General features: G+C 30.6%; 9 protein-coding genes and 1 long non-coding RNA gene across 14 annotated transcripts; 7 read left to right on the forward strand and 3 right to left on the reverse strand.

The window, feature by feature from the left end:
• Window positions 1-6,367: 6,367 nt before the first annotated feature.
• Window positions 6,368-8,615, forward strand: LOC109797415 (ethylene-responsive transcription factor RAP2-12). Its single transcript, XM_020357446.3, has 2 exons — window positions 6,368-6,675; window positions 7,564-8,615. Exons 1-2 carry the CDS (start codon window positions 6,453-6,455, stop codon window positions 8,436-8,438), a joined length of 1,098 nt encoding a protein of 365 aa, XP_020213035.1. The 5' UTR covers window positions 6,368-6,452; the 3' UTR covers window positions 8,439-8,615.
• Window positions 8,616-16,096: 7,481 nt separating this feature from the next.
• On the forward strand, window positions 16,097-18,424 carry LOC109798091 (GDSL esterase/lipase 1). Its single transcript, XM_083066449.1, has 5 exons — window positions 16,097-16,492; window positions 16,598-16,719; window positions 16,860-17,090; window positions 17,191-17,446; window positions 17,532-18,424. Exons 1-5 carry the CDS (start codon window positions 16,225-16,227, stop codon window positions 17,759-17,761), a joined length of 1,107 nt encoding a protein of 368 aa, XP_082922575.1. The 5' UTR covers window positions 16,097-16,224; the 3' UTR covers window positions 17,762-18,424.
• Window positions 18,425-27,111: 8,687 nt separating this feature from the next.
• Window positions 27,112-28,950, forward strand: LOC109798118 (GDSL esterase/lipase 5). The gene is made up of 5 exons (XM_020358335.3): window positions 27,112-27,541; window positions 27,648-27,769; window positions 27,910-28,131; window positions 28,227-28,482; window positions 28,569-28,950. Exons 1-5 carry the CDS (start codon window positions 27,274-27,276, stop codon window positions 28,802-28,804), a joined length of 1,104 nt encoding a protein of 367 aa, XP_020213924.1. The 5' UTR covers window positions 27,112-27,273; the 3' UTR covers window positions 28,805-28,950.
• A 4,801-nt stretch (window positions 28,951-33,751) lies between these two features.
• LOC109797169 (uncharacterized) lies at window positions 33,752-37,027 on the forward strand. Of its 5 annotated transcripts, none has more exons than XM_083066491.1 (7): window positions 33,757-34,059; window positions 34,178-34,259; window positions 34,337-34,404; window positions 34,849-34,905; window positions 35,956-36,174; window positions 36,526-36,585; window positions 36,737-37,027. In XM_083066491.1, the coding sequence occupies exons 1-6, from the start codon at window positions 33,952-33,954 to the stop codon at window positions 36,535-36,537; spliced, it is 546 nt and encodes a 181-aa protein (XP_082922617.1). In that variant the 5' UTR covers window positions 33,757-33,951; the 3' UTR covers window positions 36,538-36,585; window positions 36,737-37,027. The 5 variants fall into 5 exon arrangements, with proteins under 5 accessions (XP_082922616.1, XP_082922615.1, XP_082922617.1 ...); XM_020357113.3 differs by having other exon boundaries at window positions 33,758-34,059; window positions 36,733-37,027; XM_083066490.1 differs by lacking the exon at window positions 36,526-36,585 and having other exon boundaries at window positions 33,752-34,059; window positions 34,376-34,404.
• An 11,014-nt stretch (window positions 37,028-48,041) lies between these two features.
• LOC109798026 (protein CORTICAL MICROTUBULE DISORDERING 1) lies at window positions 48,042-50,833 on the forward strand. Its single transcript, XM_020358215.3, has 4 exons — window positions 48,042-48,831; window positions 49,381-49,620; window positions 49,792-49,883; window positions 50,039-50,833. Exons 1-4 carry the CDS (start codon window positions 48,202-48,204, stop codon window positions 50,646-50,648), a joined length of 1,572 nt encoding a protein of 523 aa, XP_020213804.1. The 5' UTR covers window positions 48,042-48,201; the 3' UTR covers window positions 50,649-50,833.
• A 102-nt stretch (window positions 50,834-50,935) lies between these two features.
• Window positions 50,936-52,112, reverse strand: LOC109798028 (DNA N(6)-methyladenine demethylase ALKBH1C). The gene is made up of 2 exons (XM_020358216.3): window positions 51,968-52,112; window positions 50,936-51,889 (listed from the first exon to the last, which is right to left on the reverse strand). Exons 1-2 carry the CDS (start codon window positions 52,010-52,012, stop codon window positions 51,104-51,106), a joined length of 831 nt encoding a protein of 276 aa, XP_020213805.1. The 5' UTR covers window positions 52,013-52,112; the 3' UTR covers window positions 50,936-51,103.
• An 8,772-nt stretch (window positions 52,113-60,884) lies between these two features.
• LOC109797289 (potassium transporter 5) lies at window positions 60,885-65,818 on the forward strand. The gene is made up of 9 exons (XM_020357273.3): window positions 60,885-61,094; window positions 61,173-61,395; window positions 62,861-63,109; window positions 63,288-63,329; window positions 63,430-63,690; window positions 63,769-63,821; window positions 64,052-64,166; window positions 64,250-64,504; window positions 64,590-65,818. Exons 1-9 carry the CDS (start codon window positions 60,939-60,941, stop codon window positions 65,648-65,650), a joined length of 2,415 nt encoding a protein of 804 aa, XP_020212862.1. The 5' UTR covers window positions 60,885-60,938; the 3' UTR covers window positions 65,651-65,818.
• A 5,486-nt stretch (window positions 65,819-71,304) lies between these two features.
• On the reverse strand, window positions 71,305-76,546 carry LOC109795727 (protein NEGATIVE GRAVITROPIC RESPONSE OF ROOTS). The gene is made up of 6 exons (XM_020355247.3): window positions 76,284-76,546; window positions 76,095-76,167; window positions 72,033-72,550; window positions 71,765-71,918; window positions 71,611-71,674; window positions 71,305-71,527 (listed from the first exon to the last, which is right to left on the reverse strand). Exons 1-5 carry the CDS (start codon window positions 76,287-76,289, stop codon window positions 71,655-71,657), a joined length of 771 nt encoding a protein of 256 aa, XP_020210836.1. The 5' UTR covers window positions 76,290-76,546; the 3' UTR covers window positions 71,305-71,527; window positions 71,611-71,654.
• Window positions 76,547-88,998: 12,452 nt separating this feature from the next.
• On the reverse strand, window positions 88,999-90,478 carry LOC145953255 (uncharacterized). Its single transcript, XR_014430804.1, has 3 exons — window positions 89,656-90,478; window positions 89,306-89,401; window positions 88,999-89,214 (listed from the first exon to the last, which is right to left on the reverse strand). It is a non-coding gene; the product is annotated as an uncharacterized LOC145953255 (long non-coding RNA).
• A 7,225-nt stretch (window positions 90,479-97,703) lies between these two features.
• Window positions 97,704-102,251, forward strand: LOC109797325 (linoleate 13S-lipoxygenase 3-1, chloroplastic). The gene is made up of 8 exons (XM_020357332.3): window positions 97,704-98,180; window positions 98,353-98,615; window positions 99,097-99,337; window positions 99,566-99,886; window positions 100,177-100,370; window positions 100,498-100,790; window positions 100,898-101,164; window positions 101,231-102,251. Exons 1-8 carry the CDS (start codon window positions 97,814-97,816, stop codon window positions 101,994-101,996), a joined length of 2,712 nt encoding a protein of 903 aa, XP_020212921.1. The 5' UTR covers window positions 97,704-97,813; the 3' UTR covers window positions 101,997-102,251.
• The last annotated feature ends 6,164 nt before the right edge of the window (window positions 102,252-108,415 follow it).

The raw sequence follows: 108,415 nt of genomic DNA on the forward strand, positions 1-108,415 counted from the left end.
TTGATTTTAGGAGGTATGTAATTATTGTGTTGTTTTCATTAAACACCTCCTGATGTCGCACTACTTACTTTGGTTATGTTTTTATTTTTTTGGTAAATATAAGAAATATTACAAAGATGGTCACAATGAAGATTGAACCTAGGTCCTCATACTTATAACTACCTCAACCCCTTCCTACCCAACTACTAGGCTAACCCTAGTGGTTACTTACTTTGGTTATGTTATGTATATGGGTTGGAGTACCACTTGTATTCATTTTATTTAATTCAATTTTGCTTAGAAAAAAATATTTTTTTAATTAATTTTTTTCTAAGCAAAATAAATTTTTTTTTAAAATCAAGTAAAATTGAATATATCCACTTTGTAAAAAGAAATTAGATAATTAATTAAAAGTTTGATTTTTTTTTATTTAAATGAACCATTTTTTTTTTAAATTCAGTTTCAAATTGATTTAGATTTTTTTTTTTACACCCTAATTTAAATTAGCTCTCAAGGGAACTTGGGCCTGCTCAAAAGTCGCAAAATATTTTTATGGTATAATAACTGGAGCCACTTTCTCTCAAGGTGTTAACTGTTAACTAAACTGATATCTTGTTTGACTGAAATATTATATTTGTAAGTAAAATATGTTTTAGTTTCTACAAATATCAATTATACGATGATCAACTTTATCTTTCGTCTTTTAAATTTCTTTATAGTTGTGGTTTTCTTTTTCATAAATATTTAAATGTTTGGAAATGATATATATTATTAATTATTTTGTTAATCAGCAAAAAGAGTCACAATAATTAATTATTGATGAAGAGATATACATTTGAAGATAAATTATATTTTTATTCTTTATTATTGTGTAATTTTAATTTTAAAATTGAAATATTTAATTCTTTAATTTTAAAATATTTAATTTTATTCTATAGTTAATTTAACATCTATTGACTATTAAATTTAAATGTTGATTTGTGATGTGTTATCATTAAGAGACATGAAAAATATTATTTAATTTAAATAAAATTTTGACTTAAATATATTTTTAGTCTTTCAAATTTAGTGTAAATTTATTTTTGGTTCTTCAAAATTTAAAATTATTATTTTTAGTTCCTATAATTTTAAAAATCTTATTTTAGTATTTATATTCAAATTTTGTTAAGAAATTTATCAAACATTATTGCATAAAATCTACCTAGGTACCCCTGTTAGTAAAAATATCGCATTAAATTTGGTTGTTATTACATAACTGTCTTAATTAGTCACTTTCAAATATGTTATTGATGACCTGAGAGAATAAAATAAAATTTTTAAAAATTACAGAATTAAAAATAACAGTTTTAAATTTGAAAGAACAAAACAAATTTATCGAACTAAAATCATATTTAAGCTTTAAATTTTCAACAGATTAAATTAATAAGTAACATTATTCAAAATAAAAAATTATTTTAATAATATTATTTATTAACATTAATTATTATAATAAAATAACTTAATTCGATCATCATCGCAAAATAATGACTATATTTATCATTATACACAGAAAACTAAAACAGAAATTAAACATAACAATTTACTTAATTTGATTAGAAATTGCCTAGATTAATTTTGACTCACTACTAAATAATACTCTTTGGTCTTTTATTACGATATACTTATAACAAAATTATACATATTAATATCAATAGTTATTTTAATTGATATTAAAAAAATGTAGTATCAATTTTTATTATTCTTATTACTTACTATGCATTGTTATGAGAGGGGTAAGAATTCAAAATATAAAACTTTATACACTAATACTAATAATTATTATAATAAATCATAATTGAAACTTTAAGAAAAGATAAATTATATATATATATATATATATTCATAATATTTAATAAATAGATATATTATTTTATATCAAAATTTATACATCAATGCTCATAATAATAATTGATAATAAATGATTGTTGAAAGTTAAAGAGGTAGAACACATTTATTTATCAAAATTTATTCTTGATGTTAAATATATATATTCATAATTTTTAATAAAAACTAATTTTATTTCATTTTTGCATTTTAGAACAACTGAGAGAGAAGGAATAAGCTCTAAGGAAAAGTGCTCATATCGTCTCAAAACTACATCAAACTGCTTCAAATCATCACAATAAGATACAAGGGAGGGAAATGTGTTAATCAACCATATGTGGGATTACAATAGGGGATGGGTAGCAGGTGTAACGTAGTAAGTTATTTCAAAAAGCCCAAAAGTCCAATATGAGTGATTTAGTAGTCCAGAACGGGTCGTTCTGAAACTGGAACGGGCCGTTCCAAACTACTAAATTGACCTGAAAATCGTAGTTGAGAACGGGCCGTTCTGGAGGGAGAACGGGCCATTCCAAATCCCAAAATGGATCGTTATGAAAGGAGTACGGGTCGTTCTACTTGGAGAACGGGTCGTTCTGGATGAGTCCCAGAACGGGCCGTTCTGATTTTAGAACGGGCCGTTCTGCATGTGATTTTTGTACGTGATGAAGGGGTGCAGAACGGGCCGTTCTGGATTCAGAACAGGCCGTTCTGCCCACTCCTGAACTTCTATAAATAGGGGTTGTGTGGTTGAGGAGAAAGTGAAGTTTTTAGAGAGAAGTTTTAGAGAGAAGGGCTCTGAGTCTGTGAGCTCCTTTCTCTCCTAAATTTCTCTATATGATTCCTTTTCTCCTTTAGATCACTAATGCCTTCTGTCTTTTCTTGAAATTCAGATTAGGAAGCTTGCTTTGTGAGGATTGAAGTTCCGGGTTGAGCTTCAGAAGGGAATTCTACTTCTTCTCAGTTATTGGCTATTTTTGAGCCAATCTTAAGGTGAGGGAAGCTAGAACGTTTGTTGTTTAAGTTGCATGTGAGTTTAGACACTCAATTGATGCATGAAGTTGAGGATCCATGGCTGGATCGAAGAATTCGCTCATTTTTCGGGGATTTGGGAAAAATGGGGTTTTTGGTGAATTTGATGCATCAGATGGGTGCATGTTCATTTTGAGTTTGTTTTGTGTTGTATGGAGCCTATGCATTATGTTTTTGTGGTTGCATGTGGCTAGATTTGTTGGTTTGGATGAGAGTTTTTGAACTCTCTGACTGGGATTTAGGTCGGGCGCAGGTTGAGTGCGCCGGGCGTGGAAGAGCTTAGAGCTCTCGGGTTGGTGTTAGGCCAGGTGCGAGCTGATTGTGCCGAGCGTGAATATGTTTATAATTAATTGATTTCAATTGATGCTTATGCATGTTTAAAGTTGAAGTTTTAGATCATGTATGTATGATATATGATGTATGGTGAGGTGTGATTCATATGTATGTTTTGTGATGATACGTATGAATGTTTAAATATGATATGACATGAGTATATGTTCATATGTGTATGATTATTGATCATAATGGTGGGTAGACCATGTATGATGTATGATGCATTATTGCATGTGATGTCTTATGACATGTGTATAATTGTTGATCATGATGGTGGGCAGACAATGTATGATGTATGATGCATTATTGCATGTGATGTCTTATGACATGTGTATGATTGTTGATCATGATGGTGGGCAAACCATGTATGATATATGATGCATTATTGCATGTGATGTCTTATGACATGTGTATGATTGTTGATCATGATGGTGGGCAGATCATGTGTGATGTATGATGCATAATTGCATGTGATGCCTTATGACAAGTGTCTAGCCTAGGACTTGAGGAGAGGAAAAATATTTTCGAACTAGAAGAGCTCACATAGAGTCTCTTGAGAGTGGTGCTTGGATAAGCCACTGATATATGAGAGTGGTGCTCAGGTAGGCCATTGGGTTGGGTGAATCTCCTCTAAGTCCTTAGCTAGTGTTGGAGCGGGGTAAGAGGTCGAGGGTTATTCCTTTAACCAAGTACTCGGGAAGGTGCGTGGATCCTTGCGGATAGTCGGTGGGCGAACTCCACAATTGACTTGGTTATGCATGCCAAGGTCGTGGTAAGCCTGTACCCAGCTGTGCTATACCTGACGATAGATCTGGACTTCCAATTGTGTAAGTAACATCATCCGAGTAAACCTGAGTGAGAATTATATCCTATTTAGCTGTGATCGAGCGGGTGCATTGGGCGTGAAAACGGTTGAGGTGTTTTCGGTAGGATGGAATGTCACTTATACAACTCTATTGTTAGGGAGATCTCCTAGGTGTATGCGTGACGACGCATTAGATGATTGATATGCATTGATATCTGTCATGAGATGCATTTATTGCATGATTATTAATATGATGAAGTGTGGTGTTTGACTTCATGATTGGTGGATTGTATTTTATGCATGAGTAGTATTGGATAGAGTGTATGATGTGACTCTATGAATATGATTGATAGTTGGATGATTGTGTAGTATAGATTATTGTTTTATACTTGTATGATTGATTTTTGAACTCTAGCTTACCCTTCTGTTTCCATGTGGATGGACTGCGATGATCATACCTTTATGGGAGCAGGTTAGGGCTAGCTTGGAGTTGAGGTGACCGCTGCGAGACAGAGAGTTTGATCCTCGTGTTAGAGTTACCATTTTGGGTAACGGTTTCGTTTGTGCTTGACTGGAACTAGAGTCATATTATTTTTTGGATGACTGTATATATACGGTGTTCTATTTTATAACCATAAACTTAGTTTTTTTTTCATTCTTATTTATACCTGTATGTATGAGTTATCCAGCTTAATATTTCTCTTAGTTCACTAGCAGTAGTGCGATTCCACTAAGTGTAGAGACCATGGCGGGTCGTTACAGCAGGAGCAATCCCTAAATTCCTAAGATTTTCCATTTTTTGTTCTCACGGTGCATTTGACAATTTAATTGGGTTTTATATTGATTTATGAACGTGTTTGTTGTATTGTTTGGTAAAATTGATGATCTAGATGATAATTGAATTCATTGGGATGTCTCTGTGAGTTAGGGTTCTTGAGTAATTTGATTATTGTTAATTGGTATGTAAATTCACGAGTTAAAGGTATATAATGTGTTTTTGGGTAAAAAATATAAGTGTTTATGACCGATTAGATCGGTAAAAAGATGATTATATGATTTCTTATGAATTTTGGTGATGTTTTGTTCATGTCACGTTTCTAGAAAATGCGTTAGGTGTCAGGCTTGCATTCTCATATTGATGAATGTGAAACTCAAATAAGGTTAAACCGGGCGTGTAATGTATCATGATGGGCGTGACAAATTTGGCGAGTTTCTGCCTTGTCTTTACATTAGGCGTGACTCACTAATGCCGAGCGTGTGAGAGACAAGGTGCTCTCTGTTTGCTCTTAACGTCAGGCGTGGTTGTATGAAGTCGAGCGTGAAAATATTATGTACCTTCTGTTTTGACTTAGAGCTGGATGTGGCCTAGTGAAGCTTGGTGTAGACTATTAAAATATTATTGTATTGATCAATTTTGATGATGTTTATGAATTGTATGATGTCCAATAATGATTATTGTATGAATAAGTATGATTGATGTGTATCTGGATGAGTTGATGTGCAAAATGTGATTAGGTATGGAATGGTTATAAGATGTGGCTCTAGATCTAATTGTGCATTGACATGGATAAAAATGATGAATGGACAAGGTGACATGACATGAGCATTTGTGCATGTTGCATACACATTTGCCCTGGCCATAATTGATAATTAAAAGGGAATGCCAAGAGTGGCAATTTTATTATTATACATGGGCCATAAGTGGTGTTTAACAGTGTGACATTGGTCATAAGTGATGTAAACGATGTGTTCATGTGTGGTGGTACCTGAGAAGATTGATAAAGTTCGCGCCATTATGTGGTGTTCTGAGTTGATGCTTCAGAGGTGGATTACATGTGAACCTTTTTTACTTGAATTGTAAATAAATTTCTTCCTTATTTAATTGTATTATATATTAGGATAGAATGAGTGTCATAAGGTGGAAGGTGCATAGGAAGTTGGCAGAGACTAAAGAGAAAGAGGTGAGGGGAATAGCTAAAAAGATGAAAACATTTTAAAGAGAAAATCTTTATTAAAAGTCATGTGCAGATAATATATTACACATATTTAAGATAAGAGACGATTGAAGTAATATTTATTCAACTTTTAAGAATTTTATTGTATGTTTAAATTATAAAAAAAAATATTAAGTATAATTTTAAAAAATAAAAAATATATACATAATTTACTCTTAATAATTTATTATCTCTTAATTGTATACTCATAATATTATTCTATATAAAAAGTTATATACATCACTCAAATAAATAAATAGGAGAAATTAATTTTCAGACAGTGAAGGAGGAATGTTATTTAAAAAATACATCAAGATTTTCCCAATTAATTAAATATGTTTTGGCTGCGGAAACTTAAAAAACCCTGGAAAGTAAAAGAAAAGTTATCATTTGCATTCAACACAAAGCGAGGCTTTTGTTTATGTTTCTTTTTCCTCTAAATCTGAGAAATGTGTGGAGGGGCTATTATCTCTGACTTCATTCCAGCGGCGGTGACGGACACCTCTCGCCGTCTCACCGCCAATTACCTGTGGCCCGATTTGAAGAAGCGGACCTCACGGAAATCTGATTTGGACGATGACTTTGAGGCTGATTTCAGGGAATTTAAAGACGATTCCGACTTCGACATCGACGACGACGACAAACCCTTTGCTTTCGCTGCCTCCTCTCGTCGTAACTTTCTCTTTCGTTCCTTTCTTATGCAAAATTATCACTATTTGCTCATTTTGCCACTTTATTTATTTTTATTTATTTTATTTATTTTTTTTAATCACCGTGTCATATGATTTTCTGGACCCTCAAATTAAAAAGAAATCTAATTTGTGATTTTCATCTATGGAGTTCACGACAGGAATTTTTTTATCTTTAGATCTGCGAGAAACTCTTTCATCAGTTGCAGATCTCGTTTTTCCCCCCCTTGAATAATTTGTCTTTGGGTTGATAACAAAATGAGGGAGAATATTTTTTTGTAGGAGTGTGGGTGTGTATCCATTATTCATGCAAGAGTTTAGTTTCGACTGATTTTAATTCAAGGGCGATTTTGTGGATTTTGTTGAAGTGAATGATAAATGTTTAATTTCATCGTGTTGTTTTATTGTCGTTACAAGCTGTTCGTGTTTCTTGATAACACGCTTCTGCAACTGCTCTTTATCAGTATAGAGGTACTTGGATGGCAACCATCTCCATTACTAAACTAAACTAAAATAGAACCACTAGAGTGGCCTAGTGTGTTAGGGGTAAGGGAGTATCAACATAGTCTTAAATTCAAACCCTGTTGCTTTCATTGTACTTGCTATGGATAAAAAAAAAACAACTAAAATAAACTTTACTTGATTCTTGTCCATATTAGCTCTTGTGCTTAACATTCTTTATAATTCCCTTTTCACCATGTTGGGACTTCTAATATCCTCAAAGGGTTCTGGGGAGGATTGCAAAATTGTTATTTGCTTGTGTGTTTGTTTTATGATATTACTATTGCTCTTTTATTATTTTCTTTGTTTAATGACTGTGAATGTCTTCTGTTGTTACTGAGATTTGTATACTTTTCCAATTATGTTGAAGGGTCTCCGGCTGCAAAATCTGTGGCATTCAAAGGTCGAGCTGAGAAGTGTGCAAAGAGAAAGAGGAAGAATCAGTATAGGGGAATCCGTCAACGTCCGTGGGGAAAATGGGCTGCTGAGATCCGGGATCCAAGAAAGGGGGTTCGTGTCTGGCTGGGAACCTTCAACACTGCAGAAGAAGCTGCAAGAGCTTATGATGCTGAAGCACGGAGGATTCGTGGCAAGAAAGCCAAGGTGAATTTCCCCGAGGAGGCACCAGGTTCTTCTGTAAAACGTTCCAAGGTAAATCCACAGGAGTATCGGAAGACAGTTCAGCCAAATCTGAGTCACAAGTTCAATGCTGGCAAAAATTACGAAGACTATTGTTGTCCTATGGATCTGGTGGAACAGAAACCCGTAGTTAGCCAGTATGCTAACATGGGTTCCTTCCATGGCAGTGGAAATGAGCTCACATCCCTTGCTTCTTCTGATGATGTGACCCTTTACTTCAGTTCAGATCAGTTGTGTAACTCATTTGATTATGCAGATCTTGGGTCGAGTGAACAAGGCCCCAAGACTCCTGAGATACCATCCATACTTTCTGCTCCTCTGGGTTGTGAATCTCATCTTGTACATGACGCCAACCTGCAGAATAACATGCAGACCAACTCTCAGGATGTGGTATCTATGCAAGATAATTCTGCAAAGACACTCTCTGAGGAGCTTGTGGATATTGAATCTCAGTTGAAGTTCTTTCAGATGCCTTATCTTGAAGGGAACTGGGATGATACTTCATTGGACTCCTTTCTGTCTTGTGACACAACTCAGGATGGTGGAAACCTGATGAACCTTTGGAGCTTTGATGACATTCCTTCCATGGCTGGCGGAGTTTTCTGAGCAGCTTTTTCTTGCTCTCCCTGTGTATGTAAATAAAGCTACAAATTATTTTTCATTTTTCTTCAGGGTTCATTAATTTTGTTTTTTGGTTTTTGTTGCATTTATTGCTCTCTTGTTGGACACAACCCTGCATGTGTCTAAAGAAGATAGAATGTTATTTCCATTTCTGTTGCTTTCTGGAATGGTTGTCATCTGTGTGGAAGTTGGAGTTAAAACAATTAACTCGCTCAAGCTTGTGTGGAGTTTATTCTCTTGTATCTAAAATATGGGACTATATAATTATTTAGGTGTCCTTTGCCTTGTCAAAGACCTTAGTTGATGTTCGAGGGTGATTATATATGATCTGTGAAACAGTTTTGGTTGCTGATAATTTAAACTTTGTTCATCTTACAATGCTATTAGCCTGCTACACAAGGATGCTATTGGTTGAAATTTATATAGGAGTGTTATCAAATATGATTCGCTGAATAGGAATTGGGCCACATATTATTGAGTTTTACTTAAAATTTCAACTAATAGGACAAATATGATAATAATTATTAAAAGATGTGTTGTATTTTTTATTAGACATATGGTAAACATCGAAGTTTGAGACGAATTGGGAAGATATTTAGGTGCCCTGGTAAGGAAATTTAGGATAGGTGTGCATTGATCAGAGTTTAATTCCTTTGATTAGAAGGGTTAGGTTTGGACCAGGTCGTGATTCAACATGGGATTAGGGATCCTACTACCTATTGTTATTTAGGAGATACGGAAAAAAATTGGCCGTGTTTTCGTGGAGGATACAAGGTCTAACCTAACCAACTTACCAGATTCACTGTAAGCATGGGCTTTAGGTCCAAAAGAAAGAAAATTAAATAGCACAAAGATTTATATGATGGTCTTAGAATATTAGAATATTATTGTATTTAATTTTAATGTTATTTTATATTCTCTAAAATAGGATGATGACACATGTAGGGTCATCTTTAGTAGTTATTAGGTTATAAATATGTATTTCCTTTAGCTTATGGGACATCAATAAGAAATATCAATGTCTGAGTTTATCTTCTCTATAATTTTCTTGTAGCCTTTTTATGGTAGATTATAGGAGTAGTGATAATATAACTATTAATTTTCTATCAAATGGTGCTTTCATGAGCTTACTCCTTCCCACACTCACTTCCCTCACTAGCCACAATAGAAGACTGCCTCCATATCCTCGTTGAGGAATTGGAAGTTTTACAAATGAAGACTAATCAACAATGCTGTTTGGATGACACATGGTACACTTTTTTGCAAAACACGCATAACAACTTTACTTCCCAAACTCAAGCTTTTGTTCATCGAACTGCAGAACATTTGTATCAGTAGTAGGTACAATATCACCAAAACTACCAACAATACCATGGACAAGCTCCATACCAACAAAATCAACAATATTACCAACAATGCACCGGACATGATCCATACCAACAAGAATATCAACATTACTACACATATTAACAATATGTAGTTTTGCACTACTAGTAGGCTTATGTTCGGCCCTAACTTTAGTATCAAATTCATTCTTATCCTTACCTCCAAGTTCAACCCCATACAATCCAACCCTAACAACATATTTCAATATAAGTTGTTCAACAAAAAATTCGACAACTCTAATTTTTTTTCTCAACCAATTACCTTCACAAAACCCATCATACCCTTTTCAAAGCCCCATATCTCGCCTAAAATGAGCACACATGGTGAGAAAAATTTTGGTCCCAAAATTCTGCAAGTGGCCTCTCTTAAAAGATTTAATTTGTATGAAGATGCATTGCTCCACCTCTTGCATGTTTTCCAACCCAACCCTCGTTCAAAATTTTCTATTTGCTAAACTTTTGGTTTCCCACAACCCATTACCCCTAGCCTGGTCTATGGTTCAGTCAAAATTAGCCCTACCTTTTACTAAGACATCTAATAGATACTTTTTCATTGGTTCAAATTTATCTTAGAACCTTGAGGACAAGGTTCTACGTGGAGCTGTTGGTAATGTTAGCATGGGCTTTAGGCCAAAAAGAAAGAAAATTAAATGGCATAAAAATATTATAGGATGGTCTTAGAATATTAGAATACTATTGTATTTAATTTTAATATTATTTTATATTATCTAAAATAGGATGATGACACGTATAGGATCATCTTCAGTAGCTATTATAAATATATATTTCCTTTAGCCTATAAGACATCAATAAGAAATATTAATGTTTGTGTTTATCTTTTCTATTGTTTTCTTGTAACCTTTTTATGGTAGATTATAGGAGTAATGATAGTATAAATATTAGTTGACAATAGGTTTCATTTTCTTCGAGCAAAGAGCATAGAGAAATTTATTATTCTAGAGCCACATTTATCCAAAAATATTAACAAAAAAATAATTGAAAAAGCTCTCATGTCATGTAAAAAGACAGGATGTCAATGTAATTTCATGAATTTTGAGGAAGTGTCACCATAATTTACTCTAAAACTTAACAATGACATTGTGCTTGGTTGTGAGGAGAGCAATAGATGAAAAATAGGGTGAAGAGAAATAGGAGAGAGAAATAAGTAAGTAGAAATAGGATGGAAATGAGTTTGTTTACCTCGAGAGAAATAGGTAAAAAATAAAAGAGAAATGATATTATAAAGTTATTTAGTTTGAATGGATAGAGAAGAAAGAAATTATAGTTAAAGAAAAATTATAATCTTACCCTTTCAAGTTACGTATATTTATTATTTTTATTCGATTAAATTCATTTTTTATTTGAATAAACCAAACTTATTTATTTGGTTGTATTAGAATAATATGCATGTTTTGTTATTCAAATACAATCAAATAAATATTTCACTAAAATGTTTCTTATTCAAATAAAGAAGGTAGTTGAATTCGAATAACATATAAATAACATTCAAATAACATGAATTGGAATAACATATAAATTCAAATAAACTTAACTAACTATTCATTATTAATAGTTTTGTTTTAAAATTAAATAAATATATTTAATTTGACTAATAGTGTATTTGAATGTATCCTAAAGTATTCAAATAAAAGTAAAAGTCTTTTGCATATACATTCGAATAACACCCAAAAAAATGTAAGCTCATTTAAATAAAAGCAACACAACTATTTGAATGAGAGAACTTTAACTTTGTTTCATCCACATTTCATATTTGGATGAGAGAAAAGTTTTGACGGGGATAAAAGTGTAACAAAAAATAAGCCCCCCTTTCTCTTTGTTGTTTCCTCTCAAATTTGAGAAAAATTTATAAATGAGGGACTCACGTTTGTCAATTTTTTATCAGACACAACTCGTATTAACTAAAGAATAACAAAGTTTCTATTGCCTTATTCCTCTCTTCATTGTATTTCGTCAGAATTTCATACCTACCAAACACAATGTGAATGAGATCTTGAGTTAAACAAACAATTGAAAATGATGGGTTTGGAGTGACATTTTGGCAAGCTAAAAGGAAAAATGATAATAAATATTTATTTATGACAAGAAACAATTATATAATTACTCACAAAATAATACCATAACTTTTAAATATAATCTTGTTGTATATTTAACTTGGAATTATATTTTTTATTTTATTTTTAATTAAGATTAATTTAATCTAGTGGTCTAGTGACCCAATTCAAAGTAAGAGTAGGCCAAAAAATGATAAATCAATAGAAGTTCCAATTAAGATAGATTGACTCATGTTTATACATTGATCTGACTAAGTCAAGTTGAGTGAAACACCTCATTTTATTAACTCCAACTCTCTAAATAATATGATAAGATATAAAGAAAAATAAATTTCAATGAAATGTTTTTTTTATACGTTTTGAATTTTACCTTTCCATTAAATAAATGATGTCAAACAAATTAAATCCCTTCGAGGAGATTGCTTAACTTGTTTTAACCATTATCTACTACTCATGTTTAATGTTACTTAGCTATAAGTAATGTTACTCGGCTATACTAGTTGACACTTAGCTATAGACATTTAAAAAAAGTATAAATATGATAAAAGATATAATATGATTGAAAAAGAGAGATAAAAATAGATGATGGGTATTGATTAGATGTTTAGAAAAATAGGATGTTTAAAAATCTTTGCTCAAAATCTATTGCTCATCTATTATAACAGCGTTTGATTCCATGCCAGTCGTTATGTATGGTGTATAAATTGGCCCCTTTAGTTGATTCAAGATTTGGTACACGACCGTAGCAACACATTTTCTATTTTTTAAACGTATTTTGCATACTAATGGTTACTGGTAAATAATAAATATATAACTCTGAGGAATTAAATTTGATTAGGCTATTGTTTAATAGTTTGGATTCCTTAGCAATTTTTTGGTGCTCATGCGGCATTTTTATATAACTTTCTGATATTGAAATATAGCTTTGACCAGAAATTCACTATGTTTAGTGGAAGCTATATAAATTTCATTATAGAGAGAATTGTTAGAGGTTGTGTTGCTAGTTCATCATTCTTCTTAGGTGTATAATAGGAGGGAAGCCATCCTTGTCTTGAATCTTGAGTATCTTACTAGTCCAGTTTTTGATAATCTGCTTAAACAAATAAAAAGGTTGCTTTATGCACTGGTTTTCTGCTCCAAAGGTTTTAGTATCGATAATTAATTAGAAAGGAATAACTGAGTGCTACTGTCAAAGAAAGACATCCGATTCATCCTTCACGTTGAAATAGTACTAAACGAATCAAACAGACGCACTAATTACACATGGGTTAATTAGCCCAAACTGAAGAACGATAATTTGCAATGAATGGGTTTTCTTTCAAGAAATGTTGTTTCTTTCTGCTTATCTGCCTTTTGATCATATGCATGGTGGTTGGATTAGCCGCATTTTTTGTGATCCTCATTATTAGACCCCAGAAACCTGTTTTCTCTGTTCGAGAGGCTAAAATAAATTTTTACAATACTGACGATCGTTCTAATGTAACACTGTTAGTTTCATCCGTAATCTCCTTAACCCTCAATGCCGAAAATCATAATAAGTTTGGCATAGGTTTTAGTTCATCCAGGTTTCTTGTTTATCACGAAGGTTTGTATATAGGAACTATTCGAATTCATTGGTTTTTTCAACCTCCTCACAGTGAACATGTCAGTGTACCATCTCGTGTCTTAATTAAGGTTACTTCTGCCTTTTTTTTCTATTTCTTTTTCTTCTTCTTATACTTTTCCCCCAATCTCCGTCTATTTTTTTTAGAGTCAACAATATTATGAGCTACAATACGTATTTTCTACTAAAAGATATATTTTTTTGGACTCAACGGTATTTTGAAGTTATCTAATTCCTATAAGAAATTTTAGTGCTTGATCATCAAAATAGGATGATTAGAAATTGAAATTAAGCTTAACTCAGTCTCACAGAATTATACGGACACAAAAAAGTACCAAAAGTCTTTTTAAGTTTTTTTTTTCCCTTCTTGTTTTTATTGATTTATTTCCACGTGTTAAATTTAGTAGATTACAGTTTAAGTATCCACAGGTATCAACTATATATTATAGACCAGCACATATATGAAGGAGAGTTAAATGTTATTTCGTAATTGTAATTTTGCAGATTGCACAAGATTGTGGTATGAATTTTAGTTTGACAGTGCTTGCTTTCACAGATGAAGTTTTCAGTGGTAAAATCAGTAAGAATGACTTGGTATGTACTATTAATTTGTTGAAAATCCGTTTATTTACTAGTTAGTATGAATGACTGAAAGCCATATATACCTATAAAATTTTGAATCAGGCTTCTGTTGTGAGTAAATCCAGAGGCATCTCTGTGAATTGCGCTTCATCTGTCTACATATAATCCCATTGCCAGGACACTTGGTCAAATCCACCTCAATGTGAATGTGTTAAGTTAAACAACTCTCATCATTAAGCTTTTGCCTTTCGGCTTCCTTGTTTTCATATGGCTGTGAGTCGCATTTAAGTTGAAACTCTATAAGGTTGTTTTTTCTTGTAAAACAACTTTCAAATCTAAAAAGTGGCTCATCCATTTCTTTTGACTACTAAGCTTGCTTTAATTCAAAATCAAGGCTTTTAAACTCGAAAGATAATCTGCACTGCTCAAGCTTTGTTTGCACAATTCGTTCCTGTGTCAGTTGGCTTTCTGGCTCACTGTATAGTGCCATATGGGTGCTTGCACTTCCCGGCTACAGTCAGGACCCAAAAAGGAGACATAAATACTTTTGAGCCAAATTAATTTAGTGAATAGAAAGGTTGAATACTCGGAAGAAACAAACGCTTGTCAATTACTCAATTCAAGAAAAGAGGTCCATCTTAATATCAATTAATCAGTATATCACTTAATTAACTGACATCTAAATATGACAGCTAAATTAAATAATAGAAAAGTAGATAAGTTGTGATTCATAAATGTCTAAGGAATCATGAGGCTGCCGCCTTGATATATGAGTCTTGTGATGGACAGCGACTAACAATAACAAGATGTGTTTATGTAGCAAATGCTCTGTCTTAGCTAAAGGCTAAAGCTGGTATTCTCATCATATATATATTCCTCCGCCTTTTTTCTCCCTGCCACCATTACCAGTACTGCATTGTCGTTACCAACTATGGTTCGTCCAGTTGATATGAAACCAACTCATATACTAAAAGGATTTAAGGAATTAGGTTTCTATTTTGCTGAGGACTTTATAATTAGTAGATAATTTATAAATACCTCTATCAACTTTTATATAGTCTGGAGGTCCTTACTCATCCTGGTGAACTCCTTGTACCTCACCTAAACTTTTGTTAATAATAATAAAAAGTACTGGGTTGTCTTTACTTCTGCCTTTGTTCGGCCGTTTCGACGGTTTCAACGCACACCCTATATGAATTGGTCATCATTCATCAACTCCTTTTTATATATATATAAAAAAAAAATTAATTGTCACCTTTTTTATAGCAAAAGATAGTTGCCACTTGCAGAGGAATTTAAAATGTACATACATTTTTACTCTTTATAATTAAGTCGCATATATTTATTCTCAATTTGATCCTTAATAATTCTTCACAATAATTCTATACTAATAATCTTATTAAATCTGTAATAATTTTAAACGCAAATACATACTAAGAATTAAATACCATCTACACCTAAATTAAAAATCAAATTAAAAACTAACATCATTGAAGGAGAAATATGGTCCCTAACAAATGAAAAAAGGTGGGGTGGAGAAGTAATGCCGTCGCGTAAAGTCAATGTTATTACTGAATTTTAGAATTTGGTGTTTATTAAATTTTAAATACATTAAACTACGTTTTTCATGTGTAATATCATTGCTAGAGATATGCTTGATAATTGTTGTTTTAAGATTTAAGCTCCTGCTTTTTATTATATGTATGAGATAAATTATTTTGATCGAAATAATATAATCGATATAGTTAATGTTGTAATTAATTAAAGTGAATTTTTCATCTTAGTCGATTCACGTTTAATTAATTAAATTTATTTTTGTTTAAATTGTTTCATTTTTTATAAGCATCTCAATTATTATTATTATTATTTTAACTAGATTAGGAAAGTTATTTTTCCTAAACTTAGTTTTCAGTCATCATAGGCTTGACCTCGTCCTAGTTCAACTATGTTAATATGCAATTTTGTGAACTTGTGGGAAGTCTTAAGGAAGTCAAAGAAAATTCAACAATACATTTCTAATGTTTAAATTATTTACATAATGCAGGAAATTTTGGTTTTCATCCGGCATGAAGTCACGGTTGCCTTTATAAACACAAGTTTGGTTACAATTAAATTGAAGTGAACCGCAGATGGGAAGTCCAAAATTTAGTTTCTGTTTCCTGGTCCTTTTTGCATGCTATGGCATACTAATTCCAACTTGCTGCCTTGGTGATACATGCCAGCCAAATGATCACGCTGCATTATTTGTATTTGGAGATTCAATATTTGATGTTGGAAACAATAATTACATCAACACTACGGCTGATAATCAGGCCAATTTTTCTCCATATGGGGAAACCTTCTTCAAGTATCCAAATGGTAGATTTTCTGATGGTCGCGTCATTCCAGATTTCATAGGTATGTAAGAATTTTAGTTTTAGGAGCATACTTAGTTAACATATCTGCATGCAATACCTTAGTGCTTCTAAACCTATAATAATGTGAGGACTTTATTAATTGCAGCCGAGTATGCCAAGTTGCCTCTAATCCAACCATATCTGTTTCCTGGTTATCAACGATACGTTGATGGAGTCAATTTTGCATCAGCAGGAGCTGGGGCTTTGGTTGAAACCCATCAAGGACTGGTCTGTTTTATGCTCTTTTTTTCTTAAACTAATTAAGGATGAATAAGTGCTGTACTCTTTTTGACTTAGTCGTTAGCTTTAATTATATCCAACCTTAGAAGTGTATGGTATCCATTCTGATTTCTGATATTTAATTTCAGGTGATAGATCTGAAAACTCAACTAAGTTATTTTGAGAAAGTGAGCGAGGTATTGAGACAGGAACTAGGAGATGCAGAAACCACAACTCTGCTGGCCAAAGCTGTTTACTTGATTAACATCGGAAGCAATGATTATGAAATCGCTCTGTTACAAAATTCGAGTGACTTTACTCCAAACGCTGCTGAAAAATATGTAAACATGGTAGTAGGTAATATTACAACTGTGATCAAGGTACTTGCTTCTGCATTCAACCATTAAAGTACAACGACTTACTATAATCAATCTTCTACCATTTTAACTGCATTTTTTTTTATCTAATCTGAAACATTAGGGAATACACAGGACAGGAGGGAGGAAATTTGGGGTTCTTAACCAGCCAGCCATGGGTTGTGTTCCATTCGTAAAGGCACTAGTAAATGCATCTAATGGTTCATGCGTAGAAGAAGCTTCAGCACTAGCCAAACTACATAACAGTGTGCTTTCTGTGGAACTTGACAAGTTAAACAAAGAACTAAAAGGATTTAAATATTCATACGTCGATTTTTTTAGTTTTTCTTTTGATGTTATAAACAACCCTTCAAAATATGGTAGGTAACTGCATATTTAAAGTAAGTGAAAAATGAATCTCATATATATGTTTGTGTTCTGATTTTGGATTTGTTGTAAATTAAGGGTTTAAAGAAGGCGGTGTGGCATGCTGTGGCAGCGGGCCTAACAGGGAAATTTTCAGTTGTGGAGGAAAAGGAGCAGTGAAAGATTACGAGTTATGTGAGAATTCAAGCGAATATGTCTTCTTTGACTCGGTTCATCCCACCGAAAGGCTTGATCAGATTATTTCCCAGCTTATGTGGAGTGGAAACCTTGCAGGCCCATACAATCTTAAAACACTATTTGAAGAATAATCTAACCATGTTAAGATAAATAAAAACAGACACTGTCATTTGTAATAAAAGACAAAATACATGTAACTATCACGATCGTTTATCATTGTAAAGAAAAAAAAAAGCTAAATAGATGTAATCCACAGTTATAATTGTGACATCTTCATGGATATTAAGGAAACAATACATTTATAACTGTGTCATTATTATTCCTCTCTTTCCTTTTCTCATCAATATAGGTGTTATGAGTTTAGTTGTTTGAAGATTATTTTGTGTTGAAATCAAAGTTGATTAAGTTTAAGAGATAGTGTCTAGAGTGAAACGAGATCTTTCTTTTAACTTCATAGGAGAGTTTTGATCCTTCTTTGGAGCATTATTTGTTGGAATTGAGTTGGGATTCAAGGCTTGAGAGTTTAGAATCAAAAAATTATAATTGTCGTACGATAGGAGCTCGATAGTTCACGTTCATCAGTGTAGTATAGTGGTGAGTATTCTCGCCTGTCATGTGGGTGACCCCTCGGCAATGATGCCAAGAACTTGATGAGGTTTTGAGACAAGCGCACCAAGTCATGTAGTATATGAAAAGAGTACGAGTTGTCAAACCTCAAAAACTTGAAAGATACCTATAATTTTGGATATTCTAGTGTTAGGCAACTGGCATTAAAAGAGAGAATAGAAGGATAGAAGAGAGAAATAAACAATACTAAGAGTATTTGTTTTTTGGTGTGTCTTAAACCTTACAAGGTGCCTCTATATATATAGCATAAGGAAGAGGCAAGCATTACAAACTAAGTGATGTGGGACTTAATAAGTAAGTTAAACTAAACAATGTGGGACTACTTCAATTTTAGAACTTAGACTACACACTTAACAATTCTCCCACTTGGAGTCTGAGTTCTAGTTAGCTTCCTTGTAAGCATCGAGTTCATATGCTCCTTCGCCTAGTGCAGCTTTCTTTATCTTCAATTATCCCTGAAGACCAGCTGAGGTAATGCAGAGCCTCAGTTTGTCAGTTGTAACAGTCTTAGTTAGCATATCTGCTGGATTTTCTGATCCTGAAATCTTCAGCAGAGATAATTCTTCATCATTTATCAATTCTCTAATGAAATGATATCTTAATTGAATGTGCTTGCATCTAGAATGGAAGACAGGATTCTTCGCAAGACATATAGCACTCTGACTGTCACTGAACAATGGAGCGTTCTTTTGTTCTTTCCCTAATTCACTGAGAAAGTTCTTTAGCCAGATCATCTCCTTGGCTGCTTCTGAGATAGCTATGTACTCAGCTTCGGTAGTTGAGAGAGCAACTCTATTCTGAAGCTTAGACTTCCAACTCACTGCAGTTCTCCCCAAGGTGAAAATGTAACTAGTGGTGCTTTTTCTAGTGTCCAAATCTCCTCCCAAATCTGCATCAGAGAACCCTTGTAAAGTGAAATTACCTCTTTTGAAGAGCAAATTTATTCCTGAAGTACCCTTCAGATATCTTAATATCCACTTTACACCTTCCCAATGCTTCTTCCCGGGATTCGATAGGAATCGACTGACAACTCCAACAGCATGTGCTATGTCAGGTCTGGTGCACACCATGGCATACATTAAGCTCCCAACTGCTGATGCATATGATACTCTTGACATGTGGTCCTTTTCTTCAACTGTCTCTGGAGATTGCTTCTTTGAGAGCTTCATGTGAGTTCCCAAAGGGGTGTTCCTGATTTTGGCATCTCCAACATTAAATCTGTCAAGAAGCTTTTCTATGTATTTCTCTTGAGACAACTTCAAGACTCCTTCTAGTCTGTTTCTAGAAATCCTCATGCCAAGAATTTGTTTAGCTGGACCAAGATCCTTCATCTCGAAGTGGTCTGTCAATTGCTGCTTTAGCCTGTTAATTTCTATCATATTTGGCCCTGCAATTAGCATGTCATCAACATATAGAGCAAGGATAATATAACTGTTAACATATTTCTTAACATAACAGCAATGATCCATGTCACATCTGCTAAATCCTGAGTTTTGCATAAACTCATTAAATTTTTTGTACCACTGCCTTGGTGCTTGTTTCAAGCCATACAAGCTTTTATGAAGCTTGCATACAAGATTTTCCTTGCCTGAAACTTTAAAACCTTCTGGCTGAGTCATATAAATATCTTCATCTAAATCTCCATGCAAGAATGCAGTTTTAACATCTAACTGCTCCAAATGAAGATTCTCTGCAGCAACAATGCTCAGTATGACTCTGATGGTAGTCATTTTTACAACTGGAGAGAAAATTTCTGTGAAGTCAATTCCTGGTTTCTGCTGAAATCCTTTGACCACAAGTCTCGCCTTGTATCTTTTTCTGCCATCAGATTCTTCCTTCAGCCTGTAAACCCACTTGTTTTGTAGAGCCATCTTTCCTTCTGGCAATTCAGTTAACGACCAAGTACCATTCTTTTGAAGAGATGTCATCTCATCCTTCATTGCTAACTCCCACTTGACAGAATCATTCCCCTGTATAGCCTCATCGAAGTATTCTGGCTCACCAGCATCAGTCAACAATAAATAGTGCAATGAAGGAGAATACCTTTCTGGTGCAACTGAAACTCTGCAGGATCTTCTCAAAGGAGGAGATGCTGGTTCTGATTCAACCTCTATATTTGTACTCTGGCTTCTGTTGGTTATGTCGCTTTCTGAAATTTCTTCAAGTTCTACTTTCTCAGAAGGCTCTGGCAACTTGTCTGTATCAATAGATTCTGCAGAAAATCTATCCTTATAAAATAGATTCTCATTAAAAGTGACATTCCTGCTTCTGATGATTTTCTTGTTTTGGTCATCCCAAAATCTGTAGCCATACATGTCAGAACCATAACCAATAAAATAACACTTTTTGGCCTTGGGATCCAATTTGTCTCTACTATCAGAGTCTATCAAAACATATGACACGCAGCCAAATACTCTTAAATGTGAAAGATTTACCTCCTTCCCAGACCATACCTCTTCAGGCAATTGATAACCCAAAGGAACTGATGGTCCTCTATTTATGAGATATGCTGCTGTGTTGATTGCATCTGCCCAAAACACCTTAGGCAAGCCCGATTGGATCCGCATGCACCTAGCCCTCTCGTTCAATGTTCTATTCATTCTTTCTGCAACACCGTTTTGTTCTGGTGTTCCTGGTATTGTCTTGATCATTCTGATCCCATGTTCTGAACAGAAGTTCTTGAATTCGTGGCTATTATACTCTCCACCATTGTCAGATTTCAGACTTTTCAACTTTAAACCTGTCTGATTTTCAACTTCTGTTTTCCATCTTTTAAACACAGAAAACACGTCAGATTTATTTTTGAGAAAATAAACTCATACCTTTCTCGTAGCATCATCGATAAAGGTGACATAATAGCATGAGCCTCCAAGAGATTTCACTGGAGCTGGCCCCCAAACATCTGTATGCACCAATTCAAGCCTTTCTGTTTTCAGTGTCTTTCCTTGCCTTGAGAAACTAATTTTTCTCTGTTTTCCCAAGATACAGTGTTCACAAGTGCCGACATCTACGTGCTTTAGTTTTGATAACTTACCCTTTGTCGCCATTAGCTTCATTCCTTTCTCACTCATGTGCCCAAGTCTTTGGTGCCACAAGAATGAATTATTGGCAGCCTCAGTAACTGCTATCATGTTCTCATCTGCAACCATGTAAAGTGACCCTCGCTTCTTTCCACGAGCGACAATGAGATTGCCTTTCTTGACTTTCCATGCTCCATCTCCAAAAGTGGTTTCGTGCCCTTCATCATCCAGCTGCCCTACAGATATTAAATTTCTTTTTAAGGCAGGGATATGTCTGACATTTTTCAGTGTCCAATGGCTCCCACTTGAGGTCCTGATGGCAATATCTCCTTTTCCAACAATATTCAGAGGTTTGCCATCTGCAAGGTAAACCTTTCCAAACCTTCCAGAAACATAGTTAGTCAACAATTCATTAGAAGGAGTGGTGTGGAATGACGCACCTGAGTCCATAATCCATGACTCAATAGGACTATCTAGGCTGCAGATTAATGCATCGTCTATCTCGTCAGTTGCTGCATTTGCTGATTCATCATCGTCACGTTTCTTGTGATTCTTGTTTTTCTTCGGAGCTTTGCATTGATTGGTAAAGTGACCTCTCTTGTCACAATTCCAACAAACAATGTCATTCCGGAATTTTGGTTGACCTTTAGCTCTTGACTTTGATCTTCCTCGGCTGTTGTAACCTTTTTGAGTGGTTCTTCCTCTACTTTCAGTATTTAATGCTGAACTGGAAGTAGAACTGGAAGGTTCCTCGGAATCTCTCCTGCGAACATCTTCGCTCAAGATCAGGTCGCGAATGTCGTTGAGCTTCAACTTGTTATCCCTTGCAGAACTGCTGACTGCAGTAACAGTTGCAGCCCAACTTTCCGGTAATGATGACAATAGTATCAATGCCTTCACCTCATCTTCAAATTTGATTTGTACTGACTCTAACATAGCAAGAATAGTGTTAAAATCATTAATATGATTAATCACAAGGTTACCTTCTCCCATCTTAAGGTTGAACAACCGACGCATTATGTGTACTTTGTTGGCTGCAGATGGTTTCTCATACATGTCTAATAGTGTCTTCATCAGACTTGCAGTTGTCTTTTCATTGACGATGTTGAACGCGACATTCTTGGCCAATGTCAGCCTGATCACGCCAAGAGCCTGTCGATCTAGCAAGTTCCACTCTTCCTGTTTCATATCGTCTGGCTTCTCCCCTATTAAGGGTTGATATAACTTCTTTTGATACAGATAATCCTCTATCTGCATCTTCCAGAAGCCGAAGTCTTTACCATCAAACTTCTCTATCTTCACCTTCCCTTCTTCTAATGCCATTGCTCTGCTGCTGAGAAAAGCTCTTGCTCTCTAAACTGAGACTCTCTCTTCTTAAACTGAGGAATTCTGAGAAAAGCTCTCACTCTCTAAACTGAAGATTATTCTTTTCTGTTGTGGAAGATCAGATAAAACTGCAACCACAGAGCATACTAAGAATACTCTCCTCTCACTCTCTAAACTGAAGATTATTCTTTTCTGTTGTGGAAGATCAGATAAAACTGCAACCACAGAGCATACTAAGAATACTCTCCCGAACCTAGAGCTCTGATACCAGTTGTTAGGCAACTGGCATTAAAAGAGAGAATAGAAGGATAGAAGAGAGAAATAAACAATACTAAGAGTATTTGTTTTTTGGTGTGTCTTAAACCTTACAAGGTGCCTCTATATATATAGCATAAGGAAGAGGCAAGCATTACAAACTAAGTGATGTGGGACTTAATAAGTAAGTTAAACTAAACAATGTGGGACTACTTCAATTTTAGAACTTAGACTACACACTTAACATCTAGTAAAAACTTGAAATAAAAAGATTAAGAGATTCTAGGACATCTATATATAATTTCGATTAGCTAATATTATTGAGTTCAATAAATTCATTCTAAATCAATTTCTTGTATTTAAAAATTTTAAGAAGTCTAACTCAATAAATGATTCGTCTATTTATCAAATTAGAAACTTTGCATTAAGTTTAAGAACTTATTCAACTAACAATTCTAAATCTATTCCTAGTTTTATAAATACTAATAATAATAGCTATGCAATATAGTCTTTTGAATATATTTTTTTATACATTAGAAAAATTTATTAAAAATAATATTTTTATGAATTTCATCTATTATTTAGCGAGTTTTCTTCGTGATTTTATATTTATTTAATAAATGTTAATCAATAATAATAAATAGTGTTTCGGAAAAAATGTGCAAGATAATATATTATTACAACACTCCTCAATTTTAAATTAATTAACATAAAATGATTATATTCTCCATCTTTTAAGATAAAAACAATTAAAAAAATCAAACAACACTATGTTCTTAATTTTTTTTTCTCTCATAATTTAAGATTTGATAACCCGTTTTGCAAACTAGTGAAAAACAATGTTCTTATGTGCAAGCAAAATCAATTTTTTGACATTTTGTTTTGATTGCTATATCAATTTAAATTAAGATTAAATTTAATTAAAATAGCAGTTATGGAAAAAATAATAAATAAAAAATAAATATTATTGTGAAAAAAGAGAAAATAATACATAATTATTCGTTATATTAATTTATATTAAAATTTTAATGTGTGTTACGATTAATATCGAGTAATTTGAAATTGTATTAAATTAATATATATATATTAATAATTATATTAATGTGAAATTAAGAGATTATTTTTCATTAAAATATTAGTTATAGAAAATAATTAAAAGTATGTATATTACTAATTACTTTTGTGTGGCGTAACAACCATATTTTTTTATTAAATTAAAAATCAATTTAAAATAAATCTAATAAAAATAATTTCTTTTATTTGAAAGTTGTGAATCCTAAATAATAATATGAAACCCTAATAGTGTGTTTGGATGAGAAATTTTACAAATTTAAGGAATTTTAAATTCTTGGCATTTGAATTACTTTGATTTCAATTTCTATCATTCTTAAAATATTTTGTTTGGATGAGTCAATTCAAATTTCTTAAATTTTAAATTGTTAGGTTGAATATGATAATTTGATTCCATCATAGTAAAATTGATTTAAAAATATATTTATATGTTGATATTTTTAAATTAAATTTTATAAAAATAAATATTAATCCATTTTTAAATATTTAATAATTTTAAAAATTAATATTAGATAATATTTAATAATTTTAAAAATTAATATAAGATAATATTTAATAATTTTAAAAATATTTTTAAATATCTAATAATTAAAAGAATGAAGAGATAAGATAAAATATATAGGTGAAATAAGAAAAACAAATATGAGGAATTTCAAATTCTCCCATTTTTTGGAGAATTTGAAATTCTACTATTTTAAGAAATTTTACAAATGCTTGGATTTCAAATTCTTTGTAAATTCCTCGTCCAAACAAAGTATTTCACTTCAAGGAATTTAAAATTCTTCAAATAAATGAATTACCCTATATAAATTCCTCATCCAAACACACCATAAAGGAAATCTGAAACAAAATCTCAAAAGCTGATGAAAATAAATTTGAAACTCACTGAGAATCCTTTTCCTAATTCGAAAATCAAACTCAAAGTCACGAAACTTGCACTTAAGAACCTTCTGCTCATTGTGTTCTTAACATCTGCTTGCACAATCGTTCATAAATTTTGGGGGTTTGCTCAGCCTTCGTTGATTCCATTTTTGTATGATTATTCGGTTTATCTCATAAAGAATTTCTCAATGCTTTATCCTAAGGTAACGACGCGATTCCATTTTTGTATGATTATTCGGATTATCTCATAAAGAATCTCTCAATGTTTTATCCCATGGTAATGACACAATTCCATTTTTATATGATTATTCAGATTATCTCAGTATAATTTGCTGAACTTCTACGTCAACCCTTCTTGCAGGTAAACCAATATTCTCATGGTGATTATATATGAACTTGTTCTTAGCCTTACACAGTGTTCATTTTTATATAATTCAAATTTATAATAAATGAATATTTTCAATATATAAATTATATTATAATTAAAATTTATAATAAATAAATATCTTTGAATATATTAATTATATTTTGAATTTACGATAAACAATTTAAGTTGCAAAATAAAGTTATTTTTAACTATTAGAGATGGAGATAGAAAAGTGTAGATTGGAAAGGACAGGTAGATTCACCTTAAAAAAAACGAGAAAAAATGGATAGGTGGTTAAGAAAATCTATATAGATAAAAATAATAAAAGGAAAAGGTGAAAAAAATGCAGTTTTGGCAATTTAAAACCACTGGGAAATGTGAAGCAAAGCAAACAACCATACATTTTTTAGCGGTGAAAAATCGCCAGAAAATGTGAAACAAGTCAAATGAGTCGATTTTTATGCATTTTGTGGCGACTTTAAACTTTCACAAAGTGATTGATTTTCCGACAAACCAACATCTAGACAATATACGTCACAAATCGTTTGCGTGATTTTTAACCCTAAAAAATACGAGAATAACTACTATAAATCACACATTTTTTTTAGTGTTAAAATATAATATATACATTTATTTACAAAACATGTGTCAACATCTAATAGTTGAACAAGGACGAGACATCGAGCCAATAAAGACTTAAAATTTAAGTTTAGGGTAAATAGTTTTCCTAATACAACTAGTAACTTTTTTAATTGAAATGCACATACGAAAAATGAAACAGTTAAAGCAAAAAAATATATATTTATAGAAGTAACGTCAATTTGCCGAAAATTAATTATATCAGTTAGTATATTATTTCAAAATAATTTATCTCATGAGCATATAATAAAAACCAGATGTTTAAATATTTTTAGTCAACGAATCAGATAAAATCGACGGAGAATAGTAGTGTAAAACTTAATAGCTTTTCTAACTCCTTATTCAATAAAATATCTTTTTAGTCAAATAAAACCATAGTGAAAGAAAAAAACCTACCCCAATATATTAACTCTCTCAATTTTTTGATTATACTTATGTTTGTACTATTAAAAATCACAATTGTAATCGGATTCTCAGGTAAATGTGAGTTGGATATGCCTTAACTCTTTTAAAGTAAAAAAAAATTAAAAAAAAAAACAAAAACAAAAAGGAGTGATGCTATAAGAGAATAGAGAAAAAAATTTGTGAAACATTCATGTTTTGACAAGGAGATGAAAAAAATCTTGTAGGAATTTCAGTAATTCATTGAATTTCAAACACAATGAAGAGATAATGTGTCATGATATAAGACAATGGAGGAGAAATCATCGCACATAGACAATAGAAGAGTGGTCGTCGAGATGGGGAGGAGGTGAGGGATGACAAAAGCAACAGAGTGACCATCGTGCATAGGAAACGAAGGTGCGACCATCATTGTTTTCACTTCAAGAGAAGCTGTGATGAAGATTTGTAGGATTTAGGGTGGGGAGGAACAACAATGCAACGAAGGCATACCGTGTGTAGACAACAAAGGAGCGGCTATCGCAATTTTATTTCAACAGAGAAGTCAAATCTGATGAAGATTTGAAGAATTTGGGGGGTAAGTGTAGAAGGGATGGATAGGTGGTGATAGGATGAAGTGCGACTGTCACAAGTAGAGGAGTTATGGATCTGCTTAACTGGAAACATAGGATTTGTGACAATAAAAATATATATTAGAATAAAAGAATATATTATAGAATGACACAAAAATATTATAGAATGATAAATAAGCATTTTTATTGACATAATATTTTAAAATTATTTTAAATTGATGTATTAACTTAATATAGAATAGTTTGACTTTTATATTATAAATATATATGTAAATATAAAATTTGAACACTTCATTGGTATTCTTGAGCCTTAAGGAAGTAACGCAGGCAGAAAGTTCCAGAATACATATTTAATATTTAAATTATTCATATAATGCATGAAGTTTAGTTTTCATTCTGGATGAAATCAAAGTGATCTTTATCAACACAAGTTGCTAAATGTATTGAGATCTAGATCAATAGAAAATTGAAGTGAAACTGAGATGGCAAATCCAAAATTCAGTTTCTGTTTCCTATTTGTTGTTGTAAGCTATAGCATACTGATTCCAAATTGCTGCCTTGGCGTTATATGCTCGCCAAAACAACACGCTGCTTTATTTGTATTTGGAGATTCCTTATTTGATGTTGGAAACAATAATTACATCAATACTACTGCTGATAATCAGGCCAATTACTCTCCATATGGGGAAACCTTCTTCAAGTATCCAAGTGGTAGATTTTCTGATGGTCGCGTCATTCCAGATTTCATAGGTATGTAAGAATTTTAGTTTTAAGGAACTTACTTAGTTAACATATCTGCATGCAATACCTTAGTGCTTCTAAACCTATAATAATGTGAGGACTTTATTAATTGCAGCCGAGTATGCCAAGTTGCCTCTAATCCAACCATATCTGTTTCCTGGTAATCAACGATACGTTGATGGAGTCAATTTTGCATCAGCAGGAGCTGGGGCTTTGGTTGAAACCCATCAAGGACTGGTCTGTTTTATGCTCTTTTTTTCTTAAACTAATTAAGGATGAATAAGTGCTGTACTCTTTTTGACTTAGTCGTTAGCTTTAATTATATCCAACCTTAGAAGTGTATGGTATCCATTCTGATTTCTGATATTTAATTTCAGGTGATAGATCTGAAAACTCAACTAAGTTATTTTGAGAAAGTGAGCGAGGTATTGAGGCAGGAACTAGGAGATGCAGAAACCACAACTCTGCTGGCCAAAGCTGTTTACTTGATTAACATCGGAAGCAATGATTATGAAATCATTCTATCAGGAAATACGAGTACATACACTGCTGAGAAATTTGTAGACACAGTAGTAGGTAATATTACGACTGTGATCAAGGTATGCACAAGTTACTTCTGCACTAACCATCAAAGTTCAACTTGATATAATCAATCTTCTACAATTCTAATTGTTTATCTAATCTGAAATGTTAGGGGATACACAAGACAGGAGGGAGGAAATTTGGAGTTCTTAACCAGCCTGCTGTGGGTTGTATTCCACTGATCAAGGCACTAGTAAATGGATCTAAAGATGTTTGCGTGGAAGAAGCTTCAGCACTAGCAAAACTACATAACAGTGTGCTTTCTGTGGAACTTGACAAGTTAAACAAAGAACTAAAAGGATTTAAATATTCATATGTGGATTATTTTAATTTATCTTTTGATGTTATAAACAATCCTTTAAAATATGGTAGGTAACTGTACATTTATTGTAAGAGAAAATTTAATCTGCTGATATGTATCTGTTTTGATTTTTTGCCTTACTCTGTTGTAAAGGGTTTAAAGAAGGCGATGTAGCATGTTGTGGCAGCGGGTCTTACAGGGGATATTACAGTTGCGGAGGAAAAAGGGTTGTGAAAGATTACGAGTTATGCGAGAATCCTAGCGAATATGTCTTCTTTGACTCTGTTCATCCCACTGAAAGGGTTCATCAGATTGTTTCCCAGCTAATATGGAGCGGAAATCAAAGTATTACAGGCCCATATAATCTTAAAACATTATTTGAAGAATAATGCAAAATAAATGTAATAGGCTATCATAATTGATAAGATTATTTTATGATATTTGTCTGAGAGAATATTTTTATGAAAACTATTTTATATGGGTTATTATATAAACATACTCCACAATAATGAGATATTGTTCGTTTTAGGTTTTAGCCCTCACAGTTTTACTTTTGGTTATTATCCAAAAGGCTTCTTGTTATTTCTTGTTTTATTTTATATGTTATGAGTTACGCGGGATTATGGAGTTATTGATTATTACTGAATCTAACCTGGAGCTATGATGGCATAGATGAGGTTATTTTATAGTATTTGTCTGAGAGAATATTTTTATGAGGGTTATTTTATAGGGTTATTACATAAATATATTCTACAATGATAAGATATTATTCACTTTGAGTTTTAGCCTTCACGATTTTGTTTTTGTTCATTACTTAAAAGACCTTTCAATCATTAAAGTATATTTGTATTATATAAGTTATTATTTCTTATTTTATTTTATCCACGTGAAACTTGTTACGAAAAAATTCTGAAACAGTTCTTTCATAATAGCGTGCCACTATCCTTATCCTTATATCTGTTGACTAAATAAATTTATATATTGACAAGTCTCCATAATATTTCCCAACTTACCACTCCTTCTCTCTATAATCCATCGGAGTTAATATAATGTCAATACTACTGTATAAATGCATAATGGACATTTGAAAATTTTGCTGCCAACAAGTTTGAAACGTTCAACAGTGACACCTAAACAAGGCAGGAGAATTAGCATATGAAATTCAATATTTGTCGGCACAAATAATTGGGGATAACTTTTGCAATTACAACGAAGTTTCCATTGATAAGCAAAATTTAAATTAAAATGTTTTAGAAGTCAACCGTAGAAAGTTGTCTTATACTGTACGTAGTATCGTATATTGGATTAATCGACTATCAATATTATAATTATAATATGATAAAAGAATGTTTTTTATCCAGCCAAATGTCACCCAGTATACTATATTATAATTATAATTTTATTGAGATTGAGTGGCGACAAAATGACACTAGCTTCTTCATTAGACCGATCAGTCGAATCGGTTGAATCGGGAATCGATGATCTAGTTAGTCTGAATCTTGAGTTGAATTGGTTATGCACTTTAACTGTTTTAAATTGAAATGAATTGGTCAATTTTTTGGTTCAACCAGTAAACAGGTTAAATCGGTTCAACCAGAATTTTTTTTAAGGGCCCATAAACCACAAAAGTAAAAATGGGAATTGAATCTTGTCAATAAAAAAGCAAAGAATCTTATTAAACATAACAATGACTACTTATTCTAATGTATTTGTTTGTAATATATGTAATTTAAATAACTTTTATAATATATTATTAATTTTAAATTATATATTTAATAATATAATATTTATGTAGATATTACATATATTATTTTGTGATATCAATTGTAAATAAATTATATATATACATATTATTTATATTTTTAATTTGTATTAATATACAATTTAATGTGTAATTTTTTATGTATTTCTTTATACAAAATAAAAATAAAGATAATTTTAAATAAGATGGAAATTAAAATTTAAAATGGGATATGAATTTATTGAAATTTATAAGTATAAAAATATTTAACATCAATATTTTTTTAAAAAAATTAATCAAAAGTGGGTCATGCAATTTGATTAATGACCTACCGATTTAACCTTTAACCCATTAACTCAATATTCTAACCGATTTGATGACCGGTCCGATTTTTAAAACTATATCTTCAACCTCCAATAGTAGGGGAGGTCACCATCACTTTTGAGGATGTGTCATCTCTTTTACACCAACTCATTGTTGTCATGTGATAATGTAGTTCTCTATGTGATGCATATGCTCGAGACATGTATGAGTAGACACTCGATGAGTGGTTGATAGGCATGTATCATTCGCACATCGAGATTAGTCATTTATGTAATGAGAGCTTATCTCACCTACAATTTGTTGGATGCATGATGTTTGCTCACTCTGTAAGTGAGTTGGATTGAGTCAAATAGATAGATCTTTTATTGATTTAATTTAAATTTAATGTATTAAATTGAGTTGGATTTATGTGTTTTTTTTATAAATAATTTAATTTAATTTAATCATAAATTGATTATATTGATTCTAATTGACTAGGTTAATATAATTAAATTTATTTAATTTGATATAAAAATTTAAATAAATGTAATGTTATTGATCAATAATAATGATATAAAAACAAAATCAAAATAAATTTTTAATTTATTACATTATTACTTGTCCAAAATACTAACACTAATACAAAATCAAAATTAAAATAAATATATTAAAATAAAGTATTATCATGAATAAATGATAGCACTAACTTCTTCTTTTTCTTCTTGTTAAATTTTACTGTTAAAATAAGTTACCTAACACTCAACTCACCATTGATTTTATTATCATGAGACTTTTAAATTTAAAATATTATTTTAGGGTTAAGTTAAAATTTAGAATAAAAACTAATTTTACACTTAAAAATTTTCATTATTCACTCTCATACCTTATATAGAAGTTCCAAAAGTGCTCTATTTTGCTTTCACCCTTAGTGGAGGAAATCAAGAGGGCCTTTTGTTTCTAAAAGTCAACACCTTGAAGCTTAGAGAAGGAGAAAAATGAATGTTGTTTAGAGTAATTAGCACATTTGGGGCTTTGAGAGCCACTTAAAGTGAAACAGTGTCATCAAAATTTGGGAATTTGGAGCTTAAAGAATTGTTGACAAATGCGTGAAACTCAATGTTTATGGAGATAATGATGATGGTGGAGAAAAAGAAACTTTGTTTTGAGTTTGTAACTAGATTTTATTAGAGTTTGGCGAGAGACTCTTTGTTCAACTAACATGTTATTTACTTTTTACCTAGTAGTTATGGGGTACCATCCCCTTTCTACTATTTTATAAATTAAAAAAAATTTAAATATGTTTTTAGTCTCTATAAAATAGATTTTGATTTTGGTCCCTCTAAATTTTTTCTTTGTTTTGCATCCTTCTAAAATTTATAATGGTCCTTGTAAAATAAGTAAATTTTAATTTTAATTCCTATAAAATATTTATTTCTTTAGTTTTCATCCCTCTAAAATTTAAACTAATTATTTCTTGTCCTTAATGATCATTTTAAGATGGATAAATAACATTTATTTTAAAGACTTATAATTTTTTTTAGAGGTGTTAAATATCAATAATGATTGTAGGTAACACTTAAGATTTTTACTTAACCTTTTAATAAATAAAATGATTACATAAAAATAGGGACTAAAAATAATAATTTAATTTTATAAGGATGAAAAACATAGAAAAAAATTTACAATGACTAAAATCAAAACTTGCTAGTTTTATAGGGACCAAAAATATATTTAAGCCATTAAAAAAAGAGAGAAAAGAATGTGTGGTTACATTTTTTGGATGTGAGGGGAGAAGAGAGTATGCTTAAATGTTAAAAATAATTAGTATTTTAATATGTACAATGTACACATATATATATATATATATATATATATATATATATATATATATATATTAGTTAAACATATAAATTATATTTTTACTATGTTTGAATATATAAGTTATCTTTAAAATTGTATAAATAGATATTTTTAAACATGTAAATTATATTTTAGATTTATGATAAATAATTTATATTGTAGCACAAAATTATTTTTATTGACTAATAATTTAATTTAAAATATTAATATTTAATTTATAAATAATTATGATAAATAAAATTTGAATTAAATAAAAATATTAAAAAAATTTCCATAAATTCTATGATCGAAAAAAAACTCTTAAAAATATTAAAATAATATATTATGTAGAATAAAAATATGTATAAATTTAAATTTATAATTGTTTTTCTATACGTACTTTTTATACACACACACACATATATATATATATATACTATCTTTGTTTTCCTATTACCTAAATTCATCCAAAATGGGATGATGGTCCATTATGTAACTAGTGTTTTAAAAATCAGATTGAACTGGTCAGTCGTGCTGATTGAACTGAGAATCGTTGGTCTAGTCGGTCCGAATCTTGAGATGGATCGGTTATGCACTTGACCCATTTTAAATCGAAGCGAACCGGTCAATTTTCTGGTTCGATCAGTGAATCAATGGGTCAAACTGATTCAAACACAATTTTTATTTTTATTTTTTAAGGGACCACAAACCACAAAAATAACAATGGGAATTGAATCTTATTAATGAAAGAGCAAAGAGTCTTATTAAACATAATAATGACTACTTATTCTAATGTATTTGTTTATAATATATACGACTTAAATAATTTTTATAATATACTATTATTTTTAAATTATATATTTAATAATATAATACCTATGTAAATATTATATATATTATTTTATGATATCAGTTACAAGTAAATTATATATGTACATATTATTTATATTTTTAATTTGTATTAATATACAGTTTAACATATATATTTTTTTTATGTATTTCTTGATACAAAATAAAAATAAAAATAATTTTAAATAAGATAAAATTAAAATTTAAATATGATATAAATTTATTAAAATTTATAAATATAAAATTAGATCAATTCAACTTTTGATTTATTAATTTACTATCCTAACTAATTTGATGATGAATCGAATTTTAAAACGATGATATTACACTAAGTTGAAAATTGAAAGAGAAGGACGCTTTACTTTACCTGTGAGTCAAGTGTCAACAAACTGTCTTTCAAGTATCAACTCTAATGAATCTGTGGTATTGGTATGGTATTTACTATTTTGTCCCGCAAATAAGTACGGTGGAGGACACATAGAACCTTCTGGAGACACAATCCAGCAAAATATCTGCATTACCCTCCAATCTCAGCCGTACATCGTCTTCATCTACAGTAATCTTATTAGAAAAATGGAAACATAGTATATTTTGAACCTTAATTAAAAACATATAAAAAGACGGTGGTTCTAGAGAGTTCATTTCATGGGGTGGGGGAAGTGTTTTGCAATTTGCATTCTTTCCTCTTCCCTCGGAATCAAAATGTCTCGCATCACAAATATATTCCTGCAACATGTTTTACAATATTAAGCAATAAGTGAATAAATAAATATTGTCATTAGGTGAGTGAAGAAAGGTGAATAAATGGCGAAGGGAGGAGAGGAAGACTGTGATGAGTTGTATGCAGTTCTGGGTTTAGAGAAGGAGTGTTCCCAATCTGAGCTCAAGAATGCCTATAAGAAGCTTGCACTGGTTAGAATGAATTGAACATTTTAATTTTGTCTTTATTTTTTTGGTTTGGCTGAACCGCACTTTGACTTGTGTTATGTAATGTAACAAGCAACCAATTTTGTTTGATGTGATGGGATAGAAATGGCACCCAGATCGTTGTTCAGCGTCCACCGTCGAAGAAGCCAACAAGAAATTCCAGGCAATCCAGCACGCCTATTCTGGTAATTAGTAATTACTCCCTCCACACGTTCCATTCCATTATTATTATGAATTTTACTCTGTTTTTGTGTGTTCCCAGTCTTGTCAGACGCCAACAAAAGGTTCTTGTACGATGTAGGAGTCTATGATAGCGATGACGACCAAAACGTATGTGTTTTCCCTTTCCTTCTTCTAGCCACTGCACAAACACAAAATATAATTAATTCAATGTACGATACCGAAAGTCCTTCTATAACCATTCTCTTTGCTATCTCTCTCTTTTCTTTAAAAACTAAAAATGGATTTATTAGTGGTGTGGTGCCCTCTCGTCGGCAGTCTTCCTGGAATAACAGGTATCATGTGTGAGACCAATTACAATCCATTTTTTTTTCACATTCACATACAAATGCTTGGTTCACAAACTTGGTTACGTGCCACAAGTGTTGTGATCTACACCCAAGCGATGGATTAAGGCCATATTAGAATTTCCTACAAGGGATATGACAGAATCAAAATTTGGTGGAGGTTTAGTTAAATGTTACTTCCATCAAACTCAGGATTGTATTTGTTTGTGATTAGCTAATGATAGTTATGGTATGTTTGTCTGTGCAGGGCATGGGTGACTTCTTGAACGAAATGGCTACAATGATGAGCCAAACACAACCCAATGTAAGCTACTAAGCAGAGCCCCGTTTAATTCATTGCAATCTTTGTCAACATTGCTGGGCGGCAAACTGTTCCACATTTTTAATTCCTTGTTCTTTTTACTATTATTATTATATAGATAAAGCTAAACTGTGGCCTTTGACAAATACTATGTTGTTGTCGTAGCTTTTTCTGTTGTTTGATGAATGATTTATTTTTTATTTTGGTGGTGGATGATTTTGCTTGGATACACTAAGAGCATCTGCGGTAAGCAACTCCCTCTGCCAAATCAACTCTTTTTCACTTTATGAGTTGCTTAAATTTTAGCACTGGAGCTTTTACAAGTAACTTTACTAAAATTTAAGTAATCCATAAAGTAGAAAAAAGTTGATGTGACATGATGTGGCACATGGGATTGCTTATAAGCAACCCTCACTGCAGATGCTCTAAGATGCACAACGGACTGTCACGGTGGGCTTTTCTATTTTTGGGCCCAAGCTTGGTAGGTGTTTTTAATTGACTAAAAATGCGAAAAGAATTTGGGAAGGCTATGGGTGAAGTTTCAAGCGTTATTAGTTAAAAGGAAAAGATTAAAAAAAATGGATGGAAGGAATTGAATTATTGAAGGGAGATAGAAAAGGTAGCATAAGAATAAAATAAAGAAGTACTTGCATAGCAAACTGAAAGGCCCTCGTTAATTAATTCATGAGTGGTGGGCCTGAATGACTAAATGATATTATGGCCCACCCACAAGGAATAGCGAGCCGACTGAGTTGGGTGGGAATTGAAAGTTGAAGGTAAAATCTTCCACTTTTACCACCGAATTTTGAGGGAAGTGAAGTCTGTACACATACTCATACGAGGCAACCCTTGGGTGTTGACTGTTGACTGTTGACTGTTGATTAGAAGATCGTGGTGTGTAGTCTAAAGCAACATGCATCCACCAATGATGGTTACTGGTTCCTTCAAATGCATCTATTATTTGTTACTTCCAAATTGGTCAATTCACTTTTTTTTGTTGTTGGTAATTTTAGTAAATAACTGCTCATTTACATTGGGCCTGTGAGATGGCAGGGAAACGGGGAGGAAAGTTTTGAGGAGTTGCAACAACTCTTTGAAGAAATGTTTCATGCGGGAAGCACCTCTCACACTGCACCTGCTTCTTCTACGTACGTCCCTTATGGTGAAAGTTCTAATTCAAATAAACTTAATTCCACTGAGATGAATTTTGGGAAGACAGAGGAAGAGGATACACCTGGATTCGATACCAGCTACCTGAACTTCTGTTCAGGGGTTAGTATATACAACATTTTTCATTTCATATATAGATACTATTCTACGAAATGGCATACATATTACATAAATCAAAGTTGAAGCCTCTAACTCCCTAGATGATGAATTACGTGCAAGTTTCATCTGTTGTGTCTGGGCCAATAGTGGATAAATGGTGAAATCAATTGGAAAACCACAAGTTAGATTAGCCGTGTAAGTGTGTTGTGTATTTTAAAGCACAGCTGATAATTAGGCAGTGTATGAAGATTTGCTGGTTCTGTTTCTGAACTACCTAGCTTTGCAATTTGTGGTTTGATAGTCAATAGATTAATCAGTTGAATCTCATTATATATGTTGTCCATGTCCCTCGAGGTTGTCATGTAATTTACTGTTATAAACGGGGATACAAAGGAAGGAAGCATGTGTTGTGAGGTATGTGTCCTTACATGGTTGGTAATGAAGTGTTTTCAGTATTTGACATTGCATAAGCAGAAGAAGCAGAAGAGGCTTTGTTTGTTATGAAACAACTCCAGCATAGTAGTGATGTTAATTATGTATTTTATTGTTCATGATGCGAAGGCAGGTGGAGCAGCTCAAAGAGCAGGAGAAGGGAAAGGGAATAGGGGGAGGAATTCCAGGAGAAGGAGGTAGCATCTGATTGTCAGTTGTGCATTAACCTTGGTATTGATATATATCATCGGAGAAATCCATAATCTCATAGTTAGTTCATGTCACAAAATTCTCAATGCTGACAGTGCCACCTCCGGCCATGACAAATTCCTTCTATTCTACCTATTATTCTTAGTTAAGGATGTTAATATTTCTTTTTCAAACAATTTCAGCTAAAAATGCAATATTGCCCGTTTATTAGTTATTTTGAAATTGTGATGAAGGATGATTAGAATAACAAAAACAAAAATTAATATGATAAAGAGACCAGTTCGCAATTTCTTCATGGACGAATACATTATGATTGGAAAGTAAAGCGGAACTATCATGGTTGTATGATGATGCTTTGCCCTTTCTAGTCTGATGCTTTTTGACCCAAGAAAGTGGGTTGGGAAGGGGACCACCGGTTGTTCCTTATCCCATATTTGATCGGGAGAAAATTCAGTTGAGTAATTTACACCGACTTGTATAATATTAAATTTTGTTTCTTAATAATGTAAATTTTTTAATTATATAATTTCTTGTATGAGTTGTATAAATAACTTTTTACAGAGAAAGTTAATGAGAAAATGAATTAAAGAGAAAAAAAATAGAAAAGATGAGCTGATTAGAAAGTTTAAAATAAAAAGAAAAGTGAAAATAAGTTATTGATGAATAGAATAAGTAAATAAGAAGAAGAATATATTAATGATTAAAAATATCTTAATATTTTAATATAACTATTTATTATGATATATGTTTTTAAATTTTTTTAATATATTAAATGAATAAAAGTTTTCTTTTTCAGTTTTGGAGAGAAAATTTATGTGAAATTTTAGTCTTTTAATTGTTAAAAGATTTAATTTAATCATATATTACATTTTCTTTTTTATTTTTCTTGTGTAAATTAATATGTTTATTTAAAAAATTCTACTTTATTCATATGGAAACAAATAAGGGCCATGTTTCAATGTACTTAAATTTTATCTATTAAATAGACTTAAATATATTTTTATTTATAAGCTATGAAGTAATTTTATTTTTAATTTTCTATATTTAAAAACGATATACAGTTGTAATTTGAAAAAATCTTATTTTAATTTGTCTACTCAAATACTATTAATGAATTTCTCAAGTATACTTGTTTATTATTAAGTTTATTACTAAATATTTATCTATTATTGATTTTATTATAAAAACATTAAATTAAATTTAATTATTAGTGATCTTTAAAAATTGAATATTCTTTGAAAGTACATAAATTAAAAAATAAATTTATCTTGAATTTAAAGAATTAAAAGTGAATTTAAGTCTTAAATATATTATTATATATTTTAATTTTAATCTCAAATAACTTTTATATTTTAAATATAATACTATTTTTACAATAATTTCGAAATATTGTTGAATACTAAATGTTAATAATTTAGTTAATAACTCTTCTGCAATACCCATCCCACCTTGGTATTATAATATATATTTTTTAAATTGTTATTGTTTTCATATACATGTTATTGATAATTCCTAGTTTTATATACGATGGGGTACCACAGTGCGAGAGGACCGGGACACTAACATTAACATGCGTGGTAAATATCATATAAATATGTTATGAGTTTCTAGGACTAGGGGGAATGGACCGGGACACTCAGAATGGGGCACCATAAGGGACTCTTTCCTTTTTTAGGACGCAGGCACATGGAACTTCATTTCTCGGGGTTTTAGAACTTCTATGTTTCTTTTAATAAAATTGACTTGGTTTATTATTTTGCAACAGGTGTCCAAATACTAAGATGGTACATAGGATCTTTTTTTTCAGTAAAAAATAATATAAGATTATTGATGTTAATATTCGTGCAATTTAAACAAGAAAGAAATACAAATATTTATTTTTGTTTTCATATTTTTTTTGTTGTAATGTATATCTTTAATATTTCTTTTATTCCGTTTATTTTAATCTTTTTTTTGTAAAGGTTATTTTAAACCATTTTGATAGTGTTTATTTTTAAATATTAGAAAATTGTAAAAGAATTTTTTAATGTTTGATAAATTATTCAATTTTAAAGGTTTTGAAAAAACATAATTCTAATTATTTATTTTTTAAACAAACTATTCAATTTCTAAAAAACACATTTAGAATAAGACCAAAATGTATTGAGAAGGAAAGGATCCTAATTATAATAGTCACAAAAGACTAATTTTTCCATAATGTAAAAATATTATTGAAATGAGATTAGTCTCTTGTTATCTCCTTGATAAATGTACCAAATTGTACAATTAATTTAATAATAAATATGAGTATTGTCTTCCAATAGATTTAGTAATACATGACAAAAATTACTAATTATGTTAAATTAAACTGTATATTAAGAATAAAAATATCGATTGAGTGCAGAATAATAAGTGTTTAAGTAAATATGTGTTATAAGAATTTTGTTTTGGTATTTTTATGAATACTTGGTATGTAAAAATTGATTTTAACATTATAATGAAATATGTTAGGGTTTAACTTCACCAAACCGTATTCTTGTGCTTACAAACAAACTTTAATATAGTTATAACTCAAAAATTATCATTCAACTTACAAATATACTCAAACGTTAATCTTTTACAAGTTGAAGTCTAAACTACTTGATTAAGTTATCAATTCCTTGCATAACCATGAGAATATGTATGTTTACATCAAACTCTAAAAAGAGAGTTTAGCTACACATAAACATGAAACATACTACAAATGATGAAGAAAGGAGGAAGCTTGATCTTAAAGCCATGAGAGCTCTTCAACTGTCACACACTCTAAGAAATATTTTCAATCATATGTCTCGTGATTCCCCCACTTTAGGTCATAAAGCCTTTTGTCTCTTCTCAATAATAATATGTCAGTACTTCTGGCACTAAACGTCAATTTTCACAGTTAGCGTGAGATAAAGATCAATAAAATACGACTCCTCGTACTATAACGCTAAAGCGTGAATTTCACGCTTAGCTTGGGAGCTCAATTTTGCCTTTGAAAGACTGACGCTAAGCGTGAGTTTTCACACTAAACGGAAACTTTAAATTGCTTCCATAACTTTCTAGCAAGCCGAGGCTTAGCCTGAGTTTTCAAGATAAGCACGGTACATTTATCTTTCATCTGAGACATAAGATATAAAATTTTAACAAAATATCTTAATAAATAATTGAAGTTTGTTCAAATAAAATTAAACATGAAAGAACAATGTACATATCCAAACTCGTGTTGATACATAAATGGCTCAGACATAAGAAAGAGGATTAAGATACTTAAGTGAGCACTCTAAAAGGATAACATGTCATGCAAAAACTAAATAAAAAACTAAAAGAGAATGACCTATATGAAAGAATGTGACATTGAGGGAGATGTATTGGATTGAGATTTTGAAAGACAATTTTAACATAAAAAAGTCTTGTAAATTTTAAAAGACTTTATAACAATATCATGACTTTTAAGATTTTTTTAAAAGACTTTTAAAACTTGAATTTTAATCAAAACTCTATAATTTAGATTTTAATGATTTTTTTTTCTCGATTTCATGTGAAAACATGTGAATTTGTAATACTACTGGATTTGATAAAAAAAATAACATAAATAATAAATAAAAGTAAAATTAATACAATTTTTTATCTTTTGACAAATAATTGACGGTAATATTTTCCTAACTAACATTCACTCACATATCTAAAACTTTATTAACCCTCCATTCATTGACCTATTCTCTTTTATGCACTTGAGTTGAACAATATGTTCAAAGTCATGATCTTCATTAACTTATAACATTAAAGATGAAGACTCATCCACTAATTTAATTGGAGATTCATTAAAATGATATTCTTTGCAAAGAAAGATAGGTAGTGCAACACGCTAATGTAAGTTCAATTTGGGTCTAAAATAGAAATAAAAGTCCTGACTTAAAAATTGTGAAATATGATTTAAAAATACTAAATATTCTCCTAATCATACTTTTTAAGGGTGTATGATATAAATTAAAAATTTTATTTTTATTTTAAAGATCATTACCATGACCTACTAAGTCTTTTTAATATATATATATATATATATATATATATATATATATAAATAGTTATTATTAATAAAATTTTATAATGTAAATGATTACTAATAATCATTAGATTTTTGTTTCAATATTATTACTAATTACTATTTTTTTTTCAATTACTATTTGCCCTTATTATGCATTCTGTCTATAACAAAACGTACATTATCAAAAGATGCTTAGTCCACGATTATAAGATTTATATCATCTGAAAATGTATATTATCAGAATTTTTTTTTAAGATATGAAAGATTACAAAGATGGTCGCAATGAAGATTGAACTTAGGTCTTCATGCTTATAACGATTATACTATTAAATTATTTTATTAATTATTTGTTTTTCTAGTTATAATGTACATTAAATCTTTTATTAATCAGTTAAAATATTAATTATTTGTTTTTATAATGAATATAATAGTTTTCTATCATTAAAATTAATTAATATGGTAATTTGTTTTATTTTTTACGTAAATTTTAAAGGAAATATTTTTAAAATAATATTTTGTATATATGGAAAATTACTGATAAATAATTGAAAAAATTATTATTTACTAAGTTTTCATTTTTTAAAAATTATTTATCCTTTAGTCTTAAATATTCATTATTAGTAATCTCTAGCTTTAAACAAAAAGCCATTATTTTTTTTGATATTTTTTTATACTTATATATATATTGATTTTTTTTTCTTTTCATTTTGATATTTTTTATGCATTTGTTTTTTTTTTAATTTATATTTAGTACCATTTTATTTTTTTAATATATTCATTTTTTTTCTTTTATTTTGATATTTATTTTATACATTTAGTTTATATTTAGTAGTAGTTTATTTTTTATATATATTATTTTTTTTATATTATTTTTTTTATATTTTTTTTATATTTGTTTTTTAATTTATATTTAGTAGAAGTTTATTTTATACTATTACAAAAATATAATTTTGATACTTTTTATACTCATTTATTTTGATATATAATGATTTTTTTCTTTTTATTTTGATATATTTTTATACATTTGTTTTTTTAATTTATATTTAGTAGCAGTTTATTATATATATATATATATATTTTTTTTTTCTTTTTTTTTGATATTTATTTTATATATTTAATTTATATTTAGTAACAGTTTATTTATATATATATTGATTATTTTTCTTTCATTTTGATATTCATTATATACATTTGTTTTTTTTAATTTATATTTAGTAGAAGCTTATTTTATACTATTGCAAAAAATGTAATAATTATTAGAAATTATTAAAATATTTTAATCCAATTATTATCATTTATTTTCATATATTATTTTTTATACATTTATTTTTTAAAAAAATTTATATTTAGTAGCAGTTTATTTATTAATTTTTTCTTTTAATTTTGATATATTTTTTATATCATATATTTTATATTATTTTATTTTATTTTTATAAAAAACATTTTGAGAAAATTTTAAAGGGAAAGGAATTGAGACTTTTGAAGGGAAGAAAGTTTTTGTAGAATTTCTTCCTTTTATATTATAAATTAATAATAAATAATTACATGCATATATCACAAACTATAGTATCTTGAATCTTACTTTCTTATGTAACAAGTTATTTGCTTACTTTATGGAGATTTTAAATTTAGTTAAAAGAAAAATATTATTATTAATAGTAATAAATAGTTTATTATATTTAACAGAAATAAAAATTAAAGATATGAGACTTTAAAATTGAAAATAAATTATTAAAATCAACACAATGTTTTGCTGATATGATTGTTAAAATTTAAAATTTTAGTTAATGTTGATTAAGATTACAACAATCGTAAAATTAAATTCGTCTAAAAAAAAGAAAGATATCTTTAACTTAATACAGTGTACCAAAATTTTTATATTTAAATTAAATTAAAATTAATAAATAATATTGGAAAGGAATACAAATATAAACAAAATGAAATATTTTAGATAAATCTTATGACTTAGTAAAAACAAATATAAGTCTTAAAAGGACTCGTTAAGAAAGAATCAAATTCATATAAAAATACTCATTATGAGGGACAAAAACCTCACTTTAGGGTCTATTTGGTTGAGAAGAAAGAGAGAATACATCTTATTCAATTGTTTATTAATTAATCAAAGAGAAATTCAACAACTAAAAGAAAGATCGAATCTTTGTCAAGATTGTGAGATCCCTATCCCTTTTCTTTCCCAAGCTCTCTTCACTCTTAACTCTCACTCACTCCCAAATCTTCTCTTGGCTGACTTTTTTTCTTTGGTGTGGATTCAAGGTGTTGATTCTTAGTGTTGAGAGCTAGCTGAGGCGCAAGTTTCCTTCTTCTTCGTGGAGCTTTTTCTTCTTTTCCGTTTCTTCTTTTCGGAGCTCGGATTTCTTCAACGAGGTAAGGGAAGCTAGAGTCTCGCTGTGTTTGGCCGTGAATGAGTTCAGAAACTCATTGGTTGTTTGATGATTAATGGCTTTTGAGCTGAGATTGTTGAAAAATGGGGTTTTGGGGTTTTTAGAGTTTTGAAGAAATTTTGGGATTTTTGATGATTTGTGTTTGCATGTTGAAAATGAGGCGTTTTTGTTGATGTTTGATGAAAATGTGGTACTTTGAACCGTTTGCATGTGGATTTTCTGTTAAGGTTTACGGGTTTTGGGCAATTTTTCGAACTTGGGAAAGTTGCTGCTGAGCTTCGCGCTGGGCGCTGTTCTTCGCGCCGGGCGCGTGACCACCAGGAGGCTCTGTTTAGGTAAGCCCACCGGGCGCAAAGGTGTGTGCGCCGGGCGAGCTTGAGAATGGGAGCCTCTGGTTGGCCCACGCCGAGCGGGACTTGAGCTGCGCCGGGCGCGATATCAATGGTGACCTGTTTTGGGTGTCCTGGTGCCGCGCTAGGCGCGCGTTTGGACTCGCTGGGCGCGGAGGCTCCTTGGGAGTCTCTGCCAAGAGGGCGCTGGGCGCAATTCAAATTGCGCCGGGCACGAGGCCTTAGTAGGTCTCTGCCTTCCCCATGCTGAGCGCGGGTTAGGCCATGCTGGGCGCGTGAAGTTTCCTGGAGTCTCTGCCTGGGCCGGCGCTGGGCGCAATCTGAATTGCGCTAGGCGCGTGAGAACCTTGAGTTCTCTGGTTGGGTCACGTCGGGCGCAAGTACTCTTGCTGATGGAACTAGGTTGAAGAGGATTGAAGTTCTTCAACAATTCCATGCTTAGGACCATGAACTCTTGAGGTGACCTTAGAAGAAGCTTTGAAACTCCACGAAGAAGTCTTCCATGGAGGAGAAGCCTTCAAGGTGATTCGGTTACTCCTAGCTTTGTGTAGAAGCTTGAGGAACCAAGGTTAAGGTTGAAAACCTTTGGTGATAAACCTAAGAGAGAAATTTCCTACAGTTTTGGAGACTCTTGAGTGAGAGAGAAAATATGATTTCTATTCTCAAAATGTTCAAAAGTGAGTACATGAGAGGTAATTACAAATATATAGGGAGAGGTAGCTTCTAGGAGAAACTAACCTTAACCATGGTTCACTAGGAACCATGGTAAGGTAAGCTTAACTTCCCATGGTTTAGCAAGCTTGTAGGAGAAGCTAACCTTGACCATGGTTCACTTAAGAACCATGGTAAGGTAAGCTTAACCTACTAAGGTTTAGAAGCTTGCAAGGCAAGCTTCAAAAACCTAGAGGTGTAGCTTAGAAATTCGGCCAAGGAGGAAGAAGATGAGCTAGGCAGCCTTGGTTCCAAATTGCTCCATGATTTAATTTGAAAATTCTTGATTTGGTTTAGTTAGGTTCATCATATGATGATGAGACCTAGCTAAATAAAATCTATGAAAAATTAGGAGCAAAATGAGTCTAATATGCAAAATTTTGCCTAGGCCCAACTCAGGCCCAATTTCTAAACACACTCCCTAGCTTTGCTAAATGCCACCCCTTTTTCCCTACTGAAAAAATACAAAATGATTGTATCAATTAGAGAGGTTAAATGGAGTTAAACTCTCCAAGTAACCTACCTTAAAATCAATATGCAAACACTAGAAAAAGTAAGTAAAGTGTCTCACAAATACAAAGGCAAAAATAACCTATACAAGAGACTATGTATAAACTGTACAATATAAACAAGTAGAACTAAGCCTTCTCTTCATGATAGAGCATTCCAAGTGAAGAATACCTTGGGTTTGACAAGTCCACTAGTCTTCACAAGGTCCAACTCTTCTTGGATTCTTCTAGCCATAGCTCTAGTGACTGGGCCCTTGGCCCATGGTCTATCACTTGCGCTGGGCGCGATGGCCCCTGGTGCTCTCTGGTTGAGCCGCGCTGGGCGCGACCACGAGTGCGCCGGGCGCGTATGATGATGTTGAATCACATGCTGATGGTTGTTAAATTTTGCTGAAATTGTTGATTAATGTTATTATATGTTGAACTTAGCTGTATTAAACGTATATTGCTGTGTTGTATGCTGAATTGTTGTGATGTGCTGTAAGTTGTCTGGCTGAGTTGTGTTAGCTGAGTTGTATGCTGTGTGTGTGGCCACTATGGTGGTGCTGTACTAGCCGCTATGTCAGTGTTATTATTGCCGCTTTGCGGTGTGATAAGTGTCTAATTAGTTTGATTTAATACTCGCTTGGGACACTTATCTAGCACATTTTGTGTACATATTGATATTATTTTGATCTATATATGCTGAGAATCAAAGATGTGCTTTTGATTAATGTTAGTACAGGGAATAGGAAGCCTTTGATCCAATTTGGTGTTTATTTTGTAGGTTTTGAAACCTGGAGAAGAATGGCTCAGCCATTCTGAAGCGTTCAGCAGATTCAAGTTAGAGAACTTTCCAAACTGAAGGCGCTCAGCCATTCTGAAGCTCCCAGCGGATTGGCCCCTAGAGGAGAAGGAATGCTCTCTGCCTCCAATTCGCTCAGCCATTCCCATCCGCTCAGCGGATTTCATCCAGGAACAAGGGGTGCTCTCTGCCTCTAAAGCGCTCAGCGGATCTAAGGCGCTCAGCCATTGAGGTTTCTTCATGGTGAAGAACTCCCAATCCGCTCAGCCGTTTCAAGGCGCTGAGCGGATTCATCTCTCTCTTAGTTACTCTGTTTTCATATATAAGAAAAGAAAGAGAGAGAAAAGGGGATTAAGCCGTACGAAAGGAGAGAAAACAGAGAGAGGAGAAAAATAGAGTACTCTGGAGCTTGTGGGAACGCGAATCTTCAAAGGATCTTCTTCTTCTACCTCTCAACTTGTAATTTGGTGATTTCTTGTAATATGGAGAGCTAATCTCTAGGGTTGGGATAGATGTAATCATCAAACTCCTATGTATTCTCTTTGATTCATATATATATATATATCATCCATTACTTTATGTTAGTGATTCTGTCCTTTTCTTAATGCTTTGATAAACTGATCACTTATCTCTGATTTTGGGTTTGGGATTTGGTTGGAAGACGTTTTCTGAACCCAGACTTGGAACGAATCACCTATTAGTTTTGAGAGCCAGGAATGGTCTTGAAATTAATAGTTGTATCAAGTTCTGATTCTTAATGCGGGATGTTTAACTGAATGAAGTGAGGAATCATTCATTGAGTTAAATATCTTAGAATTTCTTATGCCAAGGAATTGGGTTTGAATGAATTTAGTGAACTCAATGACAATGAGTAATGGAATCTTTAGAAAGAATCAATAGGAATACATAGGAGGGAGGTTGATGAAATCAAATCCCGACTGTTTCTTATATCTGTTTTTCTTTAAATCAAATTACTCTGTGGTTTCTTGAAGTTGGAAAATCATCTATATCAAATTTGAATATGTGTAACTATTCCAGTTTTAAATTTATAAGCATCAATTAATATAATAGAAATCTAAGTTATCTCACAAGTCCCTGAGGTTCGACAACCTTTTATTCATACTACAGAGACTTGGGTGCGCTTGCCTATTTAAAATCCTAACACGGTGCTGTTATAGCCACTAATGTGGTGCTGTTATTGCTGCTACGCAGTGCTGATAATGCTGCTTCGCGGTGCTGAAAATTGTTGAAAGCTGTGATATAGTATAAACTATAGCTGTTTGTTATTATATTGTTATATGTATGTTGATTTCTTTTCACTAGCTTACCCTTTTGTTGTCTCCATAATGTTTGGACTGTGATGATCATACTATGTATGGGAGCAAAGCAGGGATAGGTTGGTGGCTGGCGGTAGGTCTGTAGCTGGCAGACGGAGCTGAATCTTTTTAGATGTTTTTTGTTGTTTTAGCTACTGGGTGTAGTAGCGTTTGATGTACTTTGTACACTTTAACTCTATTCAGACTTGGATCATGAATATGTATATATTCTAGACCCTATATGTATACACTTATTACTTTTTGTGTGGTGTTTCTAGTGTGCCGTGCCGTGTGTAGTGACTAGCCGGGTCGTTACAAAAATCCTTCCTTTCTTCAAACAGAATAAACAAAGACAAAATCAAAACAATTATCTAAAATTCTTTCTAGATATTCCTCAATATGTTGACTAATCATAGAATGTGAGATGCAGATGATTATATCATATGCTTTTGGAACAAATTGGATTTTTTGTTGTTGAAAATCCTGCAAGAAAAAGGGAGAGAAAGAATTTTAAAAAATAATTTACTTTCATATATTTGTAATTATAATTTTAGTAATATAAATAAGAATATTTTAGATATTATATTGAAAATATTTTAATATCTCTTCCTTTCTCCTCTAAATTTCACTGATATTGGAAGAGGGAAGGATTTTATCTGGCTTCCTTTCCTTCCTTAAAATTGAATTACACAATAAAGGTTTTAAAAATTTCTCTCCCCCTCTAACCAAATACCACGTTAGATGAGCTGAATTCCACTTTATGTGTACATTTACACGGTAAAGTTTAAGACAGTTATCTACATATATTTTGTAGGACAAATTTTTTTGGCAATAATGCGATATGGCAGGACTTCGTTATGGTAAAAGAATGTATGACTAAACTTGTTTTTAGTAGGATTGCAGAATTCTTAATTCAGTTCGTTTTCTTGTGTGGCCCGTGCAAATATAGTGGTAAATATGAAAAGGGCTTCTGGTGACGCCACCCAAGAAATTGACATGGGAATATCCTTACCTTTCTTAATGTTTACATCGCCTCTAACTTAAAAATGAAAAGTGACCAAATTGAGCCCCACAAGCATAAATGGGGTTGATTTGTCATTTGGTGTCTCACAGAAAGTGTGGGGTAAGTATATGATGGTCCCTTGGCTTTGAAGCCAAGAGAATTTTGATGGTTACATGCCCGGCATGCAAAGCTTAATGTAGACGTTCTCTCGGTTAAGCACTGATCCCTGCAATCAAGGGCCAAGGCATTCTGTTTCGGAAGAAGAATGGCATCCCTCGTACCAGGAGTTCTACTGAAGCTTCTCCAAAGTATGAACTCTAATGTGAAAGTTCGCGGGGAATATCGCTCAGTCCTTCTGCAGGTGATCAGCATCGTACCCGCATTATCTGGGTCTGAATTATGGCCTAACCAAGGTTTCTTCATTAAAGTCTCCGACTCTTCTCATTCAACCTATGTCTCACTCTCAAAGGAAGACAACGAGCTCATCCTGAATAATAAGCTGCAGCTTGGCCAATTCTTTTATGTGGATAGAATCGAGTCAGGTACACCTGTCCCTATTCTCATTGGGGTTAGACCACTCCCTGGACGCCACCCTTTTGAAGGCAATCCTAAGGATTTGATGCACATGTTAGATCAATCACAGCACCCTCATAATCATGCAAAGTCCATGAATTTAATAGAAGCCAAAGAGAATCCAAGCTCAAGGCACAAGATTGTTATTAAAGAGGAAAAAGTTGGTGTTGCATCCAGGTACATGCAAGGTGTTCTAAATTCAAACTCAAGAATGAACGGGCCAGATACTAATATAGGAATCAAAGGAAATGATTTAGAAAATGGTGTAGATGGTAAAAAGATGGGATATACGAAAGGAAAGCAACTAGAGATCAAAGGTCAGGTATGATTCTTCCTCTGCATTCCAATTCCTAAAGGCTCAAGAATGTATAGTTGTAGAATTTAACCTGTTCTATGTAACTAAACTGTAGTTAGGAATAGAAACGGAGAGCTATATAGAAACAAATCTGATTGACCTCAAATGAAATTTGTAAAGAATTTCAATTAACTTGTTAGACGCAATCTTTTCAAGTTTTAATTTATTTATTTATTTATATATCTAATAAGAATGTAATACTGTATATTACCACATAGAAGAATATTCATCAGAAGAAGTTTTGAAGTGTCACCATTTATGTATGGCAAACATGAAGATAGGGGCTGAAAGGGTAATTTCATAAGCTTCTTCTGCAATTTAGTTGAAAATGATTCAATTTCATTGCCAGAATCTAATCTAATAGAAAACATAATAATAATAATAATAATAATAATAATAATGGAATATATTATGAATTTTAAATTAAGGGAAAAAAATCAAGTTTAATGCTGATATTATATTTTTTTGCTAATAAAGAAAATAATGCGGTGACAATGATCGGTCTTAGCATCACAGGTGCAACCAATGACACCAACTGATACTCGACTTGAAGCACTTTCACCTAAGCAGGACGTCGCTCAATCTAACATCCGGGAGACTGTCATAGCACCTAATAAGCGCATTTCTGTCAAACAAAGTTCTACCAAACAGGAAAATTTGAACACAAATTTGTTGTCTCGTGGTAAAGATAAAAGCAATAGCACTGAGGCAATTCCATGGTCGTCTTTGCCAGCCAAGCTTATGAGGCCCGGAAAGGTGCATTAAATTTACTTTTGTTTTCTCAAATATTATCGCACAACCCTGTAACAAACATATTTGACTTCGTTGTAATGCAAGATGAAGACTCGTGTTTGCATATTAACATGATTTTTGGCAATCATATAAACCTAATTTTCCCCTAATCCACTTTATTTTTCATTTTACAAGGGTATTCTTAGAAGGAAACATCTAGCCTCTCTGGTTATCGTAGAAGCCCAAAAAGAAGCATCTGCAGCAACAACGATAGTTAAATGCCTAAGGTAGAGTTTTTATCTAAACTTTGGCACACATTATATATCCGTTCAGGGAATCAGCAAATGTTTCATTAGTTAATTTTGGGGGAGTGATTGCTTTATTCCTTTTGCTTTTTTTTTTTTTTCCTGACCCTCAGTTGTTACCTCTATCTTTGACTCAGTATGTTCGCCAATATCTGCTCTTCTGCATCATCAGAGAACCCTCATGGCACACTGAACAAATTTTTTGCTCTCCAACAGCTCATAGACCAGCCAAATGGTACAACTCAGTTGAAAGATAAACCACTTGAACTAGACAAAATTCCAACTTCCGCAGAAAAACAAAAATGGGGCAAGACAGCAGGTTTAACGCCTGTTAAAAGCACGTCAAAGTCTCCAAAATCCTTGACCGAACTATCAGGGACTGAGAAGCAAGAATGGGCCAAAGGGGATGGCATGAAAGAGATCAATGAGCTGAGAGAGGTGTTTTTAAATGAAACAAGATCATGGTTTCTGATGTACTTGGAAAAGACATTAGATGCTGGGTTTTCCGTTGCTTCCCAAGAGAAGGGCAAGGATATTGCAGGGAGACAAATGGAGCAAGCCAACCATATAGCTCTCACGTTGTCACATCTTAAGCATGCAAACGATTGGCTGGACAAACTAAGATGCTATTCCAACACAGAGAGTGAAGGGCTGGTGGAGACTGTTGACAGATTGAAGCAAAAAGTATACTCTTGTTTGCTTGTACATGTTGATTCTGCTGCATTAGCTTTGGAGAACCGAGCTTGATTCTAGACCAAGAAACTATTTCACAACATAACTCTAATGCTATTTATTTAGTTAAATGTGGTTGAGCCAAACATTGATAATTGTAGGTTGGACTGCTCTGTTCCTATAGTGCAATGTGATCTATGATGTTATTTGTACCCATAAAATACAGTAAATAAAGGAACTGACTTGATGTTAAATTTCAACTTCGCTTGTAGATCAAAATAAAGTAAAGCAGCTTATGATTTTCTTAAGTTATAAGCGATATCCATAGAAAAATACAAGCGCGGTTGTGTTTGACAAACTGATGAAACCAAACATAGTGGCAGAATTGCAGTAATAAGAGAAGACAGAATTGTAAGAAGTTATTTGTTACAGAAAGTAATGAGATAGCATTAGAAACGCAAACCTTAATTTACAAAACAGGTAGCAATAGCATAGATAAGCGAGAAGAGAAAAGGCATATGAATATGAATTTAGTACTGTCTAAAGGTAAGATTCAAGCGACCAGGGCGAAGATTAGTGTGTTGGAGCAAGAGGGTGGGGGCAGTGGATGGATGAATAGCGGTTACGCCATGGAATACATGTCTAGAGGGGCCACCAAAGATCAAAACATCTCCGGATTGCAGTTGCAACTTATGCGCCTTGTCGACATCCCTGTGGTCACCGTACAAGAAGTCTGCAGAGTCTCCAATGGAGAAGGAAACGACGGGCAAGCCTCGGCCAAGACTATCTTCACTCTCATCCTTGTCTTGATGAAGACCAAGACGGCCGCTTTGAGAGTAAAAATTGACAATGCAAATGTCGGGTGAGATGGAGGGAAGGGAATTATCAGGAAAGAATGCATTGGAATCCCGGAGTGCGTTGCGAACATAGTTATGGAACTCGGGAGGAATCTCCGGTGGCTTTGCTCCGTCAAAGGGGCGTTGGTCACCGTATTGACTTGTGTCAGGGTCCCAGTTCTTTCCGAGGCACATCATCTTCAAATGCATTTTACTCCCTTCCCCATAACCTGGCTGGTAGAATCCTCCATCTCCCACTCCCAACTCTCTGCATCTTTCCACTATCTTCTCCTGATCGCTTAGGGCAAGGTAACCCTTCAGAAGGACCATCCCCGCCCTTAATGACAACGCTTTCGCACTGCTACAACTAGAACGTCTCTTTTCTCTGTTCTTTACGAGCAAAGGAGGTTTCAAAACTATGGTTCCAGGTTGCTTAGGGTGGCATATATCAAACCCTGATTGGTCATATCCCACAACACCCTACATTCATCATATCACCACAAAATCAAATTAAAAAACAAACCTAATTCACTCAACAAAGAAATAAAAATGAATTACCGGGGGAGTGGACGGAGAGCGACGGCCGCGACCACGAGGTTCCATTGCGTACAAAACTACTACTGCTTCTTTTAATTTTCCAATGCCTCCGTCTTTTGCCTTTTCGTTTACCCCACGCCTCTTCGTTTTATATTTCAAAATAATTACAGTATTAAAGATATTCTTATTTTTATCCTTTTGTTAACACCATTTGATTTTTATCTTTAAAAACACACAATTATTTAGTAAATTAGTTCCTCGTCTATATGACACTTCAGTCTTGGAAGAAATAATCAAATTGTTTTATATTAATAACTAATATTTTTATCTTTTGTATTTCATGAGATAAGTATTTATTTTCAGATAATTAAGATTTATAATAAATAAGTACTTTTAATATATAATTTTTTTTATAAGAAATTTAAATTAGGGCGAGATGAAACATTTATCTTACCTTTAGTGTAATATAAAAAAATTGAATTCGATTTCAAATTATAACTAGAATCAAATGAATTTAATAAGTTATGTTATCTTTATTGGACTTTAAGTTTGTTTTAGATATTGAATATTTTTTTTATAAAAATTGTATAGTAATATTTTAATATATGCAATACATAAATTAAATATTTATTATATATAAGTAAGATTTATTTGTGTGATTATAATCTTCGAAGTTGTGAAGTTTTTTCTTTCTAATTTTTTAGACCCCTTTCTTTCAACATATTGATATCATCTCTCCCTGAAACTATATTATTCACTTAATATAATAAGATATATAATTTTTTTAATAAAATTACATATCTATTTTTCTTATAAAACATATGTAAGGGACTCTAATTTAGAGTTTTATCCAAGGCCTATAAAATATTAATACCGGTTTTGAGATTTGTAGTAAAAAAAAATTTATTGATAATTTATGTTAAAATATTAAAATTTAATTTATAAATAATTATGATAAATAAAAATTAAATTAAATAAAAAATTTAAAAATTCTTAAAAGTTCTTTTGTTAAAGAAAAATTTCTAAAAATACTCTTGTACAATATAGTCGCTTATATTTAATATATAGAAGTTAAAATAAAATAAATAAAAAATATATGAGTAAACGATCAAATTTACAGATAAAATATAAAGATAGTAATTTTATATGGTTGAAAAAAATTACAAAAATAATGTATGAAGTGCACATTTACAATATATATAAAATTAGGAGAGTGAAGAAGTACGAGTACATTACTCTTCGAGACTATGTTTAATAAAACTAGTTAAAAAGCTAACCAAAATCCAAAAAGCTAGCTAATAATTGAAACGATAGTGAGAAGCTGAAAGATGTTAAATTAAATTATTGAAGTATATATGTTTAGTAAGTATTTAGTAAAATTATAATCTAGCTTTTTATAAATAGTTAACTTATTAAATTAAATTAACTTAATAAGTATTTATTAAATTATAAGTATTCAGCAAATTTTTTTGTTGAAATAACAGCTAAATATAAAGATATAAAATGACATAAATGAATATGTTTATATAATATTTTATATAAATTTTAATTTATTTTATTGATAAAAATAATTTAAAATTACTTTGATAAATCTACTCTTTTCATTTCAATAGCTTTTTTTTTTTATAAATTCAATTTTATTAATTTAACTACTGAATTTAAATTATTATTAAGTTGATCATATATACATATTTAATATTAAATAAATTCAATTTAATGATTGATATCTTTTAAAATTAGAAGTAAATATTAACTATAAAAATACATAACTGCAAATATTTTTTTTGTCTAAAATTTAGTATGCATAATCGTTGAGTTAATGTAAATATATTTAACGGTTAGATAAATAAAATTTAATTTATACAAAGAATAAAAAAAAATTTGACACCCATACCAAGAATAATTGAAGATAGCATTTGTATCGAGAGTTATTTTTAATAGTAGATTGGCTCTACCTCTACTCATATTAATATTAATTATACCTATAATTTATTTATTTTTTATTTTAACTCAATAAGTGAGAATAGTAGATTGGCTCTACCTCTACTCATATTAATATTAATTATACCTATAATTTATTTATTTTTTATTTTAACTCAATAAGTGAGAAAGTTTACTTTCCTTGTTTTTTTTTTGTTATATTTTGTTTCCATTTTCAATCAAAGTAAATAATATATGAATTTACCTTTTTTCATTTTACACTGAAATAGATCATTAATTTACTTTAAGAAATTTGATAAAAGAAACATAGCAAAAGTGGAGAACAGTCCCGTGTGCTTCACGCGATCTAAAAGCAAGAAAAGGTAACAAAAGATCTTAAACAGTGAAAAAAAGAAGAGAAGAAAAAAATTCCATGAACATCAAACACGTGTTCAATTCATTGACAATTTACTTTTAAAAAATCATCGATAAATTTAAAAGTCTTATTCATTTTATTCTTAAAAAAAAAAAACAAATCTAAAGAATAAATACAAATATTTTAATTTTAAACAACATCCTAAAAGATAAATAATTTAATTTGTATCCGAATATAATATCTTACGAATCTGAATTGTTATTCTAACATCTCTAAATTTTAAAACTAATTTTTTTTTTTTCCTTCCTGGAGTATTTACCGCCGACAGCAGTGACTAATCTCCTCAGATTGCCCCAAGATTTAACACGACTGGAGTTATATTTTTTTTTTATCTTTGTTATTATGTAATTAATTTTAAATACTAATTTGTTAATTAAAAGATTAAGAGATTATGTAAGATATTATTCATAATTGTTAGTAATATTATGTTAGTATATGGTATTTTTAAATTTTTTTATAGATCATTAAAATAAATATTATTTATCTATAAGAACTGAAAAATAATAATTTTAAATTTTAATTATAAAAAAAAATAAAAATGGAGGTGGGTCCGAATACAAAAGTCGTCAATTTAGAAGAATGAGTATGAAGGTGACAAAATTTGAAGGTTTTGTTCCTGGCTTGGCTTTCCGATTTCTTTCCTTGGGCTCACACTCAGACTTGAGTATGGTAGTTTACTTTTCTTTTGATACATACACGTGGGATCGCATCTTAGTCTTACAACTAGTAAGAAGATTGAAGGAAGGAGAGGTCTAACAAAGCAAATTTTCCTCTTTTTATTGTTGGTTGGTTGTATTGTAGTCTAAGTCTAAGGCATGCATGAACATGACTCACCCAACCCAAGTGTTTCAGCTTGATGGCGTCATCCAATAATCACTATGGGTTGGTGGCCGGAATGAATTAAGCAAAAAACATATATGCAGTCAAACGAAAGCTCCTCCAACTTTACTTTTTACTTTCCTCCTTAATTAGCCAATGCTTCTTAAGCATCACTAAAACCTATATATACATATATATATATATATATATATATATATATATATATTAAGAAGAAATCCTTTCACTCCAGGGTAAGTCTACATAGATTTATTTCGTTCAATAACTCATATTCTATATTAAATTTCAACGATTCAATCATTCAATTTAAATTTTTTAATGCATAGATCAAATTTACAAAATTTTAAAAATTTTGAAAATCATTTGATATTTCGTTTCATTAATTCGAATCAATGTATAAAATAATTTTATGATTATCCATCAATTTAAATTAATGAAATGAAGTATCAAATAATTTTCAAATTTTTTAAAAATTTGTAGAATTGATCTACACATTAAGAACTTTAAATTGAACAGTTGAATCGTTAAAATTTGATGTAGAACATAAATTATTAAACAGAGTAAGTATAGGTAGACTTACTCCTAGAGTAAAAGGATATCTCTTTATATATATTAAGCAATCTCATAAATACTATGATTAAAGATCTCTAATGATTAATAATCAAGCAACTAGCAACACTTATTTTTTAAAAATTAAATTAATCACTTCTAAAATTTCAAATTAAATTTATAATATTTATAATATTTATTTTAACAATTATTCTTTAAAATATAATTAATTAAATTCTTGATCAACAAGCAATAAGTTTATGTGATATATGCCATTTTTTTCTTCTTATAAAGCTTGTGTATATATATACAAATCATGTATAAATTCTTTGATAAATTAAAATTTCACCTTAATAGAAAATGTAATAAAAATTGCATTAGATATTAGAATAAATTATTAATTAAATTATAACTCTAATTGAAAATAATATATATATATATATATATATATCTAAATTCTGTGCTAAAAAATTATCTAAGATGGGTAAATTTCAACATACCAAAGATGTATTCTTTCCCCAAATTAAATTGTATCTTAAAAAAAATTCCGTGGTCTAAAAAAAATAATTGAATACTTTCTGACTTTACGAGGGCAATTAACCACGATATGGAGCATGCGCAACCCACAGCTATTATAAATTATAATAAAAAGCAAGTGTCTTGTTTCTTTTGTCCAACATATTGTTAATAGTTAATTCACAATGACATCACAAGGAAGGAAAACAATGCATATTGCATTAGACAGCTAAAATAAATTACTACTTGTACTATCCGTGCCGCGAGCCGAGCTCCCAGCTCGGCATCACCACACATGACGATCTCGGATATGCACTACGTGACGTCAGTTCGTCACTTAACCAGATCATAATTGATATGAGGAGATCTCGGTCTAGATGAGATCTGATATCTAGTTAAATCACAACTGATCTCAGGTCCAAGGCCTAATACAACCCCAATTCACAACAAGGTACGTGCATTATATATACGAGACTTATACACACACAAACCCTAATTTTAACATCGGAGTTTCTTTTGCAGGTATCACCCCCATTTTAGAGCATCAAGCGTACCAGTGAAGGAGGCTCACCAACCTTACTCGACAGATCATCTCTACAGAAGATCTCCGGTAAGAACACTACTACTATAATTCTATAAAGTATAAATAGACAATACATATATTTTTATCAAAATTAAAAATGATATTATAATTTTTAATAATGAATAACAAACCTCAATTGATAACGTTGTGCAAAAGTACTGATGTGTTCGTATTCAAACACGCAATCCTATTATTTGTAGAAAGAGAGCTTCAGAATTTTGAATGGCATTATTGGTTAGTATGGAAAACTTTGATGTCGAATATACGAATGAGTAGTTGGAGTGATTGATTTTCCTCCAACTCTTTTTTATTGTTAGACTTTTCACTAATTAATTTATTGAAACAAATGTACTTCCGGTATTGGCGCAAATTCTTTTCCTACTAAATAACAATACGTTTTAAATTATAACTATTTTAAAACAGAATCATAAAATACGAATTAGTGCCACCACCCATTTAAGTCAAAGGTTGTAATAAATAAAATACTAATAAATTAGGTTGATGTAGTTATGAGAATTAAAACTATATATATAAAGTCCAAAATTTGAATTTTATTATTGTTTTATAATTTTAACAAATAATAAAATAAAATATTCTTCAATTCAACGATGTATACTTAATTTTATGTTTACCTTCTTTCAATTTAAAAGGTTTATTTTAGGAAATAAAATATAAAATAATAATCAATAATTTTTAAAATTGCAGAAAATACATTAGATATAATAAATTATAAAACTTTTACAAATATTTTAATAATTTTCTAATAAATTATTATAAAATTTAATGATAATGTACTAACATTGTAAAATAATTTTATACTGTCAACTAATTAAATATTATTAATATATATAACTTTCTACCTATTTATTATAAAATCAATAATTTATCATATATAATAATTTGTGCTTAGATCAATGTATTTACCTATTTTTTAATTGTTATAATCTTATATATTTTTATAATTTTATTTTTAGTTTACATGAGTCACATCTTAATCTTAAATTATATACATTAACGTACTTATATGAATAAAAAAAAATTAGTATACTAATGAAAAAAGTGTTAGTATGACTGTATGAGTAAATAAGACTTTTGAAGCACGTGTACTTCAAATATATATATATATATATAGAGAGAATGTGTGAAATCTATGTAATTTTACTAAGTATTACATCATTCAATAACTTTATATTAAATGTAAATTTTGTAAATCTAACCGTTAGATTGAAAGTTCTTTACTCTTATATCATATATACAAAATTTTATATTAATCCAAGATGAATTGATATTTCATTCTTATAAAACAAAATTGAAATAATATATGTGTGAGACCCCTTTCTCCTTTTCTTTTCTCTCTTCACTCTCACTCACGCGGGCGCTCTCTTTTTCTCTCATTCTCTACTCACTCCCTTGTTTCCTTTTCTTGCTGACTCAAGGTGGTGGTGAGGAGTAGTTTTGGATTTCTAGCTGTATGTTCAGAGCCTTCTTTTTTTTCCTCTTGCGGTTGTTCGAGCTCTTTTCATCTTCCTTTCCGTTCTCCGCGGTCCAGAAGCTCGGGTTGTCGTACCGAGGTAAGGGAAGCTAGGATTTCTTGCCGGTTGTGTGTTTTTAGTGAGCTAGGACTCACGAATTGCTGAGAGTTTTGCAAGTTTTGAGCTGTTTTGGATGAAAACTCATTTTTTTCGGGGTTTCGGGGTTTTGATGAAAATTTGAGTTTTTGCTTGTTTGATGGTTGCATGCTAAAAAGGAGATGTTTTTCGTGATGTTTGATGAAAATGTAGACTTTTGGATGGATTGCATGCTAGTTTTCTGATTGATTTTGCAGGACTTGGTGAAATTTTCGAACTTGGTGGGTTGCTACTGGGTATCACGCCGGGCGCAGTTCTTCACGCCGGGCGCGTTGGTCTCTGCCTCCTATCACGCCGGGCGCAATAAGAATTGTGTCGGGCGCGATGATCCCTGGTGTCTTCTGGTTGTGCCACGTCGGGCGTGACCATGAGTGCGCTGGGCGCGGATGAGATGATGACTTATGTGCTAAAATTTGCTGACAAATATAGATGTGTGCTGAACTGAGCTGAAATTGATGAATATGTCGTGTTGTTAGATGTTATTGCTGAATAAGGATGTTTAAGCTATGTTGTATGCTGATTTAAGCTGTATTTGATGATATTGTTGTGCAGTGCTGAACTGTATGCTGTTATAGCCGCTATGTCGGTGCTGTTATAGCCGCTATGTCGGTGCTGTTATAGCCACTATTGTGGTGCTGTTATAGCCGCTATGTCGGTGTTGTTATTGCTGAATGTTGTGATATTTTAAGCTGATATTGTTAAGCTGATTGATGTGCTGATAGCTGTAGCTGTTTATCATTCATATTTTATATATGTATGTTAATTCTTTTCACTAGCTTACCCTTTGTTGTTTCCATGTGGTTTGGACTACGATGATCATACTATGTATGGGAGCAGGGCATGGTTAGGTTGGTGTTTGCTGAGGAGGGTCTGCAGCTGGTAGATGGAGTTTTATTCTTTTGATGTATTTAGCTACTTAGTTTAGCATTTGCTGGTGTATTTTGTACACTCTGATTCTAGACAGATTTGGACCTTGTATATATATATATATATTCTAGATCCTATATGTATATACTTGTTCGTTTCTGTGTGGTGTTCTGGTGTGATGTGCTGTGCTATGTGTAGTGACCAAGCAGGTCGTTACAATATGCATTTCAAAATATACTAAAATATGAACACTTTAATTACCTTCAAGTTATTGTTCAATTTTATTAAAATTTGATATACACATAAAAAGTGATATGAACTTTCAATCTAACGGTTGAATTTACAAAATTCACAATTAATATAAAGTTATTGAACGGTATAATACTTAGTAAAAGCTACATTGGTGATTATAACTCTCTTCATATATATATATATATATATATATATAACAAATTATGTGAGAAAGGTGTTTTTTTTTTATGTGAGAGTGAGAGATTAATTTAAGCTATTAAACTAAATCAAATGACTTAAATTAAAAATTATAAATAAATTAAGTTACCATGTATCACTACCATTTCTATCATTATCGTTATTACTATCATCATTGAAATATACCTATCACCATCACTATCATCACTAATAGCGATAACGGTAATGACGACAGTGATAATAATGATAACAACAATAATGATATTTTGTTAAGAGAAATGGGATATAGTTAAATGATAATATTTAGACTATAAATAAAAAATAATTATCAGTTATGATTAAAACTCAATTATAATTATTTCTCTTATGAGATTAATCACATTATTACTATTGTGATCATAACTACTATCATTAACATCACCACAATTCTAAAGTGTTTAATTTGATGTATTGTTACAACTACCATCGTTACCTACATATGTGTTCTCACAAATATGTTAAAAATAAAAATCACCACTCACTGTTTATTTATTTTTACTTTTAAACAAATAAAAGTATAAAGTATCATAATTTAAAAAAAATGTGAGACAAACAACAAAAATTCACCATCAACCTATCAATAATTTTGAATTTAAAAATATTTAAGATTTAAATATAAATATAGGTGTTAAAATTAAAATTATATATCTTAAAATCATGATATAAACATAAAATATTCACCATATTTATATGCATAAATAAATCTACACATAAAAAAGTAAATGATTATAAAAATTCAGGACATGATATATATCTTTTAATTATTAATTTGTTAAAATTAATATTTTTATAATATTTATTTTAAAAAGCATAATTAAAATATTAATTAATGGTATAATTAAAAATCATTAGTCTTACAATTATTAAAATTAAACTCATTCCGTGATATTAAAAATCAAGTAATAAAAGAACACGTTCTACATCAGTGACGCAGCAAAACTCAAATAATTGAATGAATAAATGTTATAGATGTTTGGACTAATTGAAAATAAAAGTAACGAAGCAAGTGTTTTCATAATACATAAGAACTTAAAAGTCAACTTGCTCGCGAGGGAGGCGCGGTTTAAAGATAAAATAGTGCAATTATTGATGATAAAATAATATATAGAAGATCTGACTTGTGCCTATAAAAAGCACTGGAAAATACGAGTTAAACACCTTTCCTGCATAGAAAAAAAAGAAGTGAAGATGTCTGGAGAAGCAGATCGAACGAGCATGGAGCTGGAAGAGGAGAAGAACCTTAAGCTGAAAGACAGAAAGGTATCATGGGCAAAGCTTCGCCGCGTAGATTCTCTCAATTTGGAAGCTGGAAGAGTTTCTATGGTTGCACACGACCCTTTCAAGGTAATGTATACACGTTAATAATTAATTAATTACCAGTTCTATACATGCTAATAATAAAAATAAATAATACAATAACAGATGAGTTGGAGGACGACGCTGACCTTGGCATTTCAAAGCATAGGGGTTGTATACGGTGATATTGGTACATCACCGCTTTATGTGTACGCCAGCACCTTCACTAAAAAAATTAACAACAACGATGACATTCTTGGTGTATTGTCTCTCATCATCTACACCATTGTGTTCATACCTTTGCTTAAATACGTCTTCATCGTATTGTGGGCCAACGACAACGGCAACGGTACGTTATTCAACCTCTGTTTTCGTTCTTTTTATTATTTACAAACCTCCATCTTTTTTTAATTATGTTTAAAAATTCTTCTATGATTTCTTAGTTTACCCTTTTCATTTTAATGATTTTTTTTAATTTTATTTTTCCCCTCTTTTTATGAGTACAATTGAAAAAATAAAACAAATATTTTGTCAACGTATTGTTGATAATTTAAGTTTAAAAAGTTAAATACATTCATAGACATGTTTACTTTTTAAATACACTCATCGTAAAATACTTAATTATTGACTTCTCGCTATATAATTATAATTCACTTCAATCACAGTATGTTTTTAAAAAAAATAGAAAATACGAACTAACTGAGTAATTGGCACTGCATGCCAGGCAATGGCAGTTAAAATTAAAAAAAATGCTTTAGTCGTTTAAAATAAACCTTTTTTTAATTTTCATATATGTTTTTTCAATTTTTAGTTCTTATAATTTAACAAATATTTTAATTTTTATACATGAAATATTTTATTTTTATCATTATTTTTTTAATATTCTTTATTTTATGTTGATGTAATAAATATTTTTAATTTTGTAAGAGAAAAAAAAATATTTGGTCAATGATTAATAATTTTTTAGGTAAAAAAAGGCGGAGTAAGTTCAAAGTTGATATTTATGACTTTTTTTTTTTGATGAAGTTCATATTTTTGACTAAAAACAAGTGTAAGTTTGTCATTCTCTTTTACGGTCAAATTTAATAATTGAAACTCCCTACATCACTGTCGACATTAGTGTCAGAATAACTTGCACATTGTTTTATATTTTTATTTTTATCCAGCTCTTTACGCCGTAAATCAGTTTAGATATATTCGGTGTATATTACTGTACTTTGTTTTATTCTTTTAAATACGAAATTTTAAAATTAGTTGTATTTATTTAAATATATTTTTAGTTCTTATAAAATTAATAAATTTTGATTTTAATTTTTATAATTATTTTTTCATTTTTATAAAATTAAAATTATTATTTTTAGTTTTTATTTTTATGTAATTATTTTTAATTACTTTTTATTTATTAAAAAATTAAGTAATCATCTTAAATTTTATCTACAATTATTATTAATATTATGTCAATATTTAACACCTCTAAAAAAATTTATAATTTCTTGAAATAAATATTATTTATCTACTTTAAAATAATTATTAAAAATAAAAAATAGTTAGTTTAGATTTTAGAAAAATAAAAATAAATTCTTTTTATAAGAATTAAAATCAAAATTTAATCATTTTACATAGATAAAAATAATATTTATAAATTTTACAAAAATGAAAAATAAATATTAAAAAGACTAAAATCAAAATCATCAATTTTATACACACTCAAAACATATTTAAACTTTTACAAAATAATAAAAATAGCCGTAGCAGCAGCACTATATAATATCGATGATCAGCATCACTAATAAGTTTGTGTGTATATAATATAGGTGGGGCGTTTGCACTGTACTCGTTAATATGTAGGCATATAAAGATGAGTTTGATTCCAAATCAACAACCAGAAGACAGGGAACTTTCTAATTACAAACTTGAAACACCTTCTAGTGAGGTGAAACGAGCCCACAAAGTAAAGCAGATACTTGAGAACAGTCATTTTGCGCGGATTGCGCTTTTATTTCTAGCTGTAATGGGAACTTCCATGGTCATAGGAGATGGAATTCTTACTCCATCAATTTCAGGTTATAGTACCAATTAATTGCGTGTTTCTATTTATAATATTTGTTTCATCATTTTTCTCATCAACTAGAAGAAATTTAATCTATATTAAAAAAATGATGTAAAACAAAAATTTTGATCATATATCACGTGAATTTGAAAGGTGGCTTGACATTATTATATTGTTGAATGCATGTGCAGTCCTTTCTGCGGTGAGTGGGATCAGTACATCGTTGGGTCAAGGTACCTAAATAAATAAATGTATTATTCCCCCGCATCCCCTAATCTCAAGAGTAATAAAAATTGTTAAAAGTCGACATATGTTTTTTTTTTTTTTTTTCAGGAGCTGTTGTGGGGATCACTATAGCAATCTTGGTAGTCCTATTTTGTATGCAACGATTCGGTACTGATAAAGTGGGATTCACATTCGCTCCAATCATTTTGTTGTGGTTTTTATTCATCGGTGGAATTGGCCTTTACAATTTATTCAAATATGACATTGGAGTATTACGTGCTTTTAATCCAAAATACATATATGATTACTTCAAACGGAACGGCAAGGACGGGTGGATATCGCTTGGAGGAGTCTTTTTGTGCATAACAGGTGACTAACGTAACGTACGTCTATTCTTAATTAAATTGTATCAACCTTTAATTCTAAGTAAGATATATTTAATCTTAGGATCGGAGGCCATGTTTGCTGACTTGGGTCACTTTAATGTACGAGCCATTCAAGTAAGTGAACAAATTTAATTTATCCCCGTATAACGCAGTATATACTTTCAGTTTAGAACATATATATGGTGAAGAATTTGTGCATAAGATTGGTTAGTATAATATGCGACCGTTCCATGAAGAACTTGTGGTCAATTCATGCATAGAAACCGTTTCGAGCTGCGCTATTGGTTGTTTAGTTGCACTTAAAATTATTGATCAACATCATCATATTATAATATGTGTTGCAGATTAGCTTTTCTTGCATTACGTGTCCTGCAATAGTGATTGCATACATAGGGCAAGCAGCATTTCTACGGAAGTTTCCGGAGAAAGTAAATAATACTTTCTATGATAGTATACCGGGTAAGTTGTTTAATTTTAAAGAGCGATCAACAAGGAGTGGAAGTTCATTTGATAAACATTAATTGTGAATAATTAACATGCAGATCCCTTATATTGGCCAACATTTGTTGTGGCTGTTGCTGCTGCCATTATAGCGAGCCAGGCAATGATTTCAGGAGCATTCTCCATTATATCCCAGGCCCTAAGTCTAGGTTGTTTCCCACGAGTTAGGGTAGTGCATACTTCCACTAAACATCAGGGTCAGGTGTATATTCCTGAGGTCAACTACATGTTCATGATCGCGTGTATTGTGGTCTGTGCTGCCTTCAAGACCACAGAGAAGATTAGCCATGCATATGGTAACAATTAATTTATGTATATTAGTTTAATTTGAGGAATTAAAAGAAAAATATGAATTAATTCTAAGCTTTATGGTATATGCAGGGATTGCAGTTATTGGTGATATGATGATCTCAACAACACTGGTTTCGCTTATTATGCTGGTTATATGGAAAAAGAGTATATGGCTCGTGGGTCTATTCTTTCTGGGATTCGGTTTCATAGAGATAGTTTATTTCTCTTCTCAACTAACCAAGTTCACAGGAGGAGGGTATCTTCCAATTGTATTAGCTCTGATATTGACGACGTTGATGGGAAGCTGGCATTATGTGCACAAAGAAAGATACATGTTTGAACTAAAGAACAAGGTTTCGGGTGCGTATTTGAACGAAGTGGCGAGCAACCCAGACGTAAGGCGGGTGCCAGGAATTGGATTTCTGTATTCTGAGCTAGTACAAGGCATTCCTCCTATTTTCCCACACCTAATAGGCAGCATACCATCTATCCATTCAGTTGTTGTGTTCGTCTCCATCAAGGCAATTCCTATCAGCAGAGTTGCATCAGAGGAGAGGTTTTTGTTTAGGCAGGTGGAGCCAAGGGAGTATAGGATTTTCCGTTGTGTTGTGAGGCATGGTTACAATGACAACGACGTTCTTGAGGATCCTGCTGAGTTTGAGTCACAGTTGATACAAAACCTCAAGGCATTCATTCAACAAGAGAACTTTATGCTGGAGACTGAGGGACCTACTGCAACTGAACAGGCACCAACTACCAGTGAGAGTGATGTGCAACTTCAAGGTAAAGAAGGAAAGGGTAGGTCTGCGTCCGCTAGCAGCAGAATAATCCCAAACCAATCTTCTTCTGTTGCTTCTCAAGCCTCTTCCGACTCCATTCGACTCCATTCGACCCAGTCATCCGCTTTCGTTGCCCCACCCTTCCAGGGAGCTGAAGAGGAAATCAAATTCATTGACAAAGCGTTGGAGAAGGGCGTCGTGTATATGCTAGCAGAAGCAGAGGTTGTAGCTCACCCAAATTCCTCCATCCTCAACAAGATTGTTGTCAACTATGTTTATAGCTTCTTGAGAAAGAACTTCAGACAAGGCCAGAATTTGATGGCAATCCCACGCAACAGACTTCTCAAGGTTGGAATGACATATGAAATATGAAAAATCCATACACCACCCTTCTCTTAATTCAATGTTCCCTAGTGTCTCTGTCAAAACTCAGCAAGGATGTATACTATATGTTAAATATGTTCTTAGCTTGAATTTTGTATATTTCACACAAAATTGTCAAAGTTTTTCATTATGGGGAAGAAAAACCCTTTGCTCCAACAGGTCTTCAAAATTTAAGCACTCCCAACATCATCGGACACACTTTCAGTTTCAGTGAAAGTGCCAACTGTGAATCATGTATATGTGTAGTGTAGTGACGGGGTTGCGTCTTTTTTCCAATATATAAATGTCAGGTTAAAAAAACCAGAACATCTCGGACTAATTTTGTGTGCTGCAGCCAACATACAGTCACATCTCAACTTCTCTTTAATTCGTTATTACACACAAATTAAAGAGTAACATATGACAAATGGTTTAGCATAACATCTTGGTACACAGGTAGGAGGGGATCTTAATAAGATGTTAAGTCTCTTTATGGTGGACATATTATAAATTTATATTTTTCTTTTTATTTTAATAATATAAGACTTTATTTGTACATTAATTTTACGGAAAGAATGACAAGTTATAATAGGATCTCATATCTATCAATAAACTAAGTTTGCAATAGGAGAGTATGTTATTTAAGAGTATGAAAATTTGCAATGAAGTTTCTTAAATTTTAAATCATTTTTAATTGGATCCTTGATCACATTTTTGTTACCAACACGTTTTGTTAACTTCATTATTTTTTTTATGTGCAACTCACTAGTTTACTAAAAATTATAATATCATTTTATTTATTGAGAATAGAGGTGTTCATGAGATGAGTTATATATATATCTAGTCCAAAAATTTAATAGATCCAATTTGTGAACTCAAACTCGATTCAATCAAGATTGAATAATATTTATGGCAAGATTGAGTCAATCCAACTTATTGCTACAATATATTAACTTAAAAACAATATATGTTAAATTGTAGAATTGAATGAATACATATATACCTTTAATTAACATATATTTTAAGATAAATAATAACGATGTAAATATTATGCTTCATTAATTAGTTAACATGATATTTATAAAATCATGAAGTTATGTATATCATTAATACATAATTATTTTTTTAAAATAATTTTAAAAGAATGTATAATATTAATAGGTTGAGATGGGTCAAAGACTTGAATCATCTTTAAAATACATCAAATTTAATCTCTTATAAACTTGATTTTGTCATTGAAAATTCTTTGGAATTGAGTTGGATTGTTAGGATGAAACTTAATTTCATTTTTAAGTCTTTTTCTTTGTTTAAATCTCAAAATTAATTAACTTTTGTAAGTAACATAATTAGTAAATTATTTTTTATATTTATAAATATTTAACTAATTAATATCAATAAATTTTTTTCTTTTATTAGGTGCAACCTTTACTAAGTGGAAAAACCAAGATTTAGGAGAGGAATACAAAAGGAGTTCATTTTGAAGGCAAAACATGAGGGAGAAGCAAGGTCAAATTTTGGATTGGCCAAGTTTTCGTGGCCTAGCCAAATTGAGGCAGCAAGCATCAAATTCCAATCAGAGTACTTTAGGTTGGGCAAAATTAATGTAGTAGTTAGGCTAAATTTCTTCAATTCAAAGAAATCTCAATTTTGCCTAGCAAAATTGTTGTGGTTGGACAATTTCTACCCATGTTATAAAAGGAAATAGATTAAATTAAATGGAGAACCAGACTCTCTCTTTGATTGTCAAACTCTACTTCATTGATGAGATTTTTATTTAGGCATACGCACCAAGTCACTATAGTATAGGAATTAAATACAGGTTGTCGAATCTTAGGGACTTGGAAGATATTTATAATTTATGATATCCTAGTAAAAGCTTGAAATAAAAAGATGTATAAATTTCATAAGCATGATGTTGTTCATATTTCAATATTGGAATTATCAAAAAGATGGCAAACAAAGTAGTAGTAATATGGGAAAATAACAATATCAAAAACTGTTGGGATTGAGTTTTACCAATTTCATCCCTATGTTCTCCTAAGATGATCTATATATGATGTCTATCATCTAATGTTATTGAGTTTATTAAGATCATTCCAAATCAATTTCTTGCACTTAGAAATTCTAAGGAGAGGAATTTATCAAATTAGAAACCTTGCATTAAGTTTAAGAACATGTTCAACCAACAACTCCAAATCTATTCCTAGTCTTTAGAATTGTTAGGTGATTTGATTTAAAACTAGATTTAGAAAATGTTTTCAAACCAAAATCCAAATCAAAGATCAAAGATGAGTGATCAGGTTCCAACCAAAATCCAAATCAAAAATCAAAGATGAGTGATTAGGTCACCTTAGCATTAAGAACAAAATTAAAATAACTAACACTGAATAATAGATTATCATATATATATATATATATAAGTCAAAAGGAGTACATAAGAGTTTGATGGATTGTTCAACCCCAACAAAAAGAAAATTTAGCCACTCATGGTAATGAGAGCTAATCCAAAATACATGGAAAAGGTGTAGAAGAAAGAAAGAAATTAAGATCCTAGAACCCCTATTCCTAGCTAATTCTTGGACTCCTTGCTTGCTCTATAATTATCACTCAAGTCTCCGTGATTCTCCTCTATTTTTCTCCTCCCAAATCCTTATATATGTGCAAAAAAATAAAACAGAGTATGGAAGAGATAGAGTAAATCACTCAATCCTTTCCAAATGGCTGAACGATTTGGAGAATTCTTCATGGTGAAGCAACTTCGATGGTCAAGCCCTTTTGAATCCGTTGAGCCCTTGGGAAACTAAAAATTTGTACCCCTCTGGAGCCAATCTACTCAACCTTTTCAAAACAACTAAGTGATTTAACCTTTGCTTCAATTCTTGCTCTCTGCCTTTGAAGGACTCAACCCCTTGAAAATGGCTCAACCATTTTAAAAGGGCCTCAACCCTTTTCCAAACACCTAATCGGATTGGAATTTTTTGGGACTTCGGATCTTCATTGAATCTTGCAAGATATAAAACAAGTCTTTAAATAAAATTCTATCAATTCTTTATAAACTAATTAATTTACATAACTCTTTTTTGAATTTTGTAATACTTTAGGGGTAAAATATAAATGTCTTTCAAAACTAGTTAGATAAGTATCAAAAGAGTTAAGTCATTTAAGTAAAATTGACACTTATCACTTATTCTACAACAAAATCATCAAGTTGTAGATCTTAGAGGCAATTTTGACGTTTGAGAATGACACAGAGAACCAGACTTTCTCTCTAATTCTCAAACTCTCCTTCACTTTACATCAAAGTCATCAAGTTATAGATCTTAGAGTGACACCAAAGTCATCAAGTTGCAAATCTTAGAGTGACACCAAAGTCTTCAAGTTGTATGATCTCTTATACTTTTGATTTTCATAGATATGTTATAATAGCTTATATTTGGAACTTTGTTTGAGAACTTGATTGGAAAATGCTTTCTAAGTCATTATTTGAAATGAATCACCTAATGGTTTAATTTGTTAGGAATAAAGCTAAAATCATTAGTCTTTAAAGGATTTCTTAATGTAAGTTCTCCTTTTTGAATATGCAAAAAATTGATACTTAAGGAGGAAAGCTTAGAAGTTAGAATCTCTTTTCTAAGGAATTAGTATTGAGTGACTCTAATCCTAAATAATATTGTAGGAGAAAGATTAACATATGCATATCTATTAAAGTTACAAGAAGGTGTAGTGAGTGAAATCCAATTCCAAGCATCTCGCATATGAAATTCTCTACTACTTATTTGCAAGTTCATCACTCGTGAAGTGTTTAACATTAATGTTTAGTTCCATCACATAGTAAAATATTTCAATTGGGTGGATATCATCGTGTTAGTATTAAAAAACAACAATGTTATTTGATAAAAAAGAAAATTTAAATACAAAAACATTCATTTTGAGAAGTGAAAGGAGTTGTTCTACTTGAGATGATATTTTTATTTATAAAAATAGTACACTATTTTCATTTTCTAGAATTCAATTTTTTATATTTTTAATTAATCATAAATTATTTTTAAATAACAATTGATTAATATAATTATTAAAAGTTATATAAAATTTATTTCCATTAGTTTATATCAGCGTAAAAAAAAATTGCATTTCCGTGTATTTTGTTTAAAAAATAAAAAAGAGATAAATGATAAAAATAATTAATGTTAAATAGGTGTGAGTAATTTTTTGGGTTCGTTTCTGGGGTATCCACTGCCAATAGCAGTGACTAATCTCCTCGCTACGAGGGAGGCACCTCAAAGGGTGAGATAGCTGGCTCCAAGATTTAACACGGCTGCATACACAAGAAAGGATTTGAACCCCTGACCTTGCTTAAGCGTGGATCAACCCCCACTACTAGAATTTCTCTTATTACATGCGACCTTTCCTGCGAATTTTTCATAAAAATTTGCAGGAAACGTTGTCCCTGCAAATTTTTCTGCGAAATTTTATTTGCAGGTAATACCTTCGTGGATAATATATTTTTGCAAATTTTAAAATTCACAGGAAATTTTTCTGCGAAATTTCTTGCGAAAAAAATTTGCAGGAAAGTTTCCTGCAAAAAAAAATTTGCAGGAAATTTTCTTGCAAAAAAAAAATTTGCAGGAAACTTTCCTGCGAATTTTTTTGCAAGAAATTCTGCAGGAATATTTTTTACGAAAAAAATTAAAAAAATTACTATAAATTCTACATTTTAAGAATTCATAATCTTTTATTTTCATGCCTCGTACATAATCTTTTAAATTCTAAGATTGTAGATTATAAGTCTAACACTCAACTATACAATTCAACTTGTAAGGTAAGTGTTACTTCAACTTATATACTCTTTAATTATTTTATTTTCAATTAATGTGGGACTTGAAGATTTTTTAAAATATTAAAATTATGAATTTAAATATTTTTTTTATTTTTCCTGCGAATTAAAATTTGCATAAAAATCCGCAGAAAAAGTTACCTGCAAAATTTTTCTATCATTTAGTAAACATTACTTGCGAATTTATTTTTGCAAGAAAATCTGCAATAAACAAAATAAAATTCTTACAATATTTTCTGCAAATTTTTACCATGGAAATTTTTTCCCCATGATTATTAATATTATAGCAAAATTTGTAAGAAATATCTATAAATTATTTTTTGTAGGAAAATTCACAAAAAAATTCTGCAAATTTTTTTTTACAGGAAAATTTGCAAAAATATTTCTGCAAATATTTTTTTGCAGGAAAATTCGCAAAAACTTTTTACGAATATTTTTTTGCAAAAAAATAACACTTTTCTAGTAGTGCCCTACCGCTGAACCACACCCTTGGGGTTAAATATGTGTGAGTGATTAACAATTAGAAAGGTGTGAAAAATTTGAAAAATAAATTTACAAGAAAATAGAGAAAAATAGAATAAAAATTTAAACTAACTAAATAAAAAAATTATTCGAGGTTACAAGAGAAAATGATGAAAAGAAATTTACACGAAAGGACATATCTATCTCTTTGTTAATTGAATAAATATAATTTTTTTAAATAAATAAAAAATGATTCAACATATTTTAATTGAAAGAAAATAAATTAAAAATTGTTTTTTTAACCAATTATGTGAATATTATCCATTCCCAATCATATTACAAGGAGAGTAGATATGAAATTAGCAGATAAAAGAGTCCAGAATGTGTCTGTCTAGCTTATCAGTTATCCATTTTACGATTAAGTATAACATGAGTCGCTCCGCATCCGCAGAAACAACCATGAAAAAAAAACAAGGGAAGCAGAGAGATACAGCTGATCTGGGTGCAAGATAACAGATAAACTATTAAAAAAAAATTGAGCTCCATTTCACGCTCCCCCGTAATGGTTGTATATCCTTTCCTCGCCTTGGCTTCAGAGGCATAATAAATGGTAAGTTTGGAATACTTATGTAATTAATTAAAGACAGAAAGACAAGGAGTGTTTGTTCGGTACCTGACAGACACGCAAAGAAAGAGCTCTTAAAATTTGAGGTGAACTTAAATCTCTAAAACAATATCTGCAGGCCAGGAAATAAAGAGTTGGTTAGTAATAGTGTGTGACAAGCCAAGTTACATTAGGTCCATGATAAAAGTGAAAATGAAGTTACATTCAGAATCAGTCTTGACCCATTTACAGCCATCATCAGTCTCAGCTCTCTCATCTGCTTCATCCTCCTTTGGCATCTTGAGGCGCTTCTTGAGGGGTAGTGCCCGAGAAGAATGTTGGGAGTTTATTTTCTTGTGAAGAATAGTCCTTAAAAGCTGTATGTATACATTATATAGTTAGCAGTTAGGTTAGGCAGAGGCACATGCATGTCATGACATGACATGAGATGATACTCTTGGAGTTGAAGGCAAATGAAATGAGCTACCTACCTTCTCCATTCTTGACTCTTGGAACTGAAGGGTGTCTCTAAGGCTAGGTGCCGGAGCAAATCCACTTCTACAAACGAACATCTTCTTCAGCAAAAACGAAATCGATTTTTTCCCAATTGCTTTCTTGCCGTTATTTGCACAAATCTCTTTGAATTTTCTAAGTATGACGCTAAGTGTCTTCTCTATGTCGTCTTCTTCTTCTTCTTCTTCTTTATCTTTGTCTTCTGAATCACTGCAAAGTACATTGCTGATTCTCCTATCAACCTCCAAGCTTGATGGACAATTGAGAAATCTGTCGAGAGGAAGCTCAGCAATTTCCTTTTCCGCATTGGGTTTTCGTCTCAACAGTTTGATTAACTCTTTTTGTAGTTTACCGATTTCTTCAGGAGTGAAGTCTGCTATTTCTTCAGACAAGGATGGATCCGCAGCCTTTTCATTGTTATTTCCAAATGTACCAATTGCTAGTAAACCATCAGGCAAATCGCTGAATTCTTCTCGACCCTCTTGTTTTCCATCATCTGCGCAGTTCCACACAACCAAAGTTAAACAAATTCAGAATATTACAAATACCCTTTGCTAAGGGGATCACGAATCAATCGATCCATGGAGGCACAGCTGAATTATAAATTATATCTTGACAAAGAGGGATAGCTTCTTTATTGATTATTATCTTAATTTTTATTTATATGATTTTAACTTAATATAATTATTTATTCATTTATATAAGACTAAATTAATATTATCTCATATATTAATTATTTTTATTAAAATATTCTTAATTAATGTGTTATTTTAATTTGATAAAATGTATTAATTATAATTTTTTTAAAAAAACATACATTTTAATCAATTAGAAAAATATGAGTATAAATTAAGAGAAATAAATAATATAAAATAAATATTTTAATTGGTTAAAAGATATATGAATATTAATTAGGAAAGAAAAATAATATTGTATAAAGATAATTTTAGAGAAAAATATAAATAAGATAAATTTATTGATATCAATTAAATTAATTATTTTTTTAATATTGGTGAATTAGATAATTGAATCTTATGTATAAGAATGAAGATAGTAATATTTATAAAAAAATAATAATTTTGTGTTATTAATTAATGATATTATTTTGAAAAAAAAAAGTGTACTCACTTTATATTTTTATATATATATATATATATATATATATATATATATATATATATATATATATCCGTAAATATGAGACTATTAATTAAGTTAGAAAAAATTACAATAGTTAATCATTCATTCTATGGTAATTTAATTAATTTTTAATTTTATTTGTTTTTGTTATCATGTTATAAATGTTATGTATTTATTTTTACACCAATAAATGTATTTATTCACTTATTTTACTGATTATTATTTATGTTGAAAAATTTAGCTGTCATTTTTAGTATAGTCTTCTCCTTAATCATGTTTTTATGAACATAAAATTTCACTTTAAAAAATCTAAACCCAATTCTACTTTGATTAACATATTGTTGTTGATATTTTATTAATCGAATATGAAAATTAATTTTAAGGCTTATAAGTAATTAGGATGACCATACACTGCAAGATAGTTCAAGATAAAATAAGAAAAAAAATATTAAAATACTACAAGACAAGTGTTCTAACAGTGAAAATTTAAATAAAACATATTAATATAAAAGAAAATGTAGAATATTTTAAAATTTAAAAATTATAAATACTGATTGAAATGAAAGTATTAAATGCGTAAGGGTATATTTTAAGAATTCACATAAGTTACTAAACAATTTCTTCCTTAAATAGTTAAATAATTACAAATTATTTTAAATTGAAGGATATATTTTTGTTTGAAAGGAAAATTGAAGGATATTTAAACCTAAAAGCATGGATTAACATTTAACAGCACCCATAAGATAATTCCAGTATTATTCCTCAAAAATTAAATCGATTCAAGTTTGGTTTAAGTGTATATTTTATAATGCTTAAATTAAGATTTTTTTAATTCTCTAAACAGTAAGTGATTATTTTTTTAAAAAAATAAATAAATAAATAAAACACACATTAAATAAAATATAATTCAACTCATATCACAATTTTGTTCTATACTTTGAATGTTTATCAAATACATAATTCCTAGTATAAGTATTTGTTTAAGTTGGTACGCGTATAATCCCACGTACATGACAGATTTTCAAACGAGTCCCATAAAGTCTATCCAAAATGTGATACATTGATGCGGAAAAAAGATAATGATAGATGTAACGTGATTGAAAAACAGAAGAAAAAAAAAGTTAAAATTAAAATTAAATAGAAGAAAAAACGAGAAATCTACACTAAATTAGATATGTATTTTTGGTATACACGTTTTATTAACTATTTTACTTTTAAAATTTTAAAATATTCTTTCTCTTTCATATATTTTTATTCTTTTTTTTACTACTTTCTGTAAATTCATTTTTTAAAATTTATACATATTCAAGTATATTTAATTTTAACTATTTTAATCATTTATTTTATTTTATTTTTTAAAAACAAAATACACAGAAGTTTTAAGTTTACGCTGGTAATTAAACTTTTTATTTTAAAAAAATATCTCTTGACTATATAAATTGATCACAAAATAGATCTTTTTTTATATCAATAGTAATAAGGAGAAAACACGTGCCGAACTCAAATGATGAGAAGTTAAGATTAAAATAATAGTTTTTAAAAATATTTTTTGCATTTGTATAGGAGAACAGCCAATAGTGAAAAGTTAAAGTAGTGCCTGAATGTCTTGTAGACAGTAGACAAGTATTCCGTATGTTCAGGTTCGTTAAGTCATTTTGTCTACTTAAACAATATATAAATGCTTCAAAATAAAAGCTAATAGTACGTAGTATTAAGCAATTATATGAGAGATCGTCTTTGTTTAAAAAAATTATAATATATATCAAAGAGGAGAAAAATAGAGAAGATAAAGGTGAGATAAGATACTTGATGAATGGTGTAAAAACTAATATAAAAATTATATAAACTTAGTATATGAAAAACATAACGATGATTATATTATATAACAATTTAATTATGATTATTGTATTAAACTCCTACACTATGGGAAAGTTGGTGCACTAATCTAAGAATAAAAGTCTAGGGATATGGAAAAACGATCATATATGGCAGCTTAGATCCTTAATTAACATCCCACTGAATTACAAAACTTTTCTTTTATAATTAATCCTTAATTTAAAATTAAAAAATGTTTTTAAGTTATACGCGTATGAAACATGAAATAAAACTAATTATGTTACATTATATTACCTGATATTAATTATTTTACATTCAAATAATACATTTCTTTCATTTCATAATAAATATCGTCTTGAATTATTTTTCATAGATAAAAAAGAATTAATAATTAGATGAAAAAATAGGATTTTATACAATAATTTTTTTATTAAAAATATGCAATAAATAATTATTTTTAAAAAATATTAAAAAGATAAATAAAAAAATAAGTAATATTACATTAAAAAACTAATATAACATTTATTTTAAAATTTGATTTTTCTTTTATCACGAGAAGGATTATGAAATTATTTCATCCTTGAATTGTTGTGATTAAGGATCTGTGATGGAAAGGTAAATTTTTAAGAGGAAAAAGATATACAGAGAGTGCAACTAGAACACAAATAATTAAGATCTCCTTGCTGGGTATGCCTCTCCTAACAGATCTGACGGCACATTCTACCACAGATGATTAGTTTCTTCATATTGAACATCAAAGTACAAAAAAGCTCAAAAACATATGCTTCTGAAATTTTAAACTTTTACAATGAGTTTATTCTATCTCCGGTATGTGAAAGAATCTACTGGCCGCCACTTTTCTTTAACCTTTGATATATGCAAGTAATAAACACGTGAAAACATAAACATATGTTCCTCTGTGTCTTTCTACATATATGTTTCTATTTCTGTCATCATTTTCTTCAAAGAGAAAAATATATGAATTTTCTTACATCATATTGGTCATCATGCATTACTTCAGGGAGAAACAAAAGAAAAAGAGAAAAATGAAGTAGAAGACTTACAAGTAGGTGTATATGTGTTTGGTTTTTTGTTATCTTGTTTTCCACCAATTTTATTTTGCATCCAGCTGAGAAACTGCAAATGACAAATGCGAAAAACATTCTGGTTGTGTGAATAACACGAACTAAATGTAAGATAATATCAGTATATTTCCTCTCTCTTTGCGGGAGAGAGAAAGGGAGAAGACCTACCTTCATTATGAGAGCAAGGAATGAAATGGGCTTCGACGCCTAGAGTGGAACTACCAGCTAGTTAGGGGAAAAAAAATATATAAGGGTGAGGAGAAAAGGTGGTTGGAAGATAGTGATTGTGAGGTGGGTAAAAAGGAGCCACTTTTTAACGAAGTTAAATTCTTTGTGGTCAGATCTTGGAAGCCAATTAATAAGGATTGAGGGCTGAGCTTGAGCTTTGGGAGTAGAAATTTAAGATGGGAATTTGATGAATTTTATGGTCAAATTGACCTTAGCCTGATTTCACTTTCGGTTCAAGTCCCCAAACACGTCTTAATTAATCGCCTCTCTACTTACCCTCTCAATTTTCAATATCTCCCTTTGTATCTCGCCAATCAATCTTCCCTCGTTAAGTAGAGAGAGGAAAAAATAAAATAAAAATAAATATAATAATTAAAGTAAACTTAAATTCAATCTTCATTTGCCATCATTTTTGTAATATTTTCTATTCTAAAAAAAAAGTATTCTCTCAATTTTTTTAATGTTACCATCACACTTTTTAATATATTTTTTTTATTAGTTAAATTTTGATAGTTTTATATTTTATTTAATTTTTTTCTATCTTTATCTTAATTTTTTAATATATAAAAATAAGTGTGTTAAGAAAAATGACTCTCAATTTTTTTTAATGTTACCATCACACTCTTTAATATATTTTTTTTATTAGTTAAATTTTGATAGTTCTATATTTTATTTAATTTTTTTCTATCTTTATCTTAATTTTTTAATATATAAAAATAAGTGTGTTAAGAAGAATGTGTTAGACAGTATATTATTAACACTACTCTTTTTAAATAGTAGTTTAATTAAGATTTTTAATATTAATATGAACAATAATGTAAATTTTTTTTTAAAATTAAATAATATTAACTACTATTTTAATTAGCATAATTAAATTTTTTTTCTTATATTTCAAATTGAAATAAGTACTATTATTTTATAGACTAAATTGTATTTTTAATTCTTTTATTTTTGTTAATCCATAATTTTGGTTCCTCTATCTTAAAATAGAGACATTTAATCTTTCTATTTTTATAAGGAATTTTGATTGTATCGCCAATTTATTGTGTGTTAATCGTTAAACTTTACATTATTCAATGACGTATCACTACTTAAGTAACTTGATATATAATGATGTGAAATGTAAAAATAAAAATTAAAAAAATAATATACAATAAAATATTAGTTTGTATATATTTTAACAAGTAATTAATATTAATTTTATTCATAAATCTTATTTACATGATTTTTTATAATTTTTTTGTCTTCAAATATCATATTATCAAATGACTCATCACTTAAATATGAATAAATGTTAAATTTTAATAATTAATAGGTGTCAACTATTTAACGAAAGAATTAAAATTTATATATTTTTTAAATTAATAATAGACTAAATATCTCTATTTTAAAATAAAGAGACTAAAATTATAAATTAACAAGATTAAAAATGTAATTCAACCAATCTTATAAGAAATAGTATCGACAATCCATTAATTCCTTTTAATACATTCTTTCTAATTCATTAAAGGTTATTGAAAATTATTCTCTTCCTCTATTCCTTTTTATTTTGAAACCTAAGGTTTTGACACAAAAATTTAGAAGTGTAATTAATAATTTAATTTTATAAAAAAAAACACTATGTAACTTTCTAACAAATAAAATACTATTATTTTGGTTCTTAAAAGTGTAGCATATAATAATATTAGTTCCTAAGCTTTAAAAACTTCAAATAAATTTTCAAAATGTCTAATTATTTCATCTAAGTTTTTAAAACTTAATCATTTTGGAAATATTTGATAGGAAAAAAAAATTTCATGCTCAAAAATTATGGTTCCTAAAAATAAAAAATCCTGAAATGATTATTAATCATAAATGTGTTTGAGAATATCTATTAATATTACTTAAGAATCAAAAAAATTTATTGTATTAATTAAGAAAATTAAAATAACATGATATTTTTATCACATATTTTAACTCAAGAATAATAAATTCTCATTTATCTTATATTTCTAAAGAATATTATTTTTTATATGTTAAACCAAATGTGAAATGTTAACGTTCACAACTTTAAATTCTTAAGAAAAACATTCGGTATATCAAGCTCCCCTTAGAGTCTTCTTAATTAATCTCCAAATCCATGTTAAAAAAAAAACTTTTTAAAATTTTAAACTCATGTGATTAATAAATTATACTTTCAATTATATATATATATATATATATATATATATATATATATAGGGTGTCATAATTATACCGGTGTAACTTTTACTAAGTATTACATCGTTCAATAACTTTATATTAATTGTAAATTTTGTAAATCCAACCGATAGATTGGAAGTTCATATCACTTTATACATGTATATCAAAGTTTGTTAAAATTGAACAACAACTTAAAGGTAATCAAAATGTTCATATTTTAGTGTATTTTGAAATAAATATATCACGACAATTTTGTTTTATAAAAATGAAATATCAAATCATCTTGGATTAATATAAAATTTTGTATATATGATCTAAGAGATATGAACTTTCAATCTAACGGTTGGATTTACAAAATTCACTTAGCGGTGTAATACTTAGTAAAAGTTACATCGATATAATTATAACCTCCCTCATATATATATATATATATATATATATATATATATATATATATTATTTTAAGAACTAATTTGAGAACGTTATAAATTAGTTTTTAAGGATTAAAGTGCTAACTTATTAATTTTCTGATAAATCACATGTCTTAATTCCTCTCATCCATACTTCTATTTTTTTCTTACTCAAAAATAAATAATATTAAAAAATGTTTTGTTAGTATCGTAAATAACAATTAAAATGTATTTATTTTTACTAAAACGCCAAATGAAATACAGCATGAAGTACATAATTATAAGTGAGGCTCGTTGTATTTTATACATTTTTAATAAATTTGATTGATAAAAAATGAATGTGCTAGAAAAAGATATCGTTAATATTTATTTTATACCTTACCACACTTGTATATAGAATATAGAGTATAGAAAATAAAAGATATTATATATCCTCCTACATTCTAATTACTACATCATTTATCAATAACACGTGGGTGAGAATATTTTTACGGGGTATGATTCTAAGTAGGAGTATTGTGTCACTCGTTTAACCATTTGATCACAATAAGAATGCCGATCTTGATAATATTGGAGTGCTAAAGGGGGAACTAATCTCCATACAATCGTAATATATATCAGAGACATGGTGGGAACAATTCATTAAAGAAAGCTTACAAATGTTTTGCAAGAATTATCTATCTAGTTGAATTTTAAATGAAAACAAGCGGATTATGCATCAAATTTCAATTGAAAAAGAATGGCTACGGAACAATGTCAAATTGAAACACGAACACACAAGTATGGTTTTTCTACTACATAAACTCGGTTCTAAGTTCCACAAGACTAGAATTTTACTCAAATTCGTACAACGCGTAGTGTAGTTTTTGTCGGTTTGGTTGCATATCAGAAATGTACTAGCACCCATTAATATGGTCATTTCATATTTTTGGAGAAGCCGCATAATCTGATATAATTTGCTAACGTGGATATGCAAAAGGTATGTGGTCTTGGAACTTGGAAGGTGAGTATAGTTTGAAGAGAGAGGTGGGATGAGGAAAAAATAGAAAAATGGAAAGAGTGATGAATTAAATAATTTGTGGCAGACAAATGACCTTATCTAATGTGAATGAGAGGTATGGGCAGAGCCAAGAAAAAACAAGTGAGAAAATAAGGATGAAAGTGAAGGAGAGAATAGGGTCAATGGTCATTACTCATTAGCATATATAAGTACGAGTATGTGCGACATTTGAAAGAAACCCACACTCGCATGGGAATGTCGCTCACTTACCGGACCGATTCCTGGATTTCACCTGCTCCAATTATAAACTAGCGCTTTTAGTACATAGACTCCATAACTAAAAATTGCGAGAGCTTGGCTGTAATGTATAAAATTCAGGATTCCATACATATATGTGACCAACCACAAATGTGAAATCAAAAGTTCTATCTATATCATGCCTTCACACCCAAATCTCCCAACTAAGCGCATACGCACAAGCCATTTTCACTAAGCAGACGCAGAAACAAAGATATCAAATTAACAACATCATAACGTTTAAAGCTACAATACAACAACTAACAAACCAAGAAGCTAGCCAGCGTCAATGTTTTCCTGACGGGTGGAATAAAATATAAAATAAAATGAAAGGAAATAATACCCACCAGTGACAGATCCAATACTTAATGCTAGTAGGGACAATTTTTAAAAAAATAAAATTAATAATTATCATCATTACATATATAAAAATATATATCTAAATGTCAACAATAATCATATATAAAATTAGGGTGTGTAAAATATAATCTTTTAAAAGATACATTAATAACTTAATTAAAAGAATAGAATGAATCTGTCCATCCTCATTATAATGTAGATCTGTCATTGATATTCACTTTAAATTAAAGTAATTAAGATGTTAATAATGTTGAAGGTTTATGCAAAAAATTTATGTAATTTCCCACATCATAAGATTTATGAAACAACAAGAAACTTTAATAGATAAGGATTAATAATTCACATTAAAGATAATATGAAATAACAATTTATCGTGATTATTTAGATATGAAAATATATAGAGTAGTCGGTCAAATTTCACACAATGTAAAGGAACTTCTAATCTCAAAAATTAAATTATAAAATATGCAAAAGTGAATGATTCAATTAACATCACATTAAGATAAAGTTCAATTACAACTAGGCTAGACAGATTTTGCATTTTATGTATTATAAATATATTATGCATACATAATTTCTTTTATCTTAAATTACATTTATTATATTTTTTTTTTAAAATTAGTATAAAATGATTTAACCGATTTAACAAGTGACTCTGTGATTTATCACTAAACCATCAAACCATTGTATATACTGGTTATATTTTTATACTGGTTGTATATATAGACTAAGGATTTAAACACAAGTGATTAATATACTAATTAAGCTTAAAGCAGTGTTGAATTTAATACTTCACAAAAATAATCCTTAATTAAATTTTATTTACTTCCCAATCAAATCAAATTAATCTATGATGAAATCTTAAAAAATTGATGTAAAATAAAATAAAAATAAAAATAATACATAAATATCAATATAGGATTTGTGACATTGAAGTGACCACATATAATTAGAAAAATGGAATGAAAATAAAACATCACATGTAAATATAAGGAACACATTTAGGAACACTAATAAATAGATAAGATTTAGGGCTTATGTTTCAGGGTTAAATGTTTATGTGAGATATATTCATTTTAAAATGAATGATAAAGATTTTTTTTCTCTCTCTCTTTCAAATCTAGGATGATCATGAGTTCTGTTGCATTGATGAACTCTCAAAAAGTCACTCTATTAGGATGATCATGAGATATGTTTATGTTGTATATTTAGTCACTTTATTAGTTAATAGTATGACATGCTAACATCATCACTGATAACGAAATACGTGTCAAAAAGTGATGTGTTCATTTTTTTAAAATTTATTAGTTATAACCAAATTAAGATCATATATATATATATTATTTCAATCCTTACTATTGAGTCAAACTTAGTAGTACGTTGATTTGTTGAATTTGTGTTTCCATAAGATTTACTATTATGTATTGTAACACTCAAGTTTAGTAGAAGAGGAAGAGCTCATGTGAGGGATCTTTTAATTTTTCTTCTTTTTTTCTCCTTTTTACCTCTTTAACTAAAATCTTTTTCTCCTTCTTCCTTTGCTAATTGATTAGAGTAGTTGAGTTGTTGGTTAGGTTCAGAATCATATGAAGTGTGTGGAGCTTCTTTTTCCTTCTTCTCTGTCGCTGATTTTGGTTTTCCAAAAGATAAGGGAAGTTTAAAATGTAATTGCGTTAATGTGCATGAGATTGGGATAGTCTAAATCATTTAATTTGTATTAAGTTGTTGATGCTTGGTGGCTGAGTTGTGGATATGAAAGTTCTTGAAGTGGAGCTCTTTGGTCATGGTGAATCTTGGATACATGATATTGCATGTTGTTTTTGATGGTGAAATCTTCATGTAACTATAATGTATAACTATTTTTTGTTGCAAAATGTTGGTTGTTAGGTTGTTGTGTGCAAGATTTTGGGCGAAAATCAATTATGCATAAGCTTGGAATTGATGTTGCGTCGGACGTGCCTTCACTGTGTTAAGCGTAGCTCAAATGGAGGGTTCTTCTTTCTCCACATCGACTGTAGGATCGGTGGCCCTAGGAGTGAGAAGAAGAAATAGCTTGGGGTTAGACTAGCGTTAAACATGAGGAGAAATTGACTTATCTCTGCCTAGGTTCACGCAAGGGGTTGAAGGGGTAGTATCAGGCCTGAGTCAGACAGGGACCCTCTACATAATTGGGGTCGAGCATGGATTTTGTCATGTCAGGCAGGCATGTGTGAGACAAGGAACTCTTTGTCTCAATGGCATCAAGTGCCATTTGAGTCGCACCAAGTGAGACCTATATGTTATATTGTCATTGTTTAATGATGAACTATTGATGAATATTAATAACCATGATGTATGCATGATGATATATAATGATGAATACAAGGTTGTAAGTTGATATATGAATTGATGATGTTAAGATGTAAGTTGTATGTTGTATAGTTGTTAAGTTGTGAGGCTATGGACATGTGGTTGAGATACATGTCTTAATTGAGATACATGGATGCTAAAGGTGAATTATGTTGTTTTAAAGTTAATCTTCCCTTTAGGGTCTATGAGGCTTGATATGGAGGTAGTCGAACCACATTCTAGTTGAATGACTAATCGAATAAAGTATGAAGTTTGAAATTTGGTCCCTAACTTAGTATTAAAGGGTTTTGGTATTTGAAGGGTAGTCGGTGGGCTAATCTCATAGGTGACTTAATGTTGCAAGCTAATATCGTGATAGGCCTATAACCAAGTTATCCTACCTTGACATAGTACTGTACTTCTTAATTTAAGTGGGAAAATTTGAGAAATAAAACTAAATTATCTATACCTAGCTCTCTTTGAGACCTAACGTTGTATTATACCTAATCTGATTAAGATAGGTCTAACGATTTGATTCGATAGGGTCAAGGCACTTAAACTACTCACCTCAGTTGAAGGAAATCTCCTTAGTTGACATGTGTAATGATACATTAATTTTTAATATTTGTATGTTGAGATATACTAATTATAACAAAGTTGATAAATGTTGAACAAGCAATTAAGTTGTGAGTTGAATTATTGTTGATATATTCTTTTGTTGCCTTTGTGTATTATTGTATATTTTTTCTTTCATAAGTGTATCTTTATTTTCTTTGTAGTTGGGACTACAATGATCTTACATTGTATGTGAGCAGGATAGGATTTGGTGGTTAGCTAGAGTGATGGTGGCGAGTCGCATTAGAGGTGACTTGTTTTGTATGAATTTTCTAATGGGTCATATTTTGGAATTCTCGACCGACCTTCTAGAAGATATTTTGTAATAGTTTAGTATGTGATGTATATAATATATGTACTGAATTTTTTTGTTGTTGTATATATTCTATACATTTTACTATATGTATATTTTAGCTTCTTAATGTCGATTTTTGTATAATAAATATAATGACTTATTAGATCATTACACTTTGATTGAGTAATTTTTTTTTTATTTTTTTAATAATTAATTGCAAGACAACTAATTATGATTTGTGAAAAATCACACTCCTGTTTATTATTTTTATTGATTGATAAGACCGAAGATTTTTTTTATAAATTAATTGTGAATAATGTAATATATTTTATACTTCTACATATTATTTTAATTTATTTATAAGACTGATAAAAAAATTTATTATATCATTGGAAATCTCATGTTGATATTCACTAATAATATTGTTAAAATAAAATATAAACAAAAATAATTCTATATTCACTAATAATATAATCAAAATAAAATATATAAATAAAAATAATTCTTATTTTAAACACTAATTTTATAAGATTTTTTAATTCAAATTTTCTTAATACCTAAATCGAGTGGATCATGTAGATGTGGAGGATAATGCAAACATTACTCGACGGTCGACAAATAAAAAACTGTCCAATATATTTTGTCCAAACTATGGGTATAAATCTTAAAGACTTAAACTATAAGATGGACAATTAATTAATTTAATTTCATATATAAAATATACTTGTCTGCTAACTTATTATTTAATTCACTCGTTATATATATTAGTTAAGGAAAAGTAATGATGTGTCACTCTTATTGGTTAATTTGTATGAATTGACTATTAATTCAATGAGTTAATCATTTATATATTGTTAGTGTAAAATTTTTTAACGTTGACAATCAATTATATCTTTTAAAATTGTTTATTTTATTATTATTTCATTAAATAAGTAACTGACATGACACTATTAAAAAATATGATTAATTGTCAGTATAAAAAAATTTCATATTAATAGTGTATAGGTGATTAACTTTGATTGAATATAGAAAGTGATTAATGCTATGGACTATGATATCTCTCATTCTCTCCTTTATGTGAATATGCAAAGAATAAAACTTTCACTCTTCAATCACACACAGTATATTCTATTTTCTATGTTTCACATACTAATTTTATAAATATTTTAAAATATTATAATGTTATTTATGGAAAATTTTAAAATTTGAAATGTTTGAAACTTTAATAAATTTTATTGTAATTTTTTATTTTATAATTGTTTAATTCATTGGATAAACTAATTTTAAAGTTCTTAACTGCAAGCAACTATTTTTTTTCAAATAACTTTTTCCTTTAAAATAACTAAAATAATTATTAAATATTTTTCCAAACATGCTAACAACTCAAGAATTTTTTACTAAAATATTATAAAAAAATTAAATACATAAATATATAGATCCCTTTCCTTTTTATTTATTAAAGTAGACCTATTTCCTGTAGTAAGTTAGAATTTGGTCCCTGAAAAGTCGAATTCTGACTTGTTTTTCTTCATGGTCAACACTGTTCATCCCTACTGAAATTCAGTTTTTGGGAAGTCGAATTCTAAACAGGAATATATATATTCAAAATTAAAATGTCGAGTAGTGCCCGAGAGCGTTTCCCTTTCCTATTTCTCAATGACAATGGCAAAAACCCACAAAACCTAACTCTAAAACTAAAAAGTTAATCACTTATACACTGCTAGGATAAAGTTTTTTTAACTGACAATCAATTATATCTTCTAATTGTGCCATGTCACTATTAAAAGTAAATAATTAAAATATATAATTGGTTGTCAGTATAAAAAAAATTTTATATTGGTAGTGTATAGGTGATTAACTCAAAATTAAAACCGCTTTCAACTAATTTTCCTCCATCTTCACGAACAACGGCGCCATGGACTTCGATCACCACCTCGCAGAGCTTTCCTCTTCCTCGCCATGCATTCCCTCCGGCGAGAACTTTCATTTCTACTACAAATTCAAGGAATTTCGAGGCCAGATCGAGGAAATTGTGAGAAGGACGCAATCAATGCTCAATAAAATCAATTCTGCCAAGAATATTTGGGGTAGAGGCTCGATGTTTCCTAGTGATGTCGATGACGCATACAAGTGGCTTGTCAATGCGAACAAGGATGTTTTGAATCTTGTTGAAGAGTTGGTAGATGAGTTACGGATAATTAAAAAAGATGGTAGAAATGATATATATATATATATATATATATATATATATATATATATATATATATATATATATATATATATATATATATATATATATATACTCAAAATTTGGTTGTAGAATTGAATTCTGACAAGAATGAACAATATCAGTCATGGAGTCAGACTCCCCAAGAAATCAAATTCTAACTTATTATAGAAAATGGGTCTACTTTGATAAATAAAAAGGGAGGGGATCCATTTTCTTATTTAATTTTTTATATAATATTTTATAGTAAAAATTTCAACAACTCAATGGTAGTAATTAGTTTAAAAAAACTCAATGGTAATTAATGATGATGCCACAGTGCGCACGTCTTTCATTGGCAATAAGTTATTAGAATATAAAAGTTCTCGAGATGCGGGAAGGGAGGAGATATACAGTAACTTTTTATTAGGCAAGCCATGTGGGATACAGAATCAAACTAGGTCTATGGGGTTTAGGAACTAGGAAGTACTTTAGTAACCTAACCTCCATGAAAACTTGCTAATTTTGGAAAGGCAGTCACTTTGCACCGCAAAAGGTCAGTAGTACTTATCCTAATCATTCGTAAAATCATCTCCACTTGCATACATGTGCATGGAATATTGCGACGCTAGAGTGGCATTAATATTATCTTGCGCGGGAAGTAAAGCCATGTCAAGTGTTTGATATTCAAAATTAAGTCGGAAGGGTTAGCTTTTTTTTTTTTTTAATTGTATGAAAAATTAATATTAAATGTGTATTTAGATGAAAAATTTAAATGAAATAACTTTTTTAAATAATTTTAAATATCTTAAAATCAAATATTTTATTTAGATAAATAATTTACGAAGAATTTAAAATGTAAATATTTGTGAAATTATTTAAAATAATAGAATTTTAAATTTTTTAAAAAAATAAGAATTTAAAAACTTTTGTATTTTTTATTTCTCATCTCATTTATATATTTTTGTATCTCTCATTATTAAATATTTGAAATTATTATATTTTAAAAATTGTTCCGGTATGGGAGACCGCCGCCGAAGAATCCTTGGCGGGTACCGAGCTAAGAGAGCTTGACAACAGTCTCAACCTAGAACATTCGATGAGAGTAACCTAATCTCCCCGTCCCTAATCATTGCTATGTATAGTAGTGTGGCGTTCTCAATGTGGATCCCATGAATCACGCTCCATTATGGGCTCGCGATCCTCTGCATTTATGACCGTCATCTCTCTTATCCCGAGAATCGTGGGATTGTTTAAAGCCATCTCGGTTTTAGGCGCAATGGTGCGGCATATCGGGTCGGAAGTTGGGCGATGCATGTTGGGTCGGTCTCTGGACGATGTGTGTTTGGGTCGGTCCACCACAGTACATCGGTCCACCACGGTACAAAAATGAATAGTATTTATTTTTTATAAAATCTTAAAATCTCCATATATATATAAATAAATTTTACCTATAATAAAAATCAAATTATTATATTTAAAATAAAAAAATTTAAATTAAAAATTTAAATTAATTTATTCAAATAAAATATTTAAAAAATGATAAAAATGAAAACAATAATAATTCAAATTTCAAAAATTTTAAATTCTTTAAATTTTGAAAAGTTTTCATCCAAACACAAAAGAAACATCTCTAAATTTATTAGAGCATCAATTACTTGATTTACTTCAACGTAAACATGCTACCAAAAAAGTTCACCATATCTTACGTGTATTGAAAGAAAAAATACTCTAAATTAGTCAAAAATAGAAATGGTGAGAGGCATACCCTTTATTAAAAAAAGGTCACTGTAGTCATAGAATTGGACTCTGATAATTAAACTTCCTAAAACCTTTACTCCACACAATATCCACTCCTATATAGATTGTCCATAATTCGGCATGAATAACAAAGTAGAATCCAATATTCGCAGCAAATGAAAACAAGATCACACTCCTGTGATCATGAAACGTTTTACCTACTGCAAATTTTCTATCATTTAAGCATATTGAAACATCACAATTTAACACAAAGCATCCAGCTAGAGATGTATCCGACGAATTAGTTTAATTAAGAAGGTAAAATTCTTCTATAATTTATTTTTCTCATTCATATAACTCAACACATGAAATTTTACCCATTCATAAAATGTTCAATATTTTTCGATAGACAATCATTTTTTTAATAAGGAGCTGTTATTTATTTATTTTTACTCTTAAAATGAACTAATGAAAACAGATACATTCCAACATGCATGAGCCAAACATTATCAGAGTAAACAATAAACAACGCAAGCTAGTGCATTTATTTACTTGCCAGCCGAAGGCCCAAAAGTCCTCTACACTTGCCCTCCAAATAAGATTGTGGTTGATAGTGCAATTAATTTAATTTTGCCTCAAATTAAATTTCATTATTTTGGTTGTAAAACTATAGTACGTGACACTTACCTCTTTCTTTGTACATTATCTATCTTTTGGAGTCATAGATTGATTAACATATATCTTACATTCACTAGGGGAAAAAAGGCTTTTAAAATCGGTTATTTTGGACTTTTAAAATCGGTTATGGAACCGATCTTAAAAGAGCCGATTTTGAAAAGGTAGACTTTTAAGATCGGTTATCAACCGATTTTAAAAGAGACTTTTAAAATCGGTTGATTTATAACCGATCTTAAAAGTCTTGACTTTTAAAATCGGTTATAACAGCAACCGATCTTAAAAGTCTACTTTTAAAATTGGTTGTTATATAACCGATCTTAAAAGTCAAGACTTTTAAAATCGGTTGTTTTGTAACCGATCTTAAAAGTCAAGACTTTTAAAATCGGTTATGTAACAACCGATTTTAAAAGTCTACTTTTAAAATCGGTTATGGCATAACCGATCTTAAAAGTAGTGATTTTTTTTTTGTATATTTGACTTGTTTTGAGAGCACCTCAGAACAAAAAACCTGCAGAAACACCAGACAGTTTAAAATATTTTCTCAATGAAGCACAAATCGCATACAAATGACAAGATGATAAATGTTAATCATATATATATAATTGAATAGTTTTAAATACATCTAATACATAAATGGACTACATTGCTCAATGAAATGTAAGTTCTAACTAGTTAAAGTAATGGTCAATAAAAAATGTGGTCCATTGCTCCCTAATGATGTTTATGTCTTCTAGCGGCAATGGTGATCGATCTATAAATATCTGTTAAGAAAAATTAAAATAATTAGTAATAATTCATAAAATATATAGAATGAGAAGTTAAAACAAAAACTTTCAAAATTGTAAAACTTACTTCAGTCCACCCAGATACTATTTGTGAATCGACAATAGTATGCATTGTCTTCATTACATAGTATCCGCACTCATAATTTCCTTTTTGTTTATGAGACTACAAAAAGAATATAAAATCAATTTCAATAGAATAGTAATTTCAATAGAAACAAATCAGTTGTAAAAGTATTTGACAATTCATAATTTAAACCACCAAATTAACAAATATAAAATCACATAATTAAGACAGAGAGTGAAAAATAGCGAAATAAATAAGGCATAGTGCAAAGGCAAATAAAAATAAATTAAAAAAAGTAATGAGTAAGGTAAACGTGAAGGAAACAAGGTTTGAAAGAAGGAATATAAAAAAACCTGGTCGTGATAGTTGTAGCGTCGACGAGCACCGAAAGCGAAGCTAATGCCCTTGGCCATGTCTCTATCGTACATGGCTCTTCGCGAGGGATCAGACAAGGTCTCGTAGGCCTCCTGCAGCTAAATAAACCTCTTGGTGTGCTCCTCCACCCTATCGGGGGGCAACACGTCAGGGTGGTACTTGCGCGCGAGTTGCTTGTACGCGCTCTTGATCTCTGTGATGGAACCCGATTCCGGTATCCCCAATAGGTCGTAGAAGCTGACTTCCATTACCAAACCCTCCCTTAGGGTTTCCCGAGGAAACGCCTGGGCCAGGGCCGCCTCCCCGTGGGCCGGCCCAACACCCGACTCCCCCTCGACGCCCAGAATCGCTGCTCGCTTCCCGGAATGCTTATGCCGTAACACCGCATCTTTCTCTCTCTCTCTCTGCCTTTCTCAATTCTCAAAAGAAAAAGTGGTAGTTGCGTTGCGACGATGGAGGAAGAAGAAGACCAACAGAAGCTTTCATCAACAAAAACGAAGCTTTAGTGAGGTCCCTAGTCCGCGAAGAGGGTCACATATACTCCCTCGCCGCAACCAAGTAAAAACATTCGCGTGTGGAAGAATCAGAAGGAGTTTGCAAGGTTTTAGTGAAAGCCATCGTGAATGGGTAGAAACCCTAAGCACGAATGAAGGAAAGGGCAACAAAAAGCTTAAAAACGAACCTGAAGCCGAACAGACAGCTGCCTCTTTGTGAACCTGGACGAACAAAGCAGATAGTGGAGGCCGAAATTGTTGAAACGTAAAAGGGAACATAGAAAGGAAAATTGATTATCGTAGCTTAGTTATAGGATATTTAAGATCAGTTATCCAGGAACCGATTTTGTATGTTGTATATAAAATCGGTTGCTTTATAACCGATTTTAAAAGTAGTAAAAAAGACATGATTTAAAATCAGTTAAAATGTAACTGATTTTAAAAATACTTTTTAAAACCGGTTATATTTGAACCGATTTTAAATGTATACCTTTTAAGATCGGTCATAAAATAACCGATCTTAAAAGTACTTTTAAGATCGGTTAAATTTGAACCGATCTTAAAAGTGTTCATATTATTTACAAAATTGTCACCGCGTCACTTTTAAGATCGGTTACCTTGTAACCGATCTTAAAACTCCGATTTTAAATCCAATTTTTGCACTAGTGATTGTTGATCTTTTATTTCAATACTCAAAAAAAAAAAAAAAAAACTAACCAAGAGTCACTAAACAACAAAATATCATTGTTCCAAATATTGTAGTAGTTTCATTTATAGGGTTCTAACTTCACATACTTCAACTTTAACTTTCTCTTTACCACAATAATTTTTCACATGATTATTTGGATCACCCCTAGCTAATGAAACAATTGTAATAAAATTTCATATAAAATTTATAACTAATAATGATTATCAATAACAATCAGAAACTAAATAAATAAATACAGATTCTGGAGTTATAATAAAATCTTCTCCCTTAAACTTCTCTATTACACAATCATCAAGGAAAAAAATTTCACTTTAAAAGTATCTTCTTAATGAAAACCACGGTTAGCTGACTTCTCAATAATGAGCAACAACTCCACTCCAACTAAGTTACCAAACTCACCTGGATAATCATAAACAGTTGGATCCTTGTGAAAAAAGTAAACATCATCAAAAATGTATACACATAATTTTGGAGTGTATAAAACGAATACAATAAATAACTAACATGACTAAAATTCATTTTTTATTCTTATTTTTCTAAATTAAATTAAATTATATAACAAATCTTTAACTCAGACAACAATTGCTTACAAGTTTTTTTCATCAGAGCATTACAATCAAAATCAAACAAAACAACAGACCTAACACCTTTCCCATCACTAACTTCAAGTTTTAATTTAAAATTGAAACATCAAACATAAAAAATTAGTAGTCAAAATATAAACTCTAAATATGTATATAAGTAAATAACACATAACGACGAAGACTATTTATCAAGATGTGAGATCCATCACATGATATTCATATCTAGCATAACAGTAAAACGCATTATCAAGAGCAATAGCCTTGTGGCACTTACATGCCATGTACCACCATGAACCATCCTTAAATACAGTCAACACATTACCCAAAACAACAAATATACCCTCCTGTTAGTAAAAATCAAGAAAAAGATCAAAACATAATTAAAATTTTTAAAATTAATTGAATCATCATATAATATTGAATGACAATATCATGATCACCTCCTCATAGACTTGTAGCTCATTAATGGATTTTTGAGGAAATTTCTTAAGAAATTCATTTTCTAAAGATATATGAGCATATCCTCCATTAACAACACGAATAGGCATATCAACTTTAATACCATGAGTTGACAACCTACAATAAAAATATTTTCCAAAAAATTCAAATTCAAACTAACTACAAACTATAAGATTCTTTAGCCAAAAATATGATATAGACAAAAATACACACACAAACACATCTCACCTGTTCCTAAAATTGATTACTTTTGGAATTTGAAGATCCCAAAAAAGCCTAGAAGCATTTACCACATTTTGTAAACCAATTTCACATGTACAAGAATAGTGCAAGTAAAAAATATAACATAAATCATAAAACTAAATTAATAATTTATCAAATAAAATTAACCCAAAACAATGCAGAAAATGATTGCCTAAAAAACTGTCTTGTAAGTATTAACCCGACAAAGTTGAAGCTCCAAAACAGGACGATGGGCAACACCAGCAGCAATAAAATTATTCACTAAATCCACAAACTCTCCAAACAAAGAACATTTAACAACACCCCTGAATCATTAACCAACATTGTATAAATTTAAGAAAATACATTTTAGAAACATTTAATATAAAAATATTTAATATTTCATTGTACAATTCATAATACACATACTTATCATTAGCCAACGCCAATGTTATAAACTTGAAAGTTTTTCTATCCTTGATAAAACTCTTTTCACCATAGACAGTTGTCAAAATTCCCATTACATCTAATGTATAAATCAACACAATAAAACATCAAATTAGTATATCACAATAAGTAACAGTGTTACTATTAAAATAATTCACTATTTAAAATATAAAATAAATATCAAGCAGATATTTGGATTCTCCATTAGTTTGTGCAACAAATAAGGAATCTACCAATGAAAAACCAAACTTAAGAATAAGAGAACTTTCACATAGCACAACTTTTGTTTTGGAGTTGAAAAACAATCTATATTCATGTTTGGTCGCACTGTAAGCACCACCATTAAGCAAAATTGAAAAGTTTGTCATACTATACACCTCTCCTTCAATAATAACATTGACAAATTTCTTCATTATTGACTTTCTTATACTTTCTTATCCTTCCCCCCTAAGTATAATTAAACATAAACATAACTACATTAATAAATCACACTCAATCAAAGTATGAAAACAAAAAAAGAAATTGAATCAGTACCTCACCATCCATCAATATCATTTGGATTGCAAATGGGTTATTGGGCTGATCAAACAGAGCCATTTTTCACAATCTCACAACTCTAACTTTCAGTTTCCATGTGTCCTTCCCCCACATATTGTTCCAATAGGATCATAAAACTTACACACTCTTTTTCACAATACCTATTAACAATCCATCTAAGATATATTGCCAAAGTTTTGCACTTCGAAACCATTCTTAAAAACAGGTATATACAGACATGAAAAACAAAACACTTGTCAGAAAAACACAATGCTATAAAAATTCAAATTCAAATTCAAAATAAATCAAGTATAATGACCATTAATGAACCTCATCCCACATTTTTCTTTACCAATATCAGATAATTGGGGGATAGATGAACAAAATACAAAATGACACTCATTTGCAACAACTCTTCTATACCTTATACAATGCAAAAACCACAATAAACAAGAATCACATACTTAAAAACACATCAATCACAACAACAATGTGTACTATGTCAGATAGCAAATAATTAACCTACCATAATTTCAGGTAACATAAACATAATCCCAAAATCAAATAGGCATTACACATCCGCATTTTCAGGCTTACTCCTCAAAACACGACAAAATTTGGCTAATAAACTAACCTAACAATAACATATACGCTCAATACACACCTGCATCACACTGAACCCAACCAATGTACAAAATGAAAAAATGGCTATGGGTCCTGGACATTTCATTAAAAATGAAATAGAGGAAAAATAAAACACAGACATAATGGAGGAAAAGTTAAAAAGGAAAAAATCTTAAAGAAAAATAATTAAATCTCAAATAGAAAAGATGAAAAATTGTAGTTTCGCATTCATATTAAGCATTGCTTCTCCTTTCAGTTATTAATACCAATGAACAAAGGCTAGGGCCACCGAAAGACGAAAGACACAGTGCACACCGTCCACCAACGCAAATCCTAGATTAGAAGTAAAACCTTTGAACAACACAAATGAACTAAAGGAATTTGAAGTGCAAAAGCAAAAACCGGGTTAGAAACCCTATTAAGTAAGAAAATCAAATACGAAGATAGAAGAAGCATTAAAAGAGGGCAACACAAAATAAGGGATTTGATTCATATTTCAAATAAAAAGCTACAATATAAAATAAAGAAAAACTCAATGTACAAAAATAACCCTTAATAAATAAATAAATAAAAGTCCCTAAATAGTAAACTACAATGATTTTAAAAATTCTGGATTATGTTGTATTTGATTAATTATAGAACTAGGTTTCCAGCTAGCTTCTGTATACATTCCATAACAATTCTATGGTCTCGATCAAATGCAACCGGCATTTTAATATTCTTCCCTTGTTTCTTCTCTCCAAAGCTTTATACTATGATCTGGTCTTCCTCTGTTTTAAATTGAAACTGTTTAAATTTATTAAAAAAGTTAACTATCGTAACGCTATCAATTCAATTTTATATGTTGGCTGATGATAAACACACCTCCACTCTCGTATAAACATACCCTCTTTTTAAAAAAAAAAATATAAAATGTCTAAATTACTCTTTAAAAAAATGAAATTCCTAAATTTACACCTCCCTTCCCCACACCCCCTTTCCCTGCACCCCACACTCCACACCCCTCTTCTTCCCAAAACCTTTTTTCGCTCAATGTCATTAAGCAATATACTTTTACAGTCATTCTGAATAGAAAAAAAGGACTAGCCCTACCATAACCAGCATAAGAAAGGTTCTTTTACGGTCATTAGCATTCCGAAAAGTACTTTCCGGAATAGTAAAATTATTGTTCATATAATTCCGGAAAGAACTTTCCGTAATAGTAACTTTAATATTATGGAAAGTACTTTCCGGAATTATGTAACAAAACATTTCCGGAAAATACTTTCCGGAATAAGAATTTAATATTATGGAAAGTTTTCCGGAACATTTTTATATAATTCCGGAAAGAACTTTCCGTAACAGTAAGAAGAAGAAGAAGAAGAGTGCCAGAAAGAGAAAGAAGAGGGGTGTGCGAGGTGCGGGAAAAAAAAGAAGAAGAAGAAGAGGAGTGCTAGAAAGAGAAAGAAGAGGGGTGCGCAGCAGGTGGTCTTGTAAGAGAAAGACTCTTACTTGTTCTATGGAAAGACACACTAGTACAAAAATGACTTTTAAAATCGGAGTTTTAAAATCAGTCATAAGATAGCCATTTTAAAAGTGACACGGTGGCCTGAACTGCAACAAAACGGCCTCAAAACGGCCCTAGAAAGGCCTGTACTGCTTGTAGAACGGCCCGTTCTGCAATCAGAACGGGCCGTTCTTCTTGCAGAACGGCCTGTTCTGGTGCCGGTGCGGGGAAGGAGGTGTAAATTTAATAATTTTATTTTTTAAAAAAGGGTAATTTAGACATTTTATATTTTTTTTTTTAAAAATGGGGTGTGTTTATATAAGAGTGGAGGTGTATTTATCATCTGCCTTATATGTTTCATTTACTTTTCAATTTCTTTGTTGTATGGCTTAGGGCCTATCTCGTGGGCCTGGCGGGAGAGCACTTAGTGGAGCGCCTTGACGGGCTTTTATAATGGATTTAGGAGAAGAGATGGAACATTGAAAGATTTTGTTAAATAATTCTGGATTAATTTAACTACTATTTTTTAGAATATTTTTATAAAAAATTTAAATATCTTAATTACGAAGATTATTAATTTAATAATGACACTTAATTAGAAGATGGAATTAAAATTGTGTTTTTGTTTTGGATGTGAGTTTGGTCATTTATATATGTAAGACTTCTTTCAATAATTTATGTTTTAAATTAAATTTTAATAATTTAATTATTAAATTAAAAGTTATTAATGTATAGTTAAAATTTGTAAATTTTTAAAAATTTTGCAAATTATTTGATGGTCCATTTTGTTAATTTAAATTGACAGATAATTATAAAATATTTTATATGTTGATTTTGAAATTATATAATGAAGTATCAAATAATTTTTAAATTTTTTAAAATTTTTTATATTTAATTTATGCATTAAGAACTTTTAATTTAATGTTTGAATTATTAATAATATTAATAATTATAATTTGTTGACATTGTCAATTTTAATAATATTATTAAAATATTTTGTTTCTACATTTTAATAGTATTTTTTAATATTTTTATTTGAATAAAACAAAATAATATATTATTATTCTTTTTAATTATAATGCAACATTCTTATGTATTTTTTGTTAAATTCTGTATTTAAATAATAATAGTATAATGTCATATTTATAATAAGATTTTAATATATATATATATAATGAGTTTATTTTAATAAATAATATTTTTATAAAAAATATTTATAATAAATTTTTGTAATCAGACATGAAAATATTTAATTCTTAAGAATCTTATATGAATATTCCTCGGAACTTTTATGAGTAACCAAACATATTTTAGTTATTTTCAGGAATCATAATTTTCAAAATTTGTAATTTCTAGGAATCATGATTCTTGAGTATGAAAAAATTTCTTCCTTATCAAACATCTCCTAAGAGTAAGTCTAATTAGATTTACTTCAATAATAAGTCTACTTAAATTTATTTCTTTCAATAACTAATATTTTGCATAAAATTTTAATAATTTTACCATTGAATTAAAATTTTTAGTACATAAATTAAATTTATAAATTAAAAAAATTATTTAATATTTTATTTAATTAATTCAAATTGGAAAATAATCACAAAAACTCATCCAAAATTGCCAACAATTAAAAATTCAGTTTGATCATGCAAGCTTTTAAATCTAATTATGTTGTGATTCCGTTAATTAACAAGTGTTAATCATGTTTATCAATCAACTATTACAATACTTATACACAATCAACTATTACATTACTTTTTCCTCATATAAAATTAAAACAAATAATTTGAAGTTTAAAGAATAGAATTACATCACAATCCTTAAAAAGAAATTAGTCCCACATTATAGGGACGAAAACCTAAAATTACATTACTAGCTAGAATCCATGAATACAAGATAAAAAAAAAAAAAAAAAAATTAACCAGTCGTGGAATCCTCTGCCCCTCTATAGTGAGGTCCTGTCTCCACAGAACCTCAATAAATCCACCGGAATCAAAAAGAGGAAACTAAAATCGAGATGTCTATTGCATTCTTTTTTTGTCCATTTTATGAGAAAAAACGACATAAATAATTGGTGGTGAAAACACCAACTCATGGCAACTATGATAGAACGATTTATGGACGATGGAGTTATGTTCTTTTAGGCGAAAGAGCAACACTTGATTCTGACGCATTAAGTGTGTGAAAAGACCTGATCACTAAATTCAACTTTAGGCGCGAAAAGTCGTTACTTAGCTAGCATGCACGTACGTCATGCGGGAGGTGTGAAGCATAAATTGACAACGATGCAAACATGGTGGGTGGGGATGGAAGTCTGAGAAAATCATGTAGACTAGAGATCAAAATATTGGCGTCCATAGAACAGAACAGGTCAAAATTATTAATATTTGATGTCATTTCACTTCTAAAACGTCCACGCTGACTTTTTCCGCCTGAGCCTGGTTTTGACTTGGTAGCTCATTCAGTTTCAGATTTAGGGAAACAAATAAATAAAATAACAGGCACGATTGCTCATCCCATTCTATAAAACCAAATACCAGGCCATTGCTTCTGCCGTTCTGAAAAACTGAGAATTAGATGGCCCTTGCAAAGGAACTTATGGGTTTTTCCTCCAAAGTATTTCTGCACAATAATACTTTTCTGCAGAAGCAAGGCATGTTCTCGATCAATCCTATCTTGGTTCCTTTGGAAAACAGAAGAATTATGAGGTTGAGGAAGGGAGCAAGGTTTCCCGTGGCAGCTATCAGTGAGGATTTGATAAAGACCACACCGAAAGTGCATGCAGAGAAACCAGTACATTTCAAGGTCAGGGCTGTGGTCACAGTGAGGAATAAGATCAAAGAGAATTTCAAAGAGGCCATGTTGAAGCATTTGGATGCCATCAATGATTGGATAGGAACAAGAAATGTGGTACTCGAGCTTATCAGCACCGAGATTGATCCAAGTAAGCCTTTCACGACTCACCATTTTTGCCAAACACAATCATTCCACGACCCATGTCACAAATTGTAGCAATTTCTTCTATTTTTGTTTCCCTACCGAATAAACTTTTTCTAAATTTTAATTTCTTCATGACTGTTGATCAATGAATTTTCGCTTATTGATTTGGTACTTAGAAACGAAATCTCCAAAGAAGAGCAAAGAAGCAGCGCTAAAGGACTGGTCGAAGAAATCCAATGTTAAAGGAGAGAGAGTTAATTATACAACTGAATTCATAGTGGACTCGAATTTTGGGGTCCCTGGAGCTATAACTGTGACAAACAAACACCAAAGAGAGTTCTTCTTGGAAAGTGTAACCATCGAAGGGTTTGTAAGTGGAGCAGTTCATTTCCCCTGCAACTCATGGGTACAAGGAAAGAGGATATTCTTTTCTAACAAGGTTATTTTATTTTATTTTTTGCCAACTTGGAAGATTCAAGGAAATTTTAATTTTAAATTAGTAGTTCTGTTTCTACAATGCTGACCAGTTGAACAGGTAGTCCGTTTTGTTATCTTTATTGAAAAAAAACCAATCAACTTCTTCCAATAGTAGACTCGGCTGCTTTGTAATTATTTTACATCAAAGAAAAAGTCTTCCTCAATAATCACAAGTTTCAATTTGTAATTGAAGTCGTAAACAAGAAGCCATAGATTATAGCTGTGAAATGAATTTTGAAAATTCTTGTTGACTAATGCTGGGGTTAACTTTAGTTTACGTATCAACCACCGACAACATAGACACCACCAAGTTAATACACCCACCTAGAAAAAGATAGTATACTAATATTTTGTGACATTCAAATGTTGTTGTTAATTCTGATTTTTTAACAGGGAAAAAAAATCTGAACTTGTAATTTATATTATGTGATTTATTTTGTCAGACATATCTTCCTGGAGATACACCTGCCGGGCTTAGAAAATTGAGGGAGAAGGAGCTGATAAATCTTCGAGGTGATGGGAAAGGAGTTAGAACATTCTCTGATAGAATATATGATTTCGATACATACAACGATTTGGGAAATCCAGATGAAGGAGTTGAGCTTACCAGACCAACTCTTGGTGGATCCCAAGACCATCCATACCCAAGACGCTGTCGTACTGGCCGCGCCCCCACTGATACTGGTAACATACATTAACAACTCAATGAGAGTGATTTCAGCATAAAAAATAAAAATAAAAATAAAAAATTGACCATTCACTTTATAAGTATATAGTACAGGTCTTAAGACATTGCTGTGCCGGGATTATTATTTCTTTCTAAATGCATTTGAATGATTGATTTGGGAAAGGAGAGAATTGAGTTTAACGCAATAGGTAGGATGGCATAACAAAGTAAATTGCGTGCAACAGATATGCATGCTGAGAGTCGTGTGGAGACGCCACTGCCTATGTACGTACCAAGAGATGAGCAATTCGATGAGTCTAAGCAGAACACATTCGCAATCAAGAGGCTCAAGGCAGTGCTCCATAACTTGATCCCTGGACTTAAAGCTAGTCTTTCTGCTAATAACCACGACTTCAACCGATTTTCAGACATTGACGACCTTTACAGTGATGGACTGCCCGTGCAAGATGAAATTTTGAAGAAAATCCCATTGCCACAAGTGGTCACAAAGATACAAGAATGCAGCCAAGGACTTCTCAAGTATGACACTCCCAAGATTATTTCCAGTGAGTGTCTCCTTGTTTTTTTTCCTTCTAATTATTAGAATTTTGGTGTAAACTTATTTCTCAATCTTAACTGAACCTTACTGAATCACCTCTTTGTGAAAGATTTCAATTTCCATTTTAGATCTCATTGTTATATATACTATTGCGTGTCAAGCCAGATCGGGTACTATTTTCTATAATTCTATTAAACTTCACTAGGCTTCATCTACTTAATATTACTGTAACCGAAGTGTTGTATTTGCTTTTCTATCTGATTAAACTAAACTAATGATCTCGTGTTTATCATACAGAGGACAAGTTTGCCTGGCTACGAGATGACGAATTTGCCCGGCAAGCAATAGCAGGAGTCAACCCTGTAAACATTGAGAAGCTTAAAGTTTTCCCTCCGGTAAGCAAGCTAGACCCGGAAATATATGGCCACCAAGAATCTGCACTTAAAGAAGAGCATATTTTGGGACAACTTAATGGCATGACTGTGCAACAGGTAGCCCTCAAAATCATTAATAAAATAAAATGACTAAAAATGTTGATGTTTCCAAATCCCATGAGTTTTCTTAAAACACTTTGGTCCTAGACTCCTAGTACTAATTTTATTCCTTTGAATTTGTCAGGCAATAGTGGAAAATAAGCTGTTTGTGATAAATTACCACGACATCTATATTCCATATCTTGACGGGATCAATGCCCTTGATGGTAGAAAATCCTATGCTACGCGCACCATATTTTTCTGGACACCACTTGGTACTCTCAAGCCTATTGCTATAGAACTTAGCCTCGGACCAAGTTCCAGATCAAAACGCGTAGTTACCCCTCCTGTGGATGCAACCACAAATTGGAAGTGGCAGCTTGCCAAAGCTCATGTTTGTGCCAATGACGCTGGCGTGCACCAACTTGTTAATCATTGGTAAGCAAACCCACATATATTATTCAATCAATCAAATAACTATAAATTGTATTTTGGTGGTGAAATTACACATATCTTTAGTTTGCTAAATTGTATACATAATACAGGTTACGCACGCATGCCTGCATGGAACCATTTATATTGTCTGTTCATAGGCAATTAAGTGCGATGCATCCTATTTATAAGTTGTTGGATCCACACATGAGATACACACTGGATATCAACGCTTTAGCTCGTCAGAAACTGATCAATGCTAATGGAATAATTGAGTCTTGTTTTACTCCTGGGCGCTACTGCATGGAGATCAGTTCTGCTGCATACAAAAACTTGTGGCGCTTCGACATGGAGGGCCTCCCTGCAGATCTCATACGCAGGTTAGTTGAAAATGAGAAGACTAGTTGAATGAATGTTATGTTATCTAACAAATTAAAAATGTTCAGGGGAATGGCGGTACCTGACCCAACACAACCAAACGGGGTAAAGCTGGTAATAGAAGACTACCCTTATGCAGCGGATGGGCTTCTGATATGGTCTGCAATTGAGAACTGGGTCCGCACCTATGTGAACCACTACTACCGCCATCCAAGCCTCATTTGCAATGACAAAGAGCTACAAGCGTGGTACTCTGAGTCAATCAATGTGGGGCATGCTGATCTCAGGCATCAAAGGTGGTGGCCCACATTGAAAAATAACCAGGATCTTGTGTCTATCCTTACCACCTTGATTTGGACGGTATCAGCACAACATGCAGCTATTAATTTTGGGCAGTACCCTTATGGAGGTTACGTGCCAAATCGTCCTCCATTAATGCGAAGATTAATCCCGGAAGAGAGTGATGAGGCAGATCTAGAATATGGGAATTTCGTAGCAGATCCCCAAAAGTATTTCCTAAATGCGTTGCCCAGCTTGTTACAAGCTACGAAATATATGGCTATAGTTGACATACTCTCTACCCACTCACCTGACGAGGAGTATTTGGGAGAGCGGCAACAGTCATCCGTATGGTCAGGTGATGCAGAGATCACTGAGGCATTCTACAGGTTCTCCGCAGAGATGAGGCGGATAGAGAAGGAGATTGAGAGAAGAAACTGTGATCCAACACTCAGGAACCGTTGCGGCGCAGGGGTTTTACCTTATGAGCTACTCGCACCTACCTCTCAACCCGGCGTTACTTGCAGAGGGATTCCTAATAGCGTCTCCACCTAAAGATCTATTACTACAAGAGTTTAGTCATATAGGATGTAATGGTAGTGGAGAGGAGATCAATGGCGTTTCGTTGTTATTATTCATTGCTATTTGCAAATATGTTCATAACCAAAAGATGCGTAGGATTTTAGTAAGAGCACTTGATGTCAGCGTTTCACTCTACCAAAACGCTTTTTTTGTGAATTTTATTGCATCACTAATTATGAACTTCGACGTGATATATAAATATTTGATTCCGATTTCATTTCTTCTTTATCTTAACTAGAAGTAAATTGGTTGCTCTTGGTCTTGGGAAGCACAATAATTATTGTTGATCCTAACTAATGGTGCTACACAAAATACCAAAAATCATTCTTTTATAACTCCAGGGCTTAATCAATACCAATGACAAACCTAATAAAATCAAATAACCAATTTTATATAAGTCAAGAGCTATTAATCAATATTACTTTGCAAAATTAATAAAAATGATCTGCGAAGAGTGGAAAAAAACAAATATATATATATATATATTTGTATCTCTCATTATTAAATATTTGAAATTATTTTGAAATTATTAAATATTTTAAAAATGAATAGTATTTATTTTTTATAAAATCTTAAAATCTCAATATATATATATATATATATATATATATAAATAAATTTTACCTATAATAAAAATCAAATTATTAATTTAAAATTAAAAAATTAAAAATTAAAAAATTAAAAATTAAAAAATTTAAATTAATTTATTCAAATAAAATATTTAAAAAATGATAAAAATGAAAACAATAGTAATTCAAATTTCAAAAATTTTAAATTCTTTAAATTTTGAAAATTTTTCATCAAACACAAAAGAAACATCTCTAAATTTATTAGAGCATCAATTACTTGATTTACTTTAACGTAAACATGCTACCAAAGAAGTTCACCATATCTTACGTGTATTGAAAGAAAAAATACTGTAAATTAGTCAAAAATAGAAATAGTGAGAGGCACACCCTTTATTAAAAAAAGGTCACTGTAGTCATAGAATTGGACTCTGATAATTAAACTTCCTGAAACCTTTACTCCACACAATATCCACTCTTTTATGCATGATTTGCACTCAACTTTTGGTACTCTTTTTGGTAATTGTAGATATTATATATGTTATTTTACCTCCCCCTTTTATTTAAAGAATCAAGTTATACTAAAAGAGTAGATGAGTAGTAGCAAAATCTTAAGGAATTTCCTCATTTTTTGCAGGTTTTTTAGGAAGGCAGAGATCCACAGCCATAGCTGTGGATCTGGAGCTCGAGCTGTGAAAATCTGGGGAGAAATTGTGAAGGTCAGAAACTTGCAGCTATAACTATGGTTCTGCAGCTATAGTTGTGGAAATCTGGAATGCTCATTTTTTGGTTCCAGAGACTTGAAGCTAAAGTTGTAGGTCCATAGCTTGAGCGTTGAGGCTTGGGAGATCAAGGAAAGTCACAGAGACTCATAGCCATAGCTGTGGTTTCACAGCTACATCTTAGGGAGTCGCTTAATCATGAAGGAGTTTCCACAGCCATGGCTGTGGAGCTACAGCTGCAGCGCCAGAAGTTTCTTCACTCTGAAGGACTTTCCACAGCTATAGCTGTGGATTTACAGCTGCAGCTGTGGGAGGAAAAATTACTTTTTGTCCCTGTTTTAAAGCTCATATAAAAGGGGAAAAGCCAAGAAACAGGGCATCACGAAATTAAGGAGAAAAATGAGATTGAGACTTTAGAAAAGAGAGAAATAGAGGAAGAACGAAGACTTGGGCAGTTGGGTCATTTGGGAACGAAGCCCAACCCTTTGTTCTCATCTCCCACTTTGTAATCTCTTCTTTTACTTCTTAAATCTTGTAATGGCCATGTGTGGCTAAACTCATTAGGATTGGTTGAATGTAACTACTAACTCTTCTTCTTCTTAAATATATGCATTTTGATCTCATTATTTGTGCTTAATTCTTCTCTTAATGCTTATATCGGCTTGATCACCCGTTGTATGAATATTTGGTTTTTGAATCCAGTTGGAAAACGTTTTTGAAAACCCGAACTGAATCTTGCACCTAATCATTTCTCGTTCTAGGAATAGACTTGATTTGGTTAGTCACATTGTTCAAGACATTGTTCCTAATGCGAAGTGTTAAACTCAACATAGAGGAATCATGTTTTGAGATTAATGACTTTAGGATTCAACCTTGAGGAATCTTGTTGGATTACTAAATGAACGTGGAAATAATGAAATTAGAATCGCATTTTTTTTAAGAGGATCTACGAGTTAACAAGTACTTCTGAACCAATCCTTGTTTCTTAACCATAGTTTTTACTATTTTCATTTTATTGTGTTGCTTTACTCTATCTTCACTTATTTGCAATTATAACAACATTCTCTTTTAAATCACTAGAGCAAGAATTACTAAACACTCAAATCCTTGAGGACGATATTTGAATACTACTTTAAAACTTGGTCCGCTTGCCAAGTGCAAAGATTGCAGAAAAATCCTCATCACACTCCTATATAGATTGTCCATAATTCGGCATGAATAACAAAGTAGAATTCAATATTCGCAGCAAATGAAAACAAGATCACACTCCTGTGATCATGAAACGTTCTACCTACTGCAAATTTTCTATCATTTAAGCATATTGAAACATCACAATTTAACACAAACATCCAGCTGGAGATGTATCCGACGAATTAGTTTAATTAAGAAGGTAAAATTCTTCTATAATTTATTTTTCTCATTCATATAACTCAACACATGAAATTTTACCCATTCATAAAATGTTCAATATTTTTCGATAGACAATCATTTTTTTTAATAAGGAGCTGTTATTTATTTATTTTTACTCTTAAAATGAACTAATGAAAACAGATACATTCCAACATGCATGAGCCAAACATTATCAGAGTAAACAATAAACAACGCAAGCTAGTGCATTTATTTACTTGCCAGCCGAAGACCTAAAAGTCCTCTACACCTGCCTTCCAAATAAGATTGTGGTTGATAGTGCAATTAATTTAATTTTGCCTCTAATTAAATTTCATTATTTTGGTTGTAAAACTATAGTACGTGACACTTACCTCTTTCTTTGTACATTATCTATCTTTTGGAGTCATAGATTGATTAACATATATCTTACATTGTTGATCTTCTATTTTAATACTCCAAAAAAAAAAAAACTAACCAATAGTCACTAAACAACAAAATATAATTGTTCCAAATATTGTAGTAGTTTCATTTATAGGGTTCTAACTTCACAGACTTCAACTTTAACTTTCTCTTTTCCGCAATAATTTTTCACATGATTATTTGGATCATCCCTAGCTAATGAAACAATTGTAATAAAATTTCATATAAAATTTATAACTAATAATGATTATCAATAACAATCAGAAACTAAATAAATAAATATAGATTCTGGAGTTGTAATAAAATATTCTCCCTTAAACTTCTCTATTACACAATCATCAAGGAAAAAAATTTCACTTTAAAAGTATCTTCTTAACGAAAATCACGGTTAGCTGACTTCTCAACAATGAGCAACAACTTCACTCCAACTAAGTTACCAAACTCACCTGGATAATCAACAACAATTAGATCCTTGTGAAAAAAAGTAAACATCATCAAAAATGTATACACATAATTTTGGAGTGTATAAAACGAATACAATAAATAACTAACATGACTAAAATTCAAATTTTATTCTTATTTTTCTAAATTAAATTAAATTATATCACAAATCTTTAACTCAGACAACAATTGCTTACAAGTTTTTTTCATCATAGCATTACAATCAAAATCAAACAAAACAAAAGACCCAACACCTTTCCCATCACTAACTTCAAGTTTCAATTTAAAATTGAAACATCAAACATAAAAAATCAATTTAAAATTGAAACATCAAACATAAAAAATTAGTAGTCAAAATATAAACTCTAAATATGTATATAAGTAAATAGCACATAACGACGAAGACTATTTATCAAGGTGTGACATCCATCACATGACATTCACATCTAGCATAACAGTAAAACGCATTATCAAGAGCAATAGCCTTGTGGCACTTACATGCCATGTACCACCATGAACCATCCTTAAATACAGTCAACACATTACCCAAAACAACAAATATACCCTCCTGTTAGTAAAAATCAAGAAAAAGATCAAAACATAATTAAAATTTTAAAAAATTGAATCATCATATAATATTGAATGACAATATCATGATCACCTCCTCATAGACTTGTAGCTCATTAATGGATTTTTGAGGAAATTTCTTAAGAAATTCATTTTCTAAAGATATATGAGCATATCCTCCATTAACAACACGAATATGCATATCAACTTTAATACCATGAGTTGACAACCTACAATAAAAATATTTTCCAAAAAATTCAAATTCAAACTAACTACAAACTATAAGATTCTTTAGCCAAAAATATGATATAGACAAAAAATACACACACAAACACATCTCACCTGTTCCTAAAATTGATTACTTTTGGAATTTGAAGATCCCAAAAAAGCCTAGAAGCATTTGTCACATTTTGTAAACCAATTTCACATGTACAACAATAGTGCAAGTAAAAAATATAACATAAATCATAAAATTAAAGTAATAATTTATCAAATAAAATTAACCCAAAACAATGCAGAAAATGATTGCCTAAAAAACTGTCATGTGAGTATTAACCTGACAAAGTTGAAGCACCAAAACAGGACGATGGGCAACACCAGCAGCAATAAAATTATTCACTAAATCTACAAACTCTTCAAACAAACAAAGAACATTTAACAACATCCCTGAATCATTAACCAAAAGATGCGTAGGATTTTAGTAAGAGCACTTGATGTCAGCGTTTCACTCTACCAAAACGCTTTTTTTGTGAATGTTATTGCATCACTAATTATGAACTTCGACGTGATATATAAATATTTGATTCCGATTTCATTTCTTCTTTATCTTAACTAGAAGTAAATTGGTTGCTCTGGGTCTTGGGAAGCACAATAATTATTGATGATCCTAACTAATGGTGCTACACAAAATACCAAAAATCATTCTTTTATAACTCCGGGGCTTAATCAATACCAATGACAAATCTAATAAAATCAAATAACCAATTTTATATAAGTCGAGAGCTAAATCAATATTACTTTGCACAATTAATAAAAATGATCTGCGAAGAGTGGAAAAAAAACAAATATATATATATATATATATATATATATATGTATATATAAACAATTAAGAAAAAATAATTAAAATTATTTGAACTCGTAATCATAACCATTGTTAATTTGATGAATACAGGTTTTAATGATGCCAACAGAAAGGAAAAGATCACAAAGATTGAGTTAAAGCAAGATTGATTCAAGTACAAGATTACAAGTGTTATTAGATAAGTCTTGATCAACTTAAATCTTTATTAAAGGAACCTTTAAGTTTTACAAAGTCAAATTGGTCTTGTTAAATTTTCTTTTTAATCAAATGTTAAAAAAAGAAAGTTAGAATACACATTTTTGGGTATGGTAATCGATTATCAGATGTGGTAATCGATTACCAGCAATACAAAGATTTAAAATTCAAACCAAAAGCTTTAACGATTTTATCATATTTTTAAATTTAATTGTTGTAATCGATTACCAATCCATTATAATTAATTACGATTGGTAATCGATTACCAGTATGATTTTTCAAAAGAATCTTTAAAAGTTACAACTCTTCATAAAAAGACATAAAACAAGATTGATTTTCTTATATAAATATATCTCTTCAAAAACATACACATACGATTTTTGATATATGTGAAAATATTATTGAAAACATTTTACTTTGGCCAAACACTTGCAAAAGTCTTTAAAAGTTCTTATAGGATCTTCAATTTGTTTCATCTACTCTTCTTGAGAGTTTGTCCGCTGAACAATCTTTAATCCATCTGTTGTAATCAAGAGAGAGTGTTTCTCTTAAGTGTGACTGAAACTCAACACAAGAAAAGGAATTCCAAGGTATTTGAGTGTTTATCTATTGTAAAAAAATTTATAAAGATAGTAAAAATCTCAAGTGGATAACTTGAGGAGTGGACGTAGATAAGGGTTAAGTTTATAATTTCTCTTCCCTATCCTTTTACTTGTTAATTGTTAAGTTAATATCTTAAAAAGATAAACATTTTGCATATACACTTTCAACTTAAAATCATTCTAAGTATTTTTTTTCATGGTAAGAGATATTAAAAAGTAATAAAAAAAATTTGAATAACTTAATTCACCTCTTAAGTTATCTGTTCTGTGGCCACTTGTCTAACAACCATGAAAACTATTTCAGAACTATTCTCAGACACCGCGTCGCAACCTCTCCAAGCCACCTTCTTCCTCCGCACATACCTGCAACTCTTTTATTATTCTTTTATTTTCAACGATGATCTTC

The sequence above is a fragment of the Cajanus cajan genome, chromosome 11 (genome assembly GCF_000230855.2).
Source record: "Cajanus cajan strain Asha chromosome 11, NIPB_CcT2T_4, whole genome shotgun sequence".
Taxonomy (NCBI): Eukaryota; Viridiplantae; Streptophyta; class Magnoliopsida; order Fabales; family Fabaceae; genus Cajanus; species Cajanus cajan.

What these genes read in the sequence shown, in the direction of transcription:
- LOC109797415 (XM_020357446.3), top strand. Translation starts at nt 6,453, where the DNA reads ATGTGTGGAGGGGCTATTATCTCTGACTTCATTCCAGCGGCGGTGACG. An exon ending in TTTCGCTGCCTCCTCTCGTC is followed by an intron (nt 6,676 to 7,563) that starts GTAACTTTCTCT and finishes ATTATGTTGAAG; the next exon opens with GGTCTCCGGCTGCAAAATCT.
- LOC109798091 (XM_083066449.1), top strand. Translation starts at nt 16,225, where the DNA reads ATGGGAAGTCCAAAATTTAGTTTCTGTTTCCTGGTCCTTTTTGCATGC. An exon ending in TTGAAACCCATCAAGGACTG is followed by an intron (nt 16,720 to 16,859) that starts GTCTGTTTTATG and finishes ATTTAATTTCAG; the next exon opens with GTGATAGATCTGAAAACTCA. An exon ending in AAACAACCCTTCAAAATATG is followed by an intron (nt 17,447 to 17,531) that starts GTAGGTAACTGC and finishes TTGTAAATTAAG; the next exon opens with GGTTTAAAGAAGGCGGTGTG.
- LOC109798118 (XM_020358335.3), top strand. Translation starts at nt 27,274, where the DNA reads ATGGCAAATCCAAAATTCAGTTTCTGTTTCCTATTTGTTGTTGTAAGC. An exon ending in TTGAAACCCATCAAGGACTG is followed by an intron (nt 27,770 to 27,909) that starts GTCTGTTTTATG and finishes ATTTAATTTCAG; the next exon opens with GTGATAGATCTGAAAACTCA. An exon ending in ATATTACGACTGTGATCAAG is followed by an intron (nt 28,132 to 28,226) that starts GTATGCACAAGT and finishes CTGAAATGTTAG; the next exon opens with GGGATACACAAGACAGGAGG.
- LOC109797169 (XM_083066489.1), top strand. Translation starts at nt 33,952, where the DNA reads ATGGCGAAGGGAGGAGAGGAAGACTGTGATGAGTTGTATGCAGTTCTG. An exon ending in AATCCAGCACGCCTATTCTG is followed by an intron (nt 34,260 to 34,336) that starts GTAATTAGTAAT and finishes GTGTGTTCCCAG; the next exon opens with TCTTGTCAGACGCCAACAAA. An exon ending in ATAGCGATGACGACCAAAAC is followed by an intron (nt 34,405 to 34,848) that starts GTATGTGTTTTC and finishes TTGTCTGTGCAG; the next exon opens with GGCATGGGTGACTTCTTGAA.
- LOC109798026 (XM_020358215.3), top strand. Translation starts at nt 48,202, where the DNA reads ATGGCATCCCTCGTACCAGGAGTTCTACTGAAGCTTCTCCAAAGTATG. An exon ending in AACTAGAGATCAAAGGTCAG is followed by an intron (nt 48,832 to 49,380) that starts GTATGATTCTTC and finishes TTAGCATCACAG; the next exon opens with GTGCAACCAATGACACCAAC. An exon ending in AGCTTATGAGGCCCGGAAAG is followed by an intron (nt 49,621 to 49,791) that starts GTGCATTAAATT and finishes TCATTTTACAAG; the next exon opens with GGTATTCTTAGAAGGAAACA.
- LOC109798028 (XM_020358216.3), bottom strand. Translation starts at nt 52,012, where the DNA reads ATGGAACCTCGTGGTCGCGGCCGTCGCTCTCCGTCCACTCCCCCG. An exon ending in GCTCTCCGTCCACTCCCCCG is followed by an intron (nt 51,890 to 51,967) that starts GTAATTCATTTT and finishes TGATGAATGTAG; the next exon opens with GGTGTTGTGGGATATGACCA.
- LOC109797289 (XM_020357273.3), top strand. Translation starts at nt 60,939, where the DNA reads ATGTCTGGAGAAGCAGATCGAACGAGCATGGAGCTGGAAGAGGAGAAG. An exon ending in GGCCAACGACAACGGCAACG is followed by an intron (nt 61,396 to 62,860) that starts GTACGTTATTCA and finishes TATATAATATAG; the next exon opens with GTGGGGCGTTTGCACTGTAC. An exon ending in TTTCTATGATAGTATACCGG is followed by an intron (nt 64,167 to 64,249) that starts GTAAGTTGTTTA and finishes ATTAACATGCAG; the next exon opens with ATCCCTTATATTGGCCAACA.
- LOC109795727 (XM_020355247.3), bottom strand. An exon ending in AAACACATATACACCTACTT is followed by an intron (nt 72,551 to 76,094) that starts GTAAGTCTTCTA and finishes GGAACTGCGCAG; the next exon opens with ATGATGGAAAACAAGAGGGT. An exon ending in AAGAGTCAAGAATGGAGAAG is followed by an intron (nt 71,919 to 72,032) that starts GTAGGTAGCTCA and finishes GTATACATACAG; the next exon opens with CTTTTAAGGACTATTCTTCA.
- LOC109797325 (XM_020357332.3), top strand. Translation starts at nt 97,814, where the DNA reads ATGGCCCTTGCAAAGGAACTTATGGGTTTTTCCTCCAAAGTATTTCTG. An exon ending in GGATATTCTTTTCTAACAAG is followed by an intron (nt 98,616 to 99,096) that starts GTTATTTTATTT and finishes TTATTTTGTCAG; the next exon opens with ACATATCTTCCTGGAGATAC. An exon ending in CCTGCAGATCTCATACGCAG is followed by an intron (nt 101,165 to 101,230) that starts GTTAGTTGAAAA and finishes AAAAATGTTCAG; the next exon opens with GGGAATGGCGGTACCTGACC.